Source organism: Humulus lupulus, chromosome 6 (genome assembly GCF_963169125.1).
Source record: "Humulus lupulus chromosome 6, drHumLupu1.1, whole genome shotgun sequence".
NCBI classification, from domain to species: domain Eukaryota; kingdom Viridiplantae; phylum Streptophyta; class Magnoliopsida; order Rosales; family Cannabaceae; genus Humulus; species Humulus lupulus.
The window spans coordinates 182733475-182877653 of NC_084798.1; the positions used below are offsets into that span (position 1 = coordinate 182733475).

A 144179-nucleotide genomic window follows, 5' to 3' on the forward strand; every position below is an offset into this window, starting at 1 on the left:
CGCGCCTGGGAAATTACCCTTTGGGCAGCATCTGTCACTCCCCACTGTACCTTTGGGATCCTCCTATGCTGCTCCTTAGGCGAGGTCAACTCTTTCATCTTCCAAGCTAGGATCCTCCTAAGGTTGGCCTTAAAAGTGACTTGGTCCCAGGGGCTTTCTTCCGGGCAACAAATATGTCGTCAGGAGTGTTATGCCTGAGAAGGTCAAATCTCCCAACATCCTTCACAGTTCTGCCGACATAGAGTTTTTTGCTCCTGCCTCTTCTACCAGTACTGACACCCGGCTTACTAATAAGTCAGGATCAGAGGGAAAACGTCATGGATTTTCTTCCCGTAAGAGACATCTCTTAGAAGATGCTTTCGATGGTGATGTGTAAGTCTTTCATAGCCCTTCATGCATAATTGACGTAAGTTAGGCAATCTCCACGGTGTTGCAGGACTCAAACGACAGCAGTTCTGATACCCCGACTGCTTCTGAACTGCGAAGGTCAGAACCTGACTCAAACCATAGTCGTTCTGATGCCTCGGTTGCTTCTGAATTGCAAAGGTTAGAACCTACTGGGTTCCCGATAAGTCAGAGCGTGATGGATACTACTTTCCCTGTCTCTGAAGCGAGTGGATTGTTCTTGGTGGAAGGGATATCCTTATCTCAAGGGTCAATATCTCAAACAGAAGGTATGTCTGCGGCACTCACAATTGGTTTGGATTCACCAAACACCTTCTTGGATTAGCTTACATCTTCTGCTCTATGGACGCCAGTGTTTCTGCCTTGTGAGCTTAGTGAGGATGTTAACGAGGGGATGATTCCTCGTCCATCAACTATCTGACTTCTTGAACTATGGCTTACTGCACTAGGTTCTGACAGTATGGTGGTAGCCTCGTTAGTTGGCTGCCCCCGTTGCTTCTATGGCTTCCTTGGCAGAGGTAGAAGCAACAGGTAAAATAAAAGGGTTGATGACTGCTGAGTGTTCGCCAAACACATCAGTGTAGGCAATGGAGGAGATGTTACGCATTAGTCGACCACATTTGCCTGCAAAAGCGTTTGGATCGTTGAGTTCACAAGGTGACTTATTCCATTAGGCATCAAACCCTATCTGGATTGTAAGTGTTGCATCTTGTGATAACCGAGTATTGCAATTTTAGTTTTTTTATTTGTTTTTTGGTTTGGACTGCGCTTGCTGGTAGTTATGTATGTGTTATCGAGACAATGGATATTGAGTCTTAAGAGACATAGTATATGTAAATTTTGAAGGATTCTAGTTCTGCATATTGTTGAATGTGTGCATTTAACTTTGTGAAATGTCAAGATTGCAGTACGTTGGTCATGTTTTGATAGGAGGCTTCATAAGCCCTTTAGGCCACTGCGCGAGAGGTATAGTGGGAGTCCATACAGAAGGTGGGAGAGGATGTCTAGTTAAGTGATAAGTTATACGTGGGCAAAAAGTTTTGAGTTATGGTAATCAGCTGCTTCTGACAATGCTTCCATTGCAGGTGAACGCCATGATTAGGTAAAAGTGTCATTTTTTAGGCATATATTTGATAGGAAAAAGTGGTTGTATTCGACATGGGCGTTAGCTGAGATCGTGAGAAGTGGGGTTCTGTACTACATAATGTGCGAGCAATATTGGATAGGGCATCCAAAGTTAGAGAGTGTGATGGCTGAGTACTTGCGTCACATTGAATGGGATTAGAATCTGTTGTATGTGATGAGTTCTGTAATGTTTGAATTAAGAAAAAATGACAAATAGTCACACAACTAACTATGTAATTAACCATCAAGTATTAGATAGCATAGCATATTTTATTAATTGATGTGTATCAGTCAATAATTTATTTGTGTACAAAAGATAAAAAATGCGTGAATTTTCCTTGCTAACTTGAGAGAGTTCAGTGCTCTTTTTCCTTGCGAATTTGGGAAAACACAAAAAAAGTAGAGCACGAGAGCCTCATATGAGAGCTCTAGAACTAAGTCGTCCCTTTGAGTGTGTAAAAAAGTAGTTTGGATGCTCTATCATTTGCGAGAGGGGGCGACATGGTTATGCGCAAGTTCGGGGCGCAACATATGAGCCTAAGCATAGGAGCAGAGCCAAGGGTTGGTTGTCTTTCCTTTGCACCCATACCTTGGTTCACTGGATGCCTCTTGTCGGGGCAAGCGACTCGAAGGAGACGATACGTTGTTGGACCCAACAGATGTGCCCAGCAGAGGAGGCGTGGTTTGGAGTGATGGAAAAGTTCCTTCTATTCCTGGCTTGCCAAACCAGTTTTGCTGGAACTGAGACATCGTCGAAGTGGGATTCCAAAAGGCTCTGTTGTGGTATTCGAGGCGGGTTAGATTGCATAAGCTGAGTTCTATGGCTTGCACGGGTTAGCGGGGCCCTTTGCTTACTTGGAGTGGTGGTTAGGCTTCATGGAAGCCCACACGAATAGCCTTTGGCAAAGCAGAAGGATGGGGAAAATGTACAAATATCACCCCGATCGGACAGCCAAGTTCGCATAGTCAGGTCAAGTTAGACTGCGAAATGGCTGGCCCTAGCTCCCTGCCATTTTAGTCAAGTCAGATTAAACTACGTTCGGTTGTGTAGTTCAGAGGAAGGAAGAAGTAGTCTCCTTGTATAATTACTTGATGAAGATTTCGATTTTAAATGTGAGGGGTTTATCATCATGGTGCAGGCTTGGTAGAGTTGTGTGGTTGTGCCCATAATGGAATAATTAGAAATGGCGTAGTATTACATAGGAAGTATTTTGTGTAGTTCGTGTGTTAGTTGAATATCACAAGGGTAGTATTTATATTGGGTGTTGGTAGGTAAGTTCCAACCCATGTGAAAAATGATTTGGTTTAATTGGACAAGCGTGAGAAAATTAACATATACATGATTGTTGGTGATAGTGCTTAGCATAGACTGAGAGATTTAATTTGCGTTCACGTGGGTATATTGTTTGTGTTGCATCAATGTATATTAATAAAATAAACCATTGAAGAGTGTTCAAAAAGGGAATGATGTTATATTGTTTTTTGTATTGGAGTACACATAGTATTAACAATAGTAATGCTTTAAAGACGTCGAATTCCATTTTCACGAAACACTTTTGTCAGTTTGTATATTTTCAAAGTGTAAAAGCCTCATCCCAACGCTACTGTGATCTTAAAGGGTCCTTCCCAGTTTGGTTCTAGCTTCTTCTGATTGCCAGTAACTTTGCGCAAAACCCAGTCCCCATTTTTTAATGAACATGAGTTTACCCTTTTATTATAATAGCACTCTGCTACCTTCTGATATTTCTCATGTCTGATCTGTGCAATCATGCAGAATTCTTATAAAAGGTCAAGGTTGTGGGATAACTGTTCGCTGTTTGTGATTTGACCAGTGGTGATTTTAGTACGGAGGGTTGGCAGGCCCACTTCCGCTGGGATAACAGCTTCTATCCCATACACCATTGTGTAGGGTAATTCGCTTGTAGAGGCTCACTTGGTGGTTATGTATGCCCAGAGTACCTTTGGTAATTCATCTACCCATGCACCATTTTTGTCTTCTAAATTCTTTTTTATGTTGGGGAAGATAACCTTACTGGAGGCTTCTGCTTGTCCATTGCCTTGGGGATAAGTGACTGAGGTGAAACTCATGTTTATGTGTAAGGTATCACACAATTCTTGGACTTTGGCATTCTGGAATGGTGTCCCATTATCAACGACTATTTCCCAGGGGATTCCGAATTGGCAAATGATGTGCTTCCATATAAAAATCATGGTGTCAGTTTTGCTTACGAATGTGTAGGCTTCTTCCACTACCAATTTTGTAAAGTAATCAATGGCCAACAAAGCATATCGCTTCCCTCCGGCTGCCCTTGGGAGTTCACCAACCACGTCCATTCCCCATTTTGCAAACGGCCATGGGGCGACGACAGAATGTAGGATTTGAGCTGGTTGGTGTATGGTGGGTGAAAATCTCTGGCATTGGTCGCACTTTTTCGCGTATTCATGAGCTTCTATCATCATGTACGACCAGTAGTAGCCTTTCATTAATGCTTTGTGTGCTAAGCTACACCCCCCTGTGTGGTTTCCGCAGGCTCCCTCATGGATTTCTTCTAATAATTTTTTTGCTTCTATTGGGCGTGAACTCCTCAAGTATGGCCCATTAAAAGATATACGATATGATGTGCCATTAATCATGGAGTAGCGTTGAGCTCTAAGGCGGAGAAGTTTGGCTTTTTTGTATTGGTAGGTAGTTCAGATGTGGTCAAGTACCGGATAATTGGGTCCATCCAACATTTGAGTTCCGCTGTAATGGAGCAAACTTGTGGATTTTCACATGCAAGAGTTGTGGAAATTGATGAGTGTTGCATATATTCTCCTGTAGAGGCTTTCTTTGCAAGAACGGTCGCCTTCTGATTTAATTCCTGTGGAATCTGGATGAGCTCGAACTGTTGGAAATGAGATTTTAGGGCGATTACTTTTTTTAATAGGTCTGTTAGATGGGGTTCCCTTGTATCAAAGTTACCAGCCACTTGTTCCATCATCAGTTTAGAATCTCCTCTTACTCGTATTCGCTTGATTCCCATGCTTCGCGCCAATTCCAAACCATAAATCAGAGCCTCATATTCGTCTTCATTATTCTTTGCGTGCTGCTCTAACCGTAGGGCTTCCTCGATTTTTAATCTAGAGGGTGCCTCTAGGATGATGCCAATTCCATCTCCTTGCGAGTTTAAGGCTCCATCCGTATTCATTGTCCATACCCATTCCTCCTCTGAATTTATGAGTGCTGGAGCGGTCTCGGGTGTAAATGATTGAATTTTGACTAGGAAATTGGCCAGTACTTGTCCTTTCTTTGCTTTTCGGGGCTGGAAGTGTATATCATATGTGCCGAGTTTGATTGCCCACTTGGAAAATCTTCCAGAAATGTCCAGTTTGCTCAAAACCTACTTCAATGGATAATTAGTGTATACCACGATCGTATGTCCTTCGAAGTACTGTCTTGGCTTCTTTTTAGCTGTAATCAGTGTTAATACCAGCTTCCCCATCATGTTGTAACGTGGCTCTGCATCTAGCAACATTCTACTACAGTAGAATACTGGCTTCTGCTTGCCCTTTTCCTCCCTGAAGAGCACAGAACATACGGGAAAGTTAGAAACAGATAGGTATAGGAAGAGATCTTCATTAGGGACTGGAGAGCTCAGTATAGGTGGAGTACTTAGGTAAACCTTCAGTTCCTCGAAAGCTTTATTTTGTTCGGCTCCCCATGCTGTATTGGTGGATTTTTTAATACATTGAAAGAAGGGTTGGCAGCAATCTGACATGCGGGATATAAACCTACCCAAGGCCACTACTTTGCTCGTTATTGTTTGGACATTGCAAACAGTTCTCGGTTCTTTGACTTCTGACAGTGAGGAGATCTAAGTTGGGTTGGCCGCGATGCCTCTTTTACTTACTACATACCCAAGAACTTTTCTAAAGATATACCGAAAGTGCACTTCGCTGGGTTCAACTTCATCTGATACCTATCAAGTATGTCGAAGCACTCTGTTAGGTCTTCCACGTGTGTGATACTTTTCATTGATTTTACTACTATGTCGTCAATATAAAATTCCATGTTTTTTCCTAGCAATGTAGAGAAAAGCTTGCTCATTAGCCTCTAATATGTTGCCCCTGCATTTTTTTAGGCCAAAAGGCATGACCTTGTAGCAGTACAAGCCACGCTATGTTGTGAATGCAATGTCGATCTGGTCCTCCTTCTTCATTGGGATCTGGTTATAGCCAGAGTAAGCATTGAGGAAGCTCATTCTTTCATAACCCATGGTAGCATCTATCATCTGATCAATTTTTAGGAGCGGGTAGCTGTCTTTTGGACATGCTTTATTCGAATTGGTATAGTCGACACATACTCGCTTCTTCCCATTTTTTTCGGGACCACCACAGGGTTTGCTAGCCAGCTAGGGTATAAGCACTCCTCAATTGCACCTATGCTTAAAAAAAAATTCACTTCATCTTATATAGCTTGATTAACCTCGAGAGCGAACCTTATCTGCTTCTGTTTGACAGCTGGAAAGTCTTTAGAGATATTGAGGCTATGAAACATGATTTCTGGGTCGATGTCAAGCATGTCATGCAGGGACCAGACAAACTTCCTGATTCTTGTCTTGGAGAATTTGATTATGTAGCGTCTCAGAATTTTACTTAGCTAGATAGTAGTAGTAGCAGTAGCTTAGTTTTCATGGTTATTGGTTCAAGCTGGGATTTAGTTGGAAAACTCATAGAAATAGTTATGGATTTTACAAGTTTAACCCATAGTTTAGAAATATTAATTTTAACATAAGGTTTGATTAATATTGCTGGTCCTAGAGATATTATTTATTATAACCTAAATTTTAGATAGAATAATTAAGAATGTGACACTTGTCACAAGCATGTTTATTAAGGATTTAAGCATTTTGGATGAATAAATTAATAATGGGTAGATCTAGAAGGTCTAGAACCTTCCCTCAGTTGTTAGGATTACGTTTTACACAGTCAAAGTTGTTTAATCAATTTCAAAATGTGCTGAAAGAGTGCAAAAACGTGTTTAAAATATCAACGTATGCAGATATATCGCAGCTATAGGGGCTGATATGTCGCCCAAGGTTGATACGGAAAACACGTCGACCTCGCACAAACAAAAACACGGAGTCTCGGGACTAAGGGGGAGGCGATATATCAGATCCACTTGTATGTTTTGAAAATCTGTGGAATTCGAATTAGAAACAACCCTTAACAACTTAGATTTGCTCCTTAATGTTTTTGACCGAGTTCTGGACACCTGTTGAACCAAAAATTCAAATTTATTCAATTTATATTCATTTATTTATTCTTTTTAAAAGGGGTTAGTTTCACTCCTTGAACTCTATAAATAGCACCTAGTACTCACCTATTTCATTCCTCATTCAAGAATTCTTCAGAGCCTCCAAGCTACTAAGTTTATTCTAGAGAGAAAACACTAGGGTTTGGGTTAAAAGCATTTCCAATCTAAGCTTTTCTAAACACTTGGGAAGTAAGATAGAGTGACATTTCAGTATTGAGGTGTAGATCGGAGTTCTAGTCCATCCAATGTATTCTTATCCTCAAGTTTAACCCATCATAGTTCTTTTATTTTCTTTCATTTTCTTTTAGATCCTAACTTGTTGTTATGGCTTTTGGTTAGGTGTTTAAGTTTCTTAAAACTTAAGGTTTTTGGTAAGTTTCTATCTTGATGGTTTAGATCTCTTTTTCATCTTCATTTCTTTAGAAAAACTCATGATTCTTACTATTGGTTTTAGGAGTTTACTATTGATTCTTGTCTCCAATATCTCGATTTTTGGTAAGGAAAATAGGTTAGATATATGTGTTATGATATGTTATGTTATGTTGATATGTTATATATGTATATGAATATGTTTTATGTTAAAATCACTTGGGTATTATAGTTGTTTAGATAACAAATCAATCCCAAGATTTTTATGATTATCGTAGAATAGAGTTATGATTTACCCTACCTCAATTAGTAGACAGAGGACCTAGATGGCTTATCATATACTATTTTGTGATCTAACCTACCTCGATTAGTATACTGAGGACCTAGATGGTTTTATCACATGCTACAGTAATGAGTTAATGGCCATTAATATTGTATTCCTATGTTTTTATGATTTACGTTTTTACGTCATATGTTTTATAGTACATGTTTATGGTCTTACGATATATGATATGTTTTAGTAGAATTTCTTTGCTGGGCATTAGACTCATTCCTTTTATTTTAGATGGTGCAGGAAAATGAGCTTGGAAGGTGGATCAGATTCGTGGCAGGTAGGCATGTGTATTAGGAGATTACTGATTGAATGGACTACTGGAAGATCGACGATGAAGTTATTTCAAGTCTTTATATTTAGGTATTTATGTATTTCCGCAATTAGTTTTTAAACAATTAATTAAAGGTTTGTGTTTTCTTTATGTTTTATGTATTAAACAATGGGATCTCATAGTTCGGATTTTTAATGAAGTTCTATTATTTTATGTATGTATTCCAACATAGTAGTTATGTTTAGTAGTTTTTAATGGTCCGAGGTCTAGAATTAGTGTTGGGAAACTTATACAAGATCTTTATTTATTTTCATGTAGATCTAATATTAAACAAATTAATATGAGATAACCTAGAACATGTTTCTAAAATTGAATTCAAAGAAAAAAAATGATAAGAATACTTACAGTATATGCAGTGGAATGAATGAGTCATTCCTTCAGTTTCTCTAACCTTTGTATCCTTTCTGTCGCAGAGTATTATCAAGAAACTGAACCGATCTTCTGTTATCTTCACAATCTTCCAAAGTATTCTTAGAATCACCTAGACTAGAGTGGCCATTTCTCAACACATGAGATATATATAGAGAGAAGAAGAGAAAAGAATAATAAGAGGCTTAGAAAAGGACTTGTGTTTAGAGAGAATAAAAAACAATCAGAAAACTAGTGATTAAAGTTATAAAACATATGTTTTTGACTTCTCTCTAAGCACTCATTTTATAGACTCAATTAGGTCATTTATTTAATTGAAAAATCAATAAAATAATAGTCAATTAACAACCCTAGGTCGAAATTATCATGGGCTTTAGGCCCGTGAAATTTCTCATTTGATTATAAGCCCATTGGACTTAAAATCAAGATATGTATTATTTGTTATTGATTTGATTAATTAAATAATTATTTAAATCATTTATCAAATTAATTATTTATAATTTGAACCTTGATTTAAACTTATTTATTAATTTAGATACCACTTTATCTTAATTAATAAATCTGCCATAATTTCTCTTTTCTTCTTAAAATTGCATAACTCTGTGAAACTATCCAAAATTGACCTGGTCAACTTTGATAATTCTAATTGATAATTAAATCAATTAATTGATACTATCTAGATAATTTTATCCAAGGTACAGTGGGGACCATGGGCCTATGAAATCAAGCTCCAATAAGTTATCATAAATGTAACAAACAAATTTACTAACTTATTAATTCCTCGTGACTCCACTAAAAACTCGAAACTACACTTTTGAATTCATAGAACGCTCTATAAAAAATATAAATATGCTATTAATTATCCATTGTTACAACAATAATTGTCACTCAATCCTCTATAGATGGTCTACAATGAGATGGGACTAAAATATTGTTTTACCCCTCATTGTATTTTATCCTTCAAACACTTAGTTCCTTGTAAATGATTGTTATCCCCATTTCTTCCGGCTTATAGGAATCCACACCATAAGTCCATGGGCCGCCTTCCTGGGAGTTAAGGCTCAGATCGAGCCCATTGGACAAAGTGAAAACAAATATAGGCAGCCCAAGTCTCGGCAAGGCCCAAAGGGCATCTGGGAGTGTAAGCCGGGACCATCGTCGGGGCAGGTTGTACAAACCCGGGACCGCGTACCAGGATGTCCTCTGAGATGCGGCAAAGGAGGTCACATCTCCCAAATCCAAGATTGGGTCGGGATCGCTGTTGATAAACCCCTCGCCTTGGAAACAGACCGAGACCCTAGTAAACGGAGGGGGGCGCTAGTAAACGGACCTAGATAGGATGGACGAGTTTGGCGAGATAAAGTATCCCCGATACTGACATCGTTCCAAGAAGCGTGGGGTGTTGTCCCCATGAGTAACCTGCAGAAGAGGCTACCTCAGGATTGTATGCCATTGGTTCAGAACTGCGCCGCCATTACTCTGACCGATCTTGTCCCCCACATCTTCCCCGTAGTCCATAACACCCAGACTGAAACACCAGTTTGTCACGTGTCTTATAATAAGATCTTGTTTGGGCTGGCCTAATGGGCATTGATGAATGTGTGTTGCATATTTCCATCCTTTATATTGGGCTCCCATCAGAGAAGCCAATGGTACTTACGCCCTTATTGGGCCCGGACTAGCCCGACCCAAGCCCAGTGCACTCGCATGCCTATAAATACGAATAGTGGTGCACTAAGGAGGGGATCCCAGATTTTTCCTGTAAGCAGTTACTTTGCTCAAACTTGTAGAAATCTCCATTGTCAAAAGCTCTTTAAGCTCTAATACAATTGACTCGTGGAATAAGGCTCATTAACGCCCCAACCACGTAAAAACCTTGTTTAAATTTCTTAAATTCTTTTCTTTTAAGCTCTCTAACCTTTTATAATTCTAGTTTCCGAAAAAATCGGTAAACATTTTGGCCCCCTGAGGGCCTGTGACCCCGGGCCCTTTGCGTATTCTCCCTAGGGAGGTGGGTACGCTCCAGGTGCGCCTGATATCATGGACTGTCCGGGGACTGCTGACAGTCTCGGTACTCCCACGGGCATCCTGATCCACTGGTGGAGATGTCCCAGCTTGATCAAATTTTCGATCTCGTCCTTTAGCTGCCAACATTCTTCAGTTGTGTGGCCCACCTCCTTATGGTACGGGCACCTTTTGCTGGTATCCCTTGGGTTTTTTCCTCCTTTGAACATAGGGGCTGGTTTCTAGTAATGAACCGTCCTTTCCGTGGCCAGGTAGATGTTTTCCCTAGTATCCACTAGGTTGGTGTATTCCGAATACTAGGGCTTGTAGCCCCTCTTGCCCTTCTTAGGGGGTTCAGACCGATTTTTTCCCTTTGGGGAGCACCACATCCAGGATGTGCTTGGCGTAGGGCTCCTTTTCTTCTTCATCAGAATCAGTGTCTGCTCCCTCCTTCTTGCGGACCAGGCGGCCTGTGACCTTTTTTAAGGCGGCCAACTGTTCCATGAACTGTATGGCCATGCCATCTTCCAGGGGAACTCTCTCGTTCCTTCTATCGTTCTCAAATCACCTCCTCAGAGGTGGATCTTTTCCTTGCAGGCCCGTTCCTTTCGAGCGTTCAACCCGTCGCGTAGGTCTACCCGGGATGTATCATCCCCGGAGCTAAAGGCGTTCGGCTCGTCGTCATGCTGGCACCCCTGGTGTCCCTTATTCATGGAAGCTCTTGGGTGGAAAGATCGTTCTCGTCCAGTCTGCCCTGGGGAAAGTCGGGGCCTAGAATGCCTTACCCGGCCAGGACCGCGCCCCCGTGAGTAGATGGTCACGTAGCCACCATCTCGGGCGGGCCCCATCTGGGAAGACCGTCCCGGAATAATCAAAAGCATTACCTCAGCGAAGTTGACCACGATCAAGAGGTATGCGCACTGGTCCAAGCACTGGCTCAACGCCCGAAGTTGATGAACCTCCCCATCACCTTCACGGAAGAAGACGCCCACAATGTCCATTTCCCGCATCATGACCCTCTGGTCATTGATGCCCAAATCGCCAACAAGATGGTGTCCAAAGTGCTGGTGGATGACGAAAGCTTCGTCAACATCTTGTGCAAACCTGCCTTCATCGCAATTGGCTTGACCGAGGTGGATCTGGCCTCGTGCCCAACCCAAATCTATGGCTTCAATGGGGATTCAATACTCCCGATGGGAAAAATCCAGTTGCCCATAACACTGGGGAACGAGATGCAAAGCTCGTTCAAATTTTGTACGTTCGTGGTGGTGGATTGCCCCACCGCTTACAACATCATTTTCGGTCGGCCCGCATTGGTGGACTTTGGGGCAATCACCTCCATCGTCCACCTGTGCATGAAATTCCCCTGCAATAACGGAGGAGTTGGAACAGTCCGGGGAGATCAGAAGAGCGCACAGAAATGTTACCATATATCCGCCCGACCCGTTTACATGGTCCGCGAGAACCTCTTGAGGAAATCGCCGATCCAGTCCTTCCTCCACCCCCGGCAAGACGGATTGTCCGGGAAGAGGACGAGCTGGACCCGCGGATAGGGGAGGACTGCGTACTAGAACCCATGGAGGAGATTGAAAAGGTGTGCATCAGTGACACCGATCAAACCTAGGTAATCCAAGTCGGGAAGAACCTGAAAGCAGAGGTCCGAGCCGCCATCATCGCCCGGGTAAAGGAGAACCAGGATGTTCTGGCATGGTCTCATTCGGATATGACTGGGATCGACCGCAATATCATCGGCCATGCTCTGAATATCGACAAGGATGCGACTCTGGTCCAGCAGAAACGAAGACCCCTAGGGGCAGACAGGGAGGAAGCTTTCAAGCAGAAGTTGAAAAGTTATACTCGATCAACTTCATCCGAGAAGCTTTATATCCCGTGTGGCTAGCCAACCCAGTGCTGGTGCCTAAGCCGAACGGGACCTGGAGAACATGCATCGACTTCATGGATCTCAATAAAGCTTGCCCTAAAGATTGCTTCCCGCTCCCTCGGATTGATCAGATGGTGGACACAACATCCGAGTACGAGATCCTGAGTTTCATGGATGCCTACTCAGGCTACAATCAGATCTCTATGCATGTAGCGAACTAGGAACATACCAGTTTCCAAACAAACAAGGGGGTGTACTGCTACATCATCATGCCCTTCAGACTCAAAAACGCCAGAGCCACGTATCAGCGGCTAGTCAATAGAATGTTCTGGGCCCAGCTGGGACAGAACATGGAGGTATACATCGACGACATGTTGGTCAAATCCAAGACCTCCAGCAAACATTCTGACGATCTGGCCGAAGCCTTCGCAATCATTTGAAGGTATGGGATGAAGTTGAATCACAAAAAATGCACCTTCGGCGTAGCATCCGAGAAGTTCCTGGGGTTCATAGTAAGCTTCCGGGGAATAGACGCCAATCCGGACAAAATCAAGGCACTGATTGAGATGCCCTCACCATGGAAGCACAAAGATGTTCAGAGCCTGACTGGGCGGATAGCCGCTTTGAGCCATTTTGTCTCGAAGGCCACAGACAAACTCATCTCGTTCTTCAACATCCTTCGGGGAAGCCAAAGGTTCGATTGGTCAATTGGATGCGAAGAGGCTTTCCAAAAGATAAAATAACATTTGGCCCGATCACCAATATTGGTGAAACTGGTGGAGGGAGAACTGTTGTACCTCTATTTGGTCGTGACTGAACACGCCGTCAGCGCCGTGCTAGTACAGGAAGGCCCAGCTCCTGGTCTATTACGTAAACAAAAGGTTATTAGGGGCAAAATCACGATATCCACTAATCGAAAAGTTGACATTTTTCTTTCTAATCGCGTCCCGGAAGCTTAGGCCTTATTTCCAGGCTCATGCCATAAGAGTTCTGATCAACCATCCTTTCCGGCAAGTGCTGCAAAAACCTGAGTCATCGGGAAGACTCCTGAAGTGGGCCATGGAACTAAGTCAGTTTGACCTCGCGTACATCCCTATAATATCAACAAGGTGCAGGCCCTAGCCGACTTCATCGTGGAATGCTCTGGGATCACTGAAGAGGATGATTCCGCGGATCCCGCAGCGCCCTTGTGGAAGGTTTTCATAGACGGAGCCTTGAATGAAAATGGAGCAGGGGTTGGAGTCATCCTAGTGTTGCCATAGGGACACCAGTTACAAAACGCCCAGCGTTTCCAGTTCAAGGCTTCCAACAACGAGGCTGAGCACGAGGCCATGTTGGCCGGGTTGCGCCTGGCCCGGGAGGTAAGGCCAAAAACCTGGAGATCTATAGCGATTCCTAGTTGGTTGTCAGACAAATCTCGGGAGAATACCAAACAAAAGGGAAAAGATGGCAGCTTACATGACTTAGACGCAAGAGATGCTTCAAACTATCAAGAAGCACTTCATCCGCCAGATCCCCAGGGAATAAAACGTGTTTGCTGCCATTGCAAAACTGGCCAAAGATGTTGAGGCAAAGCTTTTCAGGCTAGTCCCGATCAACCATCTCCCGGTACCAAGTATTCAAGCCTCCACGATCAACGCTATAGACTACTCCACGTCCTGGATGGGACCCATCATCCAATACCTAACAACTGGGGGGTTGCCCACGGATAGGGCAGTAGCCAGGAAACTTCAGTACCAGGTCCATAGATACATCATGATGGAGGGAAAGCTCTATTGTAGAGGGTTATCCATGTCGTACCTCCAATGCGTGTCTGGGACCGAAATGAGCGCAATCATGCACGAGGTGCACGAAGGCTTCTGCGGAGATCATACAGCCGGACTCAGCTTGTCCAGGAAAATCCTGCGCCAAGGATATTTCTGGCCAACCATGAAAAAAGACTGTGTTGATTACGCCCACAAATGCGAGCAGTGCCAAAGGTACGCGAAGATCCCGCGAGCCCCTCCAACAGAAATAACTCCAACGACAAGTCCATGGCCCTTCGCGGTATGAGGAATCGACCTAGTAGGATCGTTCCCAACCGGGAAAGGTGGTGTGAAGTATGCTATCGTGGTCGTCAACTACTATACCAAGTGAGTCGAAGCAGAGCTTATGAACACCATCACCTCAAAGAAAGCCTTGGACTTTGTCATCAACAACATCGTGTGCCGGTACGGGCTCCCCTACAAGATTGTGTCTGACAATGGGAAGCAATTTGACAACATTCACTTCACGGACTTCTGTGAAAGACATGGTATCATCAAGAGCTTCTCCGCGGTCGCCAGACCTCAAGCGAATGGGAAAACAGAGGCCGTCAACAAAATCTTGAAGGGGACACTAAAGAAAAAGCTTCAAGCCTGCAAGAGAAAATGGCCCGAAGAGTTGCCCCGCGTACTATGGGCATACCAGACCACTGAACGAACATTTATTGGACACACTCTTTACTCCATGGTGTACGGGTGCGAAGCCATCATCCCAATAGAAACAGTTGTCCCATCCCACAGGAGGGACACGTATGATCCCGCCCAGAACCACGCCTTACTCCAGGAATCCTTGGATCTTATCGAAGAGATCCGGGAAGAATCGCAAGTTCATTTGAAGATGTACCAAGGCAAGATCGCTTGACATTTTAACTCGAAAGTAAAAAGCCAAAGGTTCGGAACCGGCGACCTAGTCCTAAGGAGAGTCTTCCCTGCAACCCAAGATCCAGGAGTGGGGGTTCTAGGCCCGTATTGGGAAGGGCCATATGAAATTCAACATGAAGTATGTCTGAGAACGTACCGCTTAAAGCGACTTGACGGAAATGAAGTCCCAAGGGCTTGGAACGCGAAACATCTCCGTAAGTACTATTAGTAGTCAGGAGAGCATGTTTCGACTTTAAATTTTCTTTGTAAACAATGTATGCCCCAGGGAAATTTCTTGAATAATAAAAATGACGTGTACAAAACATCATAAAGAAATATTGTGAAATAATAAAAGTTCTCGTCCGTCTCCATAAGCAAGTGACCGAACACCAGTCTTGGCTCACTAAGGGGGGGTGTATCCATTCACACGAGCAAGTCCGAGAACAAAAACAAAACAGGACGCTAAATGCTCTTGGTTTGAACCAACGGATAGAAATGGAAGCCCAACTCCTAATGAATGGGCACAAGGCTAAGGCCTAGTCCCGACCCAGACCGACAAGGTCTTGGGGGTACAAACCAAGTAGGACGCAAGGCTAAGGCCTAGTCCCGACCCAGACTGACAAGGTCTGGGGGGTACAAGCCAAGTAGGATGCAAGGCTTAAGCCTAGTCCTAACCCAGACATACGTGATCTGGGGCTACAAACTATAGGACTTAAGGCTCAGGCATAATCCAGGTCCGTACATACATAGTCCGGGAGGTGAAATATCCAATAGGACATGCGGGCCAGCCCTAGTCCTAACCTGGACATGCGTGACCCGGGGATATAAAACACTTAAAAATTGGTTGACCAAGCGTGGTCCCAAATAACCAAATATCCATCTGCGTCATCTCTGCAATAACACAGGACTATTGGAGCGTGAATCCCAAGTATAAATTGTCTAAAATTAGTCTTATAAATGGCCTAGGCCGTGAGAACCTAACCCAAGTTTCAAAATAAGCTAATCAACTAATCCTTGATGGTCCAGACCGTCAAAACCTGAACACTAGAATCGGAACGAATAGATTTAGTTATAATTATCAACTCCCTAATGGCCCAGGTCGTTGGAACCTGAGCAATAGGATTAAAACGAGTTGATAAGTTAAAATCTAGAAAGATCTTGGGCGGTCTGGGCTATTGGAGCCCGTATTATAAGACCGAAATAATCTAGTCTAGGTCGTCAAGACCCAAAGATGGGTCACCAGAAGAGACATTTTCTGCAACTTTTCCCTAACAGTCCCGGCCGTTGGGACCGGGACCGAACATTCGACTCATTTACACAAGGTGGTAAAAGCACTTAGTAAAAGTCTAACGAATGGAAACAGGAAAGCCTTATGCAAGAAATGAAGTAAATCTGAATATAAAAAAATTTCTTAGACGCATCCGCATCCGTAAAAGTGTTACAAAATTAGAAAAAAGAGAGAAAAAAAATAGAAGACCCGGACCTAGGCTCCGCCGTGCCCTGATGCCTTCGGGTTGGCTCCGTCTGCCTCTTCCTCATCCAAGGGTGGTTCCGCATCAGCTTTCTCCTTGGCCTCAAATTCGGCTCTTTTCGCGGTGGGGTCGGGGTAAAGCAGGAGGTTCATGTTCTTGTCTTGAAGCCAGGCCATGTAGATGGCCTTGTCAAAGGTGGCCTCCAGTAAGGTGTCCGCCTGTTCTTTCTCGCGACAAGTCTCATCGTGCGCCGTCACCTCCTGTCAAAACAGGTTGTCCAATTCATGGACACGAGACTGAAGACCGATGACCCTCTCCTGATCTTGGGTAGACTGGGCTTCGGCCGCCTCCTACAGGGCCTTTACTCGGAGAAGCTTCGCCTCCAGACTGGCCACTAGCTTGCTATTCTCGGCTTGAAACTTAGTCCGGGCAGCATCTTCGCGATCTACTTTGGCCTGAGCCACCTCCTTGGCCAGGGCTTCCTTAGCGGCTTCCCACTGGTTCACGACCACCTCCAGCTCCAGTTGGATCATCTCCATTTTCATTGCAATCTCGACCGCTAAGTTGGCATTCCAGTGAGCCAGTAGAGCGTCCTGGAATGAATTGAAGTTAGAAAAATATGAAGAACTAAAAATGCAAGAAGAAAGAGAAGATGTAAACGGATAACTTACAGTAGTGGCCTGATGGCGGAGAGCCTAGGAGATGAATAGCATATCCTGGTTGGCTATGGTGGCGTACCGCTTCAACTAGAGGTTGGACATAGTAGCCCCCACCTGATCCAGCAAGTGCGCAGCAAACGGAGCCATATCTTGCCCCAGTTTGGGACGGAACCCCATCTCAGTAGCAAGCTAGTCCATGATCGGCTGGGATGCACTAAAAGCTGCTGGACACTCCAAGAACTCGGTATGGTGATGAATCATCAAGGCCCAGTAAACCTCCTCCCTCAAGGACTAGTTTTGACTGTTCCTCCTGTAAAACCGCCTCTCCCTCTTCAGGCAAAGCCGAATGGACGGGAAGCGCGGGCGCTTCAGAAAGTTCCTGGGCAGCGGGTTGACTCTCCCCGGAGGATTTCTCGACCGAGCCAGTACCTTTGGTCTTGGCCCTCTTCGTCCCTTTCGCGGCCTCACCCACGCCCGAGTCCGCGATTCTCTTCTCGGAACTCCGACTCACCAGCGGTTCCCGCTCCAGGTCAATTACTGGAGGATGAGCAGGGACGGCTGGGACAGTTTCAGGATTAACTGTCATGGTCAGGACCGCAGCTGAGGCCTCCTCGACGGAGTTAGGCTCCAACACCAAGCTCTCAAGGATCGCGTCCAGAGCTTTCGGCTTGGACGCACCTTTGGCGGCTTTTTTGGCCAAAGCCCTAGCCTTGTCTAGACCTCGGACCCGACTTAATTCTCCTAAGGTGAAGGAATGGATTTGGTCTCCCATGTCATCCGGGTATAAGAAGTTCCCATATTGAAGAAACCCGGACGAGTTCATGAGAGTGTCCTGATCTACAGTGAAGAGAGACGAAGGTCTCATCTCTCCAAGAGCCCTGAATAGGGGGCCTCGATAAGTCAAAAGCAAAGGTGAATTACCTTGCCCTGATACACTAGCACCGGTGATCCCCATGTTCAGTTGGGCCTCGTCAAAGAGGGCTTCTAGCTCCTCAGAGGTGGCACTCTCCTTGTGCCAAGTCTGGTCCCGCTTCGTTTTGGCCGCGTCTGCCAGGGTCGCGGCCTCTACAGCCCTAATGTGCTCAAGGGCCAGCTCCTCCCTCAATGCTGGGTCTTTCTCACAATTTATCCCCCGGAGGCTGGAGGCCTTGATCGTTTGGTTCGCCGCCAGCATCCCGACCACTCAGAGGTTCTCGGTGTTGACTAGCCCCCTACGTCCAGATCTTCCACGCTTAGCGTGGAGTAGAACTTCTTCCGGTCCAGGATAAACTGGATGAGGGGGGTCTGGGCATAGGGTCCTGCCATCCAAGGCAATATATTGAGGATGATGAATAAAAAGTGAAAACGAGAAAGAAACTAGGGAACGGGAAGCCACTTACCCACTCACTGGAAGTCCAACATCAGCGTGGGGTTCTTTTCTAAAAGAAACCCGGACGTCATGAACGAGTAATGCCTGACGTTCGGGGGGTGCTTCCATGTGCTGGTGGGAGTAGCGTAGTTGCCCCGCAGTTTTAGTTTGTAGAAGCCGTCAAGGGTCTGGTCCTTGACGTTGACCTGCAGCTCCAACTTGTAGAAATACAGCACCTCTGCCGGAGTCGGATCCAGAATCTGCTTCGCTATGCAGAATATGCGTCATACCGCAAGCAGTCGGTATGCTTGAGGCAGGAGCTGGAATGGCGCAATCCCCATGGACTTGAGGAATTGCGTGAAGTAGTCATGAAGCAGGAGAGTGGCTTCTGCACTGATGTGGCCTACGCTCCAGGCCCCGAACTCGCCCACGCTGGTGTGAGCTTTCTCCTCTTTTCTGGCCAGACGGTTATAGAATAGTCTGGGAGTCGACTCCACGCCCAAATGCTTCTCCAGGGCATGCAGCATTCGATAATTTCGGAATAGGTTCTGCACCCCGTCCATCTCCCATCTGTTTCCACTGGAAACCTTAGGTCCTAATAGAGTGACAGGGGCTTCCTGAACCTGTTCTTCCAAATGGATGGTAACGCCTGAAGTCATGGCTAATGATCTGGAAGCAAAACAGAACTAACAAACAACCAAGCAGTCAGCACCAATACCCAAGGAGGTTGGTTAAGGCACGGGGGCTCTCCTACGAACTGCTTGGAAGAGTCCCCTCCGGATCAAGTCCGAGATCATCAAGGAATCACAGAACCTTGATTAGGAATGAATAAGAAAGGATCCAGTTGAAGTTCTCCTAAGCCGGCCTATTACCGCTTGTCCGGGAATCGCCCGAACCTGAGGAGATCCGGAACAGTCTGGACTATTTTTTCATAACCTATTCTAATGCATCCAGAGCCAGCCTAAACATAGCCAAGCTCTAACATCCAAAACATACAATTTTGATGATATGGCAAACGCAAGAAAATAAAAGCATAAGCCAGGGAAACTTATTGGAGAAGGCTGGTCGTGAAAAATGGCGTGTTTCCGGCGACAGTGATGGTAAAATCGCGACCTTGAACAGATAAAGGCGGCTCAAAAGCTTGTTTATTGGACGGGTCGATGTCGTCTGCTCAGGCGAAGGTATGGAGATCAGGTGGGTTGGGAATAAGTGACGACGAAGATGAAGTAGATGATGGAGAATGTCGTCGGCAAGCTCAGACATAAAAGGTCCTTTAAGTGTCCTTTTTGTTCTCAGAGTGTAAAGATGTCAAATAAGAATCTTAGGTTATTTATAAAAACCAGAAGGTTGTTTCGATCTAACGGTTCGGCGCGATCCCCCCCATCAAACAGTCCTAGGTCGTGTAGGGACATTAATGGAACTACTCGAGTACTGGATCACGGTTATCCAGAGGTATGATCCGCGCGCGCCCCGATCCAATGGCCCAGAATAAGAGCACCTCAAAGGTCATCCCATCCAACGGTCCTCTTTGTTGCAGAGATAATAATGGGGACATTCGTGCGGATGGGACGCTTCGTAAATCGAGCTGACATACTAACTCCCAGCACGGTAAATAATAGAATGTTTGCTGACCTTTCAAAATCGAGTTCCATCAATGCGCCAGTCGCAAAGGGACACGTGCACCCTTCATGATGAAGCAAGGCGAACGGGAGGCCTCCAGACAACCCTGAAGTAAATGAACCAGGGCTTTGGTAAACGAACCTGGATCTTGGTAAACGGACTGGGATTTTTGGATTCAGTCCAGGACATCGAAACAGGCTTTCACTCCATGATCATTCAGCAAGTAATGCCCCCCATCAGCGGACCCGTCGCCTTGGAAACGAACCAGGAAGTGCTGAGATGGTCCCAGAGGGAGACAAGCCTCCACCGCGCATGCCCAGATGAAGGCTAGGGGGTAATTGTTATCCCCGTTTCTTTCATCTTATACAGATCCACACTCTAATTCCATGGGCTGCCTTCCTAGGAGTTAAGGCCTAGATCAGGCCCATTGGACGAAGAGAAGATTGATATAGGCAGCCCAAGTCTCGGCAAGGCCCAACGGGCATCTAGGAGTGTAATCCGGGACCATCACAGGGGCAGGTTGTACAAACCCGGGACCGCGTACTAGGATGTCCCCTGAGATGCGGTAAAGGAGGTCGCAACTCCCAAATCCCAGATTGGGCCGGGATCGCTGTGGGTAAACCCGTCGCCTTGGAAACAAACCGCGACCCTGGTAAACGGAGGGGGACGCTGGTAAACAGACCTGGATAGGTTGACCGAGTTTGGCATGATAAAGTATCCCCAATAAAGTCATCGTCTCAAAAAGCGTGGGGTGTTGTCCCCACGAGTAACCTGCAGAGGAGGCTACCTCAGGATTGTACGTCGCTAGTTCAGAACTGTGCCGCCACTGCTCTGACCGATCTTGTCTCCCACATCCTCCCCATAGTCCATTACACCCAGACTGAAACACCAGTTTGCCGCGTGTCTTATAATAAGATCTTGTTTGGGCTGGCCTAATGGGCTTTGATTAATGTATGTTGCATATTTCCATCCTTTGTATTGGGCTCCCATCAGAGAAGCCAATGGTACTTACACCCTTATTGGGCTCGGACTAGCCCGGCCCAAGCCCAATGCACTCGCGTGCCTATAAATACGAATAGTGGTGCACTAAGGAGGGGATCCCAGATTTTTCCTTTAAGCAGTTACTCTGCTCAAACTTGCAGAAAACTCCATTGTCAAAAGCTCTCTAAGCTCTAATACAATTGACTCGTGGACTAAGGCTCATTAGCGCCCCAACCACGTAAAAACCTTATGTACATTTCTTAAATCCTTTCTTTTAGGCTCTCTAATCTTTTATAATTCTAGTTTCTGAAAAACTCGGTAAACAATGATATTTCAGTAAACTAATTTAATTATTGAATTGAGATCTCTATCATTTAACACCTTGAACCAAACTAAAATGAAACCATCATTTCACTTCTTCATCAGAAGCTATAGATGTTCATATCTATGATTAACACTCCCACTCAATTATACTACCGAATTCCCAAGAGGTAAGTATGGGCTAGTCCGTAGGGCAAGCTGGTAACGAACAAGTCAAAGAACTCAAATAATACAATCAGTTAGAATACTAACCACTCAGAATTGAGATTGAATTGACATATGGTCAAATATATGATATGACTAGGGTAGATAATAACCGTATGTTTACTTATCCTATCAACTGTCAATATCGGTCTAGTCCTATGTAACAAACACATCCGATCTTATCTACTTTGCTAATGTTCTGGAAAGAACATAACACCACAATGTGTAAGTAGATCATATCGTAGATTGGCAAGTCAGTGTAAATCCTGTGCACTGAATAATCTTAGGACTAACTTATTTTGAACATATAATCATATTTATATTCCACTGTGATTACGTCACTATAAATATGATTAGCTATTTGCCCGTGATTTAATAGAAGTTTATATTAAACAAATAATCATGAAAATAAAACATGTGAGCAAAGTGATTGACCAAGTCAAAAAATGATTTCTATTCTTTTATTGATAATAAAATGATATTACAAAGAATTTGGGTTTTAATTAGGGCATAAAACCCCAACAAACTCCCACTTGCACTAATTGAAACTAATGCCTTAATTCTACTAATCTCATTTCCTTGATATGCTTATCAAATGTAGCTTCTGGTAGTGTCTTTGTAAATGGATCCGCAAGATTGTCTTCAGATGCAATATTCATAACCTTCACATCTCCCCTGGCCACATATTCTCAAATAATGTGATACTTCCTTTCTATATGCTTACTCCTCTTGAGACTTCAAGGTTCTTTTGAGTTGGCTATTGCTCCTATATTGTCACAAAATAACACAACCAGATTATCTATTTATGGAATAACAGCAAGATCCAAATAGAACTTCTTTAGCCATATTGTTTCCTTAGCTGCTTTTGACGCGGCTATGTACTCAGTCTCCATGGTGGAATCTGAGATTGCAAACTGATTTACGCTTCTCCATAGCACATCTCCACTCTCAAGAGTAAACACCATTCCAGAAGTAGACTTCCTGTCATTGACATCAGTCTGAAAATCTGAATCAATGTAGCCTACAGGGTTCAGAACACCACCCTGGTAGACTAACATATAATCCATAGTCCTCCTTTAATACTTCAGGATATGCTTAATTGATATCCAATGTTTTGGTCCTGGGTTTGACTGATAACTGCTCACTACTCCCACTACATAGTAGATATCTGGTCTAGTACACAACATAGCATTCATCAGACTTCGAACTGCAGATGCGTAAGGAACTTTCCTCATTGCATCTTTCTCTTCAGGAGTCTGGGGAGATTACTTCTTTAAAAGATGAATTCCATGGCGGGATGGTAGATGCCCTTTCTTGGAATTTGTCACTGAGAAACGTTCAAGCACTTTATCTATGTAAGCTACTTGAGATAGAGCTAAGAGTCTGTTCTTTTTATCCCTGATGATTTGGATACCTAGAACATAACTTGCTTCACCCAAATCCTTCATCTGGAATTGAGTGCTCAGCCAATTCTTCACATCTAATAATTTCTTAACATTGTTTCCAATGAGTAAGATATCATCTACATAAAGAACCAGGAATACCACTATTTGATTTGCCTTCAGTTGGTAAACACAAGGCTCATAAATATTTTGTTCAAAGCCACAGGTTTTGATTATTTCATCAAAACGTAAGATTCCAGGAACGAGAAGCTTGCTTAAGTCCATAAATGAACCTATTTAACTTGCAAACTTTTCCTTCTTGTCCAACTACTTTAAATCCTTCTGGATGATCCATATAAATGACTCGTCAAGCTTTCATTAAGAAAAGTTGTCTTGACGTCCATTTGCCAGATCTCATAGTTAAGAGCAGCTGCTATGGGTAGGAGGATGTGAATGGACTTGAGCATGGCTACTAGACTAAAAGTTTCTTCATAGTCCACACCTTCTTTTTAAGTATAACCCTTTGCCACTAATCGAGCTTTATAAGTCTCGATATTTCCATCAACACCTCGTTTCTTCTTGTAGATCCACTTGCACCCAATGGCCCAAAAGTCACTAGGTGCTTCTACAAGATCCCAGACAGAATTTGAGTACACGTAATCCATTTCCTGTTTCATGCCTTCGAGCCACAGTTCCTTTTCAAGGCTTGTCATTGCCTGTTTGAAGGACAACAGATCATCATCACTATTGTCACCAACAATCATATTGGTTTCACCATCCAAACCATAGCAAACTGGGTTCCTAGAAACCCTCCCACTACGACGAGGCTCTGTGACTGTTTGCTCAGGAACAGTGGTACTTTCTTCATTTAAATTGACTTGCATCGGTTGGACATGAAGAGTGGGAATTTCATCATTAACTTGCGTTGATGATGATGGAACATTGGTTGGAGTCAAATCTTTAACCATCTCCTCTAAAACTACTTTGCTGCGGGGTTTGAAGTTTTGGACATAGTCATTTTGTAGAAAAGTAGCATTCGTAGAAGTAAACACTTTCTTTTCTGAATGATTACAGAAAAATCCACCCCGAGTACCTTTAGGATAGACAACAAACATGCAAACTTCAGTTCGCGGTTCTAGCTTTCCCTCCTTTTTCCTCAGGACGTGGGTGGGACACCCCCAGATTCTATAATGGCGTAAACTAGGTTCACGACCATTCCAACGTTCTAAAGGTGTTTTGGGGATTGATTTAGACGGCACGACATTGAGAATGTCATTCGCGGCTTCAATTGTATGTCCCCAGAATGAAGTTGGTAGAGTTGAGTAACTAATCATGCATCTAACCATTTCCAATAAAGTTCTGTTATGGTGTTCCGCCACACCATTTTGTTGCGGAGTACTTAGGGAAGTAAGTTGTGATAAAATCCCAACTTCAGTTAAATGATCTTGGAACTGCATATCCAAATATTATCCACCCCTATCATATCGCAAGATCTTTAATGTTTTACCTAATTGCTTCTGAGCCATTGCTAGGAATTCTTGAAACTTTGAAAATGTTTCTGATTTCCTAAGCATCAGGTAAAGACATGAGTACCTAGAGTAACCGTCAATGAAAGTGACGAAATATGCAAAACCACCCCTGGCTTGTACATTCAAAGTCCACAAACATCTGAATGAACAAGTCCAAGTGGTTCTTTCGCTCGATCACCCTTTGCAGAGAATGGACGCTTGGTCAGTTTGCCTTCTAGACAAGATTGACAGACAGGAAATTCACCTAAGGTCAGTTCCCTCAAAGGCTCGTCCTGTGTAAGTCTTTGAATCCTCTCATAGCCAATGTGACGTAGTCTTAAGTGCCATAAATACGTCATATTATTATTATCGGTCTTTTGACGTTTATTGATCCTAGGTTCAGCTACTTTGAATAAATCATTGTTAAGAGTGGGGGTTCGTTCGGTCATAGAATATAAAGCCTGTTTTCCAAACATGCAATACAAAATGGTGATCCATTGAAGGAAATAGATATATTAGAACTTGTGAAAGTCATAAAAAATCGTTCTAATTGCAACATGGAAACTGTAGTGCACCAAAAAAAATTTTTTAGATTATTTAAATTTTGTGATTTATTTGATTTAAATGTTAAGTGTGATGAATTGTTTTATTTAAGTGTTGTTATTTTATTTGGTTGATTATTTGTTTTATTTGATTGTTTGTTATTTTATTTAATTGTTAGAAATGTTTTGGTTAATTAATTTAATAAGTGAATAATTGTGTAACATGTTATTTTACTATTAGTGTTACATTTTAATTAAGTGTGACAAATGAGGTAATTATGTGAGCTATGGTGGAATGCACTAAGGTGCATGATAGATAGTAATGCACCCTAGTGATTTAGTGTGTGCTAGTGCATGGTAGCATGGTGCACATGTGTAGATTTTTCTACACATTTTATACTTCCTTATTTTAGATTTTAATTGGGTTAATTTATTTATAAAAAAAAAAAAAAGGGAGAAGAGTGTTGGGCGTGTGACCTAGTGGGAAAGGAAGGATTTCCTTAAAATGATAAAAATCAAAAATTGAAGACCATAATTATTTTGGGGATAAGCATGATCATTTTGTTCCTTTATATCTTTTTTAAATAAAGAGGAATTAAGAGAAAATAAATGGGAAATTGAAACTTACCTTATTGTGTTAGGGGAGACTTTATGGGAGGATTTTTGATAAAAGGGTTATGAAAGGAGAAAAGAGCCATTGCTCTTGTGTGTGGCTGCCGTGACCTAGAGAGAGAGAGAGAGTGGCGTGTAGAGATAGAGAGAGAGAGAGAGAGAGAGGAAGAAAGAAAGAAAGGAAGAAGGAAGGAGAAGGTGAGGAGGAACCCCTCCTAGAGTATGTCTTCTTGTTTTCTCTTTTGCATAATCTCTTTATTTGATAATATGTTATTGATTTGTGTTATTTTTTTTGTGTGTGTTTGGGTTCTTCCTTCTCCTCATGGTGGTTTTCCAATAAAAACCCTAGGCTTGAACAAGGGTGTGGAGTTTGGGTATTGATCTTTTGTGTTCTTGACTTTACAATCAAGAGAGGTAATGGTCTTTTCTTAGCCCTTATATTTGTTTTTGGTGGGTTGTCTATGAGGTTTTGTTAATAATGCTAATGGTTTATTTTGGTAGGATTGATGTATAGGATTTGGATATTGTGAGAGAATGATTTGTGTTAAAGGGTTGTGATGTTGATTTTGCTATGCATAAAAAAATTGTGAAAATCTATGAGTGCATGTTTGGTGATTTCGGCCTAGGTACACCCAAGGGTGTTCTTGATATGTTGTGTGATTTACAATATATTAGATCCATGTTTTAGGACCTATGTTATATGGGTAAGAGAATAAGTGGCAATCTTGATATCTTGATCATGAAATTTTGTTAGATGCATGTTATATTTTGAATGATTAAATTATAAGATGCATGAAAATAATGATAGAAACATGTTAGGTTAATATAAGGCATATGTGAATATGGTGCTTATAAATTACTATATGTTATTTTATTGATAGTGTTTTGTTGGTTTCATGGAATTGCAACAAATGGTTTTTAAAAGTATTCATGTGAATATGTTAGTGATATTAGAATCATGCATATTATAAGAGTATAATGAGATTTTAAGCATGTATGATTTTATGTAATTTTTTAGACAAAAGTTGAGTTTTATAAAGAATTAAGCTTACTGTTTTTTTTGTAAATAATTGGGTAAAAGTTGATAAAAAGATGAGTTGCATGCATAAATAATGTTCTTGATGAATATGTTAATTTTTATGAAATTAAAAGAGGATTTTAAGTCTCATGTTATGATATTTTACTCAATTAATTTCCTACAGAATTTTTATTGAATTTTGGGAAAATATGGGTTTATAAACTTGAATATGGTGATTTTTAATGATAATAATAGTTGCTGGAATTTTGTAATAAAATATGAAGTAAGTTTCACTAAAAATAAATTTGATTAATTTTTGGAATAAATTATTTTTCCTAAGTTATGGTAATATTGAAAAATGATATTTTAATGGTATAAATGCATATTTTGATAAGTAATGATTTTTCATTTATTTTGATTGAGAAAAATATTTAGACTCTATTTATTTGTGATTTTTGAATAAAATAAATGGTGGCTGAAAGTTTGTTTTAAAAAGGTTAACAATTGTTATTAAATTGTCACGTATGGATTTTTGCTACTTAAAAACTAAGTCTTAAGTAATTTAAATCAAAATGTATTATTCCACACTTAAAATATATTTTTCACATCATTTTTGTAACACAATGATAAAATATATTTTTCTAAAGAAACATATTAAAATAGGTATTTTAATTAAATCCAAGCTTGTTGGGTAATTCTTGGTAAATTAATATTTATTTAATGAAAATGTCACATATTTTATTTTGAGCTAAAATAAAATAAATTTATAAAATAAAATAAAGTTTTTGAGAAATTTAATCAACTTAGAAGTTTTAAGAAAATAAAGCGTGTAATATGTCTATTGATTTTAAAATAATAAAATAAATGTAGAATTATCGTTTTTGAAAACGTCTTTATTACGCAATGTTCCCACGTATGCATGTTACATGCAAATCAACTTTTACGTCCAAAATCATGATTATTATTCAACTATGTGATTTTTATAAAACAATCATGTTAGCAAAATGGGTAGAACGAGCATTATTCTTTTTGGCGATAATTGCATGTTTAGTGTAACTATTATCATGAGTGCATGGCACATGCACACATGAGTTGTATGGAAGGGCAAAATAGTAATTTTATGAACCTAAGAAACGTTATTTTGATTATGATATAGGCTCGTTGAAAGATTGTGAAATTCTTAGCTTGGACCTGAGGTAAGGAAGTTAGATAGATTCTATGATTTTATGCTATGAATGGTAAGGTTGTTATATGAATGAACTGTTATGAAATTATGAATGCCTTAATGTGATGATATGTTGAATGTGATATGTGTATGGATGTTAGATACATCAAACAGATTTCGATGTCAGATACATCGAACGAGTTACTAAGGACATTGAGACGTAGCTCACATCAAACAGATTACGATGTTAGATACATCAAATAGATAACGATGTCAGATACATCGAATGAGTTACTAAGGACATTGAGACGTGACTCCTAGGGCGGACGCGCCGAGGTTATTCAAGGACCAGTGATCTCCTGTTTACCTCATAGGGTGACATGGACAACTAGCGTTCCATGCTCATCATGTATGTTGTATGTTTGTGATATGATGATATGTCACATTTATGTTATGATATGATGATATGTCACATTTATGTTATGGTATGATGATATGTCACATTTATGTTATGATATGATGAAATGTTACATTTATGTTATGATATGATGATATGTCATATTTATGTTATGATATGATGAAATGTTACGATTATGTTATGATATACCATGATGTTTTAGATGAACGTTAGTGTTTGGTTGTTTGTTGTTTTTTCTTACTTGCCTATTTGCTTGTACTTCCTTACTGGGCTTTTAGCTCACCCTTTACTTTCCTTCCAGGTAGCAAATAGGTTTTCTCTATGGCACGCGTGGTGACGTGAGGAGTTCTTTCATCATGGGGTGTATGGCGTGGGGCAATCCTATGGACGATAAAACGATCAACGTAGAACGCCATTTAAATTATGTTTTGTTTTTAAGAGACTTTCCTAAATTATCAGTGGGACTCTGTTATTTAAATTATTTGGTTTTCTTTGAACTTTGCATAAAAACCTATGTTTTATTTTAAACTTATGGTGCCAACTTGCATGATTTTAAATAAGTCCCCCTGAGACTTTAATAATGGATGGTATTCTTTTATAAACTATGTTATGCGAATGTTTTGTAAGTATTAGTCTAGGGCGTTCTTTACAGAAACTAAAATTAAATTTCTACTAAAATCCGGAATAAAAAATACATCATTTAAAAATAAAAATTTATTTCCGATTTTCAGACCAGCTCTTCCTCTAGCTTGGACCGCAACGAACGCTCTGTTCCCAACTCTAAGCTTTAAGCCGCCTTTGTCCACTTCCTCCCATGATTCAAGAAGTTGTAAAGAGTTGCAAACATGGTTGGTAGATCTAGAATCATTAATCTAAACGAATTTATCATTCTCTAAAACACATGTTTCCAAGATAAATGAACTATAATCATTACCTTTGTTTTTAGCTGCTAGAAACTTAGGGCAATCCTGTTTCCAATGCCCCTTCTCTTTGCAATGAAAATACTTACATTTACCTTTCTTGTTTTTCTTGTTCTTCCCCTTAGGCGTCTGTGCACTTGGTTGTGCACTCGTCTTTGCAGCCTTTGCAGGCTTGGGGTTGTTGTTTTGTCCATGTTTTCTCTTGTTTCCAGCTTTCGAAGATGAAGCTTGGTTAGCTTCAGCCTTAGCTGGATCATCAACAACAACAGTAGTCTTATTTTCTCCTCCTTTACTAGGTCCACCCATGATAGACTCGAAAATCTGAAGCTCGTTCATGAGCTACGTCAGACCATAGTTGAGTTGATCACGAATGTGCGGACACGGTGTCATGCGAGCATTTACAGTGTCATCACGTATGTGCGGAGATGGTACTATCCAAGCATTTATGATGCCATCATGAGCATTGACGGTGCCATCACGAATGTGTGGACACAGTACTCATTCTGGGGATTCCTCAATCATGACAAACTCGAAGTTGTCACTAATCAACTCTATGTTGATATTCTGCTTCCAATTAAAGAAGTTTTCTCTAGTCAGTTTCTCCATCGAAAGTTGAGAAAGGATGGGAGTAGACACAGATACTACTTAACTTAAAACTACAAATTATCAATAAAATAGAAATAAATCACATTTTCTCAATAAAGCTTCTATTCACACGAATTTTCAAGAAATAGCACAGCATATACCAAAAATATGTAAGATATGAGAAAAAAAATACCAAAAAAAATCATATCTCTATTACTTTAGGTTTTTAACTAATCTATGATATCCTTGTCCCAGTTGGCGAGAGTCAAAAATACCACTAGTTAAATAGAGTTGTAAACTCATTTAATAATGGACACCACTATTAGCAACCTACTATTCGATCAAAATAAGAAAACAAAATCTCTTATTTTATGAGCTACACCCACAGTTTCGATAATCATAGATTTAGTCCTAGTAGTCACCATTGAGGTGAGTCTAGTAGAATTTTGACCTATAATTATCTATCTTTCAAAATGTAACCTTGTCAAAATAACTAATGAACACCTTCCGTAGGGGGACGAATCAAAGCATCTCGAGGCCCCATTAAGCTATTGACTATGTTAAACCAATGGTGGAGATCAAATAAAAATACTTAAAATAAGCTCATTATAAAATTAAAAAAATAGTATGTTTATTATTAATTTTCGAAAATAAATGACTGGCTCTCCAAAAAATTGTAAGATTAGAATTTTTAAAAACCAAAGTCCTATAATTTCCTATTAATTCTAAAGTGTCACATTGAAATAAATTCAATTAATTTAGAATTAATTTGTTGCTAATTAATATTTAGGTTTAACTAATATAATGAACCTATACAATTAAGTCCAACTCAGGTAAATGGGCCTTAACAATTGGGCTTGTATGGAGGAGGGCTGGGTCCAGTATGTTGTTCCCACTACAAATGCCCCAAATCTTCCATACAAGGTCCAAAAGACAAGGATTTAAACATTCGTTTTATTAATTGTTATCAATTGATTAGGTCCACTATAGTAATGCAAAGCAAATGGGTTTTCACAAGTGGAATCACCCACAAGAGATGAATTTAAACTTTACATTTTCTAATGGGCCCAAATAAAACCTATCATTTTATGAATATTTTATTTGGAAAAATCCATATATCTAACAAACATATAGGCCACTATATGCATCTAAGCTCAATTGCAAAAATACCGCATATAGTGCAAACAGACATGTTATAATTGGATGGGCCTAATCATGTTACTATATGAGCAAGTCTATGAATTTATGCAAAAATACCACAATTTATTTCTTTTGCAATAATACAACAATTAATTTCTAGAATTTATAAAAAAATTCAAATTAATTAAATTTTTACAAAAAAATAAGTCAAGTTAAATGAAATTTATCAACAATTAACAATAGTTAATTTATATTTCATTTATCAACAATCAACTTGGTTTTATGTTAATTTGAAAAAAAATATTAATTTAATTTAAATAGGATTTATAAAAAATTAACCAAAGTTAATTTAAATCTCATTTATTAAAAAAATTATTTTATTAATTGGTTGAAAAAAAATGATATTTTTCAAAATTTAACCAATTTTAAATTTTAAAATCAATATCTTAACTGTTTCTCAAAAATATCTTGTGTTGTTATAACTATAAGCAAGTATTTTAACCATTTAAAAAAAAATTATTTATAGTTATAACAACCCTAACAGTTAAACAAATTCAAATATCCATGAAAATATCTAACTAACAAATTCAAATTCCAAATAATTTAAATATTAAAAACTATAGAATAAACATATATTTATATTTTCAAATAAAGATTTAATAAAAATATCAACTATTTAAAAGAAAATATCTTAAATATCTGATATCTTAATTCTCATATTTTAATATCTTAAAAGATTTAAAATTAAGTTGTTAGTCTATTTTTAAATTTGAATTTGAATCATTGTAGAAAATATCTAATTATTTAAATCTCAACTAACAAAATATCTTATTTTAAAAAATATATTTAAATTTAAAAATAAATCTGATATTTTTGGCTTTGATTATAAATAATTTATTCTCACAATTTTTATTTTCTTTATTTAAAAAAAAAATTTAATTCGGATGACGGGTACCGTTCACCGCGCAGATGCTTGGCTATTGACTGCTGGACGTGCGCGCAAGAGGGGCGACGCCGAGGGTGCGTGCGCGGAGGCACGCGCGGGTGTGTGCAGATGCGCGCGGGTGCGCACTGGCTGTCGCTGGCCGCCAACTTGACTCCTCGAATAGATGGAACGTGCGGCACTTGTTAGCACTCTCAGCTAGCAAGTCAGCCTAAAATTCACACCTGCAGAAAACAAACCCAATGGTTAGCCACAATACAAGTCTCTCACATGTAAGGGCAATGAGGAAGCATGAGCAAGCATAAAGCAAGCCATCCAAAGGAAATATCCCACACAACAACTAGAGCATACAACATAGGCAAGTGGCGCGCGATGGCCCAACAAAGGTAACAAACAAGCAAAACATAGACCATAAAGGAAGCATACACAAAGGGACATGGATAAACATCATTTTATTTATATAAGGCCTTGATAGGGCAAGGGAGTACACAACTTAAGCCCCTATCTGCTAGTGGCCATGGTGCTTCTCTAAGTCACCAAGTCACCTCCCCCTAAGGAGCAATCTAAGGAAAGAATGTTTTCCCAGGAACATATATGATTTTCTCATGGGAGACATATACATAATTACAAAAGTGTCATCCCCTACCCTTGAGGTTACTTAGTGCAAGACTTAACTAATGATCAAGCACCAAGGCATGCTCATACATACAAAATGGCCCCCTGGAGGTGTGTCATGTCGCAGCACGTCAAACTCTCCCCCACTTAAATCTTCGGCGTCCTCGACGAACCTGCTCCTTGTTGATCTTCAATCTTCTGCGTAAGCTTGTGCAAGTCCTCAGCCCTTTCCCTGCGAATTTCTTCATCTCCGAGCCCTTTCCACTTCACCAGAAACTCTTTCTTCTTCTTTCTTCCCACGACCACGGTCCTCTTTGCTATGATTTCTTCATGTTGTTTGCTGCTTTGTGACTTGATGCTGACTCCTTCTCTAGTTGAATGGTTGTGAGCTGGATCTTCTGGATCTTCATGATACAGTATGAGGTTACTGACATGCAAGACCGGGTGTATCTTCATCCATTCTGGTAAGCTGACTTTGTAGGAGGTTAGGCCCACTTTCGAGATGACTGGAACAGGACCCTCGAAATCTCAGTTGTTCAGGTCTCAGCTTGATCATCACTAAGTCGCCTGCTTTGAATTCCAACGGCCATCTTTTCTGATCTGCCCACTTCTTCATTCTCTTTGAAGCCTTCTCCAGATAGGCTCAGACAATCTTGGTGGTTTTCTTCCAATCTTTCATGAAATTAAAGGCTCTTGGATTTCTTCCTCCATACTCATCCACTATGTGGGGTAACAGTGGTTGCTGGCTGTTGACAACTTCAAAAGTGCTCTTGTTTGACCAAGAACTCTTCTGAGAGTAGAAGCAAAATTGAGCTACGTCTAGTAGTTGCGGCCAATTCTTTTGGTTGTCGTTGACAAAATGTCGCAAGTACTCTTCTAGCATCCCATTGAATCTTTCAGTCTGTCCGTCTGTTTGAGGATGGTAGCTCGAGGAAATGTTTGATTGTGACCCCAAAAGGTTGAATAACTCGGACCAAAAGGTCCCTATGAATCTTCCATCTCAGTCACTGACTATATTTTGGGATACTCCCCAATACTTAACAACATACTTAAAGAAAAGTCTTGTTGTCTCTTCTGTCGAGCAATACTTTGACACTGGTATGAATGTTGCATACTTTGAAAATATGTCCACGATCACTAAGATCGCACTCAAGTCTCCTGTCTTTGGTAGACTAGTAATGAAGTCAAGCGACACACTCTCCCATGATCGTCTTGGGACTAACAAAGGCTCTAACAACCCTGGCATCTTGTATCTCTCCACTTTGTCTTGCTGGCAGGTGAGACAGGTCTTGGTGTACTCCATTATATCATCGCGCATTTGTGGCTAGTAGTACCCTTACTTCAACAGGTAATGTGTTCTCTGCCACCCTGGATGACCCGCCCACAAGGTGTCGTGACACTCACTCATTACTGTCCTTCGCAAATCTCCCATCTTTGGAACATATAAGCAGCCACCCTTGGCCCACAAAAGATTGTCTTCCACCCAAAACTAGCGAGTATTTCCCTCTTTTGCAAGATTCATGATGGTCTTTCACCAAGTTCCCCTTAATGCGCTCTTGGATGGGAGTATTCACCGCGCTAGCTGACATATTTGCTAGCAATTTTAGAGGAGCTAACTCAGCTTTACGACTCAGGGCTTCAGCTGCCTGGTTTAGACGGCCCGCCTTGTGTTCAAAATGATAGTCGAATTCTGCTATGAACTCCTGCCATCTTGCTTGCTTAGGGGTAAGCTTTGGCTTGGTGAGGAAATGACTCATCGCCACATTATCTGTTTTCACCACAAACTTCGACCCCAACAAATAGCGCCTCCACACTCGTAGACAATGAATTACCACGAGAAGCTCCTTCTCTTGTGCAGTGCACCGCCTCTCTACCTCCGTAAGCTTGCGGCTTTCATAAGCTACAGGGTGGCCCTCTTGTACAAGTACTCCTCCCAAAGAATAATCAGACGCATCTATCTGCACTTCAAAGGGTATACTGACATCTGGTAAGGCGACGACAGGATCCCGCATTATGGCTTCCTTCAGACTCTCAAATGCTTCGACACATCTATCATTTCACGTCCAAGTTACACTCTTCTTCAACAACTCAGTCAAGGGTGTCGCTCTTCTTGAATAGCCCTCCACAAATATGTGATAATAGTTGGCTAAACCAAGGAAAGAGCGTATTTCCTTCAAATTGGTGGGGGCCTTCCATTCTTGAATAGCCCGCACCTTCTCTAGATCCATGCAGATTCGACCACATTCTGCAATGTGGTCTAGGAACTTGATTCTGTCTTGTGTGAAGGATCACTTCTCTCGCTTCATATAGAGTTGTTTCTCTCTCGATTTCTGTAACACTTGAGCTAAGTGTCGTTGATGTTCTTATATTGTGGAGCTATAAAAACAATGTCATCCAAGAAAACCACCCCGAACTTATCTAGGTACTCATTGAAAACTTGGTTCATCAACGTACAGAATGTGGCTGGTTCGTTTGTCAACCCAAACGGCATGACTCAGAACTCGAATGCTCCATATCGAGTCACACACGTTGTCTTCGGCTCATCCATTTCTGTTACTCGCATTTGATAGTAGCCTGATCTCAAATCCAGTTTTGTAAAGAATTCTGCTCCACTTAACTGTTCGAACAAGTCTGTGATCAAGGGGATGGGGTACGTATTGTGCATTGTCACCTTGTTGAGAGCCTGATAATCAATACACAGTCTCAAGTTCCCGTCGTGCTTCTTCTGAAATAGCACGGGTGCACCAAATGGTGCCTTCGATGGTCTGATGAAGCCTGCCTCTAGTAATTCCTTCAACTTCTTCCTTAGTTCTTCTAGTTCAGGGGGCGCCATCTTATAGGCCGCTTTTGCGGGTGGTTTGGCTCCCGGCACCAGTTCGATCTGGTGATCAATGCCTCTTGTAGGTGGCAAGGCTTTGGGGAGTTGATCCGGCATAATATCTCCATACTTCTTCAAGACCATTCGAATCTCTGCTGGAATGACTTCATCCACCGTATCTTCGTATACTGTGGGTAGGGCAATATACGTGGGTTCATGTCTTTTCACACCCTTTTTAAATTGCAAGGCTGATAACAACTTGGTTTCTGGGGACTGCTCCACTTTAGCAGGCACCACTGCAGGTGTCTCTCCCATTATGAGTAAACTTCCCATAGCTGGGATGGGAATGGCTCCCTTCTCCATAAGAAAGTCCATACCCAATATCACATCAAAGATGTCCATTCGCATGACCACCAAGTAAGTTTGCCCCTCCCACGAGCCGATCTTCATGTTCACCTTCTTAGTCACGCCGGTTGTGGATAAGGCTTCTGAGTTAACCGCTTTCATGCGGCCACAGTCCTTTTCTCATATCAGTCCCAGATGTTTAGCTTTAATCTTCGAAATGAAGTTGTGAGTGCCGCCCGTGTCGATCATCACGCTTCCAGCCATTTTACCATTTAGAGTGGCGTCCACATACATTAGTCCTTTTTGAAGGGTCTTCTTCACTTTCGCACAATGTTACTTGAGAGCATTTAGCACTCGAAGGGCACCCATGTGCATATATTCCTCATCCTCCTCTTCGTTGGCTAGTTCCCCTTGGGAAAATGATCCTTGGAGGGCACTCATCTTGGATTTGTGAGGATATTCTATCGACTTATGCGGTCCAGTACAAATCCAACATGTAAGAGGCTTCTTGAATGAGGGGTTACTACCTATGTTAGGAGAGTTAGACTCCACACTCCTCTTCTCTCCTCCCCCACTCTTGCTCTGCCAAGACTTTCCTGACTTCTTACCCCCAACGTTGCTTCCGCTAGGTGAAGGATTAATCTTCTTCGATTGAATGTTCCCTGATAAGTAATCAGTCAGTCATTCAGCAGCAGCCTGAGCAGTGGCCAGGTCAGCCACTCGCTGTCTCTCGAGATCTTGGTTTGCCCAAGGCTTCAAACCTTCCAAAAATGCAAAGAGCTTGTCCACATCAGACATGTCTTTGATATCAAGCATCAACCCAAAGAATTTCTTTATTCTCGGATTGTTCCAGTGTACTTCAGCTCTCTCAATTGACGTCAAGCTATGTAGGGAACTTTTTCAGGGAGAAACAGCGTCTTCAATTCTCTCTTTAGATCTTCCAATGTGGCTATGGTGCATCTTTCGTTCTGAATGTCATCGTACTTCGTCCTCCACCACACTTTGGCATCCACAGACACATTGTTGCCATGGCAACCTTTCCATCTTCTGATTCAGCTCTCACAGCTCTGAAGTAATGCTCCATATCAAAGAGGAAGTTCTCTAAGTCCTTTGCATCTCTAGCCCCGCCATAGGGCCTCAGCTCGGGCACCTTTACCCTTTCGTATTCCATGCAAATGGGTTCAGTTGTAGGCTAATTCCCGACCGCCGTCATGGTAAGGTTTAGCTTAGTGTTCATCTCCAACATCTCATCCTTCAATGCCTCAACTGACCCCCTACAATTATCTACAAGGTCATTTAGTGTTTCTTGTAGGTCTTTCACCACTCATTCCACTGCCTCAATACGTTCCTCCCTCTGAGGACTATTGAATGTACTTGATAGGTTCTCCTTTCGCTTGATTGCAATTATGCAGACTAGTAAATTGGTCGTATCTCGCTCCGACACAACCACCATCTCCGGTTCTAGCTTGACAGAGCTAAGTTCCCTGACCCACTCGTCCAGGCCATCTAGCTCTCCAATGCGCCTCTCCAGCGCTTCGATCCTTTGAGTGTTGCTCACCATCATGCAGGGTCACCAAGATTTCTCTAACCTGGCTCTGATACACACTGTCACGGGTCGCCAACTTGACTCCTCGAATTGATGGAACGTGCGGCACTTGTTAGCACTCTCAGCTAGCAAGTCAACCTAAAATTCACACCTGCAGCAAACAAACCCAATGATTAGCCATGATACAAGTATCACACATGTAAGGGCAATGACGAAGCATGAGCAAGCACAAAGCAAGCCATCCAAAGGCAACATTCTACACAACAACTAGAGCATACAACATAGGCAAGTGGCACGCGATGACCCAACAAAGGTAACAAACAAGCAGCATATAGACCATGAAGGAAGCATACATAAAGGGACATGGATAAACACCATTTTATTCATACAAGGCCTTGATAGGGCAAGGGAGTACACAACTTAAGCCCCTATCTGCTGGTGGCCATGGTGCTTGTAACGCCCTGGTTACTCCAAGACCATTACCGTGAGCTTTGAACCGTGCTTAACTCACTAATCGAGTCATTTTGTTATAAACGTGCATCTAGGTGTTATTAATAGGCTAAGGTTAAAAACTCGATCAAAAGGAAAGGATATATTTTATTTAAAACATAAAACTTTACATGGGCCCATTAAAGCATTTACAAGTTATTTACAACTCAAAATGGTCATTACAGTGTAAAAATTACAACCCGCCAACCTAAGCGACAGTGGTGGTCAAGAGGCCGCATATGTACACATCGCCACCTAAGCTCTCCACTCAAGGTTGGGTGAGCTTTTCTTTCCCTTTACCTGCACCACATAGCACCCATGAGCCAAGGCTCAGCAAGAAAACTCATTACTGCATGTATATAATATCAGATGATGATGATGATAATCATACAGAGCTTATAGCCCTAAACAGATGAGTGAATATCACTTCAAGGTTTTGGTAACCATTCTGGGGCTTTTAGCCCTAATCAGATAATATCGAGATTTGGATAATCATGTTGGGGCGCGTGTAGCCCTAATTATATGAGTGATTTAACACTTTGAGGTTCTGATAACCATGCTTTGGCGTGTAGCCCTAATCAGATGAGTGACTGATGAGTGAGTCACTACCATGGGCTCAACACCCATAGCCATGTGACGATGCAGTCACCTGTGCCTTCTGGCCCTAGCTCTAAGTGACTAGCCATTAGACTAGACAAGTGCTTTTAATTTTCATCGAACTTGAGGTCAGTCAGGCACTAATGCTCATGATGAGTCATTCAATGCTTATGTCGATTACATCTAATCTTTTCGGCTTACGTTAAACACGCTAAAACCGTTCTTGACTCTTAAGCCAATACCATAGACCAGTGCTCAATACTACTGTCGAACTTGACTAGTAAGTCACAACTTCACAGTTAATATTGACACCATTGCCGAGTCTGACTAATAAGTCAACGCCATTCACAAGTAAGCAAGATTTTCTAAGCATTTGATATGTAGTTAATGTCCACATTTAAACACTCAACATGCCTCATTAATAACCATGCATGTCACATATGGGGTGCAGTTTTCTTACCTCTGGTTCGAGCGAGAAATAGAACAAGAACGACCCTTGAGAACAATCGATCCTTTGATTCCTTAGCGGTCACCTAGTCATACCCAAATATATCTTCCATCAATGAAAATGAGCAATGAAAGGTTCTTGACCTAAACCTCACTCCGGGGACCTAGAATTGTACCCAAACGGTGAGTAGATTCGATCCCGAGGCTTAGGAATTGAAACCCGGAGCCAAAAACCCTACAAAGTGCCCGAAATAGGAATTTGGAAAAGCAGGGTAGCGCTGTAGCGCTACCCCCCTAGCGCCCTAGCGCTACAAGCAGAGCAGAATGACCCCTGGCTAGCGCTGTAGCGCTACAACCAGGGTTTTCAACCCTGGTTTTTCCCTCCTTCGACTTCTCCATCTCCAACCATCATGAATTGATTCTAAACTTCACCCAAACTCACAAAAGAACCCCAAATCCATATACACAAGTCTTAGGCATCATAACCCAAGCAATCATAGTCAAAAACTCCAATCAATCCTTAATTATCCAACTCAAAATCCAAGCTGAAAACTAAATGAAAACAAAGTATAAAACCAGAGTTTTAATGGCTACAAACTTACCTCAAGCTTGGTATGGAACCCTCTTCAATGGTGGAACACAACCCTAGACTCTCAAGGTTCACTTCCCTAGCTTGGTTCCTCAAATTAATCTCAAAAATCCAAAGAGAAAGGGAAGAGAAAAGACTATCAGAAGAAGGAGAAAAAGAAGCTCTGTTTTGCAAGGTTTCTACAGCGTTCTAATGGTTGTATCTATCCTTAGGATGAAAAGACTATATTGCCCCTAATCTTAATTAAAACCTTAAACAGCCACCAAGGGAAAAATCGTCATTTCCCGCCTATCTCCTTAATCTTAATTAACGCTCTCCAATTTCCGTTATTCCCAATATTCTCAAATACCAATAAGTCATATCCCATTACCCTTTTATTCCTGCTAATGTTCTAATCCTCAAATTACCCCGAGACTCACCCCGAGCCCCGAAATCAACCCCGCTATGACCAAACCGCTAACCAGCATTAAAAGATCATCTCATGCCGAATAGCTCGAACAAATCCACATAATAATGTGGCCTCATCAATAATTCACCAACATGCATAAAAATATACAATTATGCCCTCAACGGGCCAAATTACCAAAATGCACTTATAACAAAATGTGGACCCACATGCATGCATTTATCATCATATAATAATATAATTCGCATAAACATGCATATAATAAATCAATGGCATAATAAATCAATTATGGCCCTCCCGGCCTACTAATCCAACCATTGAACCTCATTAGGGATTTTGGGGCATTACAGTGCTTCTCTAAGTCACCAAGTCACCTTCCCCTAAGGAGCATTCTAAGGAAATAAAGTATTCCCAGAAACATATATGATTTTCTCCTCGGAGACATATACATAATTACAAAAGTACCATCCCCTACCCTTGTGGTTACTTGGTGCAAGACTTGACTAATGATCAAGCACCAAGGCAAGCTCATACATACACGTCATGTCATGTCACAACTAATGGCCCCCTGGAGGTGTGTCATGTCGCAACACGTCACACTGGGCGCGCGCGCATGGTAGCCAGTGGAAAAAATTTCCAAAAAAATAAATTTGAGAAATTATTCAAACCAAAATCATTTTCTAATTAATTTTTAACATGTTTTACACAAAATAAAGCATATATAAAAATTAATAGCATAGAAAACACAACAAAATAACCTAAAAAATACTAATAATCACATAAAATCAATATGCTTCATAAAAACATGAACACCATCCAATTATTCAAACACATCAAATAATCCATTTTTTAACATGTTCATGCATGAAAATAAAGATTACCAAAGGCTCTGAGACCAGTTGTTGGGAAATTTATCCAGGATCTTTATTTATTTTCATGTAGATCTAATGTTAAACAAATTAATATGAGATAACCTAGAACATGTTTCTAAAATTGAATTCAGAGAGAAACAATGATAAAAATACTTACAGTATACGCAGCGGAATGAATGAGTCATTCCTTCAGTTTCTCTAACCCTTGTATCCTTTCTGTCGCAGAGTATTATCAAGAAAAACTAAACCGATTTTCTATTATCTTCACAGTCTTCCAAACTATCCTTAGAATCACTTAGACTAGAGTGGGAAATTCTCAACACATAAGATAGATATAGAGAGAAGAAGAGAAAATAATAATAAGAGACTTAGAAAAGGACTTGTGTTTACAAAGAATCTAAAACTATCACAAAACCAGTGATTAAACTTATAAAACATATGTTTTTGACTTCTCTCTAAGCACTCCTTTTATAGACTTAATTAGGTCATTTATTTAATTAAAAAATCAATAAAATAATAGCCAATTAACATCCCTAGATCGAAATTATCATGGGCATTAGGCCCGTTAAATATCCCATTTGATTATAAGCCCATTGGACTTAAAATCAAGGCCTTTATTATTTTCTATTGATTTAATTAATTAAATAATTATTTAAATCCTTTATCAAATTAATTATTTATAATTTGAACCTTGATTTAAACTTTTTTTTTAATTTAGATACCAATTTATCTTAATTAATAAATCTTCCATAATTTCTCTTTTCTTCTCAAAATTATATAACTCTGTGAAACTATCAAAAATTAACCTGGTCAACTTTGATAATTCTAATAGATAATTAAATCAATTAATTGAGACTATCTAAAATATTTTATCCAAGGTACAGTGGGGACAATGGGCCTATTAAATCAAGCTCCAATAAGTTATCATAAATCTAACAAATAAATTTACTAACTTATTAATTCCTCGTGACTCCACTAAAGACTCGGAATTGCACTCTTGAATTCATAGAACGCTCTATAACAAATATAGATATACGCTATTAATTATCTATTGTTTCAACCATAATTGTCACTCAATCCTCTGTAGACAGTCTACAATGAGATGGGACTAAAATACTGTTTTACCCCTCATTGTATTTTATCCTTAAAACACTTAGTTCCTTGTAAATGATATTTTAGTAAACTAATTTAATTACTAAAATAAGATCTCTATCATTTTACACCTTGAACCAAACTAAAAGGAAAACATCATTTCACTTCTTCATCAGAAGCTATAGATGTTCATATCTATGATTAACACTCCCACTCAATTATACTACCGAGTTCCCAAGATGTAAGTATGGGCTAGTCTGTAGGGTAAGCTGATAACGAACAAGTCAAAGAACTCAAATAATACAATCAGTTAGAATACTAACCACTCAGAATTAAGATTGAATTGACCTATGGTCAACTATATGACATGACTAGAATAGGTAATAACGGTATGTTTACTTATCATATCAATTGTCAATATTGGTCCAGTCCGATGTAACAAATACATCCAATCTTATCTACTTTGCTAATGTTCTGGAAAGAACATAACACCACAATGTGTAAGTAGATCATATCGTAGATTCGCAAGTCAGTGTAAATCCTGTGCACTGACTAATCTTAGGACTAACTTATTTTGAACATATAATCATATTTATATTCCATTATGATTACGTCACTATAAATATAATTAGTTATATGCTCGGGATTTAATAGAAGTTTATGAAAATAAAACATGTGAGCAAAGTGATTGACCAAGCCAAAAAATGATTTCTATTCTTTTATTGATAATAAAATGAGATTACAAAGAATTTGGGTTTCAATTAGGACATAAAACCCCAACAATTAGTCGGAGCATTACAGTTGGTATCAGAGCCCACAGTCATATGCATGAAGTTCTCCTTGACACACACGCACAAGCTCTGGATCTAATCGCCAATGTAAGTGTTTATGTTATGATTATTATGTTTATGTTAATAGCTAACGTTTTAGTCATTATGTTTTCAGTTAAAAATGAATGGAGCCTTGACCTATCACGATATCCAAGCCATTCAAGCATTTATTATGAATAGAGAACCGAGGAATACGATAGGAGTGCTAGTAAGAATCACTCAAAGATTGATCCTATTTCATTAGGAGATAGTTCACCTTCAAACTACTAAGCAAATTATGATGAGACCTATGGAACATTATGTCCTAGTAATTATGCTTTTTAATGATTTTCCATCTATAGTTTCAAAATTAGAAGAATTATGGGAGACTATGGATGATGAAGATGATTTACCGGTAGCCATGAGATATTATTTTCTTATACTTAGCTTGACCACTAAGTTTGAATTTCAATTCACTAATGTAGATGCTCAAAATTCCATGCTTGTAAAAGACCCAAAGTACGTGCTTAGGTCCCATGAATGCCTACATACGTGGTTGAGCCACGGTGCCTGTAACGACCCATATTCGCTAATAAGGCTTAAGGGCCTTGATTAGTGTGCCAGGAGGGCATGTTGGGATTTATGTGTGATTTTATGAGTTAAATGCATGGTTATGATTTAAAGCGTGTTATGTGACTATTTGATTATTTGAGATGCATGACTATGTATATTAGTATGCATGTAGGCCCGGATTGTGTTAGAAGGGCATAATTGTAATTTTGGCCATGTTGGGCATAACTGTATTAATATGTGATGATTGTTGAGACCACAGTGGTATGTGGGTATATCCGTGATGTGTAACTTTCGGCACGAGGCGATCCTAGAGCTGGATAGCGGGGAAAAGTCACAACGGGGCATTATGTTTGACTTTGAGCGAGTCAAGGAGTATTTTTGATGTTGGGTTATGGAAATAAATAATTGGAGATATATTTGAGGTTAGGATGTCTAGGCGGGAATACTGGGGGATTTTACCATTTTTGCCTCGGGGATATTTTGGTACCCCGAACCTTGAGGTAACCAGCTTAAGTTATAAAAACAAAACAAATAAACCATTTGGAGACTTAGAGAAACCGACCCAGCCTCCACCCTCTCTTCTTCTTCTTTCTTTCCTCTTTCTTTCATGAATCCACAGAAATCTTAGGAGAAATCAAGCTTGAATTTCTGAAAAATTGATTGTGGGATTTGGAGGTTTAGCTCAAGAGTTAATCAAGAACAAATCAGGGTAAAGGTAAGCAATTAATTCTTTTTCTCAAGTTAAATTTCTGAGATTTTGTTGGGTTGTGAATGTTTATGGGTTTTTGATATTCAAGGTGGAGTTTGAGGCTTGAAACTTTGAAGATAGGTCATGGGATCCTTTGGGAAACGATTCTACAACTGAGGTAAGGTTTAAATTAAAGTTTGATGATTGAAATTGAGAATTTCTATGGTTGGTTTTGAGTTTTAGGTTTGAAATTTCAGAAATTTGGAATTTGGATCTTGGTGAGTGTTAGGTTGGATTTTCGGTGGAATTGTGTTGTTTAAACCATCCTAATGTTGTGATTATTAATTGGTTTTGAATTGGGAGCTTTGGGATGGCTTTAGGTGAGGTTTTAAGCTTGAAAATGGTGGGTTTTTCTGGGTTCGAAGGGTCGGGCCGCGGCATAGTTCTTGGAGGGCCGCGGCCCTTGAAGGCTAAGTTGTGCTGAGGATGGAGGGCGGGCCGCGGCATGGTCCTTGTAGGGCCGCGGCCCTTACCTATTTCTGGGCATTTTGTGGCTCTGTTTGGGGGCCATGCCGCGGCATGGTTGGGCCATGCCGCGGCGCTTAAGGAATTTTGGGATTTTGAGAATTTGGGCTTGGGAATTTAACCTAGGGTGCTCGGGGTTGAGTCTTTTACAATGTTTGGTGAATTTCAACGTTCCGAGTACTAGAACTTGGTTTAGAAACTCATTTGAGATTAATCTTATTGGTATCCATTATCTTGGTTGTGACTAGGTGTTAAGCTAGTGCTCGGGAAGTGGATCGTGCTCGGGGGCCGTCATTTTTCTATTTAAAGCATTTGGAACTAAGGTAAGAAAACTATAACACCCGTAGGATAGGGCATGGGCCCAGAGTGTGATTACCGGGCATGGCCCTATATTGCATGTTGCATGATGAGATGATTGCAGGGCATGGCCCCAGATTGTGTTGTGTGCAAATGTTTAACCTTAAATGAATCATGATGTGTGAATGATTATTTTGAATGTACTATATGTGTGATTATGATGAAATGAACGGCAAGTGCCGAGAACGGCGTAGGCCGGGGCGGCTGTGGGCCGAAAGTAACACCTAGCACATGGGATGCTATATTCAGGGTGGGACCCAAGGGATACATGAGTTATCCTCGCGGTGAGAACCGATACCCCAGGGCTTTGGTAAGGCTCTGGGGCGGCATGGCCGTGTTTGCTTAGTCTATTGATTGACTTGTTTATCTGTGGATTATATGTTATGATAAACTGTATTAACTGCATATGTTATGTTCTGCATGAGTTTTCTTGCTGGGCTTCGGCTCACGGGTGCTCCGTGTTGCAGGTAGGGCAAAGACTGAGTCAACCAACCATGAGTACGGAGAGCGTGAAGCGACGCGTACATGTTTGGCCTGCCCGACTGCTTTGGTTGGGGGTTTATTTGAAAATGGCTGTAATAATCCATGATTTTGTAACTGATCAACTGTAAACTTATTTCAAGATGTAAATAGTTTTCAAACCTTATTTTGGGATCCCAATTGTCTAATACTAGAAGTTTTTATTGAGTCAACGCATTTTCAAAGATTACAGCCTTAACTTTTATTAGTCACACTTTTGCTTCAAAACCTCGGTTAGCGAGTTCATTGCATTGTTTTGTCTTAAAAACTCACTTAGTAACGGCTCTAAGGAAGTAGGGCGTTACAGTGCCCTCGGACCACCATCGTCTCGCACCAGCCTCCTCCCGGCGCACCCAGCGAGGCCACGCCTCGCGTGCCTGCCTAGATGGTCTAGCGTCCCGCATGCCCCGCGCCTGCCCAGGGCCTTGCGAAGGAGCATTTCACGCCACCAGGGCCTTGCGATGGAGCGTCTTACGCCATCTAGGCCACGCCACCAGGGCCTCGCAAAGGGCATCTCACGCCATCAGGGCTGCGCCACCAGGGCCTCGCCAGGGGGTGTCTCGTGCCATTAGTGCCGCACCACCAGGGCCTCGTGAGGGGGCATCTTGCGCCATCAGGCCCACGCCACCAGGGCCTCGCAAGGGGGCATCTCGCGCCATCGGGGTCGCGCCACCATGGCCTCGCGAGGGGGCGTCTCGCTCCATCACGGCCGCACCACCAGGGCTTTAAGAGGGGCGTCTCCCGCCATCAGCGTCGCGCAACCAGGGCCTCGCGAGGGGGCGTCTCGCGCCATCAATGTCGTGCCACCAGGGCCTCGCGAGGAGGCATCTCGCGCCATCAGTGTCGCGCCAGCAGGGTCTCGCGAGGGGGTGTTTCATGCCATCAATGCCTCGCCACCAGGGCCTCGCGAGCGGGCGTCTCGCACCATTAGGGCCGCACCACCAGGGTCTCGCGAAGGGCATCTCACGCCATCAATGTCGCACCACCAAGGCCTCGGAAGGGGACGTCTTGCACCATCAATGTCGCGCCACCATGGCCTCACGAGGGGGCGTCTTGCGCCATCAGTGACGTGCCACCAGGGCCTCACAAGGGGGTGTCTCGTGCCACCAGGGCCTCGCGAGGGGTCGTCTCGTGGTTGGCCTTGAGGTGCTTTGGGTGCCTTGCGCCAAGGACCCAGGAGCTCTGTTTCGTGCCACGTCCCCTGCGTGCACCGGGTGTCTCGCACCCTACCCCTCAAGAGGGTGTCTCCTATGAAGACCTATGGAGACCCTAACATTTAGAGGTAACATCCCCAGTATAATTCAAAATGATCATACCAGTACTATCTTGTGCGGGGTACGACCTTTATGACCTCGTATGTCTGATCTGAATACTAATGCCAGACAAGTAGTGGGAGTACTAGGAGAGGGGGCATGGCATGTATGCTTCTAACCAGATGTCAGAGTTGACATCACCACTAGCACCACTACGCCTGCAGCCACTCCTCTGACACTTGTACTAAATATGTAGTGGAGACACCCCCACAGAACCTGACCATGTACTAGAGCCATAACCACTACCCCTGAGACCACTCTCCTGACAATGTACTTGTGTACCATCTAGTCCCCTGGACCACAATGTATCAGGGGCCATTAAAGCCCACTATAAAGGGAACCCCACTTCCACATGGAAGAGGGTTGGAAAAAACAATGTTGGTTGAGACAACAGAGGACTATAAGTTCTTTTTCCCATTTTTCTTCTACAACTATTTTCTATGTTTCTAAGTTTTTGATTATATAGTTGAAGTTCTTCATTGATAAGCAATTGACTTTGATTTTTCTAACTTAACTTCATTGACGAGTTCTCACCGTCAACAACTAATGAACAAAAGCATAATATCTTAATGAATATTCCCCGAGATAGTTTCGAGGCTCTTAGTATTGATGATTATGAAGAAATAGATGATGATAAGTTTGATGAAGGGTCAAATGTAGAAGATCCTGATTTTTAGATTTTACCCTAGCTAATATTTTTAGTATAGTTTCTTTATTTATTTATTTATCTTTGAATTTATGATTGTACTAAGTGAAAGTCTTTTTCCAAATAAATATAATTGTTCTTTTTGAATGAGATGTATGAGTTTGATTTTTTTTTACAATCATAATAAATAATAAATTTAATCAATAATGACTGAGTTCAGTGATGGTGGATACAAATCAATAAACCAGGGTTTTGTATAGAGAGTTTAGGGGGGCATTGTAGTGGGAACGATTTTACTGATCCCAGCCCTCCCTCAATATGGTTAACTTTGGAACAGCAACGAGTTTCGAGCCTGAGAATTAAGTCATATAGGATGATTAGAAACAAATTAGAAAATAATAAAGATGATTAATTTTCTATGTATAGAAACACACCCTAATTATAAAGAAGGCTTACACAATTTTTTCATAAGAAACCATAACTGATAGGTCTGAGTTATGTTTGCTTAGACTAAGTTTTGCCTTCGAACCTATTAGGGTAAGTTCAAACATGTTTTTCTCGACTGTTAGAACTTTGCTGAAGATGTCGCTATGAATCTGCATGCATGAACACCAATGCCTCCAGTGCCACCAATGAGACTAACGAAGCCCTTCCATTACTAAGAAGGGGAATGCATGCTACCAATGTTGCTGCCAATAGAAATGCATCGTCAACAATTGACAACATCACTGAGATTGTCAGGCTACGTCAACAAGTGGAAGAACTGTTGTAACAATAATGACAATAGACTCAGCCGTAGCCTTAGCCAGTGGCTCAAGCACCCCAACAAGTAGGATATCCGTATGGGGGATGGCCGATGGCGAATTATGTGCCTTACCTAGCTCAGCACATAGAGCCAATCTACGCGCATTTTCATAAGCAGCACGCTCCAAACTTTGAAGGGACAACCGAACCCATTAAGGCAGAAGAATGGCTCAGGAAGGTACAACCTATTCTAGCACATATGATCCTCGGCAATGCAGATCGCATATCCTGCATTTCGTCTCTTTTGGAAAAGGATGCCAGAATCTGGTGGAATTTAGTACAACAAACTCATGATGTCACCACCATGACTAGGCTAGATTTGTGGAGTTGTTTCACAAAAAGTATTACAACTCGGTAGTCATCACTACGAGGGTGGAATAATTTGCCATTCTGAAGCAAGGCAATCTAACAGTAGTCAAGTACGCTTGACAATTCGATCGACTAGCCAAGTTCGCGCCAGAGTTGGTCCCAATCGATTTCTTAAGGGTTGCCATGTCCACCAGGGGACTCAGACCCAAGATTGAGTTAGGAGTCAAGCTTGCAAATCCTGGAACCACTTCTTACGCCGATGCTCTATAAACGGCTATAGAGGTGGAAAGGCTCTAGGAAAATGTTAGTAAGGAAGAGGCTAGCAACTCTGAACCCAAGCAGCAAAATCAGACTCAAAATGGTAGAAACAACAACAACCACAAGCAGGGCAATAATGGGCAGAAAAGAAAGCATCATGATGATAAGCAAGTCGATGGTGACGAAAGAGCACCGACTAACAACGGAAATAATAGGTCAGGTTATGTGAAATACCCTCGGTGCTCCAAGTGCCAGAAAAGACATCCTGGGGAGTGTCGTGCAAACACCAAGGGTTATTTCAATTGTGGCCAGGAAGGTCATCGGAAAAAATAATGTTCGCAACTCAAACAAGAAGAAAAAAGGGACAATAAGATGGTTCCAACCAGAGTCTTTGCCTTGACCTAGGGAGAAGCCGAAGCTAGTAATAAAGTGGTCACAGGTCAGATTCCTATCCTCGATAATATATGTTTAGTATTATTTGATTCGGAGCAACACACTTGTATATCTCATTAGTAATGATAGAAAAATTAGACAATCCTTGTGAAAGATTTAGAACTAGGTTTGTGATAGAACTGCCTTTGGGCGAAGTAGTCCTATCATCAAGAATAGTACGAGGAGTACCAATCAAAATCGAGGACACAGAACTAGAAGGAGACCTGATAGAGCTAGAGATCAAGGACTTTGATGTAATACTAAGCATGGGTTGGATAGTAAGGCATGGCGCAACCATCGACTGTAGGCGTAAGCAAGTGACGTTCGAAACTCCTAACGGTCAAAGACTATGTTTTATGGGAAAGGTTTCAGGACTACGGAGACCGCTTATGTCATCTCTCAAAGCTCAGAGGATGATAGAGAAAGGATGCCACACATTCTTAGCAAGCATCAGGGATGTGGCAAAAGAAACCCCACTAAAGGTTGGAGACGTCCACGTTATAAAGGAATTTCCAGAGATATTTCCTGACAACTTACCAAGGTTAATCACTCATCTGATTTGGGCTACAATCCCTAGTATGATTATCAAAATCATAAAGTGTTATCCACTCATTTGATCAGGGTGCAAAAACCCAAGTTTGTGACTCCATAGTCACTCATCTGATTAGTACAATCATTTACTTGGACTTGTTTGCATGCACAAATAGGGCTATTATTGCTAGGCATGCCTATTATGATTTAGAAACATGTTATTACTATTCATGAGCACAATGAGTTTTCTTGCTGAGCTTCGGCTAACGGGTGTTGTGTGGTGCAGGTAAAAGGCAAAAGAAAGCTTGACCATTCTTGAGTTGGAGAGCTTAGGTGACGATGTGTACATATGTGACTGCTCGACCACCACGGCCGAGGGTTTAAAGAGGAACTAGGGTTTAACCCTATTTTTCCGCTTAGGTCGGCTGGTTGTAAATCTTTTATTGTAATTAACCTTTAAATTATATTTTTGGGATCCCAATGTATACAGTAAACGTTTTAGTGACACGATGTATCTTTGACCAAAAAACTTAACCCAAAACCGTTAATCACATTTAGTTACATGAGTATGGCCAAATGACTCGATTAGCGAGTTTAGCACTATTTTAAAATGCACACTGTAACAATCCCTGCGTAGTAGGGTGCTATAGAAGGCATCCTGACAATAAGCAATCCGACAATGACAAAAGAGCACAGACAAATAATGGAGGCAATAGGTCGGGATATGTAGAATACCTACAATGCTCCAAATGCCAAAAGAAACATCCTGGTGAGTGTTGTGCAAACACCAAGGGATGTTACAATTCTGGCCAGGAAGGTCATCGGAAGAAAGAATGTCCACAGCTCAAGCAAGAAGAGAAGAATGACAATAAGATGGTTCCAGCTAGAGTCTTTGCCTTGACCCAGGCAGAAGCCGAAACTAGTAACAAAGTGGTCACATGTCAGATTCCTATCCTCGATAATATGTGTTCAGTATTATTTGATTCATTTGATTCGGGAGCAACACACTCATATATCTCGTTAGGAATGATAGAGAAAGTAGACAAACCTTGTGAAAGATTTAGAACTAGGTTTGTGACAGAATTGCCTTCGGGCGAAGTAGTCCTATCATCACGGATAGTACGAGGTGTACCGATCAAAATTAAGGATGTAGAACTAGAAGGAGACCTGATAGAGCAAGAGATCAAAGACTTCGATGTAATACTGGGCATGGACTGGTTAGCAAGGCATGGTGCAACCATCGACTGTAGGCGTAAGCAAGTGACGTTCAAAACTCCTGACGGTCAGAGACTATGTTTTATGGGAAAGGTTTCAGGACTATGGAGACCGCTCATCTCATCTCTCAAAGCTCAGAGGATGATAGAGAAAGTATGCCACACATTCTTAGTAAGTGTCACGAATGTGGCAAAAGAAACCCCACTAAAGGTTGGAGATGTCCGCGTTATAAAGGAATTTCCTGAGATATTTGCTGACGACTTACCAAGGTTACCGCCTACTTGGGAAATTGACCTCACAATCGAACTAGTACCGGGAACCGAGCCTATCTCCAAGGCACCATACCAGATGTCACCTACTGAACTCAAGGAGTTGAAAACACAATTACAAGAACTCTTAGACTTGGGTTTCATCAAACCAAGTCATTCGCCATTGGGAGCATCGATTCTATTTGTGAAGAAGAAGGATGGAAGCATGTGAATGTGTATAGATTACCGCGAGCTAAACAAGGTGACAACTAAGAATAAGTACCCGCTACACCGGATCAAAGAATTATTTGATCAACTCCGAGGAGTGACTGTATTTTCAAAGATTGATCTACGGTCCAGTTATCACCAGCTCAAGGTATGGGAAGAGGATATACCAAAGATAGCTTTTGGAACTCGATATGGACATTACGAGTTTCTAGTTATGTCTTTTTGTCTTACCAACGCTCCAGCCGCATTTATGGATTTAATGAATCGAGTCTTCAAGGATTACTTGGACAAATTCATCATAGTGTTCATTGACGATATTTTGGTGTACTCCAAGGATGAAGTCGAGCACAAAGAACATTTAAGACTAACTATGCTGTGATTGAAGGAGCATCAACTTTATGCCAAGTTCAAGAAATGTGAATTTTTCCAATCGCAAGTAGTGTTCCTCGGCCATATAGTATCCAAAGATGGAGTTGCTGTAGACCCAGCTAAGGTAAAGGCTGTGAAGGATTGGCCAAGACCTAAGAATGCGTCAGAAGTGAGAAGTTTTCTCGGGCTAGCAGGCTATTATCTAAGATTTGTAGAAGGCTTTTCTAAGATAGCCACTCCGCTTACCAACCTGACCCGAAAACAGCAAAAGTTCAACTGGACGGATAGATGTGAAGAGAGCTTCCATTGTCTCAAGGATATATTTTGCTCAGCACCTGTACTCTGTGTACCGACACCCAACGACAAGTTTGTAGTATATTGTGATGTGTCGAAGCAAGGTTTGGGTTGTGTGCTGATGCAAAATGATAAAGTAATAGCCTATGCCTCAAGGCAGCTGAAGGAATACGAGCAACGCGATCCAACACACGATATGGAATTGGCTGCGGTGGTTTTCGTAGTAAAAATCTAGCGCCACTATCTTTATGGAGAACGGTGTGAGATTTATACGGACCACAAGAGCTTAAAATATTTCTTCGAACAGAAAGAGCTCAACATGAGACAACACATGTGGTTAGAATTAGTAAAGGATTATGACTGAGAAATCTTATACCGCCCAGGAAAAGCAAACGTAGTTGCAGATGCGATAAGTTATAAGAGTTATGGAAATCTAGCAACATTATCTAGAATAGAAAAGCCCCTAAACCAAGAGATGATTAGTGCCAGAATAGAAGTAGTCATTGGTCAACTGGCTAACTTGTCCATCTGGTCAAGTCTATTAGAAGATATACGAATCGAGCAAGGGCATGATGACACGTTAGTATCGCATATAGCTGCGGTCAAAGAAGGCATGACCACAAATTTCTCTATATCAGGACAGGGGTTATTGAGATATAAGGGCTGAGTATGCATGTCGAATGACCAAGGGATTAAGATGAAGATTTTAGAAGAGACACACACACTACCCCATACTCAGTTCACCCGAGGTCGACCAAGATGACTTACGACCTTAAGGCACTATATTGGTGGTCGGGAATGAAGAAAGATGTAGCAGAGTATGTATCCAAATGCCTTATATGCCAGCAAGTAAAAGTGGAACATCAGCGACTTGCAGGCTTATTACAACCGCTTAGTATTCCAGAATGGAAGTGGGAAGATATAGCCATGGACTTCGTGATAGGATTACCACAAACAAATAAGTAGCATGACTCGGCTTGGGTTGTGGTAGATAGACTCACTAAGTCATCTCACTTCCTACCTGTCAAGACTACGTATACTGCTGACCAGTACGTAGACATTTATGTTCGAGAAATAGTACGACTGCATGGAATCCCTAAGACCATAGTATCTGATAGCCTCTATCTTCTGACGCATTCATAGGTCTTGACCAATCCTTCACAGCCTCTATCTTAGTTGGGTCTACTACGACTCCATCTTTGGATACTATATGGCTGAGGAACGCTACTTCCAAAAGCCAAAATTCACACTTCTTGAACTTGGCATAAAGTTGATGCTCCTTCAGTTGTAGCATAGTTAGTCTTAAATGTTCCTCGTGCTCAACTTCGTCCTTGGAGTACACCAAAATATCGTCAATGAACACTACGAAGAATTTTTCCAAGTAATCCTTGAAGACCCGATTCATTAAATCCATAAATGCGGCTGGAGCATTGGTAAGACCAAAAGACATAACTAGAAACTCGTAATGTCCATATTGAGTTCTAAAAGTTGTCTTTGGTATATCCTCTTCCCGTACCTTGAGCTGGTGATAACCGGATCGTAGATCAATCTTTGAAAATACAATCGCTCCTCAAAGTTGATCAAATAAGTCATCAATCTGGTGTAGCGAGTACTTATTCTTAATTGTCACCTTGTTCAGCTCGCGGTAATCTATACACATTCACATGCTTCCATCCTTCTTCTTCACAAATAGAACTGGTGCTCCCCATGGCAAATGACTTGGTCTGATGAAACCCAAGTCTAAGAGTTCTTGTAACTGCGTTTTCAACTCCTTCAGTTCAGTAGGTGCCATCTGGTATGGTGCCTTGGAGATAGGCTCGGTTCCCGGTACTAGTTCGATTGTGAAGTCAATTTCTCGAGTAGGCGGTAACCCTCGTAAGTCATCAGGAAATATCTCTGGAAATTCCTTTATAACGCGGACTTCTCCAACCTTTAGTGGGGTTTCTATTTCCACATCCATGATGCTTGCTAAGAATGTGTGACATCCTTTCTCTATCATCGTCTAAGCTTTGAGAGATGAGATAAGCAGTGTCCGTAGTCCTTAAACCCGTCCCATAAAACATAGTCTCTGGCCATCAGGAGTTTGGAACGTCACTTGCTTATGTCTACAGTTGATGGTTGTGCCATGCCTTGCTAGCCAATCCATGCCCAGTATTACGTCGAAGTCCTTGATTTCTAGCTCTATCAAGTCTCCTTCTAGTTCTGTGCCCTCGATTTTTATTGGTACTCCTCGTATTATTCGTGATGATAGGACTACTTTGCTCGAAGGCAATTCTGTCACAAACCTAGTTCTAAATATTTTACAAGGTTTGTCTAATTTTTCTATCATTCCTAACGAGATATACGAGTGTGTTGCTCCAAAATCAAACAATACTAAACATATACTATTGAGGATAGGAAGCTGACTTGAGACTACTTTGCTACTAGCATCGGCTTCTCCTTGGGTCAAGGCAAAGACTCTGGCTAGAACCATCTTGTTGTCCCTCTTTTCTTCTTGTTTGAGCAGTGGACATTCCTTCTTTTGATGACCTTCCTGGCTACAGTTGTAACAACCTTTGGTGTTTGTACGACACTCCCCGGGATGTATTTTCTGGCACATGGAGCACTGTGGGTATTCTACATAACCCGACCTATTACTTCCATTATTTGTCTGTGCTCTTTTGTCATTGTTGGCCTGCTTACTATCAGGATGATTCCCTTTCTGGCCATTATTGTTGTGCTGGTGGTTGTTGTTGTGGTTTCGACCATTCTAAGTCTGATTCTGCTGCTTTAGTTCAGACTTGCTGGCCTTCTCCTTACTAACATTTGCTTGTAGTCTTTCCACCTCTATAGTCGTTTCTAGAGCATCGGCGTATGAAGTGGTTCCAGGGTTTGCAAGCTTGACTCCCAACTCAATCTTAAGTTTGAGTCCCCTGGTGAACTTGGTAACCCTTAAGAAATTGGTTGGGACCAACTCTGGCGCGAATTTGGCCAGTCGATCGAACTATCGAGCATACTCAACAACTGCTATGTTGCCCTGCTTCAGAATGGTGAACTCTTCCACCCTTGTAGTAATAACAGCCAAGTTGTAATACTTTTTGTGAAAGAACCCCCACAAATCTAGCCCAAGTCAATGTGGCGACATCATGAGTTTGTTGTACTAATTCCCACTAGATTCTAGCATCCTTTTTCAGAAGAGAAGAAATGCATGATATGCAATCTGCGTTGCCGAGTGTTCATATGTGCTAGTATATAGGCTCTACATTCCTTAGCCATTCTTCAGCCTTAAAGGGGTCGGTTGTCCCTTCAAATTTTGGAGCGTGCTGCTTACGGAAATGCTCATAGATTGGCTCTATGTACTGAGCTGGATAAGGCGCATAATTTCCCACCGCCATCCCCCATATGGACATACTTGCAGGGGTGCTTGAGCATCTGGCTGAGGCTGTGGTTGCAGCTGAGGCTGGGTTTGAGTCTGAGGCTGCGGCTGAGTCTGTTTTCGCTGTTGTTGCAGCAATTCTTCCACTTGTTGACGTAGACGGATAATCTCAGCAGTTATGTCAACTGGTGGCAGTGCATTTCTATTGGAAGCAGCATTGGTAGCATGTGTTCCCATTCTTCAGACTGGAGGGGCTTCGTTAGTCTCATTGGCGGCACTGGAGGCATTGCTATTCGTGCATGTAGACCTTCGTGGCGACATATTCAGCAAAGTTCTAACAGTCGAAAAAAAAACATGTTAAAACTTACCCTAATAGGCTGTAAGGTAAAACTTAGTCTAAGCAAACATAACTTGGACCTATCAATTATGATTTCTGATGAAAAATTATGTAAGCCTTCTTTATAATTAAGGTGTGTTTCTATACTTAGAAAAATAAGCCATCTTTATTATTTTCTAAGTTGTTTCTAACCATCCTACTTAATTCTCAGGCTCGAAACTCGTCGTTGTTCCAAAGTTAACCATATGGAGGGATGGGTGGGATCAGTAAAATCGTTCCCACTACTATGCCCCCCTAATCTCTCAATACAGAACTCAGTCCATTGATTTGTATCCACCCTCACCGAACTCAGTCATTATTTATCGAATTTATTCTAAATTTATTATGATTGTAGAAAAAAATCAAACTCATACATGTCATTCAAAAATAACAATTATATTCATTTGGAAAAAGATTTTCACTAAGTACAATCATAAATTCAAAAATAAATAAAGAAAGAAAGAAACTAGACTAAAAAATAACTAGGGTAAAATCTAAAAATCAGGATCTTCTACATCTTACCCTTCATCTAACATATCATCATCTATTTCTTCATAATCATCATTACTACGAGCCTCGAAACTACCCCGGGGAATTTTCATTAAGATATTATGCTTTTGTTCGTCACTGAATTGAAATTCAAACTTAGAGGTGAACCTTAGTATAAGGAAATAATATCTCATGTCTACCGATAAATCATCTTCATCATCTATAGTCTCCCACAATTCTTCTAGTGTTGAAATTACAGAAGATAAATCCATAAAATACCTAATTACTAGGACATATTGTTCCATAGCTCTCATCATAATTTGCCTAGTAGTTTGAAGGTGAACTATCTCCTTGTGAAATAGGATCAATCTTTGAGTGATTCTTTCTAGCATTCCTATTATATTCCTTGGCTCTCTAATCCTTTTCAATGCCTTAATGGCTCGGATATCTTGATAGGTCAAAGCTCCATTCATTTTGACTGAAAACATAATGAATAAAACGTTAGCTATAAACATAAACATAATGATCATAACATAAACACTTACATTGGCGGTTAGATTCGGAGCTTTTGCGTGTGTATCAAGGAGAACTTCATGCAAATGAACTGTGGGCTCTAATACCAACTCTAATGACCCAACTAATTCTAAGACCTCGGACCATTAAAAACTGCTAAAACATACCTACTATTTTAGAATACATACATATATAAAATATTAAAACTTTATTAAAAATCCAAAATACGGTACGGAATACAAAATATGTTATGGGATTCCATTGTTAAGAAAAAAAAACATAATCATAGACTTTAATTGTTGAAAAACTAAGTGCGAAAATACATAAGAACATAAATTAAATGACTTGAAACAACGTCATCCTCGATTTTCCAGCAGTCCATTCAATCAATTCATCCCCAATACACATGCCAAGCAGTCACGAATCCAACCCGCCATCCAAGCTCATTTTCTTGTGCCATCTAAATAAAAGGAATGAGCCTAATGCCCAGCAAGGAAAATCTACTAACAACATATATCATAACACTTATACTTCAAAACATATGACGTAAAAACATATTTCATATAGGACTAAAATATTAATGGTCATTAACTCATTACCGTAACATGTGATAAAACCATCTAGGCCCTTAGTCTACTAATCTAGGTAGGTTAGTGTTGGGAATTGTGCCCTGAAAGCATATGTAGTAAACATTGTTTTATGAAATAAATAAATTAATTAAATGTGTTATGCATATATTTTATGGACTATATTATTATGTGATAATATTATGTAAATATCAGAAAAATTCAAGTTCATATATGTGATCTCAAACACGTATTGGTACGGGAGGATTGTGTTTTAGATAAATGAGCTTGAATAGTTCGTAGTAAAATAAAGTTATGATATCTTTAGATTAATTACTACAAGTACGGTCCACTAGTATCATGAATACATGTGATCTAGATCTGGATCACTATTGTGGTAGGACACTTTAGTGGAGGTACTTCATATATTAGAGAATATATAGAACTGAACCAGATATGTTTATTAATACTTAGTTAAATACCGTTTCGAAGTATTAATTAAATATATCAACTTATGATCATATACAAATAGATCTTAATCCTGAAGTTACTATGAACTCTTGTTTATGTTATATGAGTTCTCTGATTCAATCGTTAGGGTCTGTCAGAATGATCAGGCTAATAACTTTTGTTTTGGGAACTCATTAATATAGATGGTTGGGACATAGTATACAGATATGGAATCTATGCCTTCTCATAAGAGATTGAATAATGGTTCTCTTAAGGGTTGACTTTTGGGACTGAAATGTTATTGAGGTCAAATTCATAATTTAGTTATGAATTAACATTCACTAGTAAGGTCAATGGTACTTAAGGAAACAAGAGATAATTAAAAGGGTAAAACGGTAATTTTATTCCCGATTAATTATGAACCATTATTAGAGGGTCAATTTATATGCAATGATTATATCAATGGACGTTTTATAATTATAAAGTACTCAGTAAATGAAATATCTATAGTTACAAGAGTGCAGTCTCATATTTATAGTGGAATAATCATGAGATTAATAAATTAAGATTATTTAATTAAAGAGTTTAATTAATAATCTCAAATTTATTGGAGTTTGGAATTATAGGTCCATAGGTCCCCATAGCGGCTCTATCAATACTATTCAAGATACGAGTTGATGTGAAGGGAAAAATAGTTTAAAGACATATTTAAGAAGAAATTTGTTCTTCGGGCCAAATATGCAATTATATTATAATAGTGATTAATTAATTAATTACAAATTAGTTGTAGTTAACAAAATTAATTAATATTTAATTATTGTATAATTTTTGAAATTATATTAAATAATTATATTAATTTCGAAATTTTATTAAATAATTAATTAATTATAATTTTCGAAATTATAATGAATTAAATATTTATTTTCAAAAATATTGGATTTAATTAATTGATAGAATTAATTAAATATCTTGATTTGAGTGGGAGATAATAATCTAATAAGTTCAAATTGGATTTGAATTTAAAAGATTAATATTTATTCAAATAATTAATTATATTTCATAATTAGTTAAAAAGATATTTAATTTAAATTTGAACTCAAATTTGAATTAGTTATCAGGTTGTTAGATCTTATCTGACAAAGTAGTTTGAATAAATAATTAAATAAAAATTGAAAAACCAACATCCCTAAAAATAAGGGTGGTACACGTGCACACATAGTCATGGATTGTGTGTGGCGTGTATTTCTATTTTTCAGGGATAGGATTTTTATTTTTATTTAATTAATTAATTAATGGATAATTCAAAAAATTAGTTTTTGGATATTTTCATTAATAAAATAATTAATTAATTAAAAAGTAAATTGTAAGTTGGTTACAGATTTATTTTTTAAATTTGAATATTTTCTTTTAAGTATGACTATTGAGAAAATAACTCGGATAACCAAGACAACTTAGTCTATTCGCTCTGTGAAAAATATAATGATATTTTTCTCTCCCTGAAAAATAAAGAACCAATTCTCAGGCCTATTCTCTTGATCTCATGTGTTGAGTACATCAAGTAGAATCACAAATAAACTATCCTTCATTCTCTAAGTGCCCACACACTTATTGAGGTGTAGAGAACGCTTTGGAAGATCTTGGTGTGAGTACGCAGCTTGGATAGGAAGATCGTTCTAATTACAAAAAGATAGCAAGGACACTTGATAGGCTTCAAGAGGTATGATTTTTATTCTTAACGTGCTTATGATTAATGTATGTATATTAATGGATCCGCATATTTAAAGGTAGTTTAAATATGTTACAAAAATTTTGTTGTACGCTAGGCAAACCCTACCACCTTTTGGCTGCGTATTAGGAAACTCGTTCCTAACAATTGGTACCAGAGCGGTCATTAATCTCTGCATACATTAATTACTGTGTGGGCATAATATGCATTCTTATGTTATTGTAATATATGTGAATGGATGGATGGATGTATGTATGTATGATTATTGTTTATTATTGTTTATACCAGAGGGTCGTTAATTATATGATGTTTCGGGTTTATGAAATGTTCTTAAAATTCTAGATGAAAAATGTAAGCCATTTTCTATGTTAAAATTATTTGAACAATTTTGTAAGGCCCGAGCATCGGGTTCTAAGCCCCGAAGCCCGAGCTTGTGCCCAGTCGTGCCAAGCACCTGCTGCGGCCAGCACGCCCCTGCGCACCACACCCTGCGCCTGCGCCAGCCGTGCGCCCGCCCTCGCCCAGACACACGCCCAGCGCGCCCCGCGCCTTGCCCAGCCGCACGCCCAGCGCGCCCCTGCACCTCGCCTAGTCGTGCGCCTCTGCGTGCCACACCCAGCAGCGACCCCGCACCTACACCTGTCGCATGCGCACTGTGTGCCCCAGCTAGCTGCTGCCGTGCCCCATGCCGAGCCACCATATGTAGCCGCCCCTAAGGTTTTTTAAACCCTAGGGCTTGCATCCAAAAATTATCCATTTAAATTACGGGCTTAATTAATTTAGCCCATAATTAAAAAAATTTTATTTTGAATTAATTGTATGAGCCCAAATTCAAAACTGGGCCTAATAACTTAACGAGTTTTAAAGCCCAAGTTAATTATTCTTGAAAAAATTAAGATAATTAAAAGTTATTTTAATTCAAAATTAAATGGATAAGTGGCTTAATGGATTAAGACTACTTGTGAAGGCCTAAAGGTAAGATATAGATCCATTTAGGTCTTATTTAGTTTCTTACATTTTTTGTGTATATTTTTGCAAGTGTTGTAATTTTTCTAGAAATACCCAAGACACTTGGCCCGCATTTATTTATTTAGTTAGTATTTATTTATTTAAATGTTTGAATGTGATTAAATTGTTTAATACTTTATCATGCATTTTTTGACATGCCATACATATAACCCACACAGTATTTAAAATTATGCATGCATCTCATATGAGTAGAAACATGCCTTAGGATTGTCCTATGTGATTATATGTTGGACCATATAATAATAAATCTAGTTTTTAACTAGTTCAAGAGAGGAAATAGATTTTAAAAGTTGTTTTAAATCTAATATTTAATAATATTAAATTATAAATGATATTCTTAGTAATGATAGAAAAATAAAATTGAATTAATTAGGGCATAGTTCTATAATTTAATTATTGCTTAATTTGATTAGTAATTATTAGAATATCATTTGGTAAAAATAGATCACTTTATTTTTACAACCAAATAAAAAGCACACGATGTTTTGAGAAAACACATATTCTAAAATAGTGAGTGGGAGAGGGAGTTATGACAATAAGTCTCATGGTCTCCATTATTAGTTAGCACCGAGGTAGCATGGCGAGGGCCTCGCGGCACCATTACTTGTGTCCCCTTAAGGAAGGCTTCCAACTGTGTTATTCTCAAGGCAAACTTATTTTTCAAGAATAGGATTTAATGATGTATTTCAAGTTTGACTGACCCTAAGGCACACTCTTGAGTTAAGTCATTGATCTAAAATAATGGGTTACACTCACAAAGTACATTAGGCTTTCGAGTGGACTAGTGTATTCTTGACCAACAAGTGGTTGTTTATAAGTCAAAAGAGAAATATTGATTTAAGTTGTCACTTATAAATTTGAGAACTTGTCTCAAAATTAATTTGGAATTAGTTTGACCTACCCTAAGGCTGGTCCATTAATGTTCAAATTAATTAATCATGGAATTAGTAATTATTTTTTATGTGTTCTTTAATTGTTGCATTCATGCATCACGTTTACTATTCCGAAAATTACTGATATTTTTTATATGCATAAATTCATTTTGTTTATTTATTTATTTTCAGCAATTATGTCTAGCTCAAATCATGTATCTTCTTTACTTGCTAATGAAAAGTTGACTGGTGAAAACTACATGAAATGGAAATCAAACATGAACATTATATTAATATGTGAGAACCACAAATTTGTCTTGACTGAGGAATGTCCTAAATTCCCTCCTGCTATTGCTATGAAAACTGCAAGGGAAAAGTTTGATAATTGGATCTTATCAAACAATAAAGCAAAGTGTTATATGCTTGTGAGTATGAGCGATGTACTCAGAATGAAGTTTGAGAACACTGAAAATGCTTCTGAGATCTGGGATACCCTTCAAGATATGTTTGGGCAGTAGTCAAATCAGTGTAGGCATGAGGGCACCAGATCCTACATGACCAAGAAAATGAAGAAAGGAGTTTTTGTTAGAGAACATGTATTAGACATGATCAATATAATGCACGATGTCAATATCCATGGGGCAATAATTGATGAAAGGACTCAAGTAAGCATTATACTTGAATCGCTTTCCCCAGCTTTTAAAGGTTTCATAACCAATTATGTCATGAACAAATTATCATATAGCATGACACAGCTGTTGAATGAGTTACAAACTTATGAATCTCTTAACAAAGGTTCTGAGAAAGAAGGAGAAGGAAATGATGTTGATTCTAACCCATCCTCTTCAAAGGCTAATACCAAAAAGAGGAAAAATGGAAATGGCAAAGACAAGGAGAAAGACAAGAATACAAAGAAGCCTAAAAAGTCATCCAAAGGCAAAGAGAACAAGAACACTAAAACCTCCAAAAAGAAGACCCCAAAAGGGACTTGCTTTCACTGTGGAGAAGATGGTCACTGGAAGAGAAACTGTCCAAAGGATCTCGCTGACCTCAAAGAGAAAAAAAAAAGGTAAATTTGATTTACTTGTGCTAGAAGCTTGTTTAGTGGAAGACAATTCCTCATCCTGGATAGTAGATTCAGGAGCCACTAACCATGTTTGTTTTTCTCTACAGATTCTTAGTTCGACGAGGAAGCTTGCTGATGGTGAGGTGACTATGAGGGTAGGCAGTGGTCAGATTGTCTCTGCAGCAGCAGTTGGAACAGCCCGTTTGGAATTTGAGAAGAATAAATTTCTTGTTTTAGAGAACGTTTATTATATTCCTAGATTTTCTAGAAACTTAATTTCTATTTCTATGTTGCATGAACAAAATTTTAAAATCTCTTTTAATGATAATTTGATTGTTATTTCAAAATATGGTTTTAAGATATGTTCTGCAAAATCTATCGACGGGCTTTATAAACTGCAAGCTAAAGAGAAATCTGTTAATAATTCTGAATTATTTAAAACAACTAATCCTAGATCTATTAAACAACAAAAGGCTGATTCCGATAGTGAAACATATCTGTAGCACTTGAGATTGGGCCATATTGGTCTAGACAGAATAAATAGGCTTGTAGAGGATGGTCCTTTTAGAGAACTATATATTGGATCTCTTCCTGTTTGTGAATCCTGTCTAGAAGGAAAAATGACCCAGAGACATTTCTCTACTAAAGGGTCAAGAGTGATTTGTCAGTATTGGCTCATTCTGGATCCATTCAGTGAAGGGTGATTTGTCAGTAGTTCTTGACGCCAATTCAATGATGTTAGAGTCGTGCGCGAGTTGAACCTCAGAGAATTTATGCATGGCTTCTCCAAACATTTCCTCCTTCCAACTCTCCAAGAACCAAGCGGAGGGGGTTGGATCTTCAGTGGTTGCCTCGGGCCTGGCCCAAGTATGGGTTTGCAGGCGACCATGCTCTATGGTGGCTCGGCTCGCTCGTGGTAGTTCTATGTCAACGTCTTTTTGTACTTCGTATGGCTCGGTCTGTTGTTTAACAGTCTTCCGCTGCTGACGTGCTGGTGACTACGACATCGGAGCCTGAGATCCATCCCTGACACGAGGAGTGTCATCTCCAGATGGATCAACCTAGACAACCAGGATCCCAGACCCACCTGGAATGGATTTTCCCCTGTCCTGTGTTTTGCGCAGGCCTTCGTTTTCCTTTCTTAATTCAGCAATCTTGGCCTCCATTTTTGCTTGGGTAGTTGTCAATGTTTTGATGGCCTCATCAGACTTATGTTGGCTAGCCTCCAACAGTCGACACATCTTGTCAAGTTGCTCACCAACATCTACTGTGGAAGCGACAAAAACGACTGCGTTTGATGCTCCATTAGTTTCACCGACATGACTTTCACGTTCAAATGAATCTTGATTCTAGTGATCGTTGCTACTTTGAAACTTTCCTTTATTCAAAGTTTCCCATAGACGGCGCCAAATTGTTGATGCAACAATTTTGATATTTCTATTTCGGGAGGTACACAGTATCAAACGTCAATTCTCCAATCTTCTCCGGTGACTTTGATGATTCTGGTGATCGTTGAGTCGTCTGGGTGTACCTGCAAGAAAGACACTCTGATGCTTAAGTCAGTCTCTTTTGCACAAATCAAAGATTAGTATTTATAGAACAAAATACTAAAAAAGTAGTTATACGATCCACTCCCTGATTGGCTATTGTTGTAAGAAAATTTCCTGCCAAAATGCCTTCTTGTATATTTAACTTGCAGAAGACAGAAGGGAAATTCGCCTCTAACCCGTGGCCTCTATCGGATTCTCCTCTGTTCTGGTTGAAATGCTTCGTTTTACTAATTCCCAAAAATAGCAAAATATTTGGGCCGAACATTTTGAGCCCAACAGTTCCCAATAAAACTACCAATTATATTTAGCTACATAACTCAACTCGATGGAAGAGGAGAAAAAAAAAACATAAAAATGTGTGTATATAGAAATTTGAGTATAATAAGAAATAAAATAAAATAAAAATTGATCTAGCTGCATTCCAAAAGTTAGTAACCAACAAATTATTAATTGAATTGTATTTTGCTAGTTTTATATTTTTCTTTTTGAAAAGTTCATTTACTTTTTTTTCCAAATATAAATTAAGTTAGTTGTAATTATTAAGCTAACTAAGAAAAATTCTCAAAATGATACAAATATGATACAATGATTGTTATTCCGTTTTAAGAATTTTTCTTTTTCATAAAGCTCTGGATAAGAATACATTGTATTTGATTAGTGCTAAAAATATCAATTTATTAGTTTTAAAGTGTAAAATAAATTAAGTTTTAATTAATATTTTCATGAATTTATTGTAATATATGTTATAATTGAAAAATATTAATTTAAATTTAATTTGTGTTTAATTTTCAGGAAATAAATTGCATTTGGACATTAATAAAAAGAGAAAAGAAAGAAATAGTTAAAACTGAAGAGAAAAAAAAAATCGTGATCTAAACCCAATAGTAATAGGCCCAAAGGAGCCCAAGCCCGCCTAGGCTTTGCCTTGTTCTCCATCACACAACGCACCACGTGGCGCTTTTCCCTCGCGCCACACATCCGTGAGCAGCCCAGCCCAGCGCCTGACCCGCGAACCACCTGGCTAGCTCCACCTGCGTGCCCACTTGATGGCCCAAACCCCTACACGCGTGTTAACCTGGTCAAATAAGCTTTTCCTTCAGCTCCAGCCGTGACAAGTGGCGTGCTCTCATTGGCTGCGACTTGGTCAAAGTCGCAGCTGCCACCAGAGCCACTATCCAACCCACTTTGTGTGCTCTTTGGGCCTTGGACCCTTCAATTTTGAGCTTTAAAGCTCACATTTTGTGTTGTTTTAGAAAAATGGTCATGATGACCATTCACTAAAATAACTTGGTTGCTATTAATAATAAGATATGATTTTTCAAGAACATATTTTATTATTAATGTTTCAGATTTATTTTGTAAACCTCATTTGTAGTTTAATTTCTTTTTAGTCATTTTCTTCTTCTATAAATAGGGACAATTCGTCCACATTATGTATGTAATTTTTAGAGTAAAGAAACTATAGCAAAATTTCTACTCACTTTATTCTCATACTTTCTTCTTAAAAATTTGTGAGAATAATGAGCATAATGACATAATTTTCCTAGGAATGTTATGGATGATTCCATATGCTAGTGATGTTATTTTGCTACTTTGATTTGCTATGTTCTTAATATAATTCATTTGAGTTGTTTATGTTTTTTCAACCTAATCTTTATTTACTTGTGCTAATAATATGTAGGATTAGTCATGTTATTATTTCTGTGTGTTTCTAATTATTAGTAAAAGTAATATTGATACATAATTGTATGTCTAATCTTCTATAGCATTATTGCCCTTGGGTATTTATTTTTTTTAGATTTTTCATAAGATTAACATTGTGCTCCTAAAGTAAAAAACTTTATAACTCAAATGGACTTTTGTTAGAAAATAATATGGATTTTAATGCTAGATTTTCCAAGTAAATGTTGGGATGTGAACTATTTACTTGTGTAGTTTTGTAAATCAAGTAACTAAGTAACTAAACAAGCATATGGATGATTCTTGAAACATTTATACTTTTCAACTCTTGATTACATTTTATTTTTTATTTCACTTGCCTCATTTTTATCATTTCATCAAAAAGACAACAAAAAAATCTCAAATCTATTTTCATTTTCATTTTTATTTATTTCATGTTACTAATTTTTTGTGTTATTTTTCTACTAATCTTTTGGTTTTAGGTTACTTCCTTGTGGATCGTCCGTCGAACTTTTACTACAACTACCGCTAGTGGTTGTCACATTTTTGACGTTAAACAGTATTGTATCATATTTGGATGTACATAATTATGACACGGTATGCTAATATCTCAATGCGTATATAACACAATTAATAAATATGTCAAATATATATACACGTACATTGGGTATTTTTATGGTGCAACTCACAAAAAGATGTGCACCAATTGTTTGCACCCCGTGAATAATTTTCGGCGTAAAATTTTTTTATGACCATGTATATTGTAGTTATTTAAAGTATTCTGTAAATTTTTAGAAAATTCTGAATAATTTAGAGTACTGAAAACAAGGTTCAAGCAAATTGTTACACGCGTGACTATTTTTATTATGCGTGTAAAAATCAATATGTTTGAAAATTATTTTTTTTGTCCTTAGATATTAGCATGTATCATGTGTGTTTTTACATCTCATTTAAATGGGCCTTTTGGGCTTTCATCTTTTAATAAAAATTAGGCGTATACATTTTTACTCCTAACAAATACATATCATGTGTGTGTATTTTTATGGGATCGACGTAAACACGATAAGTTTAAGTAACGGTTACACACATCATTTTGGAATTAAGCAGGTATACCAAAATCTATCTTGTTTATTTGTAAATTGTAATACACTCATCAACTCGACATTTACACATGCATTAACTATATATATCACCTAAATTTACGTTTTGTGCCAATATTTTCGATCTACTTCCAAAATTTCTTGTCTAAAATGTGCTCAAATTTAAAAAGTTGATTTATTCTTTTCTAGTCAATAATATTATATCATTCTTCATTAACTTGAGTTTCTCTCTCTGTCTTCATTATATTATATACTTTATATCAGCTGTTACCCTTAAGTCCATGCATTTATCATGTGGTAGCTATAGGTACTTGATATTATAATTTTTACCATAACTTTTAAACACTTTCCTAGGCTTATATGAGATTTTGTGCATTTCTCGGATCATGTTTTCTCCATGGCTTGTGGTTCAATCAAAGAGCATTAGGTTCAAGAAATTTGTGATGCATGAGATCCCATCATTCCATCATGAATTTTACATATTTAACAATTTAACTCCTAATTTTATTAATACGAAAAAGGGCTACAGAAAGCTATTTGATCGATCATTATATTAATGCACCACGTGAGGTCAACTTCAAAACTTTTCAATTCTATTTAAATATATAAACCCTGTACGTACACTTTTAGTAGTAGCTTGGACACATGCTAGATATGATAAATAATTCTTATTATTTTATAATATATATCAAGTGGTTTGTAATTTATTATGAGAATATGATATAATTCCAAAAATAAAAAACTAAAGAATTAAAAAATATAAAGGTGTACGTATACTAAATAATGTACTGTGATATTTATAGATCACCATGGACAAACTTTCTATAATAAAAAAAATACGTAAACAATAGATTTTCTAAGTGTCAATTTATGCATGCAAAAGAACATTAGTACTATAAATATTATGCAACAAATATAGGAAAAACGTTGTTATATTTCTTTGACCTTCAAGTAAATACTCCTGATCACAATGAAGGATTAAGAAGAGTCTTAGGAAGAAGAAAAAGAGAACCGAAATCGATCGATTCCGGCCACCGGACCCCATGGCTTCAACCTTAAGCCGCTCCACAACTTTGTTGTTACTTTCAACCTTACTTCTTCTTCTTCTTCTTCCTTTCCTCTCCCATAATATAACCTTGAGCCAAAACCAGCTTACCATACACTCTTTGTCTTCTTCTTTCAGTATTTCCTTCACTAATAATAATGACACCACCACCACCACTACTACTCCTATTCTAACTTATAATATTTCGAACACCAATGATACAATTACACCAAAAGTTTCTGTAGAAGCTTTTCTCTCGAGTTTTATGCATCAAAACAATACTATAATTAGTAATCATCATATTGCTGCTAAAAAGGTGAGCATCGTTGATTTTTATTTTATGTGTGTGTGTGTGTGTGTGTGTGTGAATATAGATGAAGTATTTAATTATTAATGCTTTTGTTTCATTTATTAGAACTAACGTGTAGATAAATGGGTCATATATAGTTTGAATTTTCGGCCAACTTATATAATCTTAATTGTATGTGTTTTTTTGAGCAGATCATCAAGAAGAAGAGAAGGTTGGATAGAATTGCTTATGATTTGGCTAAGGCTCGAGTAGCTATTCGTCAAGCTATTCTTTCCAAAAGTTTCAAGTCTGATAAGAATGAGAGCTTCGTACCAAGAGGTTCCATTTACAGAAATCCATATGCTTTTCATCAGTAAGTACTTTTAGTCTATACTTTTGTATCCCAAGTTGCACCCAAAAACAAAGTGCTATGTTTTAACTTAATTATGTATATATTTTTGGGGTGCAAATTCAGGAGTCATATAGAAATGGTGAAGAGATTCAAAGTGTGGAGCTACAAGGAAGGAGAGCGGCCAATATTCCACATGGGCCCAATGAGTAACATCTATGCGATTGAAGGACAATTCATAGAAGAAATAGAGAGTGAGGAGAGCCCTTTCAGAGCTAAACATCCTGAGGAGGCACACACATTTTTTATGCCCATAAGTGTAGCTAACATCATTAAGTTTATTTATAGCCCTGTTATTTACCCATCTGACTACAATCGAGATCGACTCTATCGACTTATGAATGATTATGTTGGTGTTGTGGCCAATAAGTACCCATTTTGGAACAAAAGCAATGGTGCTGATCATTTCATGGTTTCGTGCCACGATTGGGTGAGTTTCATTCTTCTTATTATACTGATTAATTTCTCTATATATATACTCATGCATGCATAGATTATATATCGTGTAAAAAAAACTTATGTCTGAGTATAATAATAACACATCGACATTGGGTTATAATTTTCAAGTTAGTATAAAGGAATCACTTTGCATATGATAAAATATAATTAAGAGATTACAAAAATATGTATTTGATCAATGTGAACACCTCATATATGTATATATATATAATAAAAAAACTCATGTTACTAAAATGTGAGAATGAATATCTATAGTCGATCGATCTGTCATGCGTGAGTAATGCAGGTGCTACTTATTCTTTTTCCTATGTAATAATATTCGACTTATAAAAACTCTCGTACCATTTATTGAGGAAGTAGTAAAGTGCATATTTTCTTTTAATAATATGATAAATTGACTTATTAAAACCATGTAAGTCCATTTCAACAATCACTGGTTCAATGTATTTTCAACTATATACAAAATTCAGGCTCCAGAAGTATCACATGAAAAACCTCAACTCTTCAAGAACTTCATAAGAGTTTTATGCAATGCCAATACTTCAGAAGGATTTCAGCCTAGAAGAGATGTCTCACTACCTGAAATCTATTTGAGAAGAGGAACTTTGGGCCCAGTAGATTTGGGCCAAGCCCCACACGAGCGCACAATATTGGCCTTTTTTGCTGGTGGACTCCATGGATACATTAGAAAGATCTTGTTCCAACAATGGAAAGACAAAGACATTGATATTCAGGTCTTTGAGAAGGTTCCAAGGGGGCTAAACTACACCAAGCTAATGGGCAAAGCTAAGTATTGCTTGTGCCCAAGTGGGTACGAAGTGGCTAGTCCAAGAGTGGTGGAGGCAATCAATGCAGGTTGTGTCCCAGTGATAATCTCTGGTAGTTATTCACTACCCTTTAGTGATGTACTTGATTGGAGCCAATTTACCGTACAAATCCCAATCTCAAAAATACCAGAAATTAAGAACATCTTAAGTCATATTCCAAATGAGAAGTACTTGAGATTATATGATAAGGTTTCTCAAGTGAAGAGGCATTTTGTGTTGAATCGGCCAGCTAAACCGTTTGATGTGTATCACATGGTGCTTCATTCAATTTGGTTAAGACGACTCAACTTTAAAATTGGAAACATAAATAGCTTGTGATTAAACTTATATTATTTTATTTGTTGTTTGTTTTAATATGTAAGTGACCCTTGTAAGATGTATTATATATAGACATGTGTGATATATCAACTAATTATAAGCTAGTCAATCACTTAAATTGATCATTATGTATTGTAAACGTTCTAATATATGTATAATTATGCTCATGATTTCTTTCAAATTAAAAATTCAATATTAAGGATATTAAGAGTTCCTCGTATTGCTTATTCCCAACTATTGTGATTGTGACTCATATTGTATTTGATCCGGTCTAAAAAGCTTAGGGTGCGACATTTTATGGTGATCTAAATTTATGCTCGCATTTGTATTGTTTGTTATTAAATAGTAGAATTTTCTCTCCTCTGCCAGGTTTTTTTTACCAAAAGGGTTTCCACATAAAATCCATGTGTTCTTATTTTTCTTTATGTTGTTGGTTTGTTTGTTTCTATTTATAACAAATCGGTATCAGAGTATAGGTTAGATCTCGATAATAGTGTCTGTAAAATATAAAACTAAGAATGTGAAAAATAATGACGTGAGAGATAAAAGGGTTTAAATAGTGAGCTTGGAGTGATGTGTGTCGTTGTTCTTGAATTGGGTGGACGGTCTAGATGGTCTCGAGGAAGTATAAATTTATCAAAACTCAAAATTAAAGCTTCACACCACCCAAGGGACGTCTTAATAATCATCTCAAGTTCAATCACGTCTTTAACATCCTTATGCCAGAGTGACACGCCATGTCATCGTTGTCGGTCACAAAGTCTTGGTGGTAGGTTTTTAAGGACAACATGTCGTAGCAAAAATGTCATCATAGTAGCTCCATATGTGTATAGGGACCTACTGCGACGACATCAAAATGTCTTCACAATAGAGTTTATTTACTGGGACGACCACGACGTCCCAGTAGGACACTGGCAAAAGTCTTCTCACAACAAGGAAAATGGGCTTTTACTTCGGTTTTTAAGCTTGATTTACTTCGGTTTTCGCTAAAATTCGCAACCGAAGTAGTTCGGAGCGAAGTAAAAACTAGCTAAAAACCGAAGTAGAATCCCCACTTTCTACTTCGGTTTTACCCAATAACCGAAGTAGAAAGTGTATATACGCTAGCATCCTGGGCACTTTCTACTTCGGTTTTTAGGTAAAACCGAAGTAAAATGTGCACTTTCTACTTCGGTTTTACCTAAGAACCGAAGTAAAAGGGGACTTTCTACTTCGGTTCTTAGGTAAAATCGAAGTAGAAAGTGTACATTTTACTTCGGTTTTACCTAAAAACCGATGTAGAAAGTGCCCGCATTTTTTATTTAATATATGTTTCTAATTATTTTTAAATGGATGGTTTCTATTTTTAGATAAATATATATATATATTTTGGCCTGATTTTATTTAATTGATCTAATTAATATATTTTTTTTTTGGCCTAATTATTTTTCAACAATTTAATTATATAATATTACAATTATTTATATTTTTACAATTGAAATTGGTTAAGAATTTTTTTTGAATGAAAATATGATAACTTTTATTAATTAAAAATGTTGTACATAAACATATAAAATACAAGTACTTAAGTAAGATAACTAGCCTTAACATTAATACATTTACAAAAGACTAAACTTACAACTAAACAAAAATAGGCTTACTGATAAATGTATGGTATCAATTTGCCTAACCATTCGTGTTGGATTGGCAAGAGGTCTGCAATCTCACAATATTGCGTCTTCCCACCAAACTGTAAAATTAATAAATATAAATTAATTTCATAGATTATCGATAGCAAATAAATTATAAAAAATAAACTTACTTTTTCTTTTAGGGTAGTCATTGCATTTGATGCCCGTACAAGATCTCTAATGTACTTCAAGACATAAAAACCACATTCATGACTTTGTGGTTGTCTTGGACATGTAACATTGAATATCTTTGTGGGATTGCCGAGTAATGCATTGGAAGAAGCTCTATAATATGCACTATTTAAAAAGAAAATTATTAACAAAAGTTATTAAAATGAAGTAACATGTAATATTTGTTGCATATTAAGAAATATTTTAAAAAATTTAAGACTTACCTCATTATCATTGAATCAATTTCTTCTGGACGTTTGTGTGATTTCAATGGATCTAAGAACACGATTTTTCCTTTAGGCATAGCAATCACCAATATCCAATGTTCCCTAAAATAAGAAGCGTATGTTAAGTAAAATAATTAAATTTTTAATATATGACTAATCAAATAAAAAAAATTTACACTATTTCTTACCGTATGTTCCAAGGTATAAGGTAAAGTTGACCAACTCTATCCATGGTCATCAACCAATTCGCCAAGTCAATGGTTGATCGCTCTACATCGTTAACATTATTAATGCTAAGACGTTCAATGTCATAAAACTTGTAATAGACACGCTGATTTGGAAATAGGGACTCCCAAATGCATCTGCAAAATTTTCTTTAGTGTTAAATATTTTGAAAAATTTCGGCAGAGTTTCCCCTATAAATAGGACTTCCCAAACCTGTAAACATTCAATGTCTATGAAAATTTTCAACAGATCACAGAGCAGTACTCATAACTGATTCTAAATTCCTATCATTTCAAAGAATTAGTTTAAGGGATACCTTAATCCGAATATCATTGCTGAGCCTCCAATCATATGCAAGGTAGCAACTTGTTCCACATCCTCTGAAGTTAGGAATATTGACTCGCGATTCATGAATGTTGGGTCCACTGGAATGGAGACGACTGAGTTTATTCCCTTAACTCTGCAAAATTCTCTCACCATAAACTGAAGGCTAACATGGATGCGATTCATGATGTGATCGGCAAATGGTTGGCCTTCGGTCAGAGTGTTTTCTGGATTGACGTGAGACCCAGCTGATGACAGATGCGGGCTAGTCATAGGAGGTTTTGACATATCCTTGGATGAACTTTTTGACATAGGAGGTTTCTTTCTTAGAGGACCCTACACAACATCAAGTTAAAATAATATTAAAATACTAGACCAACAAATATTTTAATAGGTAACAAATTAAAGAATTCGTTTATACCTGGTCAGTCATAATTAAATCTTTTGGCCAAGGAAGAAATGTGTCATAAGTATCTCGAACATAGTGTATCTCCCCAACAGAACATGGGATTTCAGCATCCTCTTGTAACATTTTGGTGACTCGCACCTTCGCATATTCGTCTGTCAGTTGAACACCATGAATAGTCAGTGGACCCACCCCATCAATGATAACACCCTCTGCCACCACATTATGAATATTATCCGAACAAAGTAACACATCCTGCATGTACGGTGTGTCATCCTGCATGTACGGTGTGTGGTATTCTTCGTCGCTCTGCTCGTCATCATTGTCGTGTTCATCCATATCATCTATCCCACTTGCTTGTTTAGCTTTTTCCTCCTCTAAAGCTTTAAGTTCTACTTTGAGCCTCGCAATTTCTGCATCTTTCTTACTAACAACATCAGCCATTTCTGTTGCTATTTTTGGTTTTCTTCCAAAGACGGACGAAATCTTCGCAAACGACCTACAATAATCAACCAAATTTATTTTAAAACTAAAATATTATAGAATTAAGTTAAATGCAACAAATAAAAAATAATATCATACCCAAGTGCTCTAACACGCCCTGGGTGCTCAGGTGTCCCTAAAGCTTGCGTTAATATGTCATTCCGACCCTTTGCAATGATTTCTCCACTACTAACTTTTTCTTTCAGCTCATTCTGTGGAACAAACCAGTGGTCACTTATATTAGTGACTTATAAGAACTTTATCATTCCTAAATTACTTTAAAATACTTGCTTGAAACCACTTACAATTCTTGCTTCAATTTGTTTGTCCAAATCTGTGACAAGAACCTTCCTCTTTTCTCATGCTCTTATCCATACTTGGTACCGTTCTACATCTGCCACACCTAGTTCAGTTTTCTACAACATACAACAATTAATTAAAGTTGGTGAGTGCAATATTCTTCATAACAAGTTGACAATTATAAAATAGTGATGTGAATTACTTACCAGGTCCTCTCTAACATTGGCAAGCCCTCTACGAGATGTACGATGCCTCGAAGTATATTTGAGAGCTCTTTCACGTTGTGCTTCCCGCAAAGCCTACATTAAATAGGTAACAATAGGTTTTTAAGCAATTATTAGTATTTCAAAACTAATAAATCATATACATAATAGATATACACAATAGTACCATAAACTCAGGAGATAAACGGTGGCTAACAAATGTCCTCCAATCTTCTAGGTTAAGTTCTGGATATTTCTTAGGAAGGATTTGGAGTTCATCTATCAGACCGTCTTCTGCCAAAGGGTAGATGTAGTCACTAGTGATGTTGGTCTTAAAATCTCTCATCATTCTTCCCGCACTTTTCATTAATTCTGGTTTCCAATTTTCTGGAATGTTAAAGGCACCCTGAAATAGAAAGAAAATGATTAATGAAATGCAAAGTAATTCATGAAAATGATCAATATATTAATGTAATTAAAATATTCATAAAATATTTTCTTACATATACATCCTCCCATATTCTAACCAAAGTGAATCCAAGTTCATCAATTCTAACCCCAACATTGTTGTTCACCCAAGAACACTTGAGCAGAGGAATTTGAAATAAGGAATAATCAAGCTCCCATATTTCTTCAACAACCCCATAATATGCCATAGTACCAGCAACTGGATTATTGTCTTTTGCACTAGCGAAATGCACTGCTTCTGCCACAATACTTACTCCACTATTTTGAACCATTCGAGGATCATCTCGTGACTTTGTGTGAAATCTTTTTCCTCCAACAATATAAGCATTGTGCTTTATTACATGAACACTTGGTCCAAATGATATGCGTTTTAACTCTGTCGACACTCCATGGTTTTCTTCTCCCAACCTTGCTAGAATAATATTTTTCAACCATCGACTAAATGTTTTATTGTGCTCATCTATAATCCATTTCTGTTTATTTTTAACCTTGTTGGGAATCATTGATTGTAATAACTCCATGTGCTCACTACAATACAAAGTACAACATATTAAAATTTCAATTATACATAAAAATGAGCATAATGTTTATTAAATCTATAACTTACGTTATATAGGGTTGAACTTCGGGATTGTTTTCCAACACAACTAAATGAGATTGATCTAATTCTGCACGAGATATGGTCACTACTGTTCCTTTCCCTCGTAATCCTCTATCAACTCCATCCGAGTTATTCCGTGGTTTTCTAATTCCGATTGTGTCGATTCCAACCATGTACTCTGAACAAAATTCCACAGCTTCTTCAGCTAAATAACACTCAACCATACAAGCTTCAGGGCGATGGTGATTACGTACATATCCTTTCAACACCTTCATATTCCTTTCAAATGGATACATCCATCTCGCCCAAACTGGCCCACACAACTTGGCTTCTCTTACTAAATGGACCATCAAATGTATCATGATGTCAAAAAATGATGGTGGAAAATATTTTTCAAGCTTGCATAAAGTTTCAACTATTTCATCATGCAATGCATTCAACTTCTTCATTTCCAATTCTTTTCCGCATAGTTGATTAAAGAAGATGCACACACTTGTCAAACTATCTCTAACTCTTTTTGGTAAAACTGACCGAATGGCAATTGGAAGTAATTGTTGCATTAATATATGACAATCATGTGATTTCATTCCAATTAACTTCAAATCTTCCATAGACACCAAGTTTCGAACATTCGATGAGTAACCATCAGGCACTTTCATCCCTGCCAATGATTGACATACGGCTTGCTTCTCTTCTTTAGACAATGTAAAACAAGCAGGAGGCAAATATGTGCGAGCCCCCTTTTCTTCAGGTGCCAAGCGGTGTCTTATACCCATTTCAACAAGATCTAAACGACTAGACAAACCATCTTTGGTTTTACCTGGGATATCAAGTAATGTACCGATTATACTTTCACATACATTTTTTTCTATGTGCATGACATCCAAGCAATGTCTAACGAGTAAATCTTTCCAGTAAGGAAGTTGAAAGAAAATTGATTTTCTTTGAAAACATCCATTGACTTTTTTGTTTTTATTCTTCTTCCCATACCTAAAGTGAACTTTTTCTACTTCCTTAAGAATTTGCTCACCTGACAATGGCAAAGGAGCAATGTCTCGTTCCACAGTACCGTCAAATGCCTTTTTTTTATTTCTGTCAGGATGACTTAAATGCAAATATCGTCTATGACCCATATAACACATTTTGCGTCCATTTGACAAGCGACGGGCCCTTGTGTTGGTGCAACAAATTGGACAAGCTTGGTAACCTTTTGTGCTTAAACCTAATAGGTTACCATATGCTGGAAAATCATTAACAGTCCATAACAACACCGCTTTCAAATTAAACACTTCTTTTTTAAAACCATCATATGCCTCAACACCATTTCATACAACTCTTTCAAATCATCAATTAATGGTGCCAAGTAAACATCGATATCATGTTCTGGTTGTTTTGGGCCCGAAATCATTAATGAAAGCATCATGAACTTCCTTTTCATCACTAACCAAGGAGGAAGATTGTACATAACCAGGAAGACAGGCCATGAACTATGCCTACTACTAACAGATCTATGCGGGTTTACTCCATCAGCAGCTAAACCAAGACGAAGATGTCTTAGTTCATTTTTGAATTCTGGATTGATATAATCTACCTTCTTCCAGGCCTGTGAATCTACAGGATGCCGGAGTTTACCATCTTTCACTCGTCCAGTCTCGTGCCATATTAAGTTCTTAGAGTGTTCTGCACTTCGATATAATCGCTTCAACCGCGAAATCAAAGGTAAGTACCATAGCACTTTCTGAGGAATAAGTTTCCTAATCTCTTTACTTTTGTTAGGTTTGTACCGTGATAAACCACATTCTGGGCAAGCGTCCATGTCTGCATACTCCTTACGATATAAAATACAATCATTCGGACATGCATGAATCTTCTCATACTTCAACCCTATCAAACTTAATGTTTTCTTTACTTCATATGTAGACTCCGGAAAACAATTTTCTAGCGGCAAAATCTCCTTGAAAGCAGCTAAAAATTGACTGAAACACTTATCACTAACTCCATTTTCTGCTTTTATGTTATAAAATTTAACCATTGTGGGCAATCTTAGTTTATTGCAACCACTGAACAATTGTCTGTCTGCATCTCTAACCATACTATCAAATTTTTCTGGATTATGAAAAAACTCTTCTTGTGCTTCATCAAGCAATTCTATAGGATGATCATCAAAATCATTACTCTCAAAATCATCTACACCTCGCCTACCTAATGGATATGGGTCATCATTTAATAATTCTCCATGCCAATACCATTTACTATAACTCATATCAAATCCCCGACAAAATACATGATCCTTTATCATGGTAATATTCCCCTTTACTCCATTACCACAATCGATACAAGGACAACGAATTTTTTGTGGATCACTACAATTCTTTAGGCAAAACTCTAAAAATTTGTTGAATCCATCTTGAAATTGTGATGTTTCTCTCCTCTCAAGCATCCATGATTTATCCATACTAATAACAATATTCAATTCCTAATAAGTTAGAAAAAAAACTTATATTAGGTTCTAGTCTTATAAAATTTTTTAAAAATTCAGCAGAGTATCCTCTGTTTCTATAGCATACCGTAATTTCATAATTACCTATAAAATCAATACAAACAAACACAATAATCAAGCATATATGAATCCATCATTATTAGGTTCTAGTCTTATAAATTTTTTAAAAAATTCGGCAGAGTATCCTCTGTTTCTATAGCATACCGTAATTTAAAAATTACCTATAAAACCATTTAAAACAAACACAATAATCAAGCATAGATGAATCTATCATTATTAGGTTCTAGTCTTATAAATTTTTTTAAAAATTCGGCAGAGTATCCTCTGTTTCTATAGCATACCGCAATTTCAAAATTTCTTATAACAACAACACAAACAAACAAAATAATCAAGCATAAATCAATCCATCCTTATATCACCACAGCACGCAAATTTCCCAGAGCCTACTTCACTAATTTTCAAACATAACTTTCACTAAATCTAATATGCATGATTACATTAGTCTTATCTTTATACATAAATCGTATAGTAATATAAATACAAAAAATAACTAACATTCAATATTAATCTTCAATGCACCCGAAATGAACAACAAAGTTCACCACTCAATCAACGACCCTACTAAAACATTACATAATTAATTATCAAATCAATAAATAAAAAAAATCAAACTAGTTAATGAAACTAATGAACAACACTTTGATCATCTTCAAGTTATTTTTTTTCAAATATTTAAAAAACAAATTTATCTATTGTAAAAATTTCTAAAACTAACTAATATGCATATATATATATATTTATAATAAACCTAATTTTTATCACATTATTTAAACTAACAAAATAAATAAATAATTATAAAAATTAATAAAATATTAATTATATTAATTTTAAATTCGGAATAATAAAAAAAATTAAAAAAAACATAGAAAATTAAAAAATTATCATCAAAACCACATTTTAGTAATCTATACCTGTTTTGAAGCTCAAAATCCCCTTGCAATGTCAAAAATCCGGTCAAAATCTGGCAAGAAACACCACTTTCAAATGGAGAAAAAACCCACGGCCAAATGCCTTTTTTTCTCTAAAAAACAAAAAAAAAAAGATTTTTGGACTATATTTCGGTTTATAGGGTAGAAATATTGCAAGAAATAAAGAAAAAACAAAAAAAAAAGGCTTGGAGAATCAAAATGGGTGTTGGCTCACGGTGGTTAATGGAGGTTTTGGGGGTTTCTTTTTGCACAGAGGGTAGAGAGGTTTTGAGAAGATGACTGTTCGGGTCTAGGGAAGGGACTTATAAAGCACTTTTAACTTCGGCTTTTGGTAAAAACCGAAGTAGAAAGTGGACTTTCCACTTCGGTTTTTACCAAAAAACCGAAGTTAAAGGTCCTTAAGTGATACCCCTTGGAGACTTTTAACTTCGGTTTTTTGGTAAAAACCGAAGTGGAAGGTACACTTTCTACTTCGGTTTTTACCTAAAAACCGAAGTTAAAAGTGCACAAGGGCCGCGTTTGGTTTGGCCATTGTTTTGCATTTTTACTATCTCTAAACATAATATAAGGGCTTGTGCAAACAAACACGGCCCTCTCCACTATGAATTTTTCACTTCGTTTTTTTAAAAAAGCGAAGTAGAAAGTAATTTTTTTCAGAGCGCCAATTTGAAAAGCGAAGTAAAAGAGTTTGAAAAGGTTTTTACTTCGCTTTTTTTGTATGCTCACTATAAAAACCGAAGTAAAAACCTATATTTCTAGTAGTGTCTTTTAAAAAAAATTGGACCATATTGTGATGACATATCGTCTCTGTAGGTATTTTTCAAAATATTTTTTCTTTTTAATTTTGGACCTACAATGACGACATATCGTCTCTCTAGGTTTTTTCAGAATTAAAAAAATAATTAAATTTTGGGACCTATACAACGACGACATGTTATCTCTGTATGTCTTCTTCAAAATTAAAAAAAATATTTTCTAAATGAATTATAAATCTTACCAAATCATATCATATTAACACATACTTAATAACTTAATATTTTTAATACTCATAAATAATTAGAAAAAATATAAATTAATTTCTAACATCAAACAAAGTAAACCATATATACCAACACATATATAAATCCAAATAAATTTTTAAGACTAACATTCAAACATAGTAGATACCAACACATATATAAATCCACACTTATTTGAAAACAAAACAAACACTTTTAACCAACATATATTCAATATCAATCATATAACACACATATGTATAACCTAACATATAAATTACAATCCAATCAACAATAAAAACAAAGTACACTATCTATGCTAAATATATACAAATTCATAAACAAGTAAAGTAGTTATGTAGAAAAGAGAAAATACCTTAAAGTGCCATGATCCTTTCTAGCATATGAAGCCATTAAATCTATTGGCATCAAGCTTGGAGCAACACAAGTAAAATATTAATAAGTAACATAAATATACTAATATACATACATAAATTAAAATAAATAATAAACATATGACAATATTTTCAATTAACAAATTACATTTATAATTAATTTATAAATTTATCTGAACCCTAAAACTAACAATACAATTTTACACAATCAAACACACACATGCAATTTGTTTTTGTTTTTTTTTTTTTTTTTGTTTTAAAAAAATACTAAAATTATTAACACGAATACTAAGATTCTATAAACACATACTCAAAAACAATACAAATATTAAACTTTTTCAATACATCTATAAAAACATGCTCAAACACATATATAAACTATAATCTACAATACCAATTCAAAAATATTCTTATCATCTAAAATTAACAACCTAACTAATAAGAATTTAAATTTTTTATCCACTTCTATAAAATTGGGCTTTCACGACAGTTTTCTACTGTCGTTATTGAGCAACGACTGCAGTCGGCTAACTGTCTTATTTTCCTATGCCGGCATAGGGGTAGGTACGCCGACAGTTTTTAACGGTCGTGAGTGCTCTCTAATAAGCCGACAATTATTAACTGTCGTAATTGCTCTCTACCCTGACAGTTTTTAACTGTTGTAATTGCTCTCTACACTGACAGTTATTAACTGTCGTAATTGTTCTCTACTCCGACAATTTTTAGTTGTCATAATTACTCTCTACGCCGACAGTTATTAACTGTCGCTAAATATCATACCAGAAATTAAAAAAATTACTACTTATTTATATAAAATAATATATCAAAAAATATCAACAAATCAAAATTATATATAACTAGTATAAATGAATATTCAATCCAAGACGATGGCCAAAAAATAATTAATGAGAGTTTCTCAACAATAGTTGCCTTTATCAACAATCAATTCCCATACAAATACCTCTCTCTTTCTCTTGTAAAAACACAAATAAGAGCTAACAAAATTCAATTACATACAACAATTATTCATAGTATCTAAGATCACAGCTACCCTTTTTGTTGATGGCACAATCCTCTGATTAATAGATTTCACCTTTATTTGGAAAACCAATAATAAAAGAAGTATTAACTTCAAAATCAAACTCTCCAATTTAGAATCAGTGTAAAATAATTTATTTAGGTGTGAAATCTAGTTCTTAAAAAAAATTCTAATTGGTTATAGGAATTAAATTGACCGATTGATTCTAAAAAATATGAAGAAAAAGATAACAAAGAACACATGCTTTAACTGGTGAAATGGAATCCATACAATTGTTAATAAGATACATAAGACCCTTTAATATATTTGTGAAAAATAACATACATATGTGGAAAAATACAAATATCATTTTATAACAATTTGTTAAAATTCTCAAATCAGCCACAAAATAAGACATAGTCAAAATGCTTCAGAAGAACAAAGGAATAAAAAATCAATTTATTCTCATTACACTTTGGAGAAAGCATTGACTAAGTAGCTATAAATTTAATTATAGTGAATTTTATGCAGTTTAATTATTTCATTTAAGTTTTTATCTAATAAAATAATATGTTACTCAAAAGGGAATATAAATAATATATCATACTATCAGGAATTAATGCTTATTATAATGGTCATGATATATTATTATAATTATTAACAAATTGTGTATGGAAAGAGAAAAAGTACAGTCAAACAAACAGAATCCTATTAACCAAAAATACATCATATTGAATAAAGAATTAAATCCAACATAAAACATATATATAGATAAGATTGACAAATTGAGACACCATTAGAAGTCATCATAGTTTAAAATCAAGATAGTAACAAAAAAAAGTGCTTAGGAAAATGAAATTAACATAAGTCATCATAGTTCAAAATCAAGATAGTAACTAAAATATATACACTAAAACACTCATATATGTACACTAAAATACTTGTATCATAATAACTATGTTTTTAATGCCTTGAACTATTAAAACATGCAAAGCTGAAATAAGAGTAGAATATGATGGAGAGGTGACTTAGTCATGGGCAGATATACACACATTCATTCTTTTATATGGACAACAATATAGTTTCTTTTTTTATTTAAGAAAAAATTCATAAATACCATGTCAATTAATGTAAATAATTACTATTTTTTCCTTTTGGCGGGGTTGAAGTGGTCTTATCACATGATTATAGAAATATAGTATTCTCCGTAACCACTCCACCATTCCATATTTTCTAGCGTTACTTTATTATTGTGCGTAGTGGATACCATATTTGATTAAATAAGTGATTATTTATCTCAATAGTTTTCATTCTTTGAACATTACCACACTTAATACAAGGGCAGCAAATGTTATTAGAATTTTGAGCATTTTTTGCGCAAAACTCCAAGAAATGCTCAACTTCATCCTTATATTTCACTGATAATTTACCCACTGACATCCAATATTTATTGATTGTCATTATTTTGTTTTAAAATGTAGACAAAAAAACAAAAAACAAAAAACTATTTTCAGAATTATGTTTGTAGAGTCCCAGAATTTACTTAGCTAGTTAGATAGTAGTAGTAGTAGTAGTAGTAGTAGTAGTAGTAACTAGTATTAGTTGTATGTTCATTACTATGGATTTTGGTTCAAGCCAGGACTTAGTTGGAAACTCCTAGCAATAGTTATGGATTTTATAAGTTTAACCTATAGTTTAAGAATATTAATTATAACATAAGGTTTGATTAATATTGCTGGTTATTAATATGATAATTATTATAACCTAAGGTTTAGATAGAGCTAAGAAGAATATGACACTTGTCATGAGCATGGTTATTCCTAAGATTTAGATAGAGCCTGTTATCCAAAAGACTGGCATTGATGACGTGGCAAGTGATCCCTGGACACGTGGCTGACATCTGGAGGAACTCTGCTAGTGTATCGACCAGAAGGCACATTATAGGCAGTAGGCAGTCCAGTCTTTCCTGCGACCAGTCTGGTCGATGGTTCCGCATGCAGCATGATGTTCCAATAAAGATCTCTGTATATCCCGAAATTAACTCCCACAATCTCCTAGTATCCGATTATTTAGGAGATAATATCTGTAACAAATTCATGTAATCTCCCTTGAGCCTATAAATAGAGAAAGATAGCTCAAGGAATGGACTTTTTTTGGCTTTTGAATCATTTGAGACTAGAGTAATTCTACTGGAAATATTGTATTGTTCTTCAAAGGTTAGTGAAACTCATTGAACCCTAGTTCTTTGATCACTCCTTTGATTCTCACATCAATGACAATCTAAGTGGACGTAGGTTATTACCAGATCTTGGGGCCGAACCACTATAAAATATCGTGTTCTTATCCTTTTCGCTATTACGTTCTTTTCAACGCATTCATTCACATTAAGCATATTCTGACTCCGTGTGAGTTGACCAAAATCAGGGTCAACATTCTGGTGCTTTCATTGAGAGCTTGATTTGTCACCGTTGAGAAAACCAATGGCGAAAACGGCAAGGAAAACTGGACAGGTGGCCACCGCTGCACTGTCAAACCCGCCTCCTCCTCCTCCTGCAAGCGTACCTGAGGATGAGCCACATTTGGACTTTGAGGAGGAAGAAATGGATGACGCAACGCTGAAAAGTACTCTGGGGGCGTTGCATGAAGAACTGGCCAATCTGAGGGCCAGTCAAGAAACTGCTACCGAAGTTATGGCAAGGCAGCAGCAAGAGATTGAACGGCAGCGCGCAGAGCTAAGTGAGAGGCAGGCGGAGATGGACCGCCGCCAGAGCGAGGCCATGGCAGCCTTAGAGGCAGCCTTGCAATTGGCTAGGAATCAGGCCGCACCTGTCTCGCAGCCTGATCAACCAGCAAATGGGCCTCCCCACAGGAGTCTCAATCCTAGCCCACCTATCCAACCACAGAGCCCGCAAAGGCCCGAGCAGCCTCAGGGGCCTCATGACGATGTCCCACAGGACCCTGAGGCACAGCCTCCATCCCATGCTGGTCGCGGCGATCCCCCGCATCAGAGGCAGAATAGGACCGGGCATCAGCCTCGTAATCCTAGACGCCATAGGGGGACGAGTTGAACCTACCGAATAGAGGTCAGAATCCTCCTGGTAACAGGAGGAACTCAGAGTTAGGCTCTGCGGTTCGGGGTCCCCCACGGCATGATAATGCACGAGGACACCATGATCAGCGCAGGCCACCCTCTAACGTTCGGGACGTTTCAGCCCGGGATGGAAATCGAGGGAACAGTCGATCCCACCATAGCCAATCAAGATTTGGAGATGGCCATGGGTATAATGAAGCCGACTCCGGCAGAGGAAATGCCGGTCGGAGGAATGACGAAAGAGGTGGAAACAGGAATCAACCACCTCAGGGTGACCAAACTGGCAGACGGGACGCTGGGGGGAAATCCAGACAGAATAACGTCTTCAACTGGCTCGGGGGTAGCGAGCAGCGGAGAAGAGACGAGGATTTGAGAGATGTACTCAACGATCGTCGCGAGCGGCATGGTGAGAATGTTCCCCCAGCAACAGAGGCCACAGCGATTCCTGTCGCTGTACAGGCCCAGATAGATGCCCTCAACCAGGCGGTGCAACAGCTGGTTGGGGGAAGGATGTCTTACATCGACCACAATAGGAGGAAAGGCACTCCTTTTGTCCAGAGGATAGCTATAGCAGAGTCTCCTAGCAAGTTTAAGATGCCTACGCTACCAAATTTTGATGGGTACGGTGACCCGGTATCTCACGTCAATAAGTTTGAGATACAGATGGACATTCAGAAAGTGTCCGAAGACGCTCGGTGCAGGATCTTCCCTGCGACACTTTCTGAGGCTGCACAGGAGTGGTTTTTTAAGTTCCCTCCTGCAAGCATAGTTTCCTGGGAGATGTTCGTTAGGGATTTTTACGGACAGTTCTATGCAGGTCGTGTGCATCCGACCGAGGCAAACCAGCTGGTTGAAATTCGACAGCAGGATGGAGAATCGCTGAAAGACTACATCCAGCGCTTTATGCGAGCAGCAGCTGGAGCAAAAACGGTGGGGGACGAAGGAAAAATGATGGCCATAACCGCAGGGGTTAGGCGTTGCTCCCCCCTCTGGAAGAGCCTCCGCAAAGATGGGGTTAGAACTACCCAGGAATTCTTGGACCGGGCTAATCGTTACATCAAGCTCGAAGATGCCATTGCCGACGACGGAAAGCCCTCAGGCAAGGATAAGAAAGCAGCCAAGCCCGCCAAAGCCGCTAATGGATCCAAACCTAATTAACGGCAAAGGCAACGGGAACGGTAACGGCAATGGCAATAATGGTGGAAAACGGCCACACAATGAGCCTTCCACCTCCGACAATAAATGAGCCAAGGGTAACTGTTATGAACCTCGATTCACTAACTACACTGCCCTTGTTGAGTCTCGGGGGGAGGTTTATCAGGCCACGAGTTCCAGTGTGCCTTATAAGAAACCTGCCCCCATTCGAAAGGATATTTCGAAAAGAGACATTACCAAGTTCTGTCGTTATCATAACGACTACGGACATGACACCAACGAATGCAACCAGTTGAAAGACGAAATCGAGTTCCTTATTAGACAAGGACACTTGAGAAGATACGTACGGGCCTCGAGAAATTCCCAACAAGAAGCTCCGGGTAGCAACGAGCAAGCGCCCACGCGCCAACGCTCGCCACCTTTGTAGCCTACCCCCGTGACTGGCACACTCTTAACCATTTGTGGAGGCCCGCACCTCGCGGGAAATAGCGGAAAAGCCAGGGAACGATACGCTCGGACTCTGCGCCATGACCAGGACATCGAGATGATGACTGTGGAGGACCGCGCGCCAAAAAAGGCTCGATCAGAGGAGGGTGAAATAACCTTCTCTGATAGCGATTCCCAACACGTCCGGTTCCCACATTCCGATCCGCTGGTCGTGGACATCCAAATGGACAACATGATGGTAAAGAGAGTGTTGGTCGATACAGGAAGTTCAGTGAATATCCTATATAAATCTTCGCTGGAACGCATGAAACTGTTCGTTAAGGACCTGGAGCCCTGCAACCAAACAATATACGGCTTCTCTGGTGAAGGACTCGCCCCTGCCGGATCAATCAAACTACCAATGATGACAGGTACAGTGCCAGCTACCAGGACATTACTCGCTACTTTTGTAGTAGTCGATTGTCCTTCGGCGTACAATGCTGTCATTGGGAGGCCTATACTGGTTGAACTACGGGCCGTCATCTCTATGTGGCACTTAGCCATGAAGTTCCCAACGGAAGCAGGGGTAGGACGCGTGTTGGGGAACCAGAGGGAAGCCAGGGAGTGCTATAACGCCTCAATCACGAAGGCAAAAAAGGGAACATCGAAGAGCACTACCTCAGATAGGTTGCAAATGGCAGTTGATTCACAAGCCCAATCCGGTGATGAAGTCACCAAATAGGGTGTTGCCCGAAGTGAGGATAGAGATCTAGATCCTCGCTTTTGGGATTTTGAAGAGAATGATGGACCCGTCGAGGACCTGGAAGAGGTCCAACTCGACAAAAAAGACTCGACCAGAGTTGTGAAGGTCGGAAAAAACCTAGAGCCAACCACGAAGCACGCACTGGTGGAATTTTTGCGGAAGAACCAGGAGGTTTTTTGCCTGGTCGCACAAAGACATGGCTGGGATAGACCCTGCAGTTATCAGCCATGTCTTGAATATAGACAAGACGTTTCCACCCGTGCAACAAAAAAGAAGGCTGCTCGATAAGGATCGGTCGAGAGCCTTAAAAGAAGAAGTTGAAAGATTAAAGGAAAATGGGTTCATCAGGGTGGCATTTTATCTGTCGTGGGTCTCCAATCCAGTGATGGTTCCCAAGCCTAATGGAAAATGGTGAACCTGCGTGGATTTCACAGACCTCAATAAAGCCTTCCCAAAGGATTGCTTCCCACTCCCAAGAATCGACCAGCTGGTCGATGCTACTGCAGGACATGAGATCCTCTCGTTCATGGATGCATATTCGGGCTACAATCAGATTAGCATGCATCCCCCTGACGAGGATCACACCAGCTTTCGAACCGATACGGGCTTATATTGTTACAAAGTAATGCCCTTCGGACTGAAAAACGCAGGTGCGACTTACCAGCGGCTAGTCAACCACATGTTCAAGGAGCTGATCAGAGTAAACATGGAAGTATACGTGGACGACATGCTGGTAAAGTCTAAGAAGGCAGAAGGACATGTGAAGGATTTACAAGAGTGCTTTGATGTATTGAACAAATACCAGATGAAGCTAAATCCCCTCAAATGTTCCTTCGGAGTTGGATCAGGGAAGTTTTTGGGGTTCATTGTAAATTCAAGAGGAATCGAGGCCAACCCCGAAAAAATAAAGGCCCTGATCTACATGAAATCGCCAGAAAGAATCAAAGATGTACAAAGTTTAACCGGGAGAATCGCAGCCCTAAGCAGATTTATTTCGAAGTCAACAGACAAGTGTGTCCCTTTTTTTCAATCTGCTCAGGGGCAATAAGAAGTTTGAATGGACAGGAGACTGCGAGCAAGCTATCCAGTCATTGAAAGCACATATGGCACAGCCTCCCATCTTATCAAAGCCAATCGAAGGAGAAACTTTGTTTATTTACCTGGCGATTACTGAAGTTGCTGCCAGTGCGGTACTAGTACAAGAGGAAGAAGGCGTACAAAAAGCAGTCTACTATGTTAGCAAAAGGCTGATCGGGGCAGAACTGAGATATCCACCCATCGAAAGATTAGCATATTGCTTAATCCTGGCCTCAAGGAAACTACGTCCTTACTTCCAAGCACATCCCATTATAGTTTTAACGTACCAGCCCCTTCGGCAGGTCCTTCAAAAACCGGAGGCGGCTGGGCGATTATTAAAATGGGCAGTCGAACTAGGGCAGTTCGATATAACTTATTCACCGCGAGCAGCAGTAAAGAGACAAGTCTTGGCTGATCTTATTGCGGAGTTCACAGAACTCCCAGACAGCGAGCAGTGCGAATCGCCTAGTGCGCCTGAGCCTCAAGAGAAAGCTCCTTTGTGGAAGTTATTCACGGATAGGTCGTCCAACGAATCCCACGCTGGAGCGAGAGTGATATTGATGACGCTGGAAGGGCATCGATTTCACTGTGCCATCAGGTTCGACTTCACCGCGTCAAACAATGAAGCCGAATAGGAAGCACTTCTCGCTGGATTGAGAATGGCGAAAGACATGAGCATAAAGACGCTTGATATTTACAGTGACTCACAGCTGGTGGTGAATCAGGTTCTAGGAGAATATCAAGCACGAGGCTTAAAAATGGTGGCCTACTTGAATAAAACAAAGCACCTGCTAGCCCAGTTCATGGAGTACACCCTCCAGCAAATACCGAGGGATCAGAATTCAAATGCAGACACCTTAGCCAAACTCGCGAGCGCGAAAGATGCTGACACTTTGAACATTGTGCCAGTAGAAAGATTGAGCGAGCCAAGCATACAAGCGGTCGAGACCAACATGGAAATTCGAATGGAGGATACATGGATGGCACCTTACTTGGAGTATCTGACAAACGGTGTGCTACCAACGGACAGAAACAGAGCCAGAACTCTACAAAGGCAGGTTGCCAGGTACATACTGGTCGATGGTGTTATGTACCGAAGAGGGTATTCAATGCCACTGCTCAGATGCGTTACGCCAGAAAAGGCTAAGGGACTCATGAAAAAGGTGCATGAAGGCTTCTGTGGGGATCATGCTGGGGGGCAGAGTTTGGCAAAGAAAATTCTAAGGCAAGGCTACTTCTGGCCAACTGATGATGGAGTCCCTAGACTCAATCGATGAGATACGGGAGAAGGCCCAACTCCGAGTTGCTGCTTACTAGCAAAAGGTCGCCCGGTACTTTAACTCAAAAGTCAAAGAAAGAAAATTCAACGTCGGAGACTTGGTGCTACGACGAGTTTTCTTAAATACCCGCGACCCCACTGCTGGAGTACTCGGACTTAATTGTGAAGGACCTTACCAGATTGAAGAAGTCCTTCATCCGGGCACCTACAAACTTGCACGCTTAAACGGAGATCACGTTCCACGATATTGGAATGGAGAACACCTGCGCAAGTACTATCAGTGAACAGTCCTTTTTAAAGAACTGGCTTGTATTAAATTTTACTTTTTTACAAGTTTTGCAAAGAGGGTTAGCCACGTTGTATGGCCAATTACTCATATATGTAAGATCCTATTTTAGGATCACTCGTAAAGACATGTTTATTCCATTTTTAATACGAGATTATAAGGGACTGTGTGTAGCCAGTCGTTCTTAACAACCCTTGTAAATTTATTTTTACAAGTATTTGTTCATTACGTGTGTTTTTTTGCTGTATTACAAGTATTACGTTTCCTACCGAGCAGAAATGTTCGAACAGGTCATGCTCAAGGCAAGTGACCAAGGACCTAAAGCTCCTCGATCACTTGGGGGGCATATAAGGCACTTCGATAGCAAAGCGTACCATGAGGTATGTAAACACATGAACAAAATGAGTGAAAGCATGCTAAGGTACTTAGAGTATTTTTCAAAATTTATATTTTGTTAAATCAAGCCAAAGTATTATGCTAAGTCCGGTCATACGGACAAATGTTATAGTAAATGAAAATATTATAACATTATAAGGCAATCTTTTACACCGCAAACATCACTGCTTGGATGTAATTGTTTGAATAAAAGGAAAGTTTGCTGCCCATGCAGCAAATTCAAAAAAAAGATATTGTCTTTACATCACGACCCGTGGGTCGTGTAATTAGAGAACGAAAAAATAATAATAAAAGCTCAAGAGGCATTAGGAGCAGGAGGGTCTTTATCAGCATTCTGATTGGTCGCATCCTCAACAACTCCTTCTTCCTCTGCACCAGCGATGCTTGGGGAACCAGGGATCCTTGCTCTTGCCTCCTCTTCTGCCAATTGAGCAGTGCAGCGGGCCAGCTCAGCATTTCTAATATCTTCTGAAAGATAACCGAAGTTGGCGCCCTGATTGTTTTTCCAGAAGTTGTAAAAACACTGGAGCGTCGCTTTCTTGTACCTTTCCAAATCTTTGGCATTGGAAAGCTTCAGCTGCTCTACTTGGCTCTCAAGAGTAGCGATGGCCTTGTCCTTGGACTGGAGCTCCTCGCCTAGTCTCTTGCATTCTCGATATTGGACTCGGCTAGCCTCCTGATACTCCTCCCTCTGTTTACTCATAACTGCCTTCGAAGCTTCAGCTGCTTTGTCACCGCAACATCCCTCTGCTGGGTGACCGCCTCTAACTCCTTCGAATGCCTGGCCTCTACAGCCTGAAGCTCCTCAGCTGCTTTCGCCTGGTGCCTCTCGATAGCCTTTGCCCAAGCCTGGTCGATAGTAGCTTGGGCGCGGGTGCGAGCAGCAATTGCAGTCAGCAAAGCCTATGAACAAAGGATAAAGTTAGAGCCTGTTGCAAAGAATAAAAGACGGAAGCTAAAGAGAAAATAAATACTTACGCTGGCCATTTCATTTAGGGCCCTGTTCAGAATCTGGTCGACCCCCATGGTCTCTGCCTTAGCCATCGCGTCCTTGCAACAGTCGTACCTCACGATGTGTGCAAGGCGGTCCTTGGTTGCTCGTAAGGCGCGGTTTAAGAGTTTGGCCCCGAGGGATTCGTCCCGCTGGGTTTGTTCTTTGGCAGCTGCGGGCGGAGGATTCGTCGGGGCAGGCGGAGTTTCCTTCTCAGCAGGAGCCGAAGGCTGGGCAGAGGTTTGCCCAGTTGGCACATCCTTAGGAGGATCTTCTGTTCGACTCTTTTTGGCAGGAGGTCCTTGGCTCGATTCGCCGTTGTGTCTCCTAGACGACTTCCGTCAGACCAGAGGAACCTCTACTTCCTCCTCAGCCTGATATAAGTCAAAGACGTTGGGAGTGGCCATACCTGCATACAAGTAAACACATGCAAATGATAAGATAAAGGTAGATAAAAACTCTCGATAAAACAGAAAAGAGGTCACAAAGTTTAATACCCGAGCTACAACTACTGGTCACTACACTATTGACTCTATTAGTCACACACTCACTATCTGGCATGAAGAAGTCTGTCCCTAGATTTGGAGTATACGTAAAGTTGCCCTCCCCGTCAAACAAGTGACAGGGAATTGGCAAGCTATTTAAAAGCAAAATAACTGTACCATTTTCATCGGAGGATTCCCCCAAGTCCACAACCGGCTCTTTTGCCTTTTGTTTCCCCTTGCCTTAAGGAGCAGAGGGCCTTTCTGCAGAAGGATTGCCCGTGGGATCCCTGATTGTAACCCCCATCGGCCTCCTTCGTGGAGGGGACGCAGGGGGTTGCTGCTCGGGAACCCTCTCGGCAGTGGCATCAGCAACCACAGGTCCTCTTGTTTCATGGCGAGGAGCCAGGAGGCCAGATAGCCTCAAATTTTCATCAGTAATCGGGGACTTGACGCTTTTTTCTGTGTCTGTCATCCTGGCCAGTGCATTGGACCTCAACACCATGTCTGGTGTTGGGGACGGACGTAACCATGGGCCTGAAAGGCAAAGTATACTTTAAGAAAGATGAAGGAAATTTCGCTGTTGAAAAGTATCAACCAGTAATAACAGCACTTACCTCCTCGAGCGAAGGCCAGGTTGTTGCTGGTCAGGTCCGGAGTAAGGAAGTACTCCTTGCTGTACTGCCCCACGTTGGATATGTGTGTGGTGTCACTCAGGAACGTCCGGTTGGTCTCCTGGTGACAAAGATGGAAGAAGCCCGTCCCGTACTGCTGAGGGTTGGACTTGAGGTCGAAGAGAAAATTGATCTCATGTGGGGTAGGTTCTGGCCATTTTTTGAGTTTGTACAGGATATAGAGTGCGGCCAGCATTCTATATCCATTCGAAGTAATTTGGAAGGGGGCGACACCAAAATAGTCCGCCACCCCCTGATAAAAAGGATGTAGAGGGAGGGTAGCCCCCGCCTCTATGTGATACCGAGACCAGGCACTGTATACACCTCCGGGGAGGTTAGCTCTTTGGTCTGTAGCCGGAATTTTAAGATTGACCCCTATGAGAGGATACTTCCTAAGGTAGTTCGCAAGCATCCGAGGAGTCACTTGTCTGGGCGGAGAGAGATACCACTCGACATCAGGCAGATTCTGATGGCGAGGGCGGGCTCTAGTTTGGATATTAGGGTCAGGAGCAGGATTTTCTCGACCACTGGTCAAGGGAACCCTAGCCTGCGAATCAGGCTGGGCAGGAGAGTTTGGGCTATCTTCGGACTCGGGTCTTTTCTTGCCTAAAGATTTAGAACGGGCCATTTGAGGAGGAGATGGGCGAAGTCTAGGAGAAGATCGTGAAAAGGGGATCTCGTGAATTCGGTCGGTCGGTTGTTCTTCGCCTTCGAGCAGTTGGGCAAGAAGATCGTCGTCGATGGGCCGTTCACCTCCCCACAAATCTGGCATTAAAGTCTGCAAACAGAAGAATGGGGAGGTGAGGATAGAGAATTTTTTTTTCAGACCTTCTAGAATAACGCTGATCGAGTATAAAAGTTAAGCTTTTATACAGCAGCATTCTAGCAAAAGGCTAAAAAAAATTCACACGAACAGTTTGAAAAAACGGATCAAAGGGTGAAAGCAAAAAGTTTTTCGCAAAAGCTTTTTCAACTCCCCTTAGGGCGGGAGAAACTTATTTTTCTGCTGGTCTAAAAATCGAATTTTTACTTCGGTTTTACGTCCTAAAAGTATGATCTCAACTATCAAACTAACTCGTAACTTTTTTCACCCACAAGACATTCTATTGACAAACATCTCAACCCAGAAGTAGATAAACTCAACAGTCAACATACAGGAGCATGCATTACAAAAATACGAAACATAAAGATTCGAAGACTTACCAGAAAGAAGGTCGTGGAGATTGGTAAGAGTTTTCGAAGATCGAGGAACTCTCGGGTTGAGTCTTGAAAATGCAGATGAACAGTCTCTGGAAGAAGATGGAAGCTCTGGTTTTAGGGTTTCAAGAATGAGTAATGGCGTGCGTAAAAAGAAAAATAAAAAACTTCGGAGATGTTATATAAGTTTGTCTGTGGCATTAAAAAAGGTGTAATCATCAGTTTCCCCTTTTTCAAAGTATGGGGAAGCGGGATAGCCATCGAATTATTACTGGGGAACCGAAAAGTCATGATTAGACAAGAGTAGGTTGCTTTTTCCAAGAACACACGAAGGGTTCTGACACGTATGGCGGGGTCACCGAAGGGTTGTTTACTCAAAAGTTTATTTATTGCTCGTAATAAATAAACTTGGGGGGCAAATTTTATCCAAAAAACTGGCATTGATGACGTGGCAAGTGATCCCTGGACACATGGCTGACATCTGGAGGAACTCTGCTAGTGTATCGACCAGAAGGCACATTATAGGCAGTAGGAAGTCCAGTCTTTCACTACAACAATTTTTAGTATATATTACATTAAAAAATAACATATATTGAGAAGTGCTATTAATGGTGGGTGATAAAAACACACGGAATGTTTTATTTTGGCGCCATATGAAAAAACCTCAGGCGCCAAATGAAAATTTCTTTTTTGGTCTCATCTGCCAAATTTTAATCCCTAAGTTACCCAAAAAAATTTCTCTCAGCCTCCATCTCTCACTCTCGTCTCGTCTCTCTGCCTCACGAAGTCTTCTCAACTCATCTCTGCCTCACGAAGACACGCTCCAGAGTGGAGCTCTTTCTCTGCCTCGTGAAGTCACGCTCCAGAGTGGAGCTTCTCTGCCTCACGAAGTCACGCTCCAGAGTGGAGCTCTTTCTCTGATTGGGTGTTGCTGCGAAGGAGATGAGAGGTTACTCGTGGCTGAGTTTATGCCCCATGAAACTCTCGCTAAGCATCTTTTTCACTGCAAGTTACTTTATTTCTTTATATATATATATATATTTATATGTATATGTTTGTACATACTTCCTTTTCGTTTCCAACTGATGGGTGTTGGGAATTTTTAATTTATTAAATAAAGCTAAAATAACTGATGGGTTTATACATACTTCCTTTTCGTTTCCTTTTTATGGGTGATGGCTTCTATGGGTGTATTTGGTTATTGTTTGGCTGAACCTATTTGGCTTCAATCTTCCTTTCCTTTCCATGTATCTTAAACCTTAGCTTTCTACTCTAATGGGTTTCTTCCTATTGTCTTTGATTATTCGTTTTTTATTGCAACGACTAAGCTCCGAGGTCAAACTGTCCTGGGTTTGATTTTTTTTTTAATTATTGTGTGCCCCCTGCCTGTCAATTACTACCAGTAAAATCATAGGGTATCAAAATTTTTATTGTAGCTGTCACACTCGCTTGGAACTCTAATCGAATCTTCATAGTTTAACATGGCAAGGTGATGACGGTTAGTTTTCACAAGTTTGGAGACAAGTTTTTTCCTGGAACCAGTGATGTCAAGGTCATTATTCTATGGGTTAATGTGTCATGTATTTGTATTCATAAGATAGCTTACAATGAAGAATTTTTACTTTAATCTCAATTACTTTTCCCTTCGGGATTAGCATGTATATTCTTAAAAAAAAATTGCCCTGTATTTACTGCCTGCAAACATGTTTTTGTACATGCTTCTGCAGTTTTTTCTTCCCATAAAACATGCAGTTACATATTTCTTGGAAGTCTATGCTGTTACTCATCAATTAAAATGTTTTTCTGTAATGAACAATCTTCAAAACTAGCTCTATGTTGGCAACTTTGGCTTGAAAGGAATGTTCAAACTTTTCAGGGCGTCAAAAGAAAATTGATGCACCAAACATTTCAGCAGTTTTTCTTTTTCTGATTGACTAAGAGACTGGAATTTTTGGATGTAGTCATTGTAATTTCACTATTATTTCTGTAACCAAAGATGACCTCTTAACATCTATTATAAATATTACAACTTTAATGAGTGCTTATGTTTCAGCAATTTAGTTCATGAAGATAGGCACGACCCAACTTTCCCTTGCCTTTTTATTTCTCTCTTTTTGCTATTCTAGTTGTCAATTATATTTGTTTCTTCTTTTCTTTATGTTTGCAGGCTTTGCTCATATTATGGCTGGATACGAAAGACATATTGCTTCATAATTTCCCTTTCCATTGTTATTGAAATATCTAAAGCTCTTCAAAATAACAATGAGTTACAGACTATTCATCTTCCAATAATTTACATGGTGTGGAATGCTAGCACTATTTGGTTGTCTAATCTTCTATTTACATGAAATTGGTACCAAAAATCTATTACATAGCTTTTATTTTTTTACTTTTAATGGGGCTGAAAGGTAATTCATATTTACTATACAACTTATCGTTAGAACCAATTGCTTTCTATTGCCATTGACAGATATGTATACTACATTTATTTCAACCCTGATTTGATTGTTGAATCGTACTACTTGAATGTAAACTTGTTTGTATGCTAAGAACACCACATGCAACGAAAATATTATGCTTTAAGGGGTTAGATGTATTGTTTTTTCCCCCATATCTTTTCTTTATTATGTCTATTTTGTATTAATTTATTGCTTAATTTCCTGAGAAATGATTGCATTTGATATGGTCTACAAGTTTTCAGTGTTGGTCCTGAGGATGCTACAGTTGTTGGTAATCAACTGTCAGAAGAAGAGAAAACTACTCTTCAGGTAATATTTGTATTAGTTGATGTTTGTTTTTCTTCAAAGATAGAAGTGCCTTGGATCAATCAGCGTGGTCTGTCTAGACATTAGATATGATTATCATAGTGCCCAGTATATTGTGACAGTTCAATATCTAAAAACTAAACTTTTCTGTACTCAATTGTGAAGCACTACATACGATTTAAGAGTCATAAAATTTTCCTCTGTTTCTAAATTATCAGATAGAATAGAATTTTAAAACCACAATTCATGGTCTTTTGGATAGCTAACTGGGAGAGTTAGGAACTAGCATATACAACCATTACTTTGTGGTGTTTACCTCATTGGAGGGATTGTTGATAGAATAGAAGTTAAATAACTTGTTGCACTTCCATTTAGAGCGAAGCAGATAAGAGAGAATTTAAAGACTGACCTTTTGATAGTAGAAAAAATAATTGTGGCTAAAATATTTTCTTCTCTCTCTGATATTATTAATTAGAACAACCAATGAAGTTAAATAAATTGAGAGCCCTTTAAATATATTGGTAGCAGGTTGAGAAAGTTGGAGTGAACAACAGTACTAGGTTGAGAATGTTGGAGTGAATATAAATATAAACTTAATGATATATAATGCACTAGAGTGGATTTAAATTAGAGATTCATCTCAAAATCACTATATTATTGATTAATTTGACATCATTAGTTATTTATAAGACTGAAAATATTTCATTATAATATTATACCCTTTCTTTTCTTTGACTCTCTGATCATTTCCTTTTTTTTTTTTTGGTGCACTATACTCATTCCCTTTTGTGTATACATTGGGATTTGACTTCCTTTGGCATCCTCTTAAAGTTTGCAAATAGTAAAACTAAAATCTGTAACACTTTTCCTTCCCTGTTAAGTATAACTAATTTTAATACTGTAGCTGTTTCTGATAACTCCTTTGATCCTTGCAGAATGCAATGTTTTTTCTTTCTTATATGACTGGCAAATCAAGTCTTATATTCATTTTATGCTTTTCTTTGCTGCTGAGCTGGTTTATACTTCACATATTTCTTGTTGATCCTAATGGACCGTCAATCATGTTGTGTATTTTGGAGGAATCATCCCGAAAGTGGCAAAGAGCTGTCCAACATGCTAATTATTTTACTTCTGATTCATGGCAGACTCAACTGAGAGGATACGAAGCAACACTGAGCAATTCCCCAAGAGATCCAGCTGCTCTTGAGGTGAGTCAGAAACTGTTAATGCCAGATTATGTTCTTTTGTGAGTCTCTCTTTCTTTCAAAGGAAAAAGATTTTTAGTGTGAGAAAATCTAAAGAATAGAAAAAGGAGAACAAGGTTAATTAGGTGTTCTCTAAGAAGATTGCAATATTTTAAGTTCTGAAAGCGATAGAACTTGTCTAATAAGCTATTGTGTTGATTATTTTATTTCATTCTAGCTGAGCTTTAAAAAAAGAAAAAGTCATCTGATTAAATCACTTGGTATTATCTGGTGAGGCTTAAATGTAAAATGAACCCTTGTTAGCTTCTTATTTCAAACCAAAAATGTTGAGCTGATTCTATGCCTTATAGGTTTTTGTGAAAAATATTAAGCTTTTTACCGCTAATTTCTAGTTGGCCAGATGTAGGATCACTCCTGATCCTATCTTATTCTATCTATTGGACATAATAATGACTGGAAGTGTTGTTGATTATTCTCTTTTAATAAAAATATAGTCAGGAGGAAAAAGATAAAGAAAGCTGGAAAAGTGTTTAAATTTTAAATATTACATAAAAAATGAGAAAAATTAAAGATGCTACTAGCTGCAACATCATCTGATGAAAATTGATGGAAACAGTGTTCTAAGTAGGGTTAGGTGCCAAAGGGTTTTCTTGATTTGACTTTTTTTTGGTAAACCATCTATATTCCTGTTGTTTGTAGCATCCATGCTATATTTATTTCGGGTTATTTGCAGGGAGTTGCTGTAACCTTGGCTGAGTTAGGAGAATATACCCGAGTGGTCTCTTTGCTTGAGAACTTGACAAAGGTTTGTTTCTGTACTTCCTGAAGAGTAATGTACTTGGACGATGCTGGCCAAAGGAAGGGTTCAGTAAAAACTTTTGATCTAAGCTTGCTTGTATTCGTGTTATTGTGTTACACAGGAGAAGCCAAGTGACCCTGATGTTTTTTGTTTACTTGGAGAAGTTAAGTATAAACTAAAGGATTATGAGGGAAGCGCTAACGCATATGAAAGTGCTGCAAAGGTGTTTTTTCAGTTTATGCAAGACATTTTACTACTCATGTTTAATATCAAAAAACCATTTTGAATATTATCAATATATATATATATATATGCTTGTGTTGGAATAATTTTTTCGATTGGCATTTGGAATTTGATGTGATTTTATGCATAGATTATATATTTATCGAGTATTCACAATCCAGATTGATGTTTTGATATGGTGATTCACAAATTTGCAGGCCCTTCCAATTTACTTGGATAAAATGTTCAATCAGTATGTGGGCTATAATTCTCTCTGTGACTTTTGTTCTATTTTTTGGAGAGGTATTTTATTTTTGTTCCATTAACTTTCATGCTTGGTTTAACAGTAAAGTGTCAATATTTTTGTTGGCTTATTATGATGGAAACTTGATATTCGTTTTTCTAAATCAGGTTATCCCACAAGCTATATGCACAAGATATGGACTTGCAGTAGGTTCCAACTTTGTTTGGCTTGTTCGGATTTTGATGATAATTTGCTACCCAATTTCATACCCAATTGGAAAGGTACAATCTCCAATGGAAAGTTGATGTTTAAACATTTAAATGTGAACTTGGAATTTGCATTTATCAACCCTCTAATCTATACTATTTTAAACTGGTGTTTTAGTCATTGAATTTAAGTATTTTTTCAGTGGTTAAAAATAAATCATAAATGTAAAGCAAAACTGTGGAATCTGGTTGCAAAACGATGGATTCTTAATGATATCAGATTATAAGGGATTTATATCTATTTTTTGACTTGAGATATACACAATGCAGATTTTGGATTGGGTATTAGGACATAATGAAGCTTTATTTAGGCGAGCTCAGTTAAAAGTCCTTGTCTCCATCCACAACCAAGAGGTAAAGTAAAGCTGTTGAGGATAATTAATATGCTCTTTAACTTAAGGAATAGCTTTACAAGTTGAAAATACGAATTATTGCTATCATCTACCACAGATATATCTTGGCATTAGTTCTGATTTCCTTATCTTGTCATAATAGGCCGGCAAGGGTGGTGAGCTTACACATGACGAGACAACAATTATAAGTGGGGCACTAGATTTAACTGAAAAGGTAAGGTCTTAACAGAAATATCATTATTCCTTACATTCATTTCCTTCTAATTTGCATGTATGCCAGTGATAGTATTATATCCAACTGTTGACGGTGGGAACTCGTCAACTAAGTTAAGTTGGAAAAATTATCAAATCAAGATCGCTAATTGGAAAGCTGTAAAAACTTGAACAAAAACTCAAGAACAATGATGGAACAATAATGGAGAATTCAGTCTTTCATTCACACTTAAGCCTCTGCTACAGTAAAATTTCCAACCCCCTTTTAGGTGGTCTTAGAGTTCATTTTATAGTAGGCTCTAATGGCCTTAGGTACATAATGGTCCAGGGGACCAAGTGGTACATACATACTGTGTCAGGGAAGTGGCTTCAGAGGTCGTGGTTGTACATCCCGTACAGGAGCAGGTGTCAGGAGGATGTCTCCACCACTTGTCTGTACCCTTGATGAAATGTGTGGTGGCAGGCGTAGTGGCGCAGGAGGTAGTGGTGTCGGCTCTGACCTATGGCCGTAGATGTACGGACCATGATCCTTACCCCAGCAGCCTCACTGGCACTGGTATCCGTACTCAGTACTTGGTCGTACAAGTATGTCCCATTCGACTCATACTGGATCTCCTAAGCATAGGAATCTCAAGGTGTAAGGAATGGGACCCTTGGAGTGAGGTGGAGATCTTGGGTCCTTGGTATGAGATATCCGAAGCCTCCTAAGGTCACTCACGAGTATGAGCGATAGGCATGTGGCCCTGACAGATGTCTAGAGATGCGTGGCAAGACGCCCTCCTTGCGACCCCCCTTGACGGCGTGGCTCCCTACCTGTTCACAAGGTCGAGTGCGTTGTGGATGTGGCCCTCATGAGACCATGGGCACCGAGACCCGATGACGGGGCTACCATGGTGAGGCCACTTGGGCCTAAGGCGAGGCCGCTCGGGTGGCGCAACCGAGACCTCTCGCGAGGCCACTTGGGAGGCGTGGCCTAGACATCTCGCGAGGCCACTTGGGAGGCGTGGCCTAGACATCTCGCGAGGCCACTTGGGAGGCGTGGCCTAGGCATCTCGCGAGGCCACTTGGGGTGGCGTGGCCTAGGCATCTTGCGAGGCCACTTGGGAGGCGTGGCCTAGGCATCTCGTGAGGCCACTTGGGAGGCGTGGCCTAGGCATCTCACGAGGCCACTTGGGTGGCGTGGCCGAGACCTCTCGCGAGGCCACTTGGGAGGCGTGGCCTAGGCATCTCACGAGGCCACTTGGGTGGCGTGGCTGAGACCTCTCGCGAGGCCACTTGGGAGGTGTGGCCTAGACGTCTCGCGAGGCCCTTTGGGTGGCGTGGCCTAGGCATCTCGCGAGGCCACATGGGAGGCGTGGCCTTGGCATCTCGCGAGGCCACTGGGGAGGTGTGGCCTAGACATCTCGCGAGGCCACTTGGGTGGCGTGGTCGAGACTTCTCGCGAGGCCACTTGGGAGGTATGGCCTTGACTTCTCGCGAGGCCCTTTGGGAGGCATGGCCTGGGCATCTCGCGAGGCCCTTTGGTGGCGTGGGCTGGCGAGGCCAAGTGAGGCCATGTCGCCTCGCGCCTAGGCATCCGAGCGGGGCCGTGCGAGGCCATGACATCTTAGCATCCATACCTTGTAAACCCGTGTCACGCGGCACCGATCCCATGGGGCGTGGATCCCGACTCGCGACTCGACGGTATGATGGCTTCCCGAGACAATGGCGGCTCAAGGGCCTTGCCTTAACCTCATATTTTCCCTTGATGAGATTTTGAGCCTCAACACCAACTATTATATGAGGTGGACGTAAATCCTGGTGAATATGAAAGTTTATTTTACTTCTTCTACTTCTCTCTCTCTCTGAGTCTTTAGAACTATACCAAAGAGGCTAAAACTTTTTTTTTTTAATTGTAATTTCATTTTGAAGTATAGCTATTTGAAACTCTGTGCTCATGCTAAATCTTTCTCTCTCTCGAGCTCGCTTATTCAATATTCTGTTTTAAAGTTGTTTGGATTTTTTTACTTTACTCCCCAGTCATCTTATCTTTTGGTTTAAAGAGCATTCTGAAACTTTTCTTGTCATTATAGTTTCATTTTGATGTATAATGATTTCACTCTTTATGCTCATACTGAAATTGTAACTTGAATATGATAGTAAGCTTGCAATAATGTGTCATGATTAGAAAATCAGCATCTTACTTTCTTTCTATTATTAATTTTTTTAAATCTTAAAAAACAGACAGCTGAGGAGGCTATGACACCCATTGAATCAACGTTTTCCTTAGATGTCAATTCAAAGTTGGACTGGTGAGTTTATGTCATGAATTCATTGTTCTTTCTTTCTGTCAATTGGATTTTACTGGTTTTCACAATTTTTGTTTACATGCTGTTTTTAGCTGATTTTCAAAGATTCAGTCACTCGACCTTAGAAACTATTTTTTTATAAAAGAAGAAAATATAGAAAGTTTTGTTGTTGTTGTTGTAGTGATAGATTGTGTTAAAAGAAGGATATTTTAGTTGTGATATCAGTCCTAGGCTCCTAGCCTATCATCTTAGGAACACTATCCCAATTAGTTGTTGGCTTGTCAATAGTTCTGTCACCTTTTTACACAAAGTTTCACTGAGGATAGTTTGTACATTTTATTTTTATTTTCGCATACAGTGCTCTGGCATATCATAATGGCGTGACCCATGTTTTACTGAAACATGTCTTATGCTGCAATTGAAATGTTAGGAATGTTTGAATCACATGACAGCTCAATGTGTTTTCTCGTCGTACAGTTATTTTATGTTTTCTTAGCAGAAGTTTGTTGCAGAAAAAAATTATATTTTTTTATTGTATTTCTCAATTTTCTCCTCCTTTTATTCAATAACACGGGGAGGCTATGGGAAAAGTTCTTGCTCGGGGGCATAGTCGAGTTCCTGTCTATTCTGGGAATCCGAAGAATGTTATTGGACTGCTTCTGGTGGGTGCTGGAATAGTAGAATGTGAATGTTTAGAAGATGTTTGTATACTAGATGCATTTTAAATTTGACTTATCAAAGGAACTAACAGCGGGCAACATACTTTGTACTCTGCTCTTTAACTTGTTCAATTCTGCTTATTGTTAGGTGAAAAGTCTTCTTACTGTACGACCTGAAACAGAGACTCCAGTCAGTTTCGTTTCCATCCGGAGAACACCACGGTTTGCTTAACTCTTCAATTACTAATTTTTTATTTTTCAGAAAATACATTCAGTCAGAGTATCCAGTGTTGATTTGTATGTTGTATACTCAGAGTTCCTGCCGATATGCCACTGTACGATATATTAAACGAGTTTTAGAAGGGCAGCAGTCATATGGCAGCTGTGGTGAAGACTAAAGGGAAAAGCAAGCTTCCTACAATTGATGGGGAGAAGACTTTTCTGTGGCTGCCTAGTAATAATTTTACAGAACATGTCTATTTCTATATGCATATTTATATTATTTAGGCTTCTTTGTTTGATGCTTTTGATAATTAATATGGTTTTTTTAAGAGTTACTATAAGCACTTATCAATGTTTTGGTAAAAGATGAAAGTATCTTTAGAATGGGTCCATTATTAAGAGTTGATCATTTATGCGCTAATTTCATCTAATATAAATATTCAACTGATTGCTTTTTGACACAATGGTAATATAATATTTTGTATTGATTGCTTCAATGCTTTTAGCCAGGTCTTAATGAGAAATTAAAATGCATAAAGCAACATTCAATGTTGGAAGTTTCTTTGATTAATATTCAGGTTCAAGGTATTTGAGCTTTCTTACATGGGTTTCTTTATTTATGTATATATTAATCAACTAATGCCTTAAGGTCTTTCTAAGCAGTTGGAAAGAGCAACAATAGAAATAGAAAACTAATTCAGAATACAGAGCATAAAAAACAACCAGATGCACATAAAACAGAAAGGAAAAAATGGCAACAGCTATTTGATGATTTGTTTATTAATTCTTCTATTAACTTTCATTCAATTTTTGGTCTCTTATTTATAGGTTAGGAAATCAATCAAAGAGACTACCTTAATTTTCTCTAATGATGATGTTGATGGTGGCAGGGCTTGGCAAGGCGAGGTGTAGGCTCGATGGTATGTATCTCTTCTAACCAGTGATCAAGCTTGGCATTTTTTTAAGGTGCAACCTGTTGGCATAATCCTTTTTGTTGCTATCATGACTACACAAGGCATGATTCTATAGCTTGATTTCTTATAAGTTTTCACCATGTCATTTTAGCTTGTGATGAGTATTTCCATCTGTTATGGTGTATTCAATATTTTCATATGTTTTATGTTAATTTTGTTTGTTTGTAGGGTCTACTTTTGTTTACAAAAAGTAACTTTTTTTCTTTGGTTGTCTTTCCAAATATAAATTCCCATTAGGACATTGCATATTATATAAAGGCAGATGCATAGAACTTTTAAAGAGCAGTTACTATGAATTAAGTGTGGTGCGATTATTATTTGGTTGTTATGCTAGTCACTTGTCCCTCGTTAGTGACTCTCATTGTCTATTTTGCCATTTCTGTCCTATTTTTTCTTAAGTTTTCTTAGTTCTTTCTGCTCTGATGTTGTTCTATTTTGATGTATTTATTTCATGTATAGGTATTATATATATACAAGGATATATGTACATCTGTTTGTGTCTCCAGATTTAGTTCTTTCCCTCTCACCCACGATCTCATTCTCTCTCTTTCTTTCTCTGTTGTTGCAGATGTTAGCATGGAGGTGGGACTGTGGGGATGGTGTTGTAACAGCGGGGACTTCAATGCGACTAGGGTACCGTTGCCGTGAAGAAAATGGTTTATTTTGATTACATCCCCACTTATCTAAAAGGGTAATGATGATTTTTTATTCTTAGGCATCATCTTTGATTATTTTTTATAATAATTATTATATATTAAAATAACTCATGAGTTTGAAGAAAAATAATACAGTTTTGGTTTTTTCTTCTGTTTATCTGGATTTATGGCTTGATAGAGATGATAATGGGTTTTAAGTCTCAAATACAGTAGTTTTAAGGAAAAACTGAAGTTTAGGTTTATATTTTTGCATTGAATAGTATTTTTATTTTTTTCTATGAAGTTTCAGGAAAGATAAATACAACATTTAAATTTGTGATTAACTTATTTAGTTCTAGTTGGCCAAATTCTTAGACAATTCGCAGTTAATGTAATAGGGTGTTCATGTAAGATGTTAATGATGTTGGGTATTATGGTCTTGCAGCTAAGCTTCTATGGAGGGGTGCTGAGTGTTGGAATGAGTGTTTAAAGCTTTTGGGCGTTGCTGAAGCAGCAGAAGCATCAATGGATTCTGACCAGTTAAGCTCTGGAATTTCAGATTTTGATACTCACTTTCAAGGCCTCATAGTTTAGAAAAGGTCTCTTTCTCTCTTTCTCTATATATTTATATAACTGCAGTTGTCTCAACTTATTTCTATATTCTATTCCATATTTTTCATTTGTGAAATGTTCTGTTTTAACTAGTGTGAAGTATATGGTTGTTAGGTATGCATTTAACTGGCCTTGATTGTTTTCCTTTACTTATATTCCATTTATCAATTCAAGTTTTGCATCCCTATTCTGTCATCAAAAGCTTTATTCAGCTGTTGTGTATTCATGACAGACTTCTATGATATTTCTATGGTATGTGATATTGCGTTGATTGTTAGAGATTGTTAAGCCTCCATTGACTTATGTCTATAGTAGAAAGGGTATGAAAGGGACACGTGTTGCTGATGTAGGGGAATAAGATTTTAGACAGTTAGTTATAGGAGAAGGGACTGTCTAGGAGGGGGTGCACAGTAAGAATTGGTAAGGGGTATATCCAAATCCAGCAAGGAGGGAATCGGGGAGGAAGTGTGTTGAGCATTGTAACCTGTTTGGGGGAGAGAACTAGGCTCTCGAATTCCTAGATATCAATACAATCAAGGCTCACCCATTCTTTTCTCTTTCATTTCCATTTTCTATTCTATTTTCTGGGTTGTTTGCAATTATCTGAGCAGGTTCATCCTATCAAAGATCTCGCTAGTTTCTATTAATACTTTGTATTTTCTTGATTTATCTCTTAGTGATGATGACGACTCTGAGAATGAGTCAGCACTTGAAATTCATCCATACTTGATGGAAGAAAAATGTAAGACTGCAATTCCTTTGTTAATAATGTTGTACTGTTTTTTTTTTGCCTCCCCTCATTGAAGTGCTCATGCTTTTGATATTTTTTTTCCCTAGAATTTTAATGATTTCTCATCTCCTACTTTTTTATTGTTTAAGTCAGATTTGGACTTTCTGTTTTCTAATTTTTGGGTCATCATCTGTAGTGTCTAAGCACTTGATAATCACTTGACTGCTATCCAAAGGGACCATGAACTCAGGTCCCAGATAGAAGAAAGGAAAATAAGAAGTGATGCGGCTTATGAAGGGGCCAAAAGAAAAGAGAAAGCTCTCCTGGAAGAAAAACTCCACCAAGAAAAAGCCAAAGCAGAAGCTGAGGTTTGTTGACTTTGCCCAGATTATTCATTTCTTTTGGTAGATGTCTAAAGATGGTTGTCACAGTCCTCTTATAATTTCATTACTTCCAACATAGAAACCTAGAATTACAACTTTCATGCATTTTTAATTAATACAAGGCAATTTGGTTCTGTTTTTTTTTTATAAAAGCCTTAGAATTACCACTTTAAGTAATTGCTGGTGTGGTTCCATTATTACACTCGAATATTATAGGTGTGTAGATGTGACTGGAGCTTACAGTGCTCTAAAGACGGAGCTTAACATAAGCTTGACAGCAATAGGCCTTTTGTGGACTACAACTGGCTTTATTGCATAGAGGATTACATATGGACCTGTGGAAGAAAGGGAAACGAGAAAGGGAAACAGGTATATGACAAGTGCACAACAAATGGACTCACAACAAAGACAAGTGCACAAAGGATGATGAATTGAAGGATGGAGCAAGTTTCATGCATGGTTTACTTGTGTATCTTGTAATTTTTTGTTTTTCATTTTTGAAGTAAAAAATGTTCAAGATTATAAAACTTTATTATGTTATGCTTTCAAACTTAAGTTAGAACTAAGATCTCATGAAATAGACACATTCAGAGTTTGAATTAGTTATTGTTTAATGTAATACTTATGGTTTATCAATCTATTGAGAATTATATTTTATGATTAATTTTGATATTTTTTTTTATCAAAATACAATAATGAAAATCTTTTAATTAAAAAAAAAACTTATAAGTACCATTATCACAATAAAAAACCTTAATATGTTATGATTTAGAAACATATTATAAGCATAAAAAATCGTTATGGTTTATATAATATAACAAACTAAAAATGTTATTAAAATAATCAAATGTAACAGTTGAAAAGTGTTATGAAAAAAGTACAAGATTAAACTTCAAATTTATAACCAAAAACTCTATCTAAATGTTATTATTTGAATATTATAGCACCTAAAAATGTGTTATTGAATAGTTTAAGATAACACCGAACATAACATTCAAAAATTGTTATAGAAAAGACTAGACTTTTAATAACATGGGCTATGTTAGCATTTTCAGAAGTGCTATCAATAGTCTCGGTTAACAGTTTTTAAGTGTTATGAATATTGTTTTTTCTTGTAGTGTTTCCTGCAACCAGTCTGGTCGATGGTTCCGCATGCAGCATGATGTTCCAATAAAGATCTCTGTATATCCCGAAATTAACTCCCACAATCTCCTAGTATCCGATTATTTAGGAGATAATATCTGTAACAAATTCATGTAATCTCCCTTGAGCCTATAAATAGAGAAAGATAGCTCAAGGAATGGACTTTTTTTTGGCTTTTGAATCATTTGAGACTAGAGTAATTCTACTGGAAATATTGTATTGTTCTTCAGAGGTTAGTGAAACTCATTGAACCCTAGTTCTTTGATCACTCATTTGATTCTCACATCAATAACAATCTAAGTGGACGTAGGTTATTACCAGATCTTGGGGCCGAACCACTATAAAATATCGTGTTCTTATCCTTTTCGCTATTACGTTCTTTTCAACGCATTCATTCACATTAAGCATATTCTGACTCCGTGTCAGTTGGCCAAAATCAGGGTCAACAGAGCCAATAGGAATATGACACTTTTCATATGTATGATTATTAAGGAATTATTATTTTAATGATAAAATAAGAGAAATATAAGATTTATTCTTTACCAAAATCTGATAGGAGCATGATATTTGTCACAATTTTATTTATTTGTGGATTAGGTTGTAAATAGATTTTTCGTAACTTTAGGGTACTATAACGTCCGACCTGTTTTTGACCCAGTTATGTTATGAATTTCGAAAAATAGTTTTCTCTAAAGTTGTAGATAATTTAATTAGCTTTCTAACGGTATAAAGAGAGTCCAAATCGAAGTTCTAAAACTCCAGATATGTTGATTTTACTGCAGGGGAGTTTAGAGTTACGAGATTTAGGGAGTTAGAAGTTAGGATTCCATTTGTTTTTATTATTTTAAAAATCAAGCTTTGAATTCTTAAATCTCTCTGAAAAATTTGACCAATTAATAAGCCTTTGGCTGAAAGATATTCAAATATTTTCAATTAAATTTATTATTTTTATTCAAAGTCAAAAAGAAGATTTTTATTCTTAGAACTCTATAAATAGGACCTAGCACCAAGCCTTTTCATTCATTCTTCAAGCATTGATCAGAGCCTTCCATGTGCTAGTGAGACTATAGAGTGATAAACACTTGGGAAGTAAGGTTATAGTGTATTTCGGTTTCGAGGTATAGTTCGGTCATAGAAGCATTCAAGGTATTCCTAATTCTAGTTCCTTTCTGTATTGATTCTTATAGTTCTTCTCTACTCAAATCCTAACTCAGTCTTTTCTATTCTTGGTTAGGCATCTAAGTTCTTCGAACTTAAGGTTTTCGTTGGTAAGTATCGTTTCGATGGTGTAGTTTATTCTTTCCATCTCTTTTCTTTAGTATACTCACATCTATATTATGGTTTTTAGGAGTGTTCCAAAATCCTGTAGCGCACCAAAAAAAATTTTTAGATTATTTAAATTTTTTTGATTTATTTTATTTAAATGTTAAGTGTGATGAATTGTTTTATTTAAGTGTTGTTATTTTATTTGGTTGATTATTTGTTTTATTTGATTGTTTATTATTTTATTTAATTGTTAGAATTGTTTGGTATAATCTTTTGAATTTAAATTTGTTAATTTTTTGTTTGGTTAATTAATTTAATAAGTGGATAATTGTGTAACATGTTTATTTTACTATTAGTGTTACATTTTAGATAAGTGTGACAATTGAGGTAATTATGTGAGATTTGGTTGAATGCACTAAGGTGCATGGTAGATAGTGATGCACCCTAGTGATTTAGTGTGTGCCAGTGCATGGTAGCATGGTACACATGTGTAGATTTTCTACACACTTTATATTTCCTTATTTTAGATTTTATTTGAATTAATTTTCTTAAAAAAAAAAGAAAAAGAAAAGGGAAATGGAGAGGTTTGGACGTGTGAGCCTAAATGGGAAAGGAAGATTGAGATTTTTATTGTATTTGGGTCAATTATAGTTATCATCTTATTTCCATAATTTTTTTAGATAAAATAAATTAAAAAAAAAAGATAAGGTGATAGTGTTATTTTGGGAAAGGAAGTGATCATCTTTATTTTTCCACCTATTGTGATATAATTAGATAAATATGAATTAAGACAAATCTTGGAAGAGAATAGGAAAGTTAACTTTTTTCTTTTATTGAGTCATTATGGGAAAATTAGGATAAAGAGGGAATGGGAAAAATGGAAGCGCATTATGCTCTTGGGGCTGCCGAATTATAGAGAGAAGAGAGAGAGAGAGAGAGGGTGTGACCTAGAGAGAGAAGGAGAAGAAGAAAGAAAAGAAGAAGAAGAATAAAGGGTTCAAGCTAGGGTAAGGTTTTTGGTTGTTTTCCTTATGATTAATCTAGTATTATGATTGGGTTGTCTCTAACCTTGTTCATCTTCTTCTCCATCTTGATTATTCAAAATATACAACCCCCTAGGGTTTGAGCAAGGAGGATTATTGGACTCTTGGTTGGATTTGATTCTTGATTTTCTATCAAGAAGAGGTATTGAAATCCCTCCCTAAATTTTGTGATGGTTTTGATGAATAGATTATTAGAGGGATTATGGTTAAAAGGGGATTCATGTTTTGGGTAGAAAAAAAAATGGGTACTTTGTGTTCTTGATATCTTGTTGATAATAAGTTGTTTGATTTGCATGAAGGGTATCATGGTTTAATGTATAAAAGGGTTATGATGTTGATTTTTCTATGTATAATGATTAGTGGTAATTTATGAATGCAAATATGGGGTTTCGGCCTAGGCATACCTAAGGATTATCTTGATATTTTGTTTGATGTTGTATGATTTTCAATATATTAGATCCATGTTTTAGGACCTATGTAATATGGGTAAGATGATAATTGGCAATCTTGATATTTGGATCCATGAAATTTTGATAGGATGCATGTTATATTGTGAATGAATAAATTATAAGATGCATGAAAATAATGATAGAAACATGTTAGGTTAATATAAAGGCATATGTGAATATGGTGCTTATGAATTAATGTATGTTACCGTTATGGTTATTGTTGTTGGATTTCATGTGTAGATTCAATGGAATAGAAAAAAAGATGGTTTTATAAGATTTCATGTGAATATGTTAGTAATATTAGAATCATGTATATAATAAGAGTATGATGAGATTTTGGACATGTATGATTTTATGTGAAATTTTTGGGATAAAAGATGAGTTTCATGAGGAATTAAGCTTGCTGATTTTTGTAAATAATTGGGTAAAAGTTTGATAAAAAGATGATTTGCATGCATAAGTAATGTCCTTGATGTTATGTTAATTTTATGAAATTAAAAAGGGGATTTTAAGTCTCATTAAAATGATATTTTACTCAAATAATTACCTACAGAATTTTTATTGATTTTTGAGAAAATATGAGCTTTTAAATTGAATATGTGGATTTTTAATGATAAGAATAGTTGCTGGAATTTTTGTAAGAAAATATGAAGTGAATTTCACTAAAATAAATTTGATGAGTTTTTGGAATAAATTATTTTTTCCTAAGTTATGATAATATTGAAAAATGGTAGTTTTAATGGTATAAATGCATATTTTAATAAGTTATGATTTTTCCTTTGTTTTGATTGGGAAAAATATTTAGATTCTATTTATTTGTGATTTTTGGAGAAAATAAATGGTGGCTGAAAGTTTGTTTTAAAAAGGTTAAAAATTGTTATTTAATTGTCACATATGGATTTTGTTACATAAAACTAAGTCTTAAATAATTTAAATAAAAATATATTTTTCCACACTTAAAAATATATTTTTCACATCATTTATGTAACACAATGATAAAATTTATTTTTCTAAAGAAACATATTAAAATAGGTATTTTAATTAAATCCAAGCTTTTTGGTTAATTCTTTGTAATTTGAGATTAATAAATGAAAATGTCACATATTTTATTTTTGAGCTAAAATAAAATAATTTTATAGAATAAAATAATGTTTTGAGAAATTTAATCAACTTAGAAATTTTAAGAAAAATAAAGCATGTAATATGTCTATTGATTTTAAAATAATAAAAGTAAGAAATGTAGAATTATCGTTTTTGAAAACGTCTCTATTACGCAATGTTCCCACGTATGCATGTTACATGCAACTCCACTTTTACGTCCAAAATTATGTTTATTATTCAACTATGTGGTTTTTATAAAATGATCATGCTAGTAAAATGGGTAAAACGAGCATTATTCTTTTATGGCGATAATTGCATGTTTTGTGTAACTGTTATTACGTGTGCATGGCCCATGCACACATGAGTTGTATGGAAGGGCAAAATAGTAATTTTATAAACCTAAGAAATGTTATTTTGATTATGATATAGGCTCGTTGAAAGATTGTGAAAATTCTTAGCTTGGACCTGAGGTAAGGAAGTTAGATAGATTCTATGATTTTATGCTATGAATGGTAAGATTGTTGTATGAATGAATCGTTATGAATTATGAATGCTATAACGTGATGATATGTTGAATGTGATATGTGTATGGATGTTAGATACATCAAACCAGTTACGATGTCAGATACATCAAACAGATTACGATGTTAGATACATCAAACAGATTTACGATGTCAGATACATCGAACGAGTTACTAAGGACATTGAGACGTAACTCCTAGGGCGGACGCGCCGAGGTTATTCAAGGACCAGTGATCTCCTGTTTACCTCATAGGGTGACATGGACAACTAGCGATCCATGCTCATCATGTATGCTGTATGTTTGTGATATGATGATATGTCACGATTATGTTATGATATGATGATATGTTACGAATATGTTATGATATGATGATATGTTACGATTATGTTATGATATGATGATATGTTACGATTATGTTATGATATACCATGATGTTTTAGATGATCGTTAGTGTTTGTTTTTGTTGTATTCTTACTTGCTTATTTGTTTGTACTTCCTTACTGGGCTTTTAGCTCACCCCCTTACTTTCCTTCCAGGTAGCAAATAGGATTTATGTATGGCACGCGTGGTGACGTGAGGAGTTCTTTCATCATGGGGTGTATGGCGTGGGGTAATCCTATGGACGGAAAAACGATCAACGTAGAACGCCATTTAAATTATGTTTTGTTTTTAAGAGACTTTCCTAAATTATTAGTGGGACTCAATTATTTAATTTTTGGTTTCTTTGAACTTTGCATAAAAATCTATGTTTTATTTTAAAACTTATGGCGCCAACTTGCATGGTTTTAAACAAGTCCCCCTGAGACTTTGATAATGAATGTTATTATTTTATAAACTATGTTATACGAATGTTTTGTAAGTATTAGTCTAGGGCGTTCTTTACAAATCCCGACTTTGTTCTCATCATCCTGATATATTGGTAAGGAAAATAGGATAGGATTTTATATGTTATATGATATGTGATATGTGATATGTTATCTTATGTTATGTTGTGTTATGAAATGTTATATTGTGTATGTTTGTAGAGTTGGGCATATGACTTGTACACTAACAAACCCCAATAAATTTATGGGCATATGACTTGTTTATCTAGCAAGCCCCACAAATCTAATGGGCATATGACTTGTTTAGTTATGGGACCCCAAGTAATAATGGCCATTATAGTATGTGTGACATATGTTTATGATATGTTTTATTATATGCTACGTTATGAATTTTATGAATATGAGTTATGTGTTAGGTTTTTCCTTGCTGGGCATTAGGCTCATTCCTTTATTTTTTTAGTGTGATGCAGGAAACTAGATACGGAGGTGGAAGGACTCTTGGAAGCTTGGCATGTGTATTGAGGATGAACGATCTGAGTGGACTGCGTGTCGATCGAGGATGAAGTTATTTATATTTAGTCTTTTAGATCATGTTTTTCCACATTTAGTTTTTTAAAACAATTGAATTAAAGTTTATGTTTTTCTTTTAAACAATGGGTACCCATGCCATATTTTCTATTATTATGTATTTGATACAATATTTTGAGATTTAATAAAGTTATATTATTTCTTATGTATCTTTCCCAAAATAGTAGCTATGTATAGTAGATCTAATGGTCCAATGTCATAGAAATAGTTGGGTCATTACAATGTTCAATTAAATAATCTAAAAAAAAATTGACAGGGTTTCCTCTGTTAATACAGCATTTCCAATTTAGAATATGAACTAAATTCATAGTTATTAAACAAACAAAAATAATATAACATATAATTATCATGGTTAAATTTAAAACGGACAGCACTCCCCTATATTTGTAACCTAACCATCTGTCAATACCAATTAAAATAATTCAATCAATTCAAACAACAAGCAATTTTTCTTCCTTATATCTCCCCCAGCACACAATTATATATATCACAGAACCTACTTCACTAAGACATGCAAGTTCTCAACCTTCTGTTATCACTACAGCACACAATTATAATCCCAGAACCTACTTCACTATGGATGAATATTTAAGATATTCAAACTCATCTAACGTGCACTTGTATAATATTAAAAAGAATAAAAGATTATATTTCTTCCAATCAATAGCAAGTTTTTCTAATGCTCCTTGCTAATTTCACTACCTAAAAATAAAATTAATGATTGAAATATTATAACATGGAATATATTATACTCAAAAAGTAATACAAGTATTTTTAATAAATTTTGTGAGTATAGAATGAGTGTTTCATATGTATTTAGTTAAAATTTTCATAAATAAAACATTGCAAGAGATAAGTTAATGAATTGGAATGCAAGCTTTAGAAACTTAACATTCCAAACCTAAATAGGCACAATATGGAAAAGGCATGATTATTTTTTATTGCTTTTTGGGGTGATGCTAAGAAAGATTCTATGATATGTTTTTGTATTGGTGGAAAGATATCATTTGGTGATGATCATCATATGTTGGAAATATGACGTAGACATAAGTCTAATGGTGTTAAAAATTTATTTTAAGTTTACTACAACTGTTTTTTTTTTTTTATTATTCAACTAAAGGCTAATAACTTAGTAATAACAATGTTTTTTTTATCAATGTTTGATTTTATGTCAAATTAAATATCAAAGTAATAAAAGATAATATGGTGTGCATTGTTTCAATCTCTTCAATTGGCCAAGGCAACCAAGCACTATTGTTTGATCAGTATATTATTTATACCTTTGAAATATTCAAGTTCTTTAAGATACAGGAAGGAAAATAAGAAGAAAAATATATATAAATATATATATAGTAAATTTTTTCTTTTAGATTTTGGTTTTTGATAGTCTAATGTGCTTATGGTTGCAGAGAAAATGGAATCAAATGGGTCGCAGAGTTAGGCATTTTTGTTGTAGCAACGTCAATATGATGCTACAACATCAATTTTGAGCAAGCTCTCTGACTTACTTTTGCTGCAGCAAAGTTCGTGTAATGCTACAGCAAAGTTTCAGTGGACAATGATAGCTCTCTGACTTACTTTTGTTGCAGAAAAGTCCGTGTAATGCTACAACAAATTTTCAGTGGACAAGGACAGCTCTCTGACTTACTTTTGCTGTAGAAAAGTTCGTATAATGCTACAGCAAAGTTAGTAGTGACTACTAACTTTAGGCTTTATGTGTTAGTACTTTGACAAAGAACGATCCATACCTCTCAACATCATTATAACTATATTAGATATCATCAAAAGTTTTTTTATATATATATATTTTTTCATAGTCAAAAGTTTCAATGAACTAATTTTTTTTCTCTCTAATACTCTATATCAAAACAAAATCAATAAATCAAAATTTTCAAACTAGAACAAAACAAAGAAAATACAAAATATCAAGGCAATACACTAAGTGCATTTTATTAAACACTTTGTGTGCAACTCAAAATCCAAATTAAAACACATAGTTATTTACCAAAATACATCCATAAATGACAAAATCAAAGGTAATGTGCATTTAAATGAATTTTATTTTGCATGAAAAATGTATATTAACCTTGAATTTACAAGAACAAATTCGAGCCCTAAAATTTAAGATTTTAGGGTTTTAAACTTTGAAATCTTTAAATCTAACAAAGAAAACAAACAATATGTCCAAACTACAATTAAACACATATAAAACATAGCTTTCCATACCAAAATTGCAAATAAATTGGTTGATATAACCTTGGGCAAAGATATCCGTACAACCCGTACCAAGCTTGAGGAGGCCTTCTCAAGTCCCAAAGCTGAAGGATCGTCAACCTTCGTGCGGCGTCGCCCGGTTGCTGGAGGGTCGCCGGCGTCGCGGTGGCTGAAGGATCTTCGGGCGTCGCACGGCTGGAGCAAATCGCACAAGAGAGAGGGAGAAAGAAGAGGGAAAAAAAATATAGAAACTGAATTTTTAAGTCTAAATTTTTTTTAAAAGGCAATGCAGGCACATTATTGGGGCAATGTCGACAGCTTATAGCTGACACTATTGGCCCCAATAGTGACAACTATAAACTGTCGGCATTGCTCCAATAGTGTGTCGGCATTGCCTTTAAAAAAATTAATATTTTAAACATACATATTAAAAAAATTATAACTAAAAAATTTATAGAAAATTTTAAATTATTTTACAATATTTAACCAATCAATAAAACAACTCGTTTTTTACTAATACTAACTTTATAAATGAGTTAATTTAACTATTATATTCTTTATATCATAACTAATTAAAATTTTAATATAAAAATGTAATGACCCAACTAATTCTAAGACATTGGACCATTAAAACTACTAGACTTAGCTACTACTTTTGAAGAAAAACATACATAAGAAATATTCACAACTTTATTGAAAACTCCAAAGTAAATATTGAAATACATAAATGTGGAGTATGGGATCCCATTGTTATCAAATAAAACATAACTTTAAACTAAAGGAAATTGTTTACAAAACTAAATGCGGAAAATACATAAAAACATAATTTAAAGAGACTGAAATGACGTCCTCGAATCGTTCACGCAGTCCATCGAATCCCTTCATCATTAATACACAAACCAAGCTGCCAAGAATCCTTCCACCGCCATAACTATTTACATGCATACATAAAAATAAGGGAATGAGTCTAATGCTCAGCAAGGAAAATCTACTAGCACATATATCATAAAACATAAACATAAGACTACAAAACATATGACTATAAAACATGCATTATAATGGCCATCATACTTCTTGGGGCTTTCTAGCTAAGCAATCATATGCCCATAAATTTACGGGGCTTAGTTATCTAAACAAGTCATATAAATTTATGGGGCTCGTTATCTAAACAATCATAAGCCCAAGGAATAAATTATTGGGACTTGTTATCTAAACAAGTTATATATTTATTCTCTATACAAATTATGTGATTGTTATCTAAACAATTCTTATACCAACACAACTAAAAACATATCATACATATAACATAAATATATAGCAAAACATAAAAGCATACAAAATCTATCCTATTTTCCTTACCAATACCGGGATTTATGAGAACAAGGATGGGATTTGGAACACTCCTAAAAACCAACAATAAGAATGTGAGTAATTCTAAAGAAAGACATGATAAAGAAATGAACTAAACCACCAAGAGGAGACTTACTGAAAAGAACCCTTAAGTTCAAAGAACTTGAATACCTAACCAAGAATGGAAACAACGAGTTAGGATTTGTGTAAAGAAAACTAAAAGAAACTAAGGAACCATACAGAAATGAAATTAAGATTAGGAATACCTTTGAATGTAATAGAACCGAACTACACCTTGATGTTGAAAATACACTATAAATCTCACTTCCCAGGTGTTTATAAAGCTTAAGATGATAAAGCTTTTATCCCAACCCAAGTGTTTATCACTCTATAGCAACCCTAGCATCTTGAAGGCTCTTAACACAGCTCGAAGAATGAGAAAAATGGCTAGGTACTAGGTCCTATTTATAGAGTTCAAGGAGTGAACTATCTCCTTTTAGCTTGAATAAAAATAATGAGTATTAATTGAAAAATATTTGAATATTCGTTCATCAGGTATTGAAGACTCGGTCAAAACGTTCAAAGGCTAGTCAAAAGGTTAGGAAATGAATCAAGCTCGGTTTCAACAACATTGGACAATATGGCCCTAGGGCCGATATATCGCCCATCATAGGTGATATATCGCCTGGCCTTATGTCCTGAGTGCTTGTCGTTTCGTTTGTGCGAAGTTGACGTATTTTTCGTATTCCCCGTATGGCGATATATCGGCTCCTATGCTGCGATATATCGACATACGTGAATATATTAAACACGTTATTGCACTTTTTCAGCATAATTTGAATTGATTAATCAGGTTTGACTGAGTAATACGAGATTCCAGTAAGTTCTGGACGAGTCTAGAGCTTCTAGAAACTTCTATTTTTGAATTATCCACTTAAAATGCTTAAATCCTCAAATAAACAAGATTGTGACAAAGGTCATGCTCCTAATGGTCTTGGAAGATTCTATAGCTTTCTTGAACTTTCTTTTATTTAAACTATAATTAAATCATTAAATAAACATGCACAGGACCAGTGTCATGATCTTATTAATTCTATCTAAACCTTATAGTAAAATAATAACATCTGTATAACCAGCTATATTAATCAAACCTTATGTTATAATTAATATTCTTAAACTATAGGTTAAACTTATAAAATTTATAAGTGTTGCTACGAGTGTTCAACTAAGTCTCGGCTTGAACCAAAATCCACAGTAACTATCATACTACTACTACTACTACTACTATCTAACTAGCTAAGTAAAGTTCTGGGACTCTACAATAAATTATTATAAATACAAAAGTTAATAATATGAAAAATTTAGAAACAAAAAAAATCTAGTTTTAAAAAATTTTAATAAATACAAAATTTTTATAAATATATATTTGCATTCATTGATTATATTTTTAGATTTTTTTATTTGAATTTCGACGACATGTTATAACTGTCGGCATTGGTCTCGAATTAACTGTCGGCATTGGGGTCAACTACAACAGTTTTTAACTGTCAGCATTAGTCTCGAATTAACTGTCGGCGTTTGGGTCAATAGTGACAGTCAAAAGAAATGGTGACAGTTATTCACTATCGGTGTTGATTTCTATGCCTGCAGGCTTTAACTATCGGCGTAGAGTCACGCTAAGCAATTAGGACAGTCAACAGAGTTGACTATCGTAGCTAGGTGTCGAGAAAGCCCATTAAATCTATTGGCATCAAGTTTGGAGCAACACAAGTAAAATATCATCAAGTAATATAAATATACTAATATACATACATAAATTAAAATAAATAATAAACATATAACAAATATTTTCAATTAAAAAATTACATTTACAATTAATTTATAAATTTATCTAAACCCTAAAACTAACAATACAATTTTACACAATCAAACACACACATGCAATTTTTTTTTATTATTATTTTGTTTAAAAAAATACTAAAATTATAAACATGAATACTAAGATTCTATAAACACATACTCAAAAACAATACAAATATTAAACTTTTTCAATACATCCATAAAAACATGCTCAAACACATATATAAACTATAATCTACAATACCAATTCAAAAATATATATTCTTATCATCTAAAATTAACAATCTACGTAATGATAATTTAAATTTTTTATCATCTAAAATTTCTAACATACATTCAATCTAAAATTCAATAATTATTAAACTTCTTAATATGAAATTAATTTTTTAACCTAGAGCATATACATTCATCTATATCACAGAGATACACAAATTTGAAAAAATAATATACAATTTATAAAATTAACAAAACCACAAATTATTAAATATAGAACATAATACAAACACATAATACTAACACTGTCATAAAACAATTTAATACATTTGAAAATTAAGAAAAATACCAACACCCAATGGAGATCCAACAACACAGAGAGGAGACATCCAAAACTTCAAAAAGTTCAATAAAAAAAATCTAAATCAAACATAATACAAACATTATCATAAAATAAATGTTTACAACTAAAAAATAAAAACAATACCAGAAGAAATTAGTGGAGACAAAGCATTACACGAACAATACCTTGGGCAAAAAATATGAAGAAAAAAAAAATTAAAACCCTCTTTTCTTTAATAAAAAAATCTAAAAAATTTAAAAATACCTTACTTTTTCAGCGGTATAAGACGATTACATGCATTGGGGCTCGTGGATGAGGCAGATGGGACAAATGTTGAGGTCCTTTGATGAAAATGGTGAAGGGGGCGTTTTTTCGTCTCTGAAATTTGAGAGAAAATGGGAGAAAATGAGGGAAGATGATGACCCAGCTGGGTTATCTCCTGCAACCCATGTCGTCGCAATAGAGCCACTACAAGAAAAATAATTTTTAGCTACCAAATATTATTGGTGGTATAAAAATTTTATTTTTCTACCAAATTTTAGTAGCGAAATGTCTTAGTAGTAAATTCTAAACAAATAAGACCAAATATTTCTACTACCAAAATATTAAGTAGTTAGTTTTCCCTTTTAGACACCAATAATTTTTGTAGCGAAATATTAATTTCCCTTACAGCTACAAATATTTGCTCCTTGTTGAAAGACTTCCACAAATCGCAGGTCAAGATGGAAGAGTGATGGCATATCCCTCGAGTCATTCCTTCCATTGTTGATGGTCATTAAAAGTATTCAGATCTGCCATTTTTACTGTCTCTTTACGCCTCCTACTATGGGTATGAAACATGGTCGATTGCTTGCCGATGGTTGGCCTAAATTTCTATCTCAGGTGATTCCTTGCTTTGACTTATATTTTTGTTCATATTGTGATGATTTAGGTCTTTAAGATTTGGGTAAAAAACTAATATGATTTGGAAACTTGACTACTTTGGGTTAAATTGTTCTAAAACTCACTATAATTATAATTTTATTTAGGGTTTTGATTAGATTTAGTGCTTTCTCTGATTGTATGAAAAACTAAATTTATTTCTTTATTGTTTCTAAATTCTCAATCTAATTTGGGGATTTGTTTTATAAGTTAAATAGTTAGAAAAAAAATTAATAAGAGTAACTAAATTTTTTACTACCTATGTTAGGGTGCTGAGAAAGAGTGTGGAAACAAGTAATTAGAAATCTTAAATCTTATTCTTAAATTTTCTACTGGTGAAACAAATATTAGAAAAGAAAAAGTGAATACATTTTTCAATCCACAAAGCACACAATGAAATTAATATCAATATACATAATAACAATCATATATACATATAAACATGTAAATATAAACAACACATACCTTTTTGTTCTTTAAGTCCTTCATCCAAAACTTGCTTACATTCAATCAAATTATGCTTTAAAAATAACTTGAAGCGCAACCTCACACATATTAATAGATATAGATCACAATCAACTTTCAATCATAATATAATTTTTGTATACATAGATGAAAATTTGTAGATAGACATACCATTTGAATAACGGTAATGTTCTATTTATCAATTTTTTATTTATTTATTTAAGTAGTTTCAGACTAAAATATGTAGGCACAATAATAAATTAGATTTATATATATTTATATAGATTTTTAGATCTTTTGGTTTAGAGTTTCGTTGCTTTTAAATGTAAATTTCTCAAAAATTAATTAACAATGTGGGTAATTTTTTTTAGGAGTATGTTCTAAAAGCATGTAAAAGACATTTATTATTTCGATGAATAAATAAATACAATGGTCTATTATTGTTATATGTAGATTATTAAATTATTGTTTGAATAATTTTGTAAATATCAGAAAAATTCCATATTCATTATTGAGGATGTGATCTTGTATTAGTACGAGTGAATTAAGATCACATGAATGAATAAAAATAGTCAACACCAACAAATTGAAGTTATGGAATTCTTTAATTGGGGTTGTAAGTACGATTTGCTGAGTATCATTTTGATACAAATAATCTAGATTCGGATTATTGAGGTGGTAAGACATCTCGGTAAAGGTGTTTTATATAATATGATTATATATGACAATGACCGATATGAATAAAAGTCTTTATCCAAAAACTATTTAATAATAAAGATTTGTAATTCATATCATAACTGATGATCATTTATAGATCAACCTAAATCCTGAGTGTTCATGAACTCCTGTTCATGTTTATTAAATCTTTTGATTCACTCGTTAAGATCTCTTCATAGAATGAGGCTAATAACTTTTGTTTTGGAGATTTAATATCATGAATGGCTGGGAACATGTATCAACAATACAGAATATAATCTTTCCTAATGGATCGTATATTAGTTTCCTTAATGGTTAATTCTGGAATTGAATGATTTTGAACTCAAATATATAATTAGACTATAGATTAATTGTTCACTAGTGAATTAATGGTACTTAAGTAATAAGAAGTAAATTAGAAAGGTAAAATGGTAATTCTTCCATTCTAATTTATGAACTAATTAATTAGAGGGTTGAACTATTGTAAGATGGTTATATCAATGGACAGCTTAAAATAAGATTTCTGTAAAAGTATATCTATAACATAAAGAGTTCAATTCTGAATTTATAGTGAAGAAATATCAGAATTAATAAACTAACTATTATAATTAAAGATTTTAATTATTTAGTTTCAATTTATTGGAGCTTAATGTTATAGGTCCATGGTCTCCCAAATGGCTCAAACAAACACTGACAAAGATAAATACAAAAATGGGCAAAAGGAATTATTTTATAAGTAAAATATTTTTTTATGCACTAAACATAATTATTGTATAATTAATTAATTATTTGATTTAACAAAAATATAATTAATTTTTGAATTAATTTATTTTTGGGATTTTTGGTATTTAAATAATAAGAAAAATTGGGAAAAATCACATGCCTTCCTTGGCATGTGGTACACGTGTAGCACAGTGCACAGTCACTGTGCTACACGCATAAGAAGCTTCTAGAAGTTTCTTTGTTCCACAATTTTAGTTATTTAAATATTAAATAAATAATGAGATATTGTAATATAATTAAAATATTATTATTTAAACAAAATCTGATAACTGATTAGTTATTTTTAAATTGTTTTAAATAACTAATATTTTATTTTTAATATATTGGATATATTAAATATACGAGATCAGTTTTTCGGAGCGAGACTTTTTAGTGATAGAAAATATATCGTGAAATCTCCCTGAAAGAAATAGAACATTGATACAAGCCTAGGTCACTGTTCTTCACAAACTCAGGCCCAAACTTTATCATATCTCATGTGTTGAGAACATCTGATAAATAGATTTTGCCTATTATTTTGTATAGCGAGCCCATACTCGTTCTTTGTGTGTTGAGAACATTTTGGAAGATCCTGGTGTGAGATCTCAAGGATTTTTGCCTTACAAGAAGATAGCAACAAGGAAGGACTTGAGGAAGATTAGTTCCCAGGCTTGGTTTATTGGTGTAAAAGAAAGGCTCTTTGTTTAATTTTATAGTATATGTTGTAATTCGAAATTTGTTCTATGGTGTAGATTGACAAATACAAAGCTACTAACAAGAGAGAGTTATTCAAACTTTGGGGAACGTAAAGAGGTAAGATAACACTCTTGTTGCTCCTTCTTAGATGTATTAACAGTAAAACAATAAGATCGATGTAAATTCTTCTTTTTATTTACCTCAAATATTCACTATTGAAGTGTTGCTAGTGTTACTACATTTTAATTCTAAATTGTAATATTTTTGTGAAGTACGGAGCTACACTAATGGATGTTGATGAGTCACTTTCTTACCCCCAAGGCCTTAAGTTAAAGAAAATGGTATCCCCTCAAATAAATAAATTATTGTTATTCATATCCTTCACTAGTTTTTGGTTTATATATATATATATATATATATTGTTGACCCTTGATTTGGCCAACGACACGGAGTCAAAATAATGATAAAGAATAAAAAGGAATTTTAGGAGAGAATCAAATGGGAAGAAAGTGACACAAGTGATTTATAGTGGTTCAGCCCCAACTGTGTGGTAATAACCTACGTCCACTTAGTGTTCCTATTGATGTTGAATCCCAATGCAGTGATCAAAGAACTAGGGTTCTTGAGTTTCACCAACCTTAGGAGAATTACAATTTTTTGTAGATAATCACACTACGCTCTCTCTATGAGTATTCAAGTTCAAGGTTCAAAAGTCCCTTCTTTGAGCCCTCTCATTCATATTTATAGGCTCAAGGGTGTTACATGGGCCAATGGGCCTTAATTATCCTTAATATCAGTGTATCAATGCAATAAAGAGAAAATATAATAAATATAGTTATTACAAGATTGTGTATCTTAAAGGAAATAAATTGAAGCATGCGACCAGACTGGTCGCATCTAAACATGAGATCTAATGAAGCAATAGACATCTGGTCGATAGGAAAATAACATCCATTCACTTTAACGTTGCCACGTGCCAACCACGTGTGATAAATTCTTGCCACGTCATCAAGAGCCATTTTTGGGTAAACATTTGCCCCCAAGTTTATTTTACTGCGAGCAGCATAAAGTAAACTTAGGAGACTGACCATTCGCATACCCCACCAAATCTGTCAGAGTCGTCCTTGCCTTCTTGAAAAAGGCAACCAATCATGTCTTTTCAGTTTCCCAAAAGTTTTCTGACGGCTATCGTGCTTCCCCATGCCTTGAAAAGTTAATTCCATTATTACCTCTTTTACAGCGCCACGATCAATATAAATAACCCATTCTCTTCATTTTTTTTACTTTTTCCCAATCCTCTTGCCTTCAAGAACTCTAAAGAACAAAGTAAAACAGACCCAGAAAATCTCACTGATCCAAGGTGCACATGTCCAATCATTTGAAATCTTCACTCCAATCTTTCATCCAAGTAAGTTTTCTGATCGATTTCTTTCTATTATGCTGTGTTGTGCCTGTTTTCCCTTTATTTTTGATCTCTGAGTTCTTGAATATCTCTGTCAGTTCTTGCAAAATGATTTCGGGGTAAATGGGTATGTTGATATAAGATAAATATGATAGGGAAATAACACCTTGTTGGGGTTAGGAACTAGTTTGGTAGTCAAGATCATGAATTTAGGGCGTAAAATCGAAGTAAAAATTCGATTTTTAAGCTTGTAGAAAAAACTGGGTTTGATCCGTTTTACTTAGAGTCGAAAAAAAATTTCTTGAAAAACTTTTTACTTCTACTTTTTGATACGTTTTCCAAACTGCTCGTATGTAATTTAGTGTTTTTTCTATAATGCTGCTGGTCGTATAAAAGCTTAACTTTTATACGCGAGCAACGTTATTCCAACTCTTAACACTTCTTGGTCTTTTGGTCATTTATTTCTTTTTATTATCTGCATTCTCCTTAGAAAATTAGCTCTCTTCAGGTCCATGGCTGCGACCAACTCCTACTCCATAAATGGAGATTCAAGCAGCACTACTGGCCAACATGACAGCGTAGAAAAAAGCGTCAAGCAGCTGGTCACTGAAGCCAACTTAAGGCTGGTCGAGCTTCTGGCACCTCACCAGGACGTGAGGGAGTCAACGGTGGGGAGTGCCACTGGTGGAAAGATTCCCGAGCAGCACCCAGACATGTCATAACCTCCAAGGAAGAGGACAACTGGAGTGACAATCAGGGAACACTCCAGCACCCCCACGAGCAGATGCTCCCCCTGCCCCTTCGAGAAAGGGAAAAAAGAAAGTTTCCAAACCCCATGCACCCATCGACGAGTCTTCAAATGAGAATGGTATTGTCCTCTCATTCTTAGACAGTTTTCCCATTCCCTGTCATTTATTTGACGGGGATGACAACTTTAAGTACACTCCAAATTTAAATTCAGATTTCTTCCAGGCAGTGAGTGAGTGTAGCAATAGTCCAGTAAGTAATGTACCGACCAATAGTTATAGCACAGGTGCTTTACTTATAATTTCCTTGCTTTCATTTTTAAATCCATCTATACATGTCGTCTAACTGCTCACAATACTTCCTCACTTGCAGATATGTCATCTGGAGATATGTTCGACCGCTTCGAGCAGGAAGAAAGAAAGCAAGCGACACCGCGGGGAAAGCAGCAAGGCCCCTTTAACCAAGAAGGCTTGGACTGAGGATCTTCTAGCTGGTGCTCCTTCAAAGGAAACAACGCCACCACTGGCACCACTCGACCAACAATCTCCTCCTGCACCAGCCGAGCAAAACTCTAACCCTCCAGTGCCAACCGACCAGACACCTCAGGGAAATCAACCTGAAGACGCCCTGACCAGCATCGTAGTTGGCTCAGCCAGAGAGAGGATATACAAAATCTTAAAGCACAAACGCAGCCGAGAGGCCATTGTCGGCACCAACTCCATGCAGGCCAATTAGATAATCAACCGAGGGTTGAATGAGATAGCCAGTGTAAGTTGCTTTTCTTTAGCTGAGTTATTTTACTTTGTTATTTTTTGCCATCGTCTTATCTTCACCTGATCGCAGGGATTGCTGACTATAACTGTTGGTTGGCGCCGCACGGGGGCTTTGGTCACCCAGACCAAAGAATCTGACACCAAGTACACTAAGGCGATGAAGGTGCTCAAGAGGAAGAACGTTGAACTGCTCGAGAAAAACATTGAATTGCTCGGCAAGAACACCAAACTACTCGAGCAAAACTCCTAGTTGACCAAAGAGCTGCTGCAGTTCCGGACTGCCCTAGACAAAGCTAATGCGGACAAAGAGAAGTTTAGGGAGTGTGCTAGACTTAACTGCCAAGAGGCCAAACAACTTGAGGTTGATCTGATCGCAAGCAGAAAGGAGACTGAGGAGCTGTAGGGGCGCGTCAAGGAGCTTGAGGAGACGAATGCTAGCAACTTGGAGAAGTATAGGGAAGCCACCCACCTTTGCTTCTATGAGTTCTGGAAGCATAACCGTGGGGTCAACTTCAACTATCTTTCCGAGCGCCTGAGGCGAACTCAAATAGCACGGTGCACTATTTGCCTGGAGGAAGAAGAAAGAGCCAAAATTCCTGCTTCCCCAGAAATCTCCTTAGCAACGGGGATTGATGGCGCAGAAAATTAAGCTGGAACTACTGTCGACCAGGATACTCCTCAAGACCCTCCTGCCTCATAGTGGTTTTATGTTTCTTTCTTTATCTTTTAAACACAGGACCTACAGGTCGTGATGTAAAGACAATTTCTATTTTTTATTGCTGCATGGGCAGCTTTTTTTTCTTTTAACAAACAATTACATCCGAGCAGTTGCTGCTTACGGTGTAAAAGGATTCATTTTTGGTATTATATAATATTTGCATCTTATTATAACACCTGTTCGCATGACCGAACTTAGCATAGTACTTTGGTTTGATTTAACAAAATTTTGAAAAATACTCTAAGTACCCTAGCATGCTTTCACTTATTTTGCTCATGTGTTTGCATACCTTTTGATATGCTTTGCTTACTAGACACCTTATATGCCCCCTAAGTGATTGAGGAGTTTTAGGTCCTCGGTCACTTGCCTTGACTAAGACCTATTCGAACATTTCTGCTTGTAGGATAAATTCCAAAATGAGGATATAGCAAAACAACACACGTAATGAGAAAATACTTGTAATAAATACAATAGTTGGCAAGAATGACTGGCTGCACACAGTCTCTTTTATTTCTCGTAGTAAATGGATAAAACGTGTATGTACGAGTGATCACCAAAATGATCTTACACTTATAAGCGACCAGTCACATAAAATGACCAACCCTTTTTCATAATTGTAAAAAGTAAAATTAATACAAGCCAATTCTTTAAGAAGAATTGTTTATTGAAAGTACTTGTGCAGGTGTTCTCCATTCCAATAGCGAGGAATGAGATCTCCATTTAAGCGAGCAAGTTTGTAAGTGCCTGGATGGAGGACTTCTTCAATTTGGTACGATCCTTCCCAGTTAGGTCCAAGTACTCCAGCGGCCTGGTCGCGGGTGTTGAGGAAAACCCTTCTAAGTACTAGATCTCCTACATTGAATTTCCTTTCACGTACTTTAGAATTAAAATATCGGGCGACCTTTTGCTGGTAAGCTGCTACTCGGAGTTGGGCTTGCTTGTGCTTTTCATCGATCAAATCTAGAGATTCCATTAATAGCTAGCTATTAGAGCCTTGATCTTACGTCACTCTCCGATGTGATGGCGAATCTAACTCGACAGGCAACATATCCTCATATCCATAAGCCAAGGAAAATGGAGTATGGCTTATTGCTGTGTGATGGGACGTTCTGTACAACCAGAGGACTTCAGGAAAGTGCTCTGGCCATGCCCCCCTTGCTTCCTCAAGCCTTTTCTTTAGAGTATCCTTTATCATTTTATTGACTACCTCAACCTGTTCGTTTGCCTGTGGGTGAGCCATCGAAGAAAAGCTCTTGATAATTCCATGCTGCTCACAAAAATCCGTGAACAGAGCACTATCAAACTGTGTATCGTTGTCTAAGAAAAATTTTCGTGGCAATCCATAGCGACACACAATGTTCTTGACCACAAAATCCAGCACTTTCTTGGTCGTTATGGTTGCAAGTGGCTCAGCTTTGGCCCACTTTGTGAAGTAATCAACGGCTACTACGGCGTACTTGACGCCGCCCTTTCCTATGGGCAAAGATCTAATTAGGTCTATACCCTAGAATGTGAATGGCCATGGACTTTGCATCTACTTTAGTTCATTAGGGGCTTCTCGCGGAATTTTGGAGAATCTCTGGCACTTGTCGCACCTCCGCACAAATTCCATCAAGTCTTCATTAAATGTTGGCCAGAAGTATCCTTGCCTTATGATCTTTTTTGATAAACTCTGCCCCCCAGCATGGTCCCCCACAAAAGCCTTCGTGGACCTCTCTCATCAATTCTTTGGCTTTCTCTTTTGAAATACACCTGAGGAGTGGCATTGAGTATCCCCTTCGGTACAAGATTCCATCGACTAGGATATACCTAGCAGCCTGGCGCTGAAGGGTCCTGGCTTTGTTTCTGTCCGTCAGCAACACACCCTTCATCAGGTTCTCTATGTAAGGTGCCATCCATGTATCCACCGCCTGAATCACCAAAGAGGTTTCTTCTGTCTGGATGCTTGGTGCCAACAGCCGTTCAATTGGTACTATATTCAGGGTATCAGCATCCTTGGCGCTTGCTAATTTGGCCAAAGCATCAACGTTCGAGTTTTGGTCGCGAGGTACTTGCTGGAGAGTATACTTCTCAAACTGGGCCAACAAATCTTTTGCTTTATTCAGGTAGGCAACCTTCTTTAGACCTCGACCTTGATATTCTCCAATGATCTGATTAACCACCAACTGAGAGTCATTGTAGATTTCGAGTGACTTTATGTGCATGTCTCTGGCTAACCGTAATCCTGTGAGCAACACTTCAGACTCGTCTTTGTTGTTTGAAGCAGTGAATTCAAATCTAATCACGCAGTGAAATCGATACCCTTCAGGCATTATCAAAATCACTCCTGCTCCAGCGTGATGCTCATTAGAAGAACCATCTGTAAACAACTTCCATGAAGGGGATTTTCTTTGAGGTTCAGGCTCTTTTGTTCCTTCTGGCTGTTCGCTATCTGGAAGACCAGTGAGATTTGCAACGAAGTCAGCTAGAGCTTGTCCTTTTATTGCTGCTTGTGGTAAGTAAGAGATATCAAACTGTCCAAGTTCAACTGCCCATTTCAACAATCGTCCTGCGGCTTCTGGCTTCTGCAGACTTTGCCGTAGAGGTTGGTCGGTCAAAACTGTGATTGGGTGAGCTTGAAAGTATGGCCGCAGATTTCTGGAAGCTAAGATCAAGCAATAGGCTAGTTTTTCAATAGGAGGATATCACAATTCTGCTCCAATTAGCCTTTTGCTTACATAATAGATGGCCTTCTGCACGCCCTCTTCCTCTCTTACTAGAACAGCACTAGCAACATATTCCATGATCGCCAAGTAGAAGAACAAGGTTTCTTTATCGACTGGCTTTGATAGAATCAGTGGCTGCGACATGCGAGTCGTTAAAGCTTGAAAAGCCTGCTCGCACTCCTCCCTCCATTCGAACTTCTTGTTGCCTCTGAGCAGATTAAAAAATGGGACACATTTGTCCGTAGATTTGGAGATAAATCTACTTAGAGCAGCAATTCTTCCGGTTAAGCTTTCAACATCCTTGATTTTTGTCCTCATATCGACCTTGGCTTTGATCTTCTTGGGATTGGCCTCAATTCCGCGTGAGTTTACTATAAATCCCAAAAATTTCCCTGATCCAACTCTGAAGGAACACTTGAGGGGATTCAACTTCATCTAATATTTATTTAAGATGTTGAAGCACTCTTGCAAGTCCCCTATATGTCCTTCTGCCCTCTTCGACTTAACCAACATGTCATCGACATATACTTCCATGTTTGTACCGATCAGCTCCTTGAACATGTGATTGACTAGTCGCTGGTAAGTCGCACCAGTGTTTTTCAAACTGAAGAGCATCACTTTGTAACAGTAAAGCCTTGTATCGGTTCGAAAGCTAGTGTGATCCTCATCAGGTGGATGCATACTGGTCTGATTGTACCCGGAGTATGCATCCATGAATGAGAGGATCTTGTACCCTGTAGTGGCATTGACTAGCTGGTCGATTCTAGGGAGTGAGAAAGAGTCTTTATGGCAGGTTTTATTAAGGTCTGTGAAATCCAGGTACGTTCTCCACTTGCCATTCGGCTGGGAACCAGTACGAGATTAGAGACCCGGGATGGATAAAACGCTACCCTGATGAATCCGTTCTCCTTTATCTTCTCGACCTCTTCCTTTAGAGCTTTTGATCTGTCTTTGTCGAGTAGACTCCTTTTCTGTTGTACTGGTGGAAAACTCTTGTCTATGTTCAGGACATGGCTAATGACCGCAGGGTCTATTCCAACCATGTCTTTATGCGACCAGGCAAAGACTTCCTGGTTTTTCTTTAAAAATTCCACCAATTCTTGTTTCCTTGTTGTCTCTAAGTTTTTACCGACTTTCACAACCCTGGTAGGATCTGCTTCATCGAGTTGGACCTCTTCAAGGTCCTCGATGGGTCCTATCTCTTCATCAAAATCCCCAAAGCGAGGATCCAAATCCCTGTCCTCACTTTGGGCAACACCCTATTTGGTGACACCATCACCTGATTGGGCTTGTACATCACTAGCCGTTTACAACTCCTTCCCGATAGCTTCCCTCGATCCACCTTTCTTTGCCTTAGATATCGAGGTGTTGTAGCAGTCCCTCGCTTCTCTCTGGTTTCCCAACACACATCCTACCCTTGTGTCGGTTGGGAATTTCATGGCAAGGTGCCAAACCGAGGTGACGGCTCGCAGGTCGACCAAAATTGGCCTCCCAATTACAGCGTTATATGCTGAAGGACAATCAACTACTATGAAAGTAGTGAGTAATGTCCTGTTTGTAGGCACAGTTCCTGCTGTAACTGGGAGCCTAAGCGACCCTGTAGGGGCGAGCCCTTCGCCAGAAAAACCATATATGCTTTGGTTTCACAGCTCCAAGTCCTTGATGGACAACTTCATCCTTTCAAGTGAGGACTTATACAAGATGTTGGTTGAGCTTCCTGTGTCAACCAACACCCTTTTAACCATCATTTTGGCAATTTGGACGTCAACGACCAGCGGATCGGAGTGTGGGAATCGGACGTGCTGAGCATCGTCTTCAGAGAAGGTTATCAACTCCTCCTCTATTCAAGCTTTCTTTGGAGCGCGATCCTCTACACTCATCATCTCGATGTCCTGGTCGTGGCATAAGGTCCGAGTGTATCGCTCTATTGCTTTCCCACTATCCCCTGCAAGGTGTGGGCCGCCACGGATGGTGAGTAATGTACCTGCCACATGAGTTGGCTGTAAAGGTGGCGAGCGTTGGCGTGCAGGCGCCTGCTCGTTGCCATCTTGAGTGTAATGCCCTACTACCTTAGAGTCGTTACTAAGTGAGTTTTAAAACGAAAAATGTGCAATGAACTCGCTAACCGAGGTTTTTAAAACAAAAGTGTGACTAAGCAAAAGTTAAGGCTGTAATCTTTTGAAAATGCTTTGCTTCATTGAAAATGTTAATTATCTATCATTTAGGGATCCCAAAATAAGGTTTGAAAAATATTTACAACTTAAAATAAGTTTACAGTTGATTGACTATCAAAATTACAAGTTAATACAACCATTTTTAAAATGCCCCCAACCAAAGCAGTCGGGCAGGCCAAACATGTACGCGTCGCTTCATGCTCTCCGTACTCATGGCCGGTTGACTCATTCTTTGCCCTTACCTGCAACACAGAGCACCCGTGAGCCGAAGCCCAGCAAGAAAACTCATACAGTACATAACATATGCGAATTATATAGTTAACATATCAGATAATCCACAGATAAACAAGTATTCCATCAGACTAAACAAACACAGCCATGCTGTCCCAGAGGCATTGCCAAAGCCTGGGATCTCGGTCCTCACCGTAAGGATATCCCCTGTATCCATTGGGGTCCCACCCTAACTACAAGCACTTCACGTGCTAAGTGTTACTTCCGGCCCACTGCCGTTCTCGGCCTTTCGCCATTCTCGGCTCCATTGCCGTTCTCGGCTCCTTTGCCGTTCTCGGCTCCTTTGCCGTTCTCGGCTCCTTGCCGTTTCATTCTACTATAATCACAAATAGTATAACTCAAATAACATTCAAACATATATCAATTCATTTAAGTCTGCACCCTAACATGTAATTCAATATAGGGTCGTGCCCTGCAATAACACTATGGGCCCATGCCCTGTCCTACGGGTGCTATAGTTTTCTTACCTTTCAGATCGATAGCTTTGATCACTTGACTCCTTGAGCACGATCCCACTTGAGCCCTAGGGCACACCTAAACACAACCATAGGTCAAAGTCATCACCAAACCTCAAGTCCAAAACCTAGCCTCGGGACCAATCCCGAGCCCCCCGGGAAGTCCTAGTTCCACAAAATAAGGTGGTGGAATCGAACCCCGAACCCTAGGTCAAAATCCTTCAAAAATATCCCAAAAACCCCTTTCTAGGAACAGGGCAGTGCTATAGCGCTCTACAGAGGGCGCTATAGCACTATAAGCAGAACCGACATCCCCAGAAACAGGGCCTAGCGCTACAGCGCCCAAAGACTAGCACTGTAGCGCTAGTTGCAGACAGGCAACTCTCATTTTCCTCCTCTGCGATTTCTTTGAGCCAATCTCAACCCAAACTTCCCCAAATCTTCACCAAACTCAAAATCAAGCTTATAAACACTCTCCACTCATCCCAAGCATCCCAAATCTCAAAACCCAAGCTCATGCATCCCAAATCTCAAGATTTACCATAGATGACCCTAAACCCATAAATTCAAAAATAAAATCAGTCAAACATCAAAGTTAGAGGCTCAAAATTCATACCGTTGATGAAATTCCGACTTTGATTCAATTCCTTGACCTCCTTAGCTTGCCCCTTCTCAACCTTGGCCTGAATCCCCCTAAATTTCCCATCAACTCAGCTTAGTTACACAACTCAAACCAGTCAAACCCTAAAACTGAAACTTCTAAAATCTTACCTCAATTATTGATGTGATCTTGCTAATCCCTTGCCAATTCTTCAAGTCTAGCTTAGGATCCTTGATGCTTAGCTTACCCTATCTCTCCTCTGAGCTTTGCTCCAAGAAACTTGAAGAGAAATGGTGAGAAAATCCACAAACCGCCCATTTTGGGAAAGCTCCTATGTTTTCTCTCTTTTTCTTTTTCTTCCTTTTTCTTTCTTTTCCACAGCCTTCTCACTCTCTCTAACAATCCCACTAAGTATATAAAGCCTCAATAAACTTATCTCTAAGAAGAAAATTGACCAAAATGCCCTCCCTATTAATTCTAAACCCTTTTGTCCACGTAGGGCCATTTTAGTCATTATACCCAATTCCCGCTAATTCCTCAAGTGTCTCGAATATTTTCCCGCTTGCTTCCCAATACCTGATAAATCACCAAATATGTATTCCTCATCATCAAAATTAACCTCAATATGTTCTCTAAATTCCCATTTATACCCCCCAGGCTTGCCCCAAGCCGGGTATAAATTCCTGCCTTGACTTTTCCGCTAATTGCTCTTTAGGATCGTCTCGAGTCGCAAATCACAGATACATCCACATAATAATGTGGTCTCGACAAATCATCACATATCAATACAGTTATGCCCAAAATGGCCAAAATTACAATTATTCCCTTCTAACCTGATCAGGGCCTTCATGCATACTAATACACATAGTCATGCATCTCAAATAGTTAAATAGTCATATAACATGCTTTAAATAATAATCATGCATTTTACTCATTAAAGTCACACATAAATCCCATTATGCTCTCTAGGCACACTAATCAAGGCCCTTAAGCCTTATTAGCGAATTTGGGTCATTACATTGAGCCTTTCACTAAGACCCTCCTGCGGCTCGTACGTATCTCCTTAGGTGTCCCTGCCTAATCAAGAACTCGATCCCGTCCTTTAATTGGTTACACTCATTGGTGTCATGTCCGTAGTCGTGTGAAAACGACAAAATTTTGTTGTATCTCTCTTGGAGATATCCTTCCTTATAGGCGCTGGTCGCTTATAAGGGACATTGACATTGGTTTCCTGGTAGACCTATGCCCTACTTTCGACAAGGGTCATATAGTTGGTGAATCTTAGTTCATATCTATTGCCTTTGGGGCGTTTATTTTCAGATGTTGACGGCTCATTGCCTGCCCTTTTTCCAACATTTCTTCCATTTCCGTTCTCGTTGCCTTTGCTGTTGCCATTGGGTTTATTTGACCCTTCGGCAGCCTTGGCGGGATCTTCCTTCGGTCCCTTATCTTTCATGGGTGACTTCCCCTCGTTGGCGATCGCATCTTCGAGCTTGATATATCGATCAGCTCGATCCATAAATTCCTAGGTACTCTTTACCCCATTCTTTCTTAGGTTGTTCTAGAGGGGAGAATGGCGTCTAACCCCCGCAGTTAGGGTCATCATCTTTCCCTCATCGCCCACTGTTTTGGATCCAGCCACTGCTCGCATAAAACGCTGGACGTATTCCTTCAAGGGTTGTTCCTCCTTTTGGCGTATCTCGACCAGTTGGTTGGCTCTGTGGGGTGTACGCAACCCGCGTAGAATTTTCCATAAAATTCCTTCACGGACATTTTCGAGGATACTATACTAGCAGGAGGGAACTTAAAGAACCACTCCTGGGCGGTGTCAGATAGGGTGGTAGGGAAGATCCTGCAGCGGGCATCACCCGACACCTTCTGAATATCCATTTGTATCTCAAACTTGTTCACATGAGATACTGGGTCCCCGTACCCATCAAAGTACTGGCATTTTGAACTTGTTGGGGATTTCTACCACAGCAATCCTCTGCACAAACTACTTTGGTCGTACTCTATGTGGGATGTCCGGCTCCCGACCAGGTATTGTACCGCCAAGTTTAGAGCATCAATTTGAGCCTGAACTGCGTCTGGGATTGCTAGGGCAACTGGGGCAGGAGGAGCATACTCATCGTGCCTCTCGCATCTGTCGTTGAGTATGTCCCTCAAGTCATCATCCCTACGCCATTGTTCGCTAGCGCCCAGGTGATCAAAGACGTTATGCTGCCAGGGTTGCCCCCCAGCGTTATGGCTCACAGGCCTATTCTCTCTTGGTGGGGGTTTCTATCTCCACTTTTTTCCTCATGCCTTCGACCAGCATTCCCCCTACCAAAATCAGCCTCATTGTAGTCATGCCCATCCCTAAACTACGGCCGACTATGGTGCAACCGGCTGTTTCCTCCTCTGACTGATATTTCCCGAGCGTCAAAGGGAGGCTTGCGCTGGTCGGTGGGTCCCCGTGCATTATTATGCCGTGGGGGGTCCCTCACCACAAAGCCTGACTCATTATGCCTTATGTTGGCAGAAGGACGTTGCCCCTTGCTCGGTGGATTTGGCTCATCGTCCCCTGGGCGTCTAGGGCTGTAGGGAGGCTGCCCGACCCTATTCCGCCTCTGGCGTTGGGGATTGTCGTGACCAACTTGAGAGGGTGGTTGTTGCTCAGGATCCCAAATTGGGACGTCATTCTAAGCAACAAGTGGCTGCTCCGGCCTTTGAAGGCTTGTTGGCTGGAGCGGAGGACTTGGATTAGGGGCCCATTGCGGTGGTGCACTTGGTGGCTAATCCGGTTGAGAGGCCGGCGCAGCATGTCCTATGGCCAACTAAATGGCTGCTTCAAGAGCGGTCGTGGCATCTCTCTGCTGACGATTCATTTCTGCCTGCCACTCATTTAGCTCCTGGCGCTGACGCTCAATCTCCCTTTGTTGTAGCGCCAAGGTCTCTGCTGCATTCTCTTGGCTGGCCCTCAGATTGGGCAACTTATCCTGCAACACGCCCAGTGTTTCCCTCAGCGTCTCAGAATCCATTTCCTCCTCTTCAAAATCCAAGTGTGGTTCATTTTCAGCCACATTTGAAGGAGGAGGTTGAGATGATGCAGCGCCAGCAGCCTGTCCAGCTCTCTTGGATGTCTTCGCCATTTTATTTTCTTCATGCTTTTTGATTAATCTCTCAATGAAAGCACCAAAATGTTGACCCTTAATTTGGCCAACAACACGGAGTCAAAATAACAACAAAGAATAAAAAGGAATTTTAGGAGAGAATCAAATGGGAAAAAAGTGACACAAGTGATTTATAGTGGTTCGACCCCAACTGTGTGGTATTAACCTACGTCCACTTAGTATTCTTATTGATGTTGAATCCCAATGCAGTGATCAAAGAACTAGGGTTCTTGAGTTTTACCAGCCTTAGGAGAATTACAACTTTTTGTGGATAATCACACTACGCTCTCTCTATGAGTATTCAAGTTCAAGGTTCAAAAGTCCCTTCTTTGAGCCCTCTCATTCATATTTATAGGCTCAATGGGGTTACATGGGCCAATGGGCCTTAATTATCCTTAATATCAGTGTATCAAGGCAATAAAGAGAAAATATTATAAATATAGTTATTACAAGATTGTGTATCTTAAAGGAAATAAATTAAAGCATGTGACCAGACTGGTCGCATCTAAACATGAGATTTGATGAAGCAATAGACATCTGGTCGATAGGCGAACAACGTCCCTTCACTTTAACGCTGCCACATGCCAACCACGTGTAATAAATTCTTGCCACGTCATCAGGAGCCATTTTTGGGTAAACATATATATATGTATGTATGTATTTTTTCAGCAGAATAGCATTCTTAATCGAAACTCCTTAATATTGAAGAAGAGTAATTTATTCGAGTGTCACTACAAGAAAAAGACTCTACAGCGAAGACTTTTTTCGTCTCCAAAACGGCGTCGTTGTAGGTCCGTATGTATAGCAACCTACAACGATGACAAAACGCAATCGTCGCAGTAGTGTTTTACTACAACAACGACACATCGGTCACAGTAGGGGATCTTTTTTTCAGTTGAACTGGGATATTGTGATGACCTGTCGTCACTGTAGGTGGTTGCAAAATTTGAAAATTTGAATTTCAAAAACTCATACAGCGACGACATGTGGTCGTTGTAGGTCCGTCGACTACCCCATCTACAGCGACAATATGTCATCGCTGGAGAGTGTGTGGGTTTATATACCTACATGAAAATCTCAGATTTTCGTATTTAGCAAGCACCCTACGACAACGACATGTCATCGTTGTAGGTATATAATTTTTTATAAAAAATTAATTAATTATATTGATTAAATTTTATTTAATAAAATATTAAATATTAATTAAATAAATAAAACCAATTTAACAATATTCATAGTCTCCAAAATGTAAAAAACAAAACATAAATAGTATTGTCTCCAAAATAAAAAAAAACATCACAAAATATTAATAAGTTCAAAATAATAATATAATAGAACTAAATGTCATCAAAATCAATTCCAAAGTCATTATCGTCAGGCTGTTGTGGTGGATTTGGTGGTGGTTGTGGTGGTTGTGGCTGTTGTGGTTATTGTGGTTGAAAGTTTTCCATCATGGACTGTATTATATTCATGTCAAAGTTGACAGGCTGAAATTTTGGAGCTTGGATGTTCGAATTTGTTGCTTGCAAAAATTGTTGCATTTGGTGGAAGTTGTTGTTCTGGGTCATAATGGCTTGACTGAAGTGTCGAATCATGGACTGGAAAGCCTTAGGTGGTACCGTTGGAGGGTCGACTATGGTGGGCGGAAATGGTGATGCCTCTAATTGTGAAGAGAATCTGGCGGCGCCTAAGGCAAAGGTACTAGTGCCCTTCAACTTGTGTCCAATACTTCGGTTATGGCCACGACGTTGACCAAGTACCTTTGAGACGATGTGTCTCATTGACAGTGGCACTTCCTGCTAAAGATTGAGATTGAGATTGGGATTGGGATTGTGTCTGGACTTCTTGCTGCAAGGCATCCTGCAGTTTAGAAACAAGACAATTAATACATAATATAATTGAATAATATACATATATACAAAACTTAGAAAGTTACTTACATAAGCATCCTTAGCATTCGTGTTCACCCATCCACATGTCGGATGATTGTGCATGTCATGGAACGTATTGATAATGTTGGGCAGTTCCTTAGTCTGAAGATTCATCTTTAGAAAAAAAATTAACAAAATCTCAGTTAAATATTGAAATTATTATTAAGATAACTTAAAATATTTCAAATTATCTATATATTTTTATTTACCTTCTTAAATCGAGCAGAATCATAAGAAGAAGATCCATGAATACTTGGATCTGGAGGAGGATCACCCGCTCCATCACCGCCATGAGAATGAGCAATAGTAGCAGACATATCTTTGCAATTTAAATAATTATTAACTTAAAATTAGTTATAGTTGGTGATTAATTACATAACTTAAATAATTTCGGTAATGTATTTGAAACTATTGAAAAATACACATTGTTGAGAAAATTCATATATTGATTGAAAAGTCTTGAAATTAAAACATACACATTAAACATACAAACATGAATATGCATAAGAAAATATTATTTCTCATCAATGTCAATTCCTACATCATCATCTATACTTTCTAAATCATCTTCATTAATTTCGTCATTATCATTGTCATTGATGAAATCATCATCCACATCCGGAACAGATCAAGACGTTTCCCCAATTATGCTGGTGTGACCAGGTCGATCCAAATGCATAATCTCCAACTCTCCTAATTCTATAGTGAGTACAATATTTGATGAAGTACTATCATGTACAACATCAACCTCTTTATCGTCATCGATACTTGGATGATCCCAGATATTTTGATGATTGACTTCTTCTACTACCTTCCAATTTATGTTTCTTGAAAGATCTTCCAAGTACAAAACTTGTTTTGCTTGAGTGGCAAGAATAAACTGCTCATTCTTGTACCATTCAGAATTAATCATGATACTAGTTATGTTATTCTCAGTCACATTTCTACCCTTGCTTGCATCAGTGTTGAACCATTTGCATCGAAACAATACTTCCGAGTAACCATGGGAATAGCATAACTCTACAATCTCCTCAAGTTGGCCATAGAAAGTGAAACTATCGGTTCCCGGCACCGAAACTTCATTATTTTGAGCGGTACATCTTTCGCCACTACTATGTACCAAAAACTTCATACTGATAACAATGCAATCAGTGTAGGAGTATGCATTCTAATTGGACCTGTTTGCTAAAGAAAATAATTCATCAGTGTACTTGTCACAAACGACCCATCCATAGAGTATGACACAAAAAAAGAAAACAAAATGAGATGAGTATTAATCGATATGAATTTCGTATGAATTCTACGGTTTCAATAATTTACCTTCAATTTAAACCAGCTAGGGAAATCTTTTTGAAGATTTATGTTTGAATTTTCTCGAAGGCATTCACTGTATAGCACAAGGATTAAGGTAAGATAACAGTTTTCTATGAATTAAATTTAATGAATTCATATATGTGTTGAGCTACTTACTCCATATATGGTTGGATTTCAGGGCAATTATTGAGTACAAACCACTCCGCTTCTTTTCGATGAAGATAGTCAAGGGATGTGATTTTCTTTTTGCTACTAGGACGACATTGTGATTCAAAAACTAACAACTGTCTTTTAGGAATAACAATATCTGCATTTCTTTTTGGACGATTAAATTTAGTCTCTATGCCCTGAAGATATTGCGAACAAAAATTCAAAGCTTCATTGGCAACATAACCCTCCGCTATAGAACCTTCAGGGCGCGCCTTATTCCTGACATAATTTTTCAACCTCTTCATATATCGCTCAAACGGATACATCCACCTCATGTAAACTGGTCCTCCGAGGATATTCTTGCGGTAAATGAAGAATTAAATGAATCATTATGTCAAAAAAGGATGGAGAAAAAATTAACTCCAACTTGCACAAAATTTGTATCATGATCTTCTGCATTCTCCATGTCCTTAACAACCAATATACGAGCACAAATTTTCTTAAAGAAATTGCAAAGCTCAATGATTGTCTTTGAAATAGCTTATCTAAGTAGCCTCGAACTCCTACCAAAAATAGATGTAGCATGAGAATGTGACAATCATGGGATTTCAACCCAACAATGTTGCCATCTTTGTCAGTTACTTTCTCAGAGAAATTTGAACCAAAGCCATCAGGAAGTCTAACTCCTTTTACGAACTGATAAAAAAACTATCTATCATCCGGTGTGAAGGAGTACATAAGATGTGGTTTGATCAACTTCATACCATCTTCCTTGAGGTGCAACTCTTCTCAGATACCCTAATTCTTTAAGTCTACTCGTGCGTTGGTGGTGTCTTTAGATTTCTCATTCATAAGAAAAGTACCGAGTAAACAGTCGCAAACATTTTTCTCTACATGCATCACATCTAAATTGTGCTTTAGTTCAAGTTCGGACCAGTAATCAAGTTCAAAGAAAATACTCTTTTTACTCCAATTAAGCTCTTTTGGATCTCGCTTTCTTTTCACACCCCCGAAACTAACATGTTTACCCAGCAAACAATCTGGAACATGCACTAATTGTTCGAGTATTTCATGACTACTGAATTTTCTTGGAGGACGTCCTTTTTCATAGTTCCCATCAAACAAGTGACTCTTCCTCCACTTATGCGTAGAAGATAAGAATCTTCTATGACCAACATAAGTCATCTTCCCAATTACCCGACATGAATGAGTGTCTTCGTTGCATGAAGAACATGTCATATATCATTGGCCACTCCAACCAGACAAACTACTACGGGCCAGAAACTCATTGATAGTCCATAATAGTGTTGCACGCATTCTGAATACACTGTTCGTTGCAGCGTCTCTGGTTTGAACTCCTTCATCCCACAACTCCTTCAATTTGCCTACCACAGGCCTAAAAAATATATCCATGTCTTTCCCAGGTGATTTCAGACGGGGAATCAATAAGGTCAGCATGAATGGTGACTCTTTCATGCACAACCAAGGAGGCATATTGTACGTGCAAAATATTACCGAGCACATGCTGTAAGATAGACTCATGTTACCAAATGGATTAAAACCACCAGCAGCCAAACCCAATTGAACGTTTATGGGTTCTTTGGAAAAATCAGGATATCTATAATCAAATTATTTCCAAGCACCCCCATCAACAGGATGGTGCATCACACCATCTTCTTTTGATCGTCCCGTACTATGCCAGGTCATATCATTTGTTGTATGCCTTGAACGATAAAGACGCTTCAGCCTAGGAGTCAAAAGGAAGTACCGCAACACTTTGTGGGCGACTTTTTTCCCCTTTGTGTCTTTGTCAACCCATCAGCTCTCACCACATACAGGACAACTCTGTTTTTGAGAATTCTCCTTCCAAAACAAACAACAGTTGTACTTGCAAGCATGAATTGATTGATAACCTAACCCTAACTTTCTCATTTCTATCTTAGACTCATAGAATGAAGCAGGAATCTAATTCTCCTTTGGGGATGCAAATTTCATAAACCTCAACCGTTCATCAAAGGAACTATTTGTCCATTTATTCACAAACTTCATGTGCATCATCTTCGCCAAGAAGTTCAAGGAAGACAACAAAGTACAACCAGGGTATAACTCAGCTTCGAGCTCTTGAAACAGGCCATCAAATTGATTCTCCGCACTATTGCCACCACCATCTGAAATTCCTTCATTTATGCCTTCTTCGTTAGTGTCTTCTTCACCAATAACATCATTGATGATATCAATCATCTCATTAGTCATTGGAGCCCCGTCGTTCACTACTGGAGGCATATCAACTTCACCGTGGTAGGTCCGCTTCACGTATCGCTGCAGAAACTCATATCTGTGTATGTGAGCCTCCACCACACCTAGTTTCTGATTCAGCATGTTGACACACTGAAGGCATGGGCATCTAACTTACCTTTATTTGCTAATAATTTTTTTTATCACCAAAACACTAAGTTTTTCAAGTAAAAATATATTTCAGATTCAAATTTATATACATATAAACATATTCACATAATCACATTATATATATATATATATACTTATACATATACCTAACCTATCATATATTTTTTTATAACATAGTATAACATTTAATTAAATTAAATTAAGATAAAACAAAATTAACAAAATTGAAAATCACAAATATAATTAAATTAACAATGCAAATCCCAAAAATGAAAAATAAAACTCAACACTATCTAAAATAATCGATTCCACAATTAAAAACATATTTAACCATTAATCAATCACAAAATATTTTTAAAAAAAAATTACCCAAGACTCGGGCTGGGGTATTATCCAAAGGCAAAGGATCGGGATGATGATCCAATGCCCAAATCTGAAAAAGAAAACAAAAAAAAATGTCAAAACTCATTTCCACCAAATACAAAATACACACATATATTAAGAAAAAAATTAAATATTAAGGGATATAATAGCAAGATAGTGGGTTTACACTACTGAAACTAGGGAGAAATTGGCCAAAATAGGGTTGGGCAGTGTTGGGAGGTGGAGAAACTCTATGTTTCTCTTTTTTTTTTTAAAGAAAAACCGAGCAAAATAAGGAAGAAAGCCTCTGCCTGGGGGTTATATCTTTGTGACCTATAGCAACGACACGTTGTCACTGTAGATAATGATCAGTCGTCACTAATTTCAAACACACTACTTCACTCAAACGGTGAGACCCTACAGCAACGACATGTCGTCGTTGTAGGATAGTGAATAGTACACAAATACTCTCGTGTGCTACGCGTCTACCCTACAGCAACGACATGTCGTCGCTATAAGCAGTGAAATTTGACTTAAATTTTTTGGCAGTTCACTTTCCAACGTTTTTTTGGGCCCTATTACGATGACATGTCATCGCAATATAGTACAAAATAACTGACCAGTGGATTAAATTAGACTCCATAGTGACAACATAGGGAGTTGAAATAGGAAACCAACTCTTGGCAGTTAAGTTCCCTCCCTATCCTACAGCGATGACATGTCGTTGCTCTAGAATAACATATTTTCCTCCTTTTTTTTTCCACGAGGACTCTACAGCAACGACAAGTCGCTGTAGGGGGTGCAAATAGGCAACCAACTCTGGGCGGTTGAGTTTCCTCCCCATCCTACAACGACGACTAGTCGTCGCTATAGACAAACATATTTTCCTCTTTTTTCCAACAAAGACCCTACAGCGACATGTCGTCGCGGTAGGGTCAGTTCCCGCCTCTTGTTCCCTTCAAATTCCTAATACCCTACAGCGACGACTTGTTGTCATTGTATGGTACTAGGAATTCGGAGGACCTGGTCGTGTGTTGTTGGCAACCCTACAGCGATTACATGTCGTCACTATAGCTTATTTTTTTAATAATTTTTTTTAAAAATCGTGGATTTCGACTACATACAGCGACGAATTTTGAGTTGTCTCAATAAATGTCATCGTTGTAGAGTCTTTTTCTTGTAGTGTGTTCAGAATAAACTCCTAGAAGTTTGTAACAGCTTTCATTTTCCTCATAAACTCAATTTTCGGCTTTGTATTATGTCTTTATAAAATTTGTTTGTCGTTTTGTAGGCAGTAACCACTACTACAAAATACCCTTTACGGGACACTTTTTTAGGACTCGCACATAAATGCTAGTCCTTAAAAATATTTCTGGAGTTTTTAGGACACTCATTGGGAGTCCTGAAAAAACACAATTTAGGACTCGCAATGAGTGTCCTAAAAAAATATGTGAGTCCTAAAAAAATCTGGGCTAAAAAATGAGTGTTTTACTTAATAATTTTAAGGACTTGCTTTGGGAGTCCTTAATACTCTTTTAGGACTAGCTTTGCGAGTCCTAAAAACACCTGAGTTGAAAAATTAGGAATGATGACTTTTAAGGACTTGCTTTGCGAGTCCTAAAAGAGTATTAAGGACTCTCAAAGTAAGTCCTTCAAATTGTTGTTAAGTAAAAGAGCATTTTTTTTATCTAAATAAAATTTGTATAGTTGTGATTTTTAAAATTATTTTTTATAATATTAGAGTATAAAATTGGGAGTTTTATAATCACATTTTTTTTTTATCTAAATAATATAATCTGATTTTTATTTATAAAATAAAATATAATAAATATAATTCCCAAATCCCTTTCTCCCTCCCTCCCTCCCTACCCGATCCTTACGTTCCTTTCTCCCTCTCTCTCGCATGCTCTCTGTTAGGCCGAACGACGGCGGTAGGGCTCGGGGAATGGTGGTCGACGGCGGCAGGGGGGTCGGGGTCGGGCTGTTCGGCGGCAGGGGGCTCGGGGCTGGGCTCGACAACAACGGCTGATGGTTGGGGGCTGGGCTCGACGGCGGGTGGGGGTTCTCGGGCTTGGGCTCGACGGCGCAGGGGCTGGGCAGAGGGCTGGGCTCGACGGCGGGTGGGGGTTCTCGGGTCTGGGCTCGACGGCGCAGGGGCTGGGCAGAGGGCTGGGCTCTCCTATCTCTCCATGAACACAAACCCATTTCAGCTCAAGATCTATTCCATTTTCAAGTTTGTATTTTTATTGAACATTTTTATTGAACATTTTTATTTCTGCTCTCTTTGTCTCTCTCGGCTCCCTCTCTCTCTATCTCTCACTCATCTCTTTTTTGCATTTCTTAACTATATCTATTTAAACCAAAATTTTGCAGATTAACACATGCAATGGAAGGCACTGTGGAGATACCTTCACTGGTCCTAATAAGCCCAACAAGCCTTCTATTTGGACTGCTCAGTAAGTATATGTACTTGTTAACTATGACCAAATTTTAAAGTTTATTAAGCTTGGTGTGTTCCTGGAGATAGAATCTGATGCCCAACTTTTCATGCACTTACAGATACAGAGTTTTCGGAGACCCTCCTTCTCAAAGAGCAGCAGAAGACATTGCATACTTGGTTGCCCGGTTTTTCTCCAAGAATGGAACTTTGAACAACTACTATATGGTATAAAAATGAATCTTATTCTGATGTAATAGGCAGACTCTCTTGTATTTTGGTAGTAATAATGGCTTTCATTAAAAAATTGCAGTACCATGGTGGGACTAATTTTGGTAGAACAAGTGCTGTTTTCACCACAACTAGATACTATGATGAAGCTCCTCTTGATGAATATGGTAAAAAAAAAATGGTCTCCATGGATTGAAGAAGGGTTGTTAATATAGTTGATCAATCTAATTTTGTTACTCTTTATGCAGGTTTACAAAGGGAGCCTAAGTGGAGTCACCTAAGAGACTTACACAAGGCTTTGAATCTATGCAAGAAGGCTTTACTTTGGGGAACTCCTGGAGTCCAAAGGTTGGGCAAGCACACTGAGGTAATAAGTTTTTCTAAGTGAAAATAAATGGAGTTTAGAACAAATTATGTGTCATCATATCCATTTAAATGACAGAAGATTAAGCCGTTCATTTATGCAGGTTCGGCTTTATGAGAAGCAAGGAACATCCATCTGTGCTGCTTTTTTAACCAACAACAGCACCAAAGGGGCACACACTGTGAAATTTAGGGGTGATATCTTTTACCTGCCACCAAGGTCCATAAGCATTCTTCCTGATTGCAAGAATGTGGTCTACAACACTCAAATTGTAAGTAGTTATCATTTACATAATCTCCAATTCATATTCCATAAGAAAAAAGCCTCTCATATATTAAGTTTTTCCTTGTCTCAAAACAGATTGTATCACAACATAATGCAAGGAACTATGTCAGAGTGAAAGAAACCAAAAATCTTAAATGGAAGATGTCTCCAGAGCCCATTCCAAATGTCCATCAAATGAATATCAGTAAC

The 144179-nt window shown here is 38.2% G+C and overlaps 3 protein-coding genes, 1 long non-coding RNA gene and 1 pseudogene across 4 annotated transcripts in view; 4 read left to right on the top strand and 1 right to left on the bottom strand.

Moving 5' to 3' along the window:
* The first annotated feature begins 67877 nt into the window (after positions 1-67877).
* Positions 67878-69669, top strand: LOC133785712 (probable glycosyltransferase At3g42180). Its single transcript, XM_062224930.1, has 3 exons — positions 67878-68029; positions 68132-68495; positions 68995-69669. The coding sequence occupies exons 2-3, from the start codon at positions 68145-68147 to the stop codon at positions 69667-69669; spliced, it is 1026 nt and encodes a 341-aa protein (XP_062080914.1). The 5' UTR covers positions 67878-68029; positions 68132-68144.
* A 164-nt stretch (positions 69670-69833) lies between these two features.
* Positions 69834-72990, bottom strand: LOC133785714 (uncharacterized). Its single transcript, XM_062224931.1, has 6 exons — positions 72708-72990; positions 72279-72622; positions 71926-72099; positions 71735-71839; positions 71510-71636; positions 69834-69842 (listed from the first exon to the last, which is right to left on the bottom strand). Exons 1-6 carry the CDS (start codon positions 72972-72974, stop codon positions 69834-69836), a joined length of 1026 nt encoding a protein of 341 aa, XP_062080915.1. The 5' UTR covers positions 72975-72990.
* Positions 72991-97598: 24608 nt separating this feature from the next.
* LOC133785715 (DUF21 domain-containing protein At4g14240-like) lies at positions 97599-102533 on the top strand (annotated as a pseudogene).
* Positions 102534-102562: 29 nt separating this feature from the next.
* On the top strand, positions 102563-104784 carry LOC133784342 (uncharacterized). Its single transcript, XR_009871291.1, has 4 exons — positions 102563-102620; positions 103243-103365; positions 103755-103908; positions 104599-104784. It is a non-coding gene; the product is annotated as an uncharacterized LOC133784342 (long non-coding RNA).
* A 37918-nt stretch (positions 104785-142702) lies between these two features.
* LOC133785716 (beta-galactosidase 11-like) overlaps positions 142703-144179 on the top strand; it is a gene marked incomplete at its 5' end in the record, with an annotated part of 3373 nt that continues 1896 nt past the window's right edge. The window contains 7 exons of the mRNA XM_062224932.1: positions 142703-142906; positions 143047-143129; positions 143233-143338; positions 143424-143508; positions 143590-143708; positions 143809-143976; positions 144066-144179. The exon at positions 144066-144179 is cut by the window's right edge and continues 65 nt beyond it. Coding sequence (XP_062080916.1) covers positions 142703-142906; positions 143047-143129; positions 143233-143338; positions 143424-143508; positions 143590-143708; positions 143809-143976; positions 144066-144179 — 879 coding nt within the window. The remainder of the gene's footprint in view (positions 142907-143046; positions 143130-143232; positions 143339-143423; positions 143509-143589; positions 143709-143808; positions 143977-144065) is intronic.

What these genes read in the sequence shown, in the direction of transcription:
- LOC133785712 (XM_062224930.1), top strand. Translation starts at nt 68,145, where the DNA reads ATGGTGAAGAGATTCAAAGTGTGGAGCTACAAGGAAGGAGAGCGGCCA. An exon ending in TGGTTTCGTGCCACGATTGG is followed by an intron (nt 68,496 to 68,994) that starts GTGAGTTTCATT and finishes TACAAAATTCAG; the next exon opens with GCTCCAGAAGTATCACATGA.
- LOC133785714 (XM_062224931.1), bottom strand. Translation starts at nt 72,974, where the DNA reads ATGCAGGATGACACACCGTACATGCAGGATGTGTTACTTTGTTCGGAT. An exon ending in ATTTAATTATGACTGACCAG is followed by an intron (nt 72,623 to 72,707) that starts GTATAAACGAAT and finishes GATGTTGTGTAG; the next exon opens with GGTCCTCTAAGAAAGAAACC. An exon ending in ATTGATTCAATGATAATGAG is followed by an intron (nt 71,637 to 71,734) that starts GTAAGTCTTAAA and finishes CTTTTTAAATAG; the next exon opens with TGCATATTATAGAGCTTCTT.